This window comes from Paramormyrops kingsleyae, chromosome 7 (genome assembly GCF_048594095.1).
Source record: "Paramormyrops kingsleyae isolate MSU_618 chromosome 7, PKINGS_0.4, whole genome shotgun sequence".
NCBI lineage: Eukaryota > Metazoa > Chordata > Actinopteri > Osteoglossiformes > Mormyridae > Paramormyrops > Paramormyrops kingsleyae.
The window spans coordinates 21,819,753-21,963,931 of record NC_132803.1 but is presented as its reverse complement, the minus strand read 5'-3'; the positions used below and the strand labels follow the sequence as shown (position 1 = coordinate 21,963,931).

At 41.9% G+C, this 144,179-nt stretch overlaps 1 protein-coding gene across 2 annotated transcripts; it reads left to right on the top strand.

The window, feature by feature from the left end:
- The first annotated feature begins 57,308 nt into the window (after nucleotides 1-57,308).
- On the top strand, nucleotides 57,309-141,545 carry lamc3 (laminin, gamma 3). 2 transcript variants are annotated; one of them, XM_023807972.2, is made up of 28 exons: nucleotides 57,309-57,855; nucleotides 66,364-66,668; nucleotides 82,250-82,380; nucleotides 83,639-83,805; nucleotides 86,682-86,870; nucleotides 88,218-88,335; nucleotides 89,358-89,456; nucleotides 90,044-90,180; nucleotides 90,946-91,065; nucleotides 94,687-94,876; nucleotides 99,080-99,189; nucleotides 103,176-103,400; nucleotides 110,641-110,829; nucleotides 111,826-112,071; nucleotides 116,981-117,134; nucleotides 117,289-117,431; nucleotides 118,459-118,637; nucleotides 119,337-119,481; nucleotides 121,631-121,860; nucleotides 130,747-130,823; nucleotides 130,927-131,061; nucleotides 133,918-134,080; nucleotides 134,445-134,588; nucleotides 135,116-135,218; nucleotides 135,661-135,863; nucleotides 137,924-138,064; nucleotides 139,565-139,664; nucleotides 139,846-141,545. In XM_023807972.2, exons 1-28 carry the CDS (start codon nucleotides 57,492-57,494, stop codon nucleotides 140,106-140,108), a joined length of 4,770 nt encoding a protein of 1,589 aa, XP_023663740.2. In that variant the 5' UTR covers nucleotides 57,309-57,491; the 3' UTR covers nucleotides 140,109-141,545. The 2 variants fall into 2 exon arrangements, with proteins under 2 accessions (XP_023663740.2, XP_023663739.2); XM_023807971.2 differs by having other exon boundaries at nucleotides 139,843-141,545.
- The last annotated feature ends 2,634 nt before the right edge of the window (nucleotides 141,546-144,179 follow it).

Here is a 144,179-nt window from a genome sequence, read left to right as displayed (position 1 = left end):
TAACTTAGCTGCGCTGGACACCTTCACAATCCCAAAGCTGAATTCTATGGATTTGTCCTGTGCTCAGCAAAATGATGTATGTTTTGGAGAGATATGGAGAGCTCTGAAAGAGAGAGATCCGTCCTCAGTCAAGAAAGAAGTTCATCAGGACCTTCCATTGATCATGAGAGAATGGGACAGATTAATGCTGGAAAATGGAGTGATGTTTCGGTGCACTCAAACACCCAACGGACCTCGTCGTAAACAGTTGTGTCTGCCCAAGACGTTCCATGAAGTAGTGCTAAAATCACTTCATGATGACTCTGGTCACTTAGGGTTTGACAAGACTTTTAAGTTTGTGAAAGAAAGATTTTACTGGCCCAGAATGAAAGTTGATGTGGAAAAGTATTGTCAGACATGTGCCAGATGTGTAAAAAGGAAGTCTCTGCCCAAGAGAGTTGCGCCTTTGTCACATTTGTCTAGTAGTGGGCCGATGGATCTTGTGTGTATGGATTTTCTATCCATAGAGCCCGACTCCAAGAACATATGCAATGTCCTCGTCATCACGGACCATTACACAAGGTACGCACAGGCGTTTCCGACTAAAGACCAGAAGGCGTCCACAGTTGCCAAAGTTCTATGGGAGAAATACTTCATTCACTATGGACTGCCTAGACGGATGCACTCGGACCAGGGTCGGGATTTCGAGAGCAGGCTTGTACATGAGTTGTTTGATCTGTTGGGAGTGGAGAAATCCCGGACAACGCCATACCATCCCCAGGGTGATCCGCAGCCCGAACGGTTCAACCGGACACTCTTGGACATGTTGGGAACCCTGGATCCGAGACAGAAACAACAGTGGAGCCGTCACATTGGACATCTTGTGCATGTGTACAACTGCAGTCAGAATGAAGCCACAGGGTATTCGCCTTACTTCCTTCTGTTCGGCAGGGAAGCCAGGTTGCCTATTGACCTGAGTTTCGGAGTGTCAGGTGATGGTACTTCCACAAAGTCCTATCAGCGTTTCATAAAGACAATGCAACAAGAACTGAAGTTCGCTTACGAGTTGGCAGAGGAAAAGGCTGGGAAGAAAAACGCAGGAAATAAGAGGAGGTATGATCAGAGATTGCATTATTCTTGCCTGGTTCCTGGAGATAGAGTACTGATTAGAAATCTTGGACTGCAAGGGAAGCATAAGTTGGCAGATAGATGGAGGGCTGAGCCTTATGTTGTCCAGAGCCAAATGCCAAACTTGCCTGTGTTTCGACTTAAGTCAGAGAGTGGAACTGGATCAGTCAAAATTCTGCATAGGGATCACCTTCTTCCTATTGGACAAGAGTTGAGACAGCAAGTTTCTCACAGTATCCCGAAGCCTAGAACGATGGTTCGGCGACAACGAAGGAGTGTTGAAAAGAGTCAGAGACCAGAACAGAGAGTGCCGGATGCACATGAGTTGCAAAATGAAGAAACCAGAGCTGAGCAAAATGCTGGGAGTTCTGACGGGGAGGATGAAGCGTCTGGAGGATGGTTTCTAGACCCTGAAGACTGTCGTTTTACTCTTAGGAGAGTAGAAACTTCTCAGAATGATTCAGTGGTTTCAGAGAAAGGTGTTGCAAAGCATGTGGAACACTCAGACGTAAGAGTTGAGAGTCCTCAAGGAATTGAGACTGTTGAATCTATGGAGCCCGGTTCAGGACTTCTATCAGAGAATGTTTCGGACAATGCAGAACATGTGTGTCAAGTATCAGATCACAGTGATACTGTTACAAGTCAGGTGCAAGATTTAGTGAGTGTAGATCAAAATGATGCATATCAAGCTATCTCCAATAACGTACCTGAAACTGGTAGGAGGTCTCAGAGAATGCGAACTGTGCCTAAGAGGCTTACTTACGATATGCTAGGGTTGCCGAAAGTGGAGCCTGTTTTTGCTCAAACAAGAGTTGTAAATCCTGGTAGATACCAGTCTACTGCATATTTGTGGTTGAATGTACCCCCGAGAAAGTTGAGCATCTGTTCAGTTATTTTAAGCCCGAGGCAATAACCTGAGTAAGTTGTTACTGTTCCTGGGTTATCTCATCTGTGTTTTTTTATTTTACTTGATTACCTGGAGACATAAGTATTGTGCATATGTACTTATGAGTGAGACACTGGGATGTCACTGTACAAAAAGGAGTTACTGGGGTGATACACATTTCAGCCTTGTATGACTGGTCCATTGTTTTTTTGTGTTCTCCCTCGTTATGGGGGCATAACGATTCTTGGTGGGGGAAGAATGTAGAGCCCTACTAAATATAGGGTCTGTTAAGATAAAGTTTTTTTGGTTATTTATTTAATTTCATTATTGTTGGACTTCAAATTCATATTTGTTGTTTTACATAAAGGGAAAAAACGGGGGTTTAAAATAGATGTGATCTTTATAAAGGGAAAAATCTAAGTTTGTATTTTACTTTAAGAGAAAGGTTATGGATTAGCCAATGACACGTCTGGAGGGCGATGACCCCGGAAGGAGAGGGGTGAAGCAACGGAGGGGAGAGAGACGTGTAGGGTTTTTTTTTTTCTTCGGTCTTCGGTGGAGGAAAGAGGCCGGTGTGGTCGTGAGCTGGGGATACGTGTGGTCGTGAGCTGAGGATACGTGTGGTCGTGAGCTGAAGATACGTGAGGACGTGAGACTCCGAAGCTTCTTGGTTGTTTTTTTTACAAGAGGATATTCAGTGACGATCGGATTTTTCGTCTCAGTTCATCTGGTTTCCTGGAATGGAGTTGTGTTTTTTTGAACTGCGTCATTTCATGGGGTCGTGAGTACTAATACCTGTAGTACTGTATATTCACGTGAGCTCCAACGCTGCATGCCAACGAAAGACTAAAATCCCAGCTGGGTATTGTATTATTTTGATGTGGGTATTTTCCATGTTATGTTGTGGTAAAACTGTGTGTGTTCCGAGTGTTTCAACTGAGGGTGATTTTGTTCATAATTGGTAGATTGGGGCATAGGGCCTAACGGGAGGTAAAGCCTAGGAATACAACGAAGTATAATAAAAAGGGTCAACATCTAATAAAGGTGAATGCTTATCGAATACCTGGTTTTCCTGTGATTCTCATGATAGGGAAATTAGGGAGTAATTCCGGTGGGATTTTAATTTAATTTAGGTAATAGAAGGCCGTAGGAAACCACTTTCAGTAATCCAGTTACATCTGAAGAAACGGTACACTGATATTTGTAATCCGGGGTGGTAGATAACAGCTAAATGCTTAGCTGTAAACTGTCCTTTGGGGTTTAAAGGTACGTGATGTGTAACTCTCCTTTCATAATTTTACCGTGGTGGTAAGGTAAGTTTCCCTAGACATATTTATTAGTCGAGCTGTTCACCAGGAGAGGGCTACATGTACATAAAATATAGCATTCTAATCAAATAAGTGAGTTTTTAGCAGGCATTTAAAAATGCTGAGTCTGCATATCGCTGGGCCAGTCTGGGTGCTTCGACCTCAAACAACATGGGGAGAAACCAGAGGTAACCCCATGAGGGCATGGAAAATATGCAGACTTCACACACATGGATCCATGGTGCATACTCGAACCCTGGTCCCAGGGAGAGGAAACAGTGCTAATCAATAATAATAGTATAGAGCTGGTAGAACCCATGAAAACTGAGGGAATGTTACTATTACAACAAGAAGAAAGTTGATAATTATATTGGTGACTTTTTCAATACTCCCTTTTCTATAGCCAGATATTTTACTAAAGTGGTTTAGCTTAGAGAGAATGTAATGACCCTGTTTTAGTTACCTGTAGGGGAATAAGCCACATAATGATGCTTCCTTTTCGCTGGTTATGTTTTAATCAATATATTTGAGGAGAGTGCACTGTTACAAAGCTGCACTATTACTCCACTAAAATCTTACATTAATCACATGGCAATACACATAAAATGAACCAGCCTGAAACAAAATGGGCCCAGTATGAACATCATGTCACAATACTAAAGCAAAATGGCTTTTATTGCGCTGGAGTGCACCCATCCATTCGTCAGTCAGGGCTGGGGGGGCAGACCCTGTCCATCCCCTGGGGTGTGAGCCAACACTATGACTCTCTGAGCCGCTATGTTCCCCTTTGTAGTATTTTCTTACCATTAAATTAACCTAGTAGTGACAGCTGGTTGCTATGGTGAGAATAAATGCAAATACTTAAAATGGTCTACAACTGGAGACAAATAAAAATTATTCAGTGACTTAACATCTTAATTAAGACGTTATTTTCTTCCTCATTACCCTTTTAAAATGTTTTTAAAGGCATCATGCGCTGCAGCCATGGCCTCTCAAATAATAATTGTATGTTTTTATCTCTGCTTATTTTTATTTTAGATCAGAAACGATTACAACAATCAATTCCCATAAACAAATCTCTGATTTTGGCCCAGGTTAAGGAAGGAATAAATTCTTTGCCTCTTAAATGACCTTCAGCTACCTCCTGGCCAGAATCTGTATTTTGATTCACATTGAATTAAACCTGAAAGTCACTGACAGTGCATAATAACATAATGTCACATAATGAATAACCCTTTATATAAATGTGCATTTTTTTGTGTACGTGGTACATTTTTAACAATCGGCTGTTTGACCTAGTTGCAGGCATCAAAATATCTAGGATATGCTCTGAAAGTAAACTAAAGCTTAGATGTCCTTTTTTGTAGATCTCCTGTCTGTATGTCTTCCTTCATGCTGTGTAGGAAAGCATCACAAAAAGAAAATGACAGCTTCAAAATGGTTAACAATTTATGAGATACTGTAGTAGAGCTAGGTGACTGGTGTGGTTCTTGATTAGGTTCATCTGTTCCTTGCTTCCCACATTGTGTATAAATTCATGTGTTGTGTTTTTTAAGCACACTAGAGTCCTTATGGAATACCCTGAGGATGAACCTCTTACTAGGAGGTGACTGCTGGTTTAAGCATTAATCTTTGCTTGCATCTGTAACAAGAAAATCTATTGTAATTCTCCGTTCCTGTTTGCAAGACTGCAGGCCTTCGACATTGCTCCTGATGAGTCAAGGCTCTCTATCTCTTCATCGTTTGCCTCCAAGGGCATGACGCACGGCAACAATGTATAATTAGGCTTTATATTCAATTTGCTCTGCAGTAGGCTTATCCAACATTTTCTTATCTGAGTCACAGCAATTCTAACAACAGGCAGTGAGGGAAACCTTGAATAAAAGATAGAAGATAATTACTGCAATAAGCACTTTTGCAGCTACCAGCAGTATAAATCCCCACCAATTTACTCCCCATGATGATGACAACTCTGGCCCCCTACCTGAAGCACTGATCATGACCCTCCTTCTGTTAACCTCCCATGGCTTAAAGCACACATGCACTTATTTGCTCAGGGTTAAAAATGTCACATACTTTCCCCTGGGTAAACTCTTCATTAGGCGAGTTAAGAGAGTCTCTGTGCAGTGTAGCCTGTGCAGATTACCTGAGGTAAGGAGTACGGCATTAGTAGATTGTTACGCACTGCAGTTAGAATGTAACAAATTGTTGAGAGTTTACATCCATATGTGCTTGGGCATTGGTAAAAAGTTTAGTAAAAAAAAACACACACACACAGTTTAAGATGTGGTGGGAAATAAATGACTTATCTGTTAGGAACCGATTCCCACAGCCTACTGTACCTCTTTTAAAGCCCAGCCAATTCACTGCATGAAATTATGTCAATTATTAGCTAAAAGCATTAAAAGCATTTCTGTGCATTACCTAGGTAATTTTGACTTTTGCAATAAACTCTGATGATTTTTGCGTCCACATTTCCAGTCCACATTTACACATTTACAGTTTTTATCGCATTGATGATCCTGGGACTGGCATCCCATCCAGGCTGCTCCGCCGTCCTGCAACCTGTAATTCCTGGAAGCTGATAAGCAGCTGGAAGATGGACAGATGAATAGAATATCCTGGGTGTCATCCTGGATATTAATATGTTTAGCATTTAAAAGCAAAAGAAGGCAGCGTTGTAGAGCCACACCTGAATCCCAGTCCTAACCCCCCCATTGTTAATGAAAGTTTTATATTTTTGCAGGTTTCTGATGGTGCTTTTCCACTGGCATACAGGAACCAAGCTGCACCCGAGCTGCACTGCGAAGAGAGCCAGTTATATCACAGTTCCAGCTCGCTTTATTTTGCCACTGCAGAAGGGTCGGCTTGGTAAAGGTGTTGCCGGGTTTGGAGGGTGACAGTGATGTAAAACCAAAGAGACACGTGTGAACTGTTCACATAGTGCACATCATGATTTACTATGTGCTAATTTCTGCTAGCAAGTCTGTGAAAATCGTTATGTTACGCAAACATCAAACGCTTGCAGAATTAGCATTTGCTTGCATAAATTTGCTTAATGAATCCATTCCGTTCAGTATGGGACAATATTCAATAAATTAATATGTCATTTCAATGCGTATTTAAATTGCTATTTTAATTATTGTTTAAATGACCATTTGATACCAGCAACTATTTCTCTATCTGTCAGAGTCACCCATCAAACTCTGTGGGCGGGCTCTAAACAAAACAACATTTGATTGTTTACATTGCAAACTAAGTCAAAACAGATCGATCTCGCCTAGTCCATTGAATTCTCATTCATAACTGGGTTTTGTCTTTTTCTGTCCTGGAGCTGTATGGATCCTAACTTCCCACAATCCTAAATAAGCTCTAATTTTAGGATAACAGCTAAGCTGTCCTAGCTTTCACTGGCCACCACACAGTGTTAGCTTAAGCAAAGTTATTTAATCAGTATAGGCCTACTGTTAATGCTCTTACACTACCAACGAAATGCAGGGAGCCCCGCTCATGACATAACGATACAAATGACAAGCTATCATGTTGTGCGATACCACTAAGAATGAAAAATATCATATAGAATATGTCCTTTTTCCCTTCAGATAATCCATATATATAGACGAAGAACACCTGTATCTGCATTATGGCCAGTCAGATGGTGGTGAAACAACCAGCTGTGTTTGGTCACGCTTTTGGGCCCTGCTATTAAGCAGGGGCATGTTACCGCGGTAAGGGTAAGGTTCGCATACTTTATGCAAAGACAGCAGTTGGCGGTACAGCTCAGGTACGGCTCGGTTCTCTGTGGTGGTGGAAAAACGGCATTACAGGTACTCAGGGCTCCCAAGGAAAGAAAAAAAACAGGCATGGTGCCTCTAAATGAACCATATAGCGTGTGGAGTACCTTAGGATAGACTGACACAGACTGATATCCGCTGCCTTGTGCCCTAGGCTCCCCATAACCCTGACCCGATAAGTGCTTATACAAGATGGATGGTTGTACTTTTACAGTAATGCCGGCACTCCTTAACTTGCTTATCCTTTGCTGACCACCAGTATACAACTTACCGTGGTGTTACAGTACCAAAGTAACACATATTGCATTATATACCATTCTCCTTATACAATACTAACATACTTATATTTTGCTTAAAATGTTTTATAAATATAGTATTTCATTTGGTTTAACAACTGATCTATATACACTGAATAACACCGAGACCTTTTGTCATTGCTTTTCTTCATCATGTGTCTTGTGAAATGTGTCCCTGATAAAGAGCCAACTTGGTCAGGGTACAGGAGTTCCTGTGCGGCTTACAAGTCCTCGTCTTGTTTATTCAGGGCTAAAGTCATGCTCCACACCATATGTATATCTATTGTCCATGTACTTTATGACCTTTTGACATTTATAATTTGATTCCATTGGACTTAATGAATCAAAGGCTAGGGCTCTGTCCTCTGGCAAATGCAAATTTGTGTTGCAATGTAACATTTAAGGGGCAGGTCTAGACTCTATTAGAAGTGTGCACAGATGGGTCATCCAGAATGGTGGCTAAGTTGGATTCAGGGGTCATTACACGATAGCCACAGTGTCAGTTTTGAGCCTCCATATCTTTGTAGGCAGGGGGATAGGTCTTGGTGATAAGGCTCATCTTTTGTCCAGTTACACCACTATCTTCGTTACTGTCTCAATACTCACCCCACTGATGTGCTGTGATAGTAAACAATAGGCTTTCTTCTTTGTATTGGCCATAGTACTACTTCATTCCTTTAACTGCATTTGCAGTGAATTTTCACATCTGAAATAAATAAAATCAATATTGTATATATACCTGTATATTGTAACTAAATCCCTCAGTGATCTGTCTTAATGTGAATTGACTCTCTTCTGAGGTTTAATAGCACTTTAAATTTGATAGCAATGATTCTCCAAGGATGTTTTTTTTTTCTAATATAATTTTTAACATGCTCTGGGAAAGCAAAGATTTAATGCACAAAATAGCCACTGAAATAACAGAAGCCTATACTGCTTTAGAAAAATACTGAGACAATAATGTTTAGCAAATTAAATAGTATGATCCCCATGAATCAAATCTAATGCATTGTATTGTTAAGTACATTTTATTAATCATCAGTAGTGAAATATAGTAGTGATGCCTTTTTCAGAATATACTAAACACTTAACAATGTCATTCACATACATGTATATACATAGCTCCAAACTCCAATATATTGTATTCCTTGTATTTCTGCATGTTTGCATATTTTTAAAATGAATGTTATAACGTTAAACTGTTGACGAAAAATATTTAATACTTCTGCCACTGATATCACTGTGGCCCCTTTCCATCAACGGCAGATTGTACAGCTTCGTCAGCACACACTACAGGAAAACTGTCATCACTGATATAGTCATTTTCAGCCTCTTTCAATACTAGGCAGAGATTTTGAACCTTGCCTCACTTAAGTATTACTTCAGGCGGTCTATAACCATAAACTCCTTGTTCAGGATATTGTAGCAATATTTCTCAGTGGGGTTTAAGTTTTGACCTAGGCCAATTAAAACTTTAATTGCGTAAATTTACTTGCTAGTGTTGTTTGTAGAACATTTAAGCTGCAAGAAACAGATACTCAATTTATGGCTTCATATTCATTTAAAAGAAATGGCACTTTTATTGATCCCTTTGGGGATCCCCTATTTGCCCGCCCCATCTTGCTCTGCCTGGCAGGCATGTAGGTGAGAGTAAACGTGGCAGCGAAGGGCAGCTAGCTGCAGCAGCATCCGCAGAGCTGGGGGTTAAGGGCCTCGCTCAAGGGCCCATGCAGAGGCCTGGGCTGCTGAGCCACATGCTATAGCGCATTTCAACACAAAGCAAAACTCATGCTTCCTCAAATAATGGAAAGTCCTCCAAGTCCTGAAGCAGCAAACCATCAACAGTTATGACAAACAAATGATAACGAACCACAGATATGGCATGGTTACTGTAGCCTGATGGCTGGACAAACACAGGCCAAAAATATACTTCTGACTCAGCTGTTTGTCATTCCTGAACTTTTGGTCATACAAATCATACAGGTGTTTTTGGTGAATTCGGTTGTTTTTCTATATATTTTTCAGATACAGAGGTCATTGACCTCAGCTGAGGCACAAAGGCAGACCCTTTCATCTTATTGCGCAGTTCTTTGTGGCTTCCTAGATAGTATCTTACCTTGCTCCAGAAGACCTTGGTGCTTGCAGACAGAATGGCACCGCCCATAGTCCTGTACAGTCCCAGAGCTGCATTTGTAATCCCCTCCAGGCTGAGAGGCTTATTCTTTTCTTATTATTTTGGCTTGATGCACCTGTGGAAGGACCTTCAATCATGTGTTAAAGGACAAATTTAGTCAGGCTTATTTTCATAGGGTTGGCCCAATTAGGCTTGATTGTTTACCAAAATATTAAAAGATTAGCATATTCAAATACTTGTCACAGCAAGGAATACGCTGGATAAGAATGCGACTGCAATACAAGAGAGAACCCACACAAACACGTGAAGAACGAGGACATACAACAAGCACAGAAGGAAAATACAGAGGGAACGTAAATGATCAAGATACTGTATGAAAAAGTCTCACTGCCATTGTTCTGGACGTACTGCACAACCTCAGGGGAAAAAGAAACCAATATACTGGATAATGAATCAGCAAAAGAAAATGAATGAGTAAACATATAACATATAAATCACTGTTAAACTGAGGATAGTAGATTGGAGCAATATATCATGAGTAATTAATATTCAACTGGAAAATATTGCTCATTTCAGAAATTCAAACATCAGTGCTTAAGGCAGGTGTCTAATATTAGTCATAAACATTTCCATTTTAAGAAAATCTGAATTCAAGCTCATTCAACATAGCCAATAATTATGGGAAGCAAAACTCAAAAACAGAATACAGGAAAAACAAGAACTGTATTTAGGCGAAAAATTAAAAGTAGGCTGTTTTGGGAAGTGGTTTTTAGAAAAAACCTCGCAAACGCAAAATCTAAGCAGTAATAAGTGCACGAGGACTGCTAATCATCATCATTGCTACAGTAGGTATACTTCATGAGAGTACCTAAAGAGAAGTAGTGTTAGTTTACTGAATATGAATTATGTTTATTGGAACGCTAGAAAAATAGTGCTTGACATGGGAATTTGGAGTTCTGCATTAATAGTAGATTAAATTACAAAGTTAGATACAGAATTGGGCAGAGAAGGGAAAGTGTCATGTCTGGTATCAGAGACAATGTGGGACTGTTTGTTCTCTAATGGCACCAGCAAATATCTCTTCACTAAACATTTAGTTTATGAGGGGCAACTACAGCCTCAGAGGTCTGTAGTTATGAAAACCTATTCAAGCTTGCCGTAAATTAACCAGGCCCTCATACTGACACATGACCTTGGGCTACATTCCAAATCACTTCTTGCCCTCTCCTACCCGCATTAAATGACAGCTTGCCTGATGCCAAAGGTTCATTATTTGCCTGCCTGTTTTTTAGGAAAGGGAAATATATATAGGCATATGAACAATGTTCAATGAATTTATGTTGCCCTTTATGCTTGAATGACTTTTAGGCATTAAAAATGCTGGTATTATAACAAAGTGTATGTGGTAAAAAGATAGTAAAACAGCTCATTATGCCTGACTTGCTGTTCTGTAAATAAGATTTGGATTAGTAATAGTAGCATGTATCTGGCCTGATAACGGAACTCATTTCTGCTCTATTAAGAAATGCCATAATTTCCCTATCTGTATACAATGTTTAGGGAATTTTTATAATATTTTGACAAGTAGGCACTTTTGAGGGAATTTAGAAGCTTAAGAAGCACTAAATTGAGAGGATAATGTTCGGACTTTTATACATTTCTGTGAGAGAAAACAGAGAAGGCCTATGTTGGCGATGACTCCTCAAGCACTGCACACACAGGACCATCCCTCTTCGTGATGATTACCTACTCAGTCTACCCACAGCTGACGTACAGAGAGCCTTATCCAGAGTCAATCCATATAATTAATGCTGCCAAACCAGACAACATACAGTACCATGGTTGTGTGCTCAAGGACTGTGCAGAGCAGCTTTCAGCCACCTTTAACATCTCCGCGGAGGGTAGCGTGAGCTTGGCAGTCATTTCTCCATGCTTTACCACCACCATACCAGTGTTCTTCATAAATAGCTATTGAATGCCTAACACCAGTCATTATGTGCAGCGAGTTATTGCCCACCAGCACCCTTTCAGTGGAATCCTTTATTCCTTTATTTGCCATTTGCACCAGTACAGTTGCACTTTTGAATGTTTCTTTCCACATATCCCATATTGCCGTTCTTTGATACATACATACATAATCATATTTTTAATAAAATCTGCATTTGTAAATCCTGGCTTAATCCTTTTTATGCTGACTAAAGGCCATGCTGAACTGCAGGTTGCTTCCAGGTTCAAAATTTCTAAGACGGCAGTGAACAAGAATAAGGTGAAGCAGGAGACACTGGGAACGAGCAGAAACTGGCCAGGAAAAGTGCAGAAGTGACTTTCTAATGCCGGCGATGACTGTTAACTTCTCATGAATCGTAGGATGCCATCAGGCGACCTTCAAAAGGAATGGGGAACATTAAGTGCAGGTGTGAAGTGCACTGCTAGGACAGTTTGTATCAGGCTCCTAGAGCAGGACTGAAGTCCCATAAAGCAAGGAAGAAGCCCTTCATTAATAAGAAACAGTGAAGAACAATACTGCAGTTTCTAAAAAAAATATGCATTATTCACAGACGCAAACCCATAAACCGAGAAATGTATATTATATGTGTGTATGTACATATGTGTCCTACACATAGATACACATACATGCAGGGGTTAGACAACGAAACTGAAACACTTGGTTTTAGACGACAATAATATATTAGTATATTGTAAGACCTCCTTTTGCAGCCAATACAGCATCAATTTTGTCTTATGAATAACAGATACCAGTCCCTCACAGTGGCTGAGGGATTTTCAGCCATTCCTCTTGCAGAACAATGGCCAGGTCACTATATGATGCTGGTGAAGGAAAATGTTTACTTACTCACTCCTCCAAAACACCCCAAAGTGGCTCAATAATATTCAGATCTGGTGACAGTGATGCCCATGGGAGATGTTCTGCTTCGTGTTCATCAAACCAAAATCACCATCCTGATACATGGCACCACCTTCAGGGTACAATGTTTGAACCATTGCTCACACTTGCTCCTGTTTGATGTGGTCTGTCCTTCGTGGTGGTACGTGACATTACCCTGGATATCATGGCTCTATACATCATAGACTTACTGTCCTGGTCACAGATGCACCAGTGAGACACACATCAACAATTTGCCTCTTTTGAACTCTGATATGTCTCCCATTATCTTGTGTGGATTACAATATTTTATGTACAGCTGTGCTATTGTCCTGCTAATTCGGCTGTCACACTCTACTCTTACTGGGATGTGCAATCAGTGAAGATTGGCCACCAGGCCACACATATACCAGAGTGAACCAGTTTCATGTGCAAGCATGTTTCAGGTTCATTGTACTGCTTATGCAGTGGATATAATAAGTGTACACACCCCTGTTAAAATGCCAGATTTTTGTGATGTAAAAAAATTAGACCATTTCAAAACTTTTCCCACCTTTAATGTGACCTACAACCTGTACAATTCATTCAAATCTTTAATGGGGAAAAATATTTTTAAAAAGTGCAATAATCTGGTTGCATAAGTGTGCACATCCTTAAATACTTTGTTGAAGTACCTTTTGATGTAATTACAGCATTCAGTCTTTTTGGGTAGGAGTCTATCAGCATGCCATCTTGAGTTGGTAATACTTGCCCACTCTTCCTTGCAAAAGCGCTCCATATCTGTCAGATTGTGAGGGCGTCTCCTGTGCACTGCCCCCTTCAGGTCACCCCACAGACTTTCAATTGGATTTAGGTCTGGGCTCTGACTGGGCCATTCTAAAACTTTAATTTTCTTCTGACAAAGCCCTTCTTTTGTTGGTTTGGATGTATGCTTGGGGTCATTGTCATGCTGAAAGGTGAAATTCATCTTCATCTTCAGCTTTCTAGCAGACGCCTGAAGGTTTCGGGCCAAAACTTACTGGTATTTGGAACTGTCCATAATTCCCTCCACCTTGACTAAAGTCCCAGTTCCAGCTGAAGAAAAACAACCCCAAAGCATGACATATGAAGAATATGGGAGATTGTTGTCACCAGAAGTGGAGATTTCAGGTCCAGAGAGTACAAATCCAGACCAGGATTTTGTTTCAACCAACCAGTTGAGTGCTCTGTGACTGTGACTCTTTATGCTCAACTGGTTGGTAGAAACAAAATCCTGGTCTGGATTTGTACTCTCTGGACCTGAAATCTCCACCTCTGGTTGTCACATGTAGTACACAACCAGTACTTGCCAGAAACTCCTGCAGCTCCTTCGGTGTTGCTGTAGGCCTCTTGACAGGCTCCCTGACCAGTTTTCGTCTTGTCTTTATTTCATACCGTACGGGAAATTAAAGCCAGTATGCTGGATGAACTGGTATACTGCCCAGCACTAATTTACAGTTGAAAGCAGAGCTGAGATCTGAGTTCAGGCCATGTATCTAGGGTCCTGAGAGCATTGTTGGGGTTATAGGCCTTGCTCAAGTGCTCAACAGAGATGTAACAATTCTGCCAAGGCTGAGGCTCGAGCCAGTGACCTTACAGGCATGGGCTCAGACACTTAACCTGCTAAGTCACACCATGCCCCCGACATATCACCCCAACCACTGAGGATGTCATGCCCTCTGTTCCAGCACACTTGTATAAAAAATGAATGTTGCTCATTGACTTGAGTTCAGCATACAGTCACCCACCAGAACCTGACAGGGGACTTCAGCTTGCTGGGTTTTAACACCTTCTGCAACTGGATTTTGGACTTTGTAATGGAATGACCTCATCCATGGATTGGATTGGCAATAACATCTCCTGCACCACCACGCTGAGCACTGGAGCCCCCTGAGCTGTGTGCTCAGCCCACTGCTGTTACATTGCTGACTCACTACTGCACCATCAAGCGCAGCTGAAAGCACATCATCAAGTTTGCTGATGATACAGGAGGATACAGGATCCTCATCAGTTGCAGTGACGAGTCACCGTGCCGTGTGCAGGCGGGGTAGCTATCAGACTGCAGCTAAAGCAACAATCTGCCTCTGACTGTATGTGTAACAAGAGAGATGATTTTTGACTTCAGAAAGTGCTGCGCTGATCACTCTTCACTCTCTATCAAGAGCTCTGCCATCGAGGCGTTCAGAAACGCCAAGAACCTTGCTGTTCACATCACAGATGACCTCACCTCATCACTCAACACCACCTCTCTAGCCAAGAGTGCACAGCAGTGTCTCCATTTCCTGTGGTGACTGAGCAGAGCAATCCCTCCTCCCCCGTCTTCTGCAGGAGTATCAGAGACGGTATCCTGATCAGCTGTATCACTGTCTGATTTGGGAATTTCAACATCTCAAGCCACAAGTCCCTGCAGCAGATAGTGAATACAGTGGAATACATCATCAGAGTATCTTTCCTTCCATTCAGGACACTTACCACAAACACTGTACCCACAGGGCCTCCAGCATCCTGCACGAGAAATCCCCCATGGACCCCCCCCCCCCCCCCCATCAGGAAAACAGTACTACAGCATCCAGAGCAGTTTCAGCAGACTCGACAACAGCTTCTCCCCCCAGGCCATCGGGTTCCTGGACACCCTGCTGCCCCCCTCCTCCCGCCACTACTTAATAAACATAATTCAACCCCCCCATTTGCAGTAACCGCTTTCTGCACTCCTTGATTACATGTATTTATAAATACGCAGAAACATTTTTATGCTTTATATTCCACTGTCGGTAATAGTCCCATAGACCCCATGGTAACATGCATGGTATTCCCCGGCCTATGGGGAATACTGCTGGCTTTAGCACCGGACCGGCCGGCACCACAGGTGCTGTGGTATGTCAGCGTATAACTGAGGAACCGCTTTACCGATCTGTTTCAAACTTAGCACAGGAATGTCATCGGTCAGGTAATGAAACTCGAAAATCTCGACAAAATGCCCCAAAAGTGATTTACATACATGTGTGTGTACAGTATGTATGTGTGTGTGTGTGTGTGTGTATATATATATACACACACACACACACACGCACACGCAAATGATATGTGGCTGAATTTAAAAAGACCGATTTCATCAGCATTATATTGGTTAATAGGCAATATTTGGAGAAGAAATCAAACTTCCAATTCAGTTCAACTCCATTTATTTTTATATAGCGTCTTTCACAATAGAGTCGTCCCAAAGCGCTTTACATGGATACAAGCTTTCACACTGAAACTTGAGTAGACTATTCACATTGACGCCGTGGAAGGAAGGGAATGGCAAATGGCGGAATGCTGAACAGTGACGCATGTTTCAGGACAGTGCATAACAAAGCCATGAAGATTAGTCTGTGTGCTGCTATTAGGAATTTCAGCCACTTGCCTGCACTCCCTATTTCTGTACTGTCAGTCAATGCAGATATACCAAATTCTAAAAATGAGTGTAGTTTTAAAATACTCCACAGAGACAATGATATATATTAGATCATTCTCCATTGTTCACAATTTATTAAAGTACTTGCAGATTTTGTTTTGTTTTTTAAAGGTAGCATGGACTGAGTTCAGGATCCTTGGTTTTACAAAACAGTTTATTAAACACTGCATAATGAATAAAAATCAGTTTATAGTTACACTGCAGTTTGTGTGACTGTGTAAATAAACACGTAGATCCTGCCCAGGGCCTATTCTGACTTGTGTCATGTACATCCCCAGACAGGCTCTGGATTATCAGATCCTTGAATGGGTAAGAAGTTACTGACATTCAGTTAGAATGGATGAACTAAAAGGAAAGCATAAAGGATAACTGTGATGGTATCTTTTAAAACTGAAATATAAACTGAGAAAAGTAAAGCCATTTTCAGAAAACCCAGTCATGGAAATTATTTAGAAATAAAATGGAAAAGGTTTGAAGTGGCAGTCTGTGTCTCCTCTCTAGGCCGGTTAGTCTTACGTTTTACAGGCTGATTGCTTTGCCCCGGAGCACAGCCTCCGGTACGGTACAAAATGAAGACGTGCTAACGTGAAGGTTGCAGCTGGGGGTATTAGAAACAGCACCCCCTTTTGGCAGGAAGGTTGCTGTGTCTCGCCTTGCCCCACATCTTCCCATCCCTACTGTGGCCTGACCAGTGCTATTAGGAAGGTGTGGAAGGTTCCTTTTTCAGCTAGCCTAGCTTCCTGGCTAGCAGTTGGATATTTGGCTCCCCCCAGTGCTTATCTACTGCTGAATTAAGCCAGCTAGGAAAGCCCCCATCTCCAGTAGAAATGTCCCATGCTCTGGAACCTTTGGAGTCTCCTCATTTCAAACAGATTTCCTCCATTTCTAAACCGGGGTTTTGGTTTCTAATGCTTCATTTCAAACTGGAGCCCTTGTTTCATCCTGCTGATTTCTCATTTATATTTATGAAGAATGTTATCCTGTCATTCCCACCGATGTATAATGATTAATACCACTCATGTTCTCAACAATCTGCTTTTGCTTACGTTGGTAAAGGGCACAACTGGGATGAAGAAATGTGATTCTGTGTCAGTTTTACAGAGCTTAAAATATCATTACTTCATAGAACTTTCAATAAAAGGAATTAGTCTGTCCATTTCTAGTGTTAGTGTGCGGTACTTTGCAGTGGAACTTCTTAACACCTTGAAGAGGCAACAGCAGTCAAAAAAAACTTTCATTTTAAACTTGAAAGAACCTTTTTATGTTTCCATTTTTAGCAGTGTATATATGGTAGTAGGCTATTTCAGCATTTTCAACCTTGCCCCCTAAAGTTAGCTGAAACCTTGCTTCTTAGATTCACATTGAATCTGGCTTAATTAGTGATTTGACTTTAACTTGACTTTTATGATGTTATTTTGGGATTAAAGTAATGACCCCAAAAAGAATAATTAATATTATATTTTTCTTGTGCATGTCATAGGTGACCCCATCATTCAAGTTTGGAGTTGCCTGAGTTTATCTAATAAAAAATAAACATGGGTGAGTTTACAGATAGACATTCTTACAATGATTATAATTTTTATGATGCTTTGAAGAATGATATTAATATTATAAACAAACATTCTCCTTATGGCACCCATGGCGTACCAAGAACAAGGCCGTAGATTTGGGTATGGAAGGTGCAGACATGTTCCTTTGAATATTGTGGGAGAACCGTGTGTGTTTATGGGGGCAGTGGGATTCAGAGCTGATTTGGACCCCAGCAATGCTGAAACCAAACCTACCCCCTTAGTCCAGAAATACAAGCTCCATCATCTTGCGGTTTAAGATTCATGATTATTCATCTGCCATTTGAACATCAGTATATCGGAATTCTTAATTGTTAAATCTAGTCTGTAACATGTAGCCAGATTAGTTAGCATAAAACAAACACTTAGAAAACATCAATGAATATGATGAATAAATACAGTATGAAATAAATTAAGCAATCACTGAAACAAAAAATGCATATAAATAAACCACATCCATGATGTCAGCTGCTGTACTGCTGTTTGGACTAGGTGATCTACCTAAAGCTAAGCAGGTTTTGGCCTGGCCTGTACTTGGATGGAACACCAACTAGGAAAGCTGAGTTGCTGCTGGTGGAGGTGCTGCTGTGGCCAACAGGTTAGCCCATCCTCTATAATGGGAGTGAACAGCATTCTTTCTGTGGTGATTAAAGTGCCGGAAAAACTCAACAGCAATGTCTATTACCAGAAATCATGACCCGGTTCCTCTAGATAATCCCCAGACTTAAGTACGTAGTAAACAATTTACTGTATGGACTACATTCTTCTACCAAACTCCACACACCAATTGTATTACTGCACGAAAGATACGAGGACAGTGATATGATTGGTGTATTTTTCTGGCACTTTAATCACCGCAGAAGGAATGTCATTTACTCCCATTGTATTAGAGAAAAGCCCAATATTTCCATAGCCAATATTTCCAAAACTAGGCAACTCTCAGCAGGACAGCCTAGATGGATAGATAGTTGGCACCCATTTTACTACAAAACTATTTAAAAATAATCAAGTGTTCAGTTACACGTGATGTGCTGGTGCAACTCTAAAACATATCTTTTTTCAGTTTTTGGGTGAACTGCCCCTTTAACTAATAGTGATTCATTAATAAAAATTATATATTTTATTACTCAATACGTCAGCAAAAAATGAAGCACCTTATTCTTTTTGCAATTACAGTTCTATTTTTATAAAAATAATCAGTCATCTGCACATGAATACAAAACCTGCAACAGAGTTGCATGGGAACCTGTCTTGAAGGATACAGCCTAATAATTTCACAAATCAGATGGGAAAATCACCTTGTTCATGAAAGGAGTCGACTGTAAAAGATCCCAAGGGTCCCACGTCTTTGAAGGTAAGGGATTTATTATAGGACAGGGGTTCCAAAATAACCCCATCTGGAACCAACATGTTCTGGATTCCAAATGGGTGCTTTTCCACTGCACCAAGTACCATACGTTTTGTATGGAACTTTTGGTACTTTCCCTTCTCCATTGACTTCCGGTCAAGTACCAGTACCGAAAGTTCCAGTACCAAAAATGCCAAACCAGCTGGGGTACTTCTTTGGAACTTCGGTAATTTGAGGCGGGACTTAAAACACTTTCTTTGATGACTGGTTATGCAAACAGCCTGCCTCTGAAACACAAACAGCTGCAAACTCAGAAGACAATGATAAACTAAGTAAAAAAAAAAAAAATATATATATATATATATATATATATATATATACTGTATATATATATATATATACTGTATATATATTACTGAGATCTGGTCAGAAGAGAAGATAGAACAAAAGGATGACATGACAAGAAATAAAAAATATTGAATTTAATATACTAGGATGTTAGTGATGTGATTTTGTTGTAATAAATATTGGGATATTTATAAAACAGAAAAGGAGTTCATAAATTTCTCACAAACCCATCCACGAGTGATTTCTGACCATCCATGCTCTCTGCGTTCCTTCTACATGTAGAGCTGGAGTCCTGGTTCAGTCCCATGGAAGGGTGACATTGTGGATGTGACATACGAACAATAACATCGTGGGTGCAGACTTCAATCTGCCACCCTGCACAGGCCGACATGGAGAAATGACTCATTGAAGGACTTTGACTTTGACCTTGATCACAGTTTACACCTTGCTTTTAGCATATATATTCCTATAATTAAATTAAATTTTTTTATAACGCCTTTCGCAACAGAGTTTTCCCAAGGTGCTTAACATGGATGTGTTGTGATATATTACACATCATTACAGAGAGTAATGTTAGTCTGCCCGGGGGGGGGGGGGGGGGCAGCCTGTTGACCTTGGACCCCAGAGTTTTTTTTTTCTCCCCACATGGAAGTTTTTGGTTGCTCTCCTCCGTTGTCATCTGGCTTTCTTTCTTTCTTTCTTTCTTTCATGTGTTTATCCTTCCTCTTCCATGTTTTTGAATAATTCTGTATAAATGATGCAGGAATGTATCACCACACCCTCATGTAAAGCTCCTTGGGGTGACTCTGTTGTGAAAGACTCTACATTAAAATACATTGAATCGAATATGTAAACAGACCAGAAAAGACACTCAAACCTCCAGCCTTGGAGGTAGGAGGTGACAGTGCTACACAACAAGCCACAATGCCACCCATTACCATGGCTGTTTGTAGAAGCAAACTGAGTGGGATTTTATTAATCAGTTTGATTATGTCAACCCAGGGTTCCAAATTGAAAACGGAGGCGTTTTAGGTTAAATTCTTTGATTCAAGATGGATCATCTTTGCACCTACATCTTTAACCTACGCTTTTACTAAAACTGTAATAGGTTTATAAAGATGCGATACTTTTCAAAGATGAGACTGGCTCTCCCAGTGAAAATGACATTGCTCCATACACAGCTTCCGTGTATTGTCTGCAATAAACTGTTAACAGGTTTCAAATAAACTTTTTACATCCTGGAGTTTTTAGGAAGTTTCTAGTACCTGGGTACCTCAACAAAACGTTATCACCTATGTAATGAATGACAAGTGTGAGGCACTGTAAACTGGTGAGAAAGGTATGTCATTTGTTACACATAGTTTCAGGTTATGAACTACCATAATATTATGGCAATTGTCACATGTTGCAGGACGAAGGAGAGGTAGGGCAGGCTGGGGAGGAAACAGGAGGCGCAGAGTAATCTCAGTTTTAATACTGTGGTCCTATCAAAAAATAAAATGCAGTAACTTTTAAGATCCACTGAACAAGTTTTAAAGAGTTTCAGAATATACATGACGCATAGCCATCCTTTCTTTCTGAGTATTTTTTTAATGTATGTTCATTTAGATAAATATATGTATATAGGTATAGTGTAAATTATTACCCCTCTCACCCTCATTGTGATCTGTCTTGTGTGCTGTTGTGTTTTATGTTGCACATATGGTCATGGAGAACGATATTTCGTCTCACTGTACACTTATTGTGTATTGTTGGTATGACAATAAAGCTCGACTTATCGAATTATAATATTTGTCAGTTCTTAAACTTTTTCAATATCACAAATCCCCCCTCCGCACCCGCTAGTTCTATAGCAGATGCTAGAGGCAGGGAACAGCCACCAACGGGCACAGGTACCATTCACACCTACAGAGAATTGATGCCAATTCGCCGCAGCATGTTTCAGGATGGTGGGGGAAACAACACAGGGGGAAACTTATGGAGCTATGCCAGGAACTCGAACCCTGATCCCAGAGGTGTGAGGCAGGAGTGCTAACCACTGCACCACCACATCACGTGTAACTGAACACTTGGTTATTTTTAAATAGTGTTGTAGTAAAATGGGTGCCAATAAACTAGTTTGAATAACAAAAATAATTCCTAAATTGTTTATTTACAGCCAGTGCATGCTTCTTCAGATGCAGAATAGTGCTTAATTTTCTCTTGCTCTCTCAAAGACTGCTTACTATTTCCCAGTCCCACTGTGGTCTAAAAGAGGGCTGCTTGTTTACCTACATGTTTATGCTGTGAAAAATGGCTTACCGTGTTTTCAGATAATGCCCAAAGCTCAGAAGATGTTTCGTCTATTAACCTAGAGTTCACAAACTGTGGCCTGTAGCCATTTATATCTATATTTGAGAGGCATGGACAGGTGTGTATATTCATCACTTGAGTAAGTTATTTTGTCTTCTTTTATTCACCCCAGTCAATCCTGGATAGGAAGCCAATGTGTCTCAAATTCTGGTGCCTGTACGCCTGCATGCAGACACACGAGCACACACACATTCATTCACAAGTTTACAGCTTATACCATACTGTATGTTGAACACAATAAAGCAAATAAATAAATAAATAAAAACTCACAAAGTGAGTTATACTCATTTATTTTGCCAATCAAGAGCAGTGTGGGTGCATAATGCCACAGGTGATAGCCCCTTCCAGTTGGCTAGCTGGTGATTAAGCTGCAGATACTGCAAAAGCATACAGTAGATACTGTGGCACTTCAAACCCAAATGAGGAGCTGAATCTAGCCAATACTCAGCAGGCAGGGAAATATGGTTGAGAGGTTAATTTAGTTTCATTAGGAGATCTTTGTATACAATATCTATTTAAATTCAGCAAAATATGGATGGCATCATAATGGACATTATTAAACAAAAATTATAATTATGAATGCTAATTTAATCAGTGTTACAGCAATGTAGTAATACTACCAAATATCAGTATGTTTCCTGATTTGCTGGGGTAGAAAAGGTTGACATACTGAATGGGGAAATTATATTTAAATGATTTATTTTACCATCATTTCTTCCCTGAGAATCCCATATTTAACTACTGAAATATTAAATAGGGGACATTCAAATGTGTTTGATAAATTAGCAGTTTATTGCCATCAGAGGGAGAATATGGAGAATAATTACACAGATCAGACACATTTTTCATGCCCACAACCTCGCAATGACAACACTGAACGTGTACAGTGTTTCGTCTTTTAATTGCCTTTCCTATAAAACTTAAGCAGTTATGATTGGTGGTGGTGTGTGGCTTAGTGGATGAGGCTGCTATGCTTTTAATTAGAAGGTCACTGGATCAAACTGTATGGTCAGCGAGAAGATTCCACTGCTGGGCCTTGAGCAAGACCCTTAACCGCAATGGCTGACCCTGCTTCCTCAATTGTGCATCTCCTGCTAAATAAACATACAATACTAGAACTAAGCATCCTTTTCTTATGTTGCAAAATAAGGATTTAGTTCTTATAGACCATGAAAAATACATTAAAATTAACAGCAAAATCTACCAATACACATAAGTATTTGAGAGGAATATTCAGTATGTAACATCATATAAATGATAGGAAATTATTAACTGGGAAGCAGGTTACAAACTTAATTGTAGATATTGAACCCATAGCACAAAAAGCACAGTTAAGACATTTGGTTCAAATACAGCTGAAATTTCTTCTGTGCTCAGAAATCTATAGTTTTTCAGGCAGCTCTACAGGTGTGGAAACGCGAGTGGCAGCAGGCCTGTCTCACTTCAATGCTCAGAGCAGAAATATTTAGAGCTGTCCCTGCTTGAAATTAAATATTGGGCAGAAATGTCTGGATATAGTCAGTTAGCCATGGATATAATCAGTTACATTCAAGTATATACTGTACATTCATTAGTATATTTGTCACTTTAAAGAGCAACATGCATGGCCAGCCACTATATAACCACTCAATCTAAAGTAAGTACCTATGGAGTTAGTTTGAGGTATATTGATTTTTTTTACTAAGGAATAGTATCTGTTTAGTACCTGCGAGACAAATAATCAAACTCCCAGAATAGGAGAAAATATTTGCTGGTAGCAAAAAAGCTTAGCGTGTTTGGATGATTGATTTTTGAACTCAAATGTTGCCAAGCGTTTTGTTAAATTTCTTGCACCATTGTTTTAAAGTTCTGACTTTCTTCTATGGAAAGTGTTCATAATGCACGAATGTTACATATATAGTGCTTTTCAAAACACCTAAAGTACTTTACAGAACCACCACCACTTTGTAGCACCCACCTGGATGATGTGACAGCAGCCATTCTGCACCAGTACGTTCACTGCACAGTAGCTACGGTGGTGAAAGGGCAAGAGAGAATTCTATAATTAAATATAGAGGATGATTAGGAAGGCAGATCAGAAAGGGGTCATAGTGGGTAATTTTAGGCAGGGTATCAGGGTATCAGAAAGATGTCCAGCAGTCTTTTATGACCACAGAGAACAAGGACCTCGATTTGACGTATCATCTGAAGGACAGTGGCATTTTTACAGCACAGTATTCCCATCAATGCACTGATGCATTGGGATCCACACAGACAACATGATTGGCTCCTCTGTAGGCCACAGCATCCCCTCACTGCACTGGTGCATTGGGATCCACACAGACCACAGGATGGGCTCATCTGCTGGCCACAGTGTCCCTGTCACTGCACTGGTGCATTGGGATCCACACAGACCACAGGATGGGCTCCTCTGCTGGCCACAGCATCCCCTCACTGCACTGGTGCATTGGGATCCACACAGACCACAGGATGGGCTCCTCTGCTGGCCACAGCGTCCCTGTCACTGCACTGGTGCATTGGGATCCACACAGACCACAGGATGGGCTCCTCTGCTGGCCACAGCATCCCCTCACTGCACTGGTGCATTGGGATCCACACAGACCACAGGATGGGCTCCTCTGCTGGCCACACCAACTCCTATTCCAGCAGCAACCCAGCTTTCCCATCCAAGTACTGGCCAGGCCTAAACCTTCAAACCTTCTTAGCTTCAGATGGATTGCCTACTCTGAACTGCAATTAGTATGGCTCCTAATGTGTGTAGGGAGTCACTCACTGGTCCAGTGACATGCATGATGGTCCTTCTGAGAACTCAGAGGGCACAGTGCGAGGCTTCTTAACACAATAAGTTATGCATTATAGCTAGTGCAAGAATCATTTCAGTGCAAACTGAAAGGATATTGCACACATGCTGTGAAGTTGTCAGACAAGAGGGGAATTGTCCCTGGGTGAGTGGATTGCACCTGGGTGATGGATTACTCAGGTATTAGGTGAGTTAATTTAGGAGTTGGACAGCTATGGAGAAGAAGCTGTGCAGATGGCATCAGGTCTGGTTCATGATGCACTTGAACCTCCTCTGTGATGGCAGCTTGGTGAAGAGGTGACTGCCTAGGAAGGTGGAATCTTCCCAGCTCTCCTCTTTGCTCTGGCGGTGAACAAGTCTTCTAGTGCTGGCAGTTGACAGTCTATGATCTTCTCAGCTGATCAGACCACATGTTGTAATCTGGTCTTGGAGGGTACAGACAGCAGGAAACCAGGTGGTGACGGAGGATGTCACAACACTCTCAATGATGGCAGAGTAGAAGTTCAGTAGGATGTGTTGGGAGATGTTGAGCTTCTTGAGTTGGCGTAGGAAGAATAGTCTGGGCTTCTTTGGTGATGAAGGTGACTTGCATGTCCCACTTCAATGTGTTGGTGATGGTGGCCCCCAGGAATTTAAATGACTCAAACATAGAAACAGTCTGGCCATTAATATCCAGGGGAAGGCAGTAAAGGGGTTGGCGACGGGAGTCAACTTTCATTGCCATTGTCTTGACTGCATTAATTTTCTGACACATGTAGAACAGAGAGGACTACACTATGGAAATGCAGGTAATTGTTAATTACACGAAGGTGCAGTGAATCTTTGCCAAAACAATGGCACTGAATAATCCCAGCTTTGTCCCAGCCTTGCATAATGCTTCCTGTTTGTAAGGACACTGGTAATCCACTGACAGATGCTTGGAGGTACAGCTAGCTGAGTCAGCTTGTTGTGGAGATGCGATGAAATTATATTATTGAAGGCTGAATGGAAGTCCACAAGCAGGATCCTGAAATATATGTTGGGGAAGTCCAGTTGTTGGAGAATATAGTGAAGGGACAGGTTGACTGCATCCTCCACAAAGCACCTTGCTCTATATGCAAACTGTGGGCTTGCAGAGTTCTTGCAAGTTAACCTCAGACCAAACCCTAAAGTGTTGGGTAAGTCCAGGCCTGCTGCTTTACAGCTGTTCAGTTTCCAGAAGAGTCCGTACATACTGTACATCCTCAGTGTTCACAGAGAAAACAGGAGTAGCGGAAGGAGGGTTGGGGGGGGGTGAGTGAGGTTTGCCGTCAGCCAGGTGAGAGGTGAGAACTGGTGGTTGTTGATTGTCTTTGTCAAACCAACAGTAAAACTCATTGAGCTGGTTGGCTAAGGTGACAGAAACGGAGGCTTGAGGGCTCTTCTGGTTGAAGTTGGTGAATTCCTCCTAAGAGCTCCAGAAGGCCCAGAGCTTGTTATCAGATAAGTCTATCTCTAGCCATCTCTTGTAGCCATCTTTGGAATCCTTGATCGCTTTGCTGAACTCCCATTTTGCATTCCTGTGTTCTTCCTTGTTACCATTTCTGTAGGCATGGTGCAGCAAAACTCTATATCAGTGCATGCTTTTTACCTCTAATCAGTAAAGGCATGAGGCATTTTCACACCACCAGAACTTTTTCTCTGGAATCATAACAAACCAGAACACTTTGCTGTGTAGCGGGAGTTTGGTGAGTTTGGCAACCAGAAGTCATACCAGGTGGAATTGGTGCGCAGAAAAAAAAATTACGTTGCTGACAGGAAACGGGAGCCCAATGAACACAATTTGGACTTACAGTCCTCTTTGTTCATATGTCTGATAGATCGCAAGTTGAAAGTTCGTAAGTAGAGGAGCGTCTGTATTATGGAAAAATTTTTTTTTAATAATTTTCTGAATATATATTGTAGGGTTATCATCAAATTACATTTGCCATCCCTGTCTAAGCTCCATTATCTAACAGCAAATTAACCTTATTAACAAATCAGTCGGCTAAAATGTTAATTTAATGAGCCCTTTCAAGATGTCATTAAAGACCAGACTTAGTTCACTCAAGGAGGAACATAATTTGTTTAATTTTCATTGTCATTAATCCGTGTGACATAGCTAATACAGGAGATATTTTGGTATATGACTAATGTAAGGTTCATACACTTATTTAAAATATATGTAAATAATTTCCTGACCTGTTTTAAGCAGGTTTAGTTATATAAGCAACATTGAATTTTATCTGCTTTTAATATATGTTTTGTGGCATTGTACTGGATACCATAATAAAATAAGATTTGCCCAGATTCTCGTTATAACTTTTATAATATTTATCTTGTTATTATAAAATACTTATCTTGTTATAATGAGATATATTTCTTATTATTACAAGATAAGTATCTCGACTTTGTAATCGACTCTGTAAATAAGCAGCTTTTTAGCACATTGACAGTTGTGGGGAAGAAGCGATTCCTGAGCCTAACCCTAACCCTAACCCCTAAATTCCACCATAGAACTGGATGAAACTACTTGACTACTTGTCAATATTCTCAAGTTGGAATAGGAGACATATTATGCCTTTTTGCAAAGGTTTGTGCGAACATATTTACTACCATAAAAGTATTTTTATAAAACTAGTATTCACGCACAGCACACTATGTGTGCATGGCTTGACCGCAGTTTCATCCAGGGATGAACTAGAACGTGACCAAATTATTTCAACGACTCAACCTACAGTAACATAACCACTGCATTATAAGGATAAACATTTGTTGTTTAATCAGTTCATTTAGGATGTCGTTTTAACCAGATAAATTAGTATAACATTATAATGCAAGCTTTTCTCCTTTTGACAAAATAATTTCGTAACTCATTATTGTAATGAGTACCATATCTTGTTATAACGAGATTCTTTAATATCTTGTTTTAGCTAGGTGCTTTTGATTCTTGTTATATTGAAGTACTTTCATATCTCATTATATAGAGATAATCTCTTATCTCAATATAATGAGATAATTCTCATGTTTTAACATTATACTTCTTTGTTATAACGAGAAACTGGACAAATTTTATTTTGTCATGGTGGCAGCACTATGCTGCTATATGTTTTAAGATATTATTCTGTTTGCAGTCCTCACTTTGCCAAAATGCATGGTTTTGCATTTTTAAATTTTACCATTCAATACAAATTTATATTCAATATGTATTACGTAAACTCTTGCCATATTTGGAAGTTTCAAGCTTAGAACTTAGAAAGAGTAAACTATGAAGAAAAACAATTCCTTGACAATTGTCCTTGTCACACCAGAGCTAACATGAACAGCATTGCTTACTGACAGATTGTTATTGTGCCACAACACGGAAAATATTTTGGAAAAAATCGTTCTTTATTTAAAATAGAGGAAAGTGAAACTGGGATGTGTAATGAGGCAGCTCTGATTAAAGATCTCCAATGCTGAAAGTCACAGCAGAATTTAAAAATGATAAATGGGTTTATTTGGGAGCTTGCTATGAACTACACAACATTTAACACAGTGAATGGCAGGGGAAAAAAAATTAAAAAAAAATATTTCGTATGATATCTAGAAATGAAACTATTTGACTAGTTGTCAGAAAGTAGATTATAGTTGTGCTGGTATAAGAACTTCCTTGCAGAGTTCTTGCAAGTTAACCTCAAGCAGCTATCCAAAAGTTTCTGAATCTATTACCCACAATTGTAATTTTAACCTAACATAACACGGAAAACATAAGAAGGGGATTGTAGACTAAATGCTTGTTCCCATACTAGTATGACATCTTCACAAGGGGGAAACTAATTAATTATTCATGTACTTAATTATTCATGTATTCAAGTACCGATGAGATTTATCGATTAAAATGTTATTGTTTTAGACTGCAAAACATGTGTCACGACTCGGGAAGGAGGGAGGCGAAGGCAGGCATCAGGGAAAGCGGAAGGGGCTCTATTCCAACCAAAACACGATACAAAGGGCAAAAGGAAACAGACCGCGAGGGGTCAAAACCAGACTGGGAGAGCAGGGGGGAAACACGGGGCGCAGGGTAACTGGAGGGGGAGCACAGGCAGGCAGCAGGATCACACACGCAGCAATACACTGGACTAATGAGAAACAACTTGAAAGAGCTGATAACAGGGGGATTCCACACGGGGTAGATTAGGGGGCGTGGCACACGGGAGGATCGGCATGATCGGGCATGACACAATGTTTTATTTACATCCTTCTTTGCCTTCATGTCATCACATAACCAAAATTTTCACAAGCATTAAAAAAGGGAGTGACACCCTCACTGGTTTTGGCAACAAGTAAAACGTGGACTATTTAATTTACATTGTGAACTTATTTGAAATCCAGAGAAACCATGAAAATGACAGCTTGGCGGCAGCCTGCTACGCTTATATCTGGTCATTCTCATGAACGTGACAATCCTTCGACAAAAAACAAAATGTTACAGTGAAATACAGTGTTTGAGTTTTGTGCAGAACATTACCTTAACTTATTAGCTATATTAAAATAATGTAATTTATAGTTCTGATTTAATGATCCTTGAGCCATTTTCCCCAAACAGGCATTCTGCTCTTGTCTGGCAGCGGCAGATGGATGGACATTCCCGGGGGGGTGGGACTGGATCATGTGGCTGCCTGGGGGGTCGCCAGCCGGGATCCCAAGGTGTTGCACCAGTGCATGCTCCCCAACCTGACCTGACCTGACTTGACCTGCTGCAGTTCTAAGATAAAATAACAACAAACTATATAAAATGTTTTAAAAAATGTTTATGTCATTGCATGTAACCCACATTGGACAATCAATTAGCATTATAAGATATACATTCATTTCTTCATTTGTATTGCATTGTCAATTGTTTTACTCCACAACTGATTAACTACCCCAAAGGCAAAACTGACATTTTATGCAAAAAAAATTATATAATGTGAGTCTGTCATGAAACTAATAAAAAAAAAATGAAACTGATATGTTAAAGTGATGAGTTTGTGAGAATGTGTTATTGTGTTTAAGAATTAATTTATATACTTTGGCTTTTTTCCCTCTTCACTGATTTGCCTTCTATGTATGTTATCAAGCAATGTCACTCGAATCCTGCCTAATGGCAATATAGGCCTATATACTTATACACTATATTGCCAAAAGTATTGGGACACCTGCCTTTACACACACACAAACTTTAATGACATCGCATAACATAGGCTTTAATATGGACCCACCGTTTGCAGCTAAAACAGCTTCAACTCTTCTGAGAAGGCTGTCCACAAGGTTTAGGAGTGTGTTTATGGGAATTTTTAAATTTTGAGCATTTGTGAGGTCAGGCACTGATGTTGGACGAGAAGGCCTGGCTCACAGTCTCCACTCTAATTCATCTAGTTCTATCGGGTTGAAGTCAGGGCTCTGTACTGGCAAGTCAAGTTTCTCCACACCAGACACTCATCCATGTCCTTATGGACCTTGCTTGGTGCACTGGTGCGCAGTCATGTTGGAACAGGAAGGGGCCATCCCCAGCATTAAGAGTTCCTTTTCACTGGAACTAAGGGGCCAAGCCCAACCCCTGAAAAACAACCCCACACCATAATCCCCCCTCCACCAAATTTTACACTTGGCACAATGCAGTCAGGCAAGTACCGTTCTCCTGGCTACCGTCAAAGCCAGACTCACCCATCAGATTGCCAGACAGGGAAGCGTGATTTGTCACTCGAGAGAACATGTCTCAGCTGCATCCGACGCTTTGCATTGCACTTGGTGATGCACGGCTTGGATGCAGCTCGACCAGAGAAACCCATTCCATGAAGTTCTCTATGCCCTGTTCTTGAGCTAGTCTGAAGGCCACATGAACTTTAGAGGTCTGTAGCTATTGACTCTGCAGGCGACTTCTGCGCACTGTGGCCTCAGTATATATTGTCCCTGTTGTGTGATTTTACGTGTCCTACCACTCTGCAGCGGAGTTGCTGTTATTCCCAGTTGCTTCCACTTTGTAATAATACCACTAACAGTTGACCATGGAATATTTAGTAACGAGGAAATTTCATGAATGGACTTATTGCACATGTGGCATCCTATCACGGTACCACACTTGAATTCACTGAGCTCCTGAGAGTGACCCATTCTTTCGCAAATGTTTGTAGAAGCAGTCTGCATGCCTAGGTGCTTGATTTTATACAGCTGTGGCTATGGAAGTGATTGGAACACCTGAATTCAATGATTTGGAGGGGTGTCCCAATACTTTTGGCAATATAGTGTATATTTTTTATATAGTATATGAATTATTCACATGCATTTTGTATTGCAACATTTGCTTCTAAATATATAATATAAATTTTGTTGCATGTTAGGCTTTCAGAAAACTGCAATATTGCATTTGGCCATATAGAAGTGTGTACCTAACGTAGCCCTCCAGAGCACATATAAAAAATGCACAATTTACAAGCGACACACCCATATTTTCGTGCTTCTCTGGTCAAAGCATGTACAGTAATCCCCACACTTAATCAATGGGAGAACACGCTTAAGTGAAAAGAGCACACAGATATGCACTTTTTTGATGTAAGTGCATTGGAGCATACAGTAGACATCACAGATGAATAGGCAGCAGGAAACAGAAACCCAAAATAATCTCATAATGCAGTGTTTTTCAACCTTGGGGTGCTGACCCCATGGGGTCACCTGGAACTCAAATGGGGTCCCCTGAAATGTCTAGTAATTGATAAAAAAATACTGATAAAAAAAATATTTTTTGAACTAATTATTATTCTTTTAAAATTATGATTAAAACACCACATACAATTAGAGGTGGGCGATACATCGATTTTATGGATTAATTCGAATTTACAGTTCAGAACGATATGTTTTTATGAAAATCGATTTTATTACTTATTTTACACACGAGCGACAAAAGCGTAATTAATGCGATGCACCGTTCTTCATGGGTAAATTAGTGTGGCGCACCCAAACACTGTAGCAGATTCACAAACAACATGGCAACGACAGGGGAAAAGCTGGAGCTTGTGTTCAAGAAAGGTGTTGCTACATCTGTAACATGGAATTGGTTCGGTTTTGCGCTGTCGGACACAGACCAAACAAGTCCTCGTTGCAAAGTCTGTTTAAAAACTGTTGCAACCAAAGGAAGCAGCACGACAAATTTATTCCAGCACCTAAAGCAGAGGCACGCAGCGGAGTGGGAGAAGTGCAGCTCCCAGCGAAATGAAAATAGCCGCAGCACCAGCACAACATCCAAAGTTAAGCAAGCAACTGTCCCTGATACGTTTTCAAACTGTGTGCCATATGATAAGAATGGGGCACGGTGGAAGGCGATAACAAATGCTGTTGCGATGTATATTGTCCCATACATACTGTGGAAAAGCCGGGATTCATTAACATGCTAAAAGTTTTTACAAGTTTCTAAAAGTGTTTACAATGGCGTGGTCTACCATCTCACTTACAAGCATCTTTTTTGGTTTGTCAGATTGCACTTTATTTTGTTTTTTTGTTACTTTAGGGTTAAAGTTAAAGTAGGGGAGGAAAAAATCGATTAAAATCGAAAATCGTATTTATTGTGAAAAAAATCAGAGATTTTATTCTTAGGCCATATTGCCCAGCTCTACATGCAATGTTAAACAACTGTATTCTTTCACGTTCATAAATATCAATAAATATAAATGAGTTCAAATAAAATGATTGCGATCACCTTCAGTAAAGACAAGCTCGCCTAACTGTACATGTGATCAGGGAAAATAAAATGTTACTTTGTGGCTACTCTGTATTTGCAACAAGGTATAACACACATGATCAAAAACTAATTCTTAAAAAAAAAATGTCTATGGGGTCGCCAGAAATTTGTGATGTCAAAATGGGGTCACAGGCCAAAAAATGTTGGGAACCACTGTTTTAATGTTTCCTTATGGATGGGCTGCAGCACAAACTCTAATATTTTCTCATCCAACTCTAAAACCAAAACAACGTATGCAGTAAGATTACTAGAAGGAAACTTGAGTAAGCGAATCGTAAGGCTTGCTCTGGGTGGACCACCAATCCAATTCGCGTGACACAGGGACGGCAGGATGGAGCCCTGACCTTTATCCAGTGGCAGGTTGAACAAAGCAATGGGAGCCACGGAAACAGATGACAGCTGTTTTAGATTCAGCACAAAGGAAATGTTGAACATTGCATCTTAGGATTGGCAGTAACTGGGATTGGGGAACAGTGTCTGACCTCATGGTTTACAGCTGAGAGACAAAGTAGAAATCCTGTTTTTGTTATTGGTAATTGCACACAGGTAATTGAATGGGATAGTCATCTGATTCCAGCCAGCTCTGGAATGTACAAAAACAGGTTTTTTTTGTTAATTCCTTTCCGCCTCTTTTTGGTGGTCATTTACATACAAAGTAAAAAAAGGGCTACTGCATCAGACACACACACACACACACACACACACAGGTTTATAATTATATCTTTGTGGGAACTCTCCATTCATTCCTGTGGGGGAAACTCTAATCCCAAAATGACAACCTTAACCCCGACCCAGCCCTACCCCTAACCATAAGTAATACAATATGGCATTTTTAGTTTTTTTGATTGCATTCACAGATCTTTGTGGGGACCTGGACAATGTCAAAAATAGGTTTTTATTACATTATAGGGGACATTTGGTCCCCACAATGTAATATAAACCTAATCCACACACACACACACACACACACACACAAACCAGCATTTGTATTCATATCTTTTTGCTCACAACCAGGAAGGAATACCATTGGTCTCTATTCTAAATCTTTTAATCAAGCCCTAAGTTTTAACAAAGAATCAAAGAATATCGATATAAATGGTATCAGATCATCCTATATCTCATTTTGAAAATATACAGATATACTGTAAACATTCAATATACCACCCAGCCCTAATGGTCCATCTCATTGTATTGTCCCCCAGAAACACCCATTGTGTCATGAGTGGGTTTGCAGTGCTTTTTGTGTTGCATGTGTTTTCTGAATTTGCAGCACGTTACTATTAATGGCCACGGTACCAACGGCTTCAGTGAGTCACTCCCAGTCCACCATCTTGTCATTGACATGGGAAGGTGGGCTTCATCAAAGATAGCTCTCTGTGCAAGAGAGAACAGTGCTGTGAGTATGAGAGGATGATAGTAAATAAAAGGGAGCATGATTTTGCATGTAAGAGGGTATAGTAGTGTTTGTGTAAGAGTATAGTGATGTACCTGTATGTGTGAGACTATGATACTGTGTGTGAGACCAAGTATCGATTATCTCTCATGGAGCCTCTCATAGGTTTTTCTGGTCCGCCACAATGTAATATATACACAACCCTCTCTCTCTCTCTCTCTCCTTCTCTCAAACAGGCACAGCAGAGATGTGTGAGATAGAACTAGCACGGTACTCTGACTGTGATAATACAGATCTCCTCCTGACTTCTGGGGTAGGCTGAGAAATGGCTGAGAAATAGCTTATGATCTAATGCCTCTTCAGCATGACTGAATAACCAATCTTCTGATGGCAGACTCTGAAGAAGGTGGACAGGGTAACAAAAGTGGCAGGTGGAAAAAATCCATCAGGCAGATACAGTACAGAAATGCCTCTTCAAAAATCCCAGTCCTTCCATTTTAAACAAATGACCTTTTGGGATTAACAGAGTATTAACCCAGAAATAAGGTGTTTCATCAGGTCACACTGTTACCTCTAGGCATGTTTAGCTGGTAGATAGAGTTTGCCTGTTTCTCCCTTTTCTTTTTGGGTTTCTGGTACCTAAGTGTTGTCCCATAGTCCAAAAACATGCATTTGTAGTGCTTGTATGTGTAAATTTGATCTCTGCAGTGAATTGGCATCCCATCCATAGTGCACCCTATACCTTATGGCCTGTTATGTTTGCAGGTCCCAGAAACATATCTTTATTTTTTATGCATTTCAGATATTGCAGAACTAAAACTCTCCTAATATTTCTTTCTTTATTTATTTATTGTATATTTACATTATATTCTTTTACATCTTCATTGCTGCTACATCTTCTATACTGGAATTTATTATCACTTACGTGTCAGGCTACGAGGAGAGTAAGAGCTTCACTGTATTTTTTAGTACTTGACAATCCTGTACTTTATACAGATGACAATAAATCCTAAATCTATCGATTATTTATTTTCCCTGTTGGTTTATTATTTCTCACCGATATTTCATTTTTGAATCATACTGCTTAATGTTTCACTATAAAAGGATAGATTATTTAAACAAGGATATATTACTGAGTTAAGAAAGAGACATTCACTATTTCTCCTGAGAATCAAAACAAACAGCTCTGGGCAGTGATATTTTCCTGTGAGAGCTGATATTCGTATGGTGCTCAGAAAATGTTAGGGAAAAGATTAGGGAGTTCACTGCATGAGATAACTATTGCACTCAGGGAAACCAAGAATACATTATTTTCAGCAGAGATCCATCCATTGCTCTCTCATACCAGTTATCCTGTGGGCAGCCTGAACTCGACCACAGGAAACACCAGACATATAACTCGACAGACGCAGACCTGGACGATAGAAACCAAACCGAAATCCTGGAGGTGTGAGCCACCTGCAGTAAACATTTTATTTATATGTTACAGCTGTATCATTTCCCTTATTTACTGCAATCGGTAATAACAAAATTGGTTATTACAGTTTCATTACTTCATATCAAATCTTTGACAAATATTATTGCCAAATGGGTGCATCAGTGCTAAGGAAAACATAGTTAGCTTTGTTAGCCATGTTTCTACCTCTAGGCCATGCTTTAGGGGTGGCTCAGCAGATAGACCCATGGCCTCACACCTCCAGGCACTAGAAGGTTCAAATGTGTCCAACCCTGTGTGTGGAATTAGCATATTCTCCTCATATTTATGTGTGTTACTTCCCACATTCCACAAAAATGTGGTTAGGTGAACTGATTTCCCTAAATTGCTCATGCTGCACAATTGCGTGCAATCAACTGGCACCCATTTCAGTGATCACCCTGCACCCATTCCAGTGTTCTCCCTGCACCCATTCCAGTGGTCACCCTGCACCCATTACAGTGGTCACCCTGCACCCATTCCAATGTTCTCCCTGCACACATTCCAATGTTCTCCCTGCACACATTCCAGTGTTCTCCCTGCACCCATTCTAGTGTTCTCCCTGCACTGTTTCGTCTGGGATAGACATCAAGCTCATCATCAGCCTGCACTGGATGACAGCACTTAGGGAAGGTGGATGGATGCTCAGGATGTACAAGTTGAAAAGGACTATGCTTTTTTACTCCACAATCTGATTTGAGAAGTCATTGCCCCTAAATATGTTGTCTGTTATTGACATAATCGGTTCTCGAACTCTGGGTTCAATTTTGTATTAATTGAGCATAACGACGCCTTTCAGGATAACGCTTTCAGAACCTCTCAGTCCCAAGAACCAGTAAACTTAGAAATTTGTGTCATGAGTGAACTGATGAGAATGAATTACAGTAATCTTTGGTTACAAATTTGGCTCATTTATAAAAGAGTAATGATTGTTTAGCAGTTGATGAAGCTGAATTCTGTTTTTTGTTCTTTCTCAACACACCTCATTATGCTAAAACAAAAGCTGGGATTTTCCACTGTCATTTGAATTGCTAATAAGACTGGATTTCCAAACAAAATATACTTTATAATTCGTTACCAGGTATTTAATATTCTGTTTCAAACCATGTGTTTAGTGATATAGCTAAACCTCCATCGAGTTATTACAGTAGCACCTTACATCCCTTTTAATTTCTCCTGCTACATGCATTTATGTCTTGCGATGAATTTTTATGGTATAAGAAGGTAATTTAGCTTTGACAGGGGAAAACATGATTGAAAAAACACATCAATATCTGGATTGTGAATCTCAGTGTCCTAAGAACAAAAAATAGGGCCTGACACTCTGGAATGTCATTACTCTGTCCCAGATATAGGGTTTAACATCATTAAAAACATCACAGTTTCATCGCCTCCTAATGCTGGGGTGAAGCCTCAATCGTCTATTCATTTATTGCTGAGAGGGTGGCAAGTGATTTCAGTTGAATTAAAAAGTAATGACCACACTGACATAAACGTTGTAACGGGCAATTTAAATTATCAATATCCACTTCAACCCATCACCGCTCATTGGTTTGCCATGCGTTTAATGTTAAATGCAGAAACTCACAGAGAAGTGATTAAGCTACAGTGTTTATGTTTTGAACTTAAGAAGGTCCAAAGGTTAAGCTGATGCAATATCCAGTCAGTGTTTAGGGAGTATGTCTCACAGAACGGCCAGCCAGGCACAGGTGAAGGGAAAGCCAGATGCATATAGTGATGTCCTGGTTATTGGGCAATACAGGCTGTAGGTGAGTTCACTTGTGGGAGCCACATGCACGTACGCCGACTCGCATAATAAATGATCAACCTGCCAGACCGGGCCTAAGACCTTACAGGGTAAGACCCAGGTGCAACACATGAGGGCAGTCGGGGTAGGATAACTGGCAATTATGAGACACAAAAAGGTAACAACAGGCAAGTCTGGCTGTATTGGCCTCTTAAGGCATGGTGAATGCTGTAAAGCCCCTCTACCTAGTGGGCAACCCCTCGAGGGCAGTACAGACCGTTACTTCCATGGGCTACCAGGGCTCTTGAAATTACTGGCCTATGATCGCCTCAGGACAGGAAACAAAACTGGACAGGTGACAAGACATGACCAACCACAAGGCTCTGCTACCTGGCAGATACCCCCTCCTATGTGATGCTAATGGGTTGGGACCTGGTTGGTGACCACCTGGGGTCCCCAGATTACTGGCCAGTGGACTGGAGGAAGACTGGGGCCCAGGATGGAACCTGGGATGACTGGGCCCAGAGCTGTTGATGACAGTACTGGAGACTGGATCTGGGCCCGCAATGCGGACAGGACTGGAGACGGAAACTGGACCCGCAATGATGACAGGACTGGAGACAGAAACTAGGCCAGCAACACATGAGGGCAATCAAGGCAGGATACTTGGCAATTATGAACACAATAAGCAAGTTTGACGGTACGAGTGATTCTTAAGGCCCATTTAAGCAAATTACAATAATGAATAGTGGCTATTAGACATTTTAATTGTTTATGCTTTTCATGGGCAGCACTTATGATAAGCTTAACCAAATAGAATTATAGGCAGGTGTTTGGACTAGGGCTGTCAAAATTAACGGGTTAACGCAGATTAATCCATCATCATGATTAATCTGATTAAAATTTTTAACGCAATTAACCCATCTGCAGCGCAGAATGACTCAAAATCCCTGAAATGTCTCTGTCAACCCATTTTGTGCAGTTTTAGTGCGTTCCATTTGCCCTTGGAACTCGTATTCCGAGTCGGATTCCGGAGTTTTGAAGCCGGAAGTGACGACATGCGCTCCCGTTTCTCGGAGATCCGAGAAATATCTCGGAGCAGCACAGAGAATCCCGAGTTCAGAATCCAAGATGGCTGCGCCCTTTATCAACAGAAGGGAAAGTTGTAGTTTTATACTGTTTAAGCACTACTTCTCATTTGTGGCTCATTAAATTGGTCGCACACGCTATACCGTCCAACTTATCTGTGGATGTGTTGCTACAGAGTTTTATATGTAAAGCACCGCGCGTAATGTGTTATCAACTGATATTGCTAACAATGGCAATTAACCGGGCTAGAATTAGACTTCATGATTAGTTGGATTATTTGTCAGATTTACGGTAGTTCGTACTAATTGTAAGCGAACGAAGATAAAGACCATTTAAACTGAGGTACCTTAAATCCGACAAGTTGTCCAGCTACCGCTAAGCAAAAAATCTTGCTTTTTGATATGGGTCCATGGTATTGCACTTCTGTGGCAGATGGAATGCATCCGACTCATGTTCAAAATGTTCAATAAACATGTAAGTGCATATATATTCCCTTTTTTCTTGAGTCTGTTTGCTCATGCAAAATGAAATGTGATTAATATAGATTAAAAATGAATGATATTTAATCGTGATTAATCGAAATGAATCCACAGCAACCCTGTGATTAATCTGATTAAAAATTTTAATCGTTTGACAGCACTAGTTTGGACACAAACCCCACATAATGATACAACAATGTATCAGATTCAGGATCGATAATCTGCTTTGTATTGAGCCAAAGTCTTTAATGCTGTCTCTGAAAAGTATTCAAAGAAACTAAGCAGAAATTATTAGGTGCCACAGACTGCAGAAGACCTCCAAAAGTTGATAGATAGATTAGTATTTATATATACATACAATTTGAGAAGTCATTGCTACCCCCGCGACCCGAACCCCGGACAAGCGGCAGATGATGGATGGATGGATGGATATACATACATACAACATGTATATATGCAAATATATGTGATAGCAGAAATTATCTTAATTTTATAAATAACAAATACTGAGGCATCTTTATTAGAATTGTTGAGTATATGGTCATCATTATTTGATGAACAGAGAATAGAGAGATGTTATAAACTAATCGTAACACTTATAGTACGTTAATTGGTCTCAGTTCAGATTAAATTGGCATGCTGAGAAAATGGCAGCATGACACCTGCAGCATTTCAGCGCGACTTTGAGGGAAACCATCCTGAGCGGTAGCTTTGTCTCATTTGGTGACACTGGGTCTGGGCCAAATGGACCATGCAGAGTCTTTCACTTCCTCCTAAATGGTGCACAAAAGAGCATAAGAACTGTGATTCACCAGCCTGGCTGCAGTCCATTCCCCACAGAGGATGAAATGGCCAAAATGAGCAGTAATGAGCTTTAGAAATGTCTAAAGGTCACTTATACAATACAGGCAGCCAGGAAAAGCAACAATCCGACGTAAATTAAAGATAGAAAAATATTGCTATAGAAATTCAATCTGGGTCAAAAAGAGAAAGGCAGACTCTTCATCTTATGTACTGTATACTGTATGCGTGTGAGCATATATTTGTCATAAAACAAAATTTCTCAGTTTCAACTTTTGATATGTTGTCATTGTTCTATTCTCAGTTAAATATGGGTTTATATGAATTGTAAATCATTGCATTCTGTCTTTATGTACATTTTAGACAGTGCCACCATTTTTGGAAACGGGGTTGTATTTGTGTGTGTGTGTGTGTGTGTATAATTATCAAGTGTCAATCCTTCTTGTAGTTCATTGTTGTTGCACTGTCAACTACTTTTTCACTCACCCTTAAATAGATTTTTGTCTTTGTTTTTTGATCTTGCTTCTGAGCAAACAGTAATTTGTACCTATTATATGTACAGCTGTTTGTCAGGAATTTGGCGTTTTCTATTAAATGTATCCGTATGAACTGTAAGAAATGACCATTCCCATTACCACGGGAAAGAATCTGAGCTATATGTTGCAGCAATGTCCCCTAGGTGGGGTTTACAGACGGGAATAAATTAGCACAGCTGCCTGTATTTTCAATGGCTACAGCAAAGGAAGCAGACGGAATTAAAGACCTCAAATAACCAAATGCCGGTTAATAAATGTCACAGGCTATATATTTTAGGTACTTTGATAAAAGTGCCATGGCTAAGCCAAAGTAAAGAGATCCCCCCTTGAGATGTATAATGTCAAATAGGATTAAATAGCATAGAGTTAATCTTCAGTAAATTAATAGCCCTAAGATTTCTGCAGGTTTAAGTGCTCCTGGGTCACCGTTGGATCAGTGGTGCTCTTTTGTGTAGCAAGCACCTATCTGTCTTCTCTGTCATATGTGCTGTTGGGTTGCACTCCTGGCCAATGGAAGTAACTGCAAACCCGAGTTTCATCAGGAGAGAAAATGGAAAGGAAACCGGGTGTCAGAAGGAGACATAATTCTATCGGTCTTGTTCACTACGTCTATTTGAAATATTTCACTAAATGTATTTAAAAGTGACTGCAGCAAGTTATAAGAACTTACTTTGGTATTCACTAAAACTGATTATACAAAGTGTGGCCTTTCCAGTGTTATTGAAGTAGGAAACTGAGGCCTTGGGTGCAATAGAACAAGTTTTGAATATGGTCGGTGATGAAAAACACATACTGTATCTCCAAAAATCCATTATTTCAGGAGCAAGAAAAAAAAAACACAGTTTCTCAGAAACTACTTTACAAAGTAAACCTATAGCAATGCAATGAGACACCCCAAAAGGAAGCCTATCTTCAGTCGTCAGTGAACAGTTTAATATTTAAATGGACCTGGATTGTTGTCAGCTAGGCAAGTATATTAGCATCAATAACATGCAAACTAATATCGCTTTATATTCACAATTAACAATGATGTTAGTTAGCTAGCTATCTAGCTAACAACCCTAAGTTGTTAAAGTGAGTGATATAAAGTAACCCATACAAACGACCATCATGAATTCAAATGCTAACTAGTACAAACATAAGTACTAGGTAAATAGATGACTGCATAAAACATCTTTTCATTGGTCAATTAGATGTCAAATGCTACCAGTAGAAGAGAATGGGTGTATTCAATGTACTGTATAGTAAAAAGCCACAATCATCAAGAAATGAATATATGTGGTTTTCATTGGGCAGCAATATTATTATTGTTATTATTTATTATTTTTTTATTTTTTTCAAGTTTCATAATTCTGGGCTCAGCCATTTTGGATATGTAATATATAACCATACAAACATATATATTGACTGCATTTCAGAAAATACAGTGTACTTCAAAGCACAATGAAATTAAAATATCAACAATCAGCTAAAAAGGCCCTTTTTCACCTTTTGCTACGTTTTGTAACAAAATAAATTAAAGAGATAACAAACAAAATCTCAAACAACAAAATAAATTTAACAGAAAATATAGGTATTCCATCCATGGTGTTCATTGCCCTGTATTCTCAGCTTCCTGGGATTACAATTACCACAATATACACAGTTATGGAAAATGTACACAATCCCAGATAAATACTTGATAGTAGGTTAGACACTGACATTTCATCAGTGTTCTGATGAAACGTCAGTTCTTCCCTTGTTTTTCCTTCTATAATATTGCGACTATCAAACCTTATCCACAACTTGGTCTTCGGGCGCGGCCCTCTGCTCTGCTCTGTTAGAGAACAAAACTGACCTTCAAACAGATGGCAGCCATACTAGTAACCTAAATAGCAAGTTGCCAAATTAGCTTGTTTAATGACTAATTATTTGTTGATTTCTGAGTGGGGGAAAAAATGGATCGCCCAATTTAACATACAAAATGGTCTCTTTGTCCTCTAAACAAAAAATGTTTTGAAGGGCACCTTCAAAAGTGGGCAATACATGTAGCACTTCATTGCCTGCTAACAATGGCAGTCAAATTTACAATGACTACTGTATGTAACTATAGGCGTATTTCACCATCCAGCTTCACTACTGCAATGAGCCGAGCAGAATCTGACAATGCAGATATTCTACATATTTAGCTATTGTATATATTTATACATAGCGTCAAAAATTTGTTGGCTTTTTAGAGTCTTATGATTAGACTAGAGAGAGATGATCTTTTAGTGTTGAGGGAACAATTCAACATTCAGTTTTCATTCATTCACGTCACTGTTTACCCAGGTACTGTTTTCCCATTTAGCTTCTGCGTCTTTCATTTTGAGTTTTGCATTAGTGTTCATTAGGTCGTTTAATTCGGGTGTTACTTCAGCACAGTAAGTTAAAGTGTCACCTGACACCTCTGGGGCTGAGGGACTCCTGGCTCTGCATATGTGTGTGGAGTATCAATGTCCTCCTCATGTTTATGCAGGGTTCATCTTGCAATCTAAAAAGATTAGCCCTCTAAATTGCCCATAGTGTGCCCTGTGATGGACCAGCACCCTAACCAGGATTGCCACTGCCCTACACTTCATAGACTAGGATGGTCCATCTCACTCCGAACCGGATAAGCAATCACAGATGATGGATTATACTTTGGTGTGTTCTACTCCAGACTCCATTCGTCAGTATTTTGTTTAGGCTACAGGCCTCTCGCACTAAGCAGAAGCTAATCTATAGCAGGCACAAATCGTGGTAGTGTGTGGCTCAATGGCTATGGACGCTGTGCCCATGATGAGATGATCACCAGTTCAAGGTCTGTGGTTGGCATGTGATGTTAGCATTGGGCCCTTGAGTAAGGCCCTTAACTCCAATTGCTCCAGGAACCTGCTTTCCAACACATATGTCATGTTGGATTAGTGCCAGCTAATGTAAATGTAATATAAGAAATGAGGTGTGCTGAGGGCATTAGTGGTGGACAATCATCGCTTTCATTATCTCCCTCTGGTATCACAAAATTTGGTGCTGATATGACTAATGATGTTAAACATTGACATGTTTCAGTTATGCTAATCATTTGTTGTAAGAGACAGGGACTCCAGAAGGAATGAAAGTTTCCATAATACATGCAAGTAACTGACAGCTTCACTCGCCACGTGAAACGTTAATGAGTCTGCAAAATGATGGCTTCAGCTTATCAATCAGCTCCATAATAACTGAAAATATAACAAAGGCCAAATATTCCTGTTTGTTAGCAGTTTCACTTCATACCCCCGTCTTTGAGGCTAATCTTGACATTTCAGTGGCAACATTAAAAGTTCATTGTTTGATTTCTTGGTCATTTGGGGCTCCTTCAGAAAGGCCTTTTGACTGAGATTCCCATTAGATCAGGATGAAATACCTCAACTGTTTCTTTGAGATGCATGAATAGGCAGAAACAGTGTCATATAAAGCTATTTTATGTTTATTAGGAAAGATAGCTGTAAATAATACTGTAGAATGAATTTTCCCCTCAAAAACAGATACACCGTTTGTCAGTTGTTGATACTATGTACATCTTGTGTGCCACATTTTCACTTTTAGAATTAATATTGGGAATAAATGTTTTATATCTTACTCAGTTATGTCAGGAAATTAGAAAGAAATTATCTCTGCTGGTGCCACATTTGATTCACGTCACTAGAATATAGCATCAAATTGAAGCTAATGCATTCAACTATGCCAAACGAATGAAAAAAGATCATCAAGATCCTTCTAGCGCATTCCCCCACAATCCTAGTCAGGATATGCATTTGGAAAATGGTTTTTTAATATATTTTTTAAATACTAATCTATCAAGTTTTTTTATATTAAGTAAATGAAGGGTGGTACAGTAGCTCAGTGTACGTCATTGTCCTGTCACTCATCTCCAGGTTTTATTTCTGATTCCCACACCCCAGCTATGTATCTGGAGTTTGCACATTCTCCCCATTTTTGCATGATTTTTTTGTAGATATTTATTTTAATTTTTTTAAACTGTAGGAATGAACTATGTGGTTATGTAAAGGAGTGTTTCTAATTCGCCCATTGAATAACATCTGGTTCAGGATGTCCTGTGTTTCCTTAGAGGAGTTCTCAGCAAAAACCATTAACGAAAAGGGGACTTTCATCTTCGTCTTGAATGCCTGAAATAGATTATGGAATTGCATGCATATGATGTGCTGACTTCGTTCCCATACTTTATTTGGGGGTGGGTGTAGTCAACACAAAACTCTGGAACAGTTTAAGGCAAATATCTTTCCCAAAAACTGCAAAAGTGAGTGGAGACAAAGCTTTCGGGCAATTTTTTAGTTACATAAATATGTTCTAGAGATATTATCTGAAATATATCTTCCCTTACAGATTGGGTTGGGTTAAATTCCATAATACTAGTTTTATAGCTGACTGCTATGAGTTTTTAAACACAACTTTAAAAATTCCTTTTAGATTAGGTTTCTTTCAACTTAGATTCAGTTGTGCAGTTTAATTCTTTAAAATTTAAATCAAATCACACTTCACAGTAGGTGCAGGCAACTGTGAGATATTACATCAATCTGTGCCAATGTCAGACTCAAACATGAGACATTAATACTTTTACATTAAAAATAAATAACTCTGGAGAAGTATAGTATAAATAGCATGGAAAATTGTTTTTGGGAGTGACTCAGACCTGTATATTTCCTGGTTATCTATCAGATTTGTTGGTTTGTTGCATCGCTCTCAGTTGCCAAAAAGCTCTTCTGTACCTGCACTTGCATCCAGCCTTTGCAGATTCTCACCATCGTGTGTCATCTTTCTTATGGTAAAATATTTGCCCAGCAGTATTACAGGCTAGCGCTGTACAGTATCTTTTCTCTTCTGCACCCAGTCTGGAGTATTTAAGCGGAGGCCAAGATGACTGAAAGTTTGCATTCAGTTTTTGTCAAATGTTTCATGGACAAAATGCCTTGAAAAGAATGAACGCATTGCATGATATGCCAGAACAATGTGCAAGCTGCTTTATTTTACATTTACACTGTACTGCTGGCACAAAAGCTCGGTGGATGGCCTGCTTGCCTCACAGAACCAGCTGCGTGTGAGTTTGCATTTTCTACCCCTAAGCTGGTTCCCTCCAACAGAACAAAATCAAAAAAATATGAAAACTGTCATCTCAGGATTTCCCTACAACAGACTAACATCTGTGTGTGTGTCCTATAACAGACTAATGCGTGTGTGTGTGTGTGTGTCCTACAGCAGACTAACATCTGTGCATGTGTGTCCTATGACAATAACATGTGTGTGTGTGTGCGTGTCCTACAGCAGACTAACATCTGTGCATGTGTGTCCTATGACAGAATAACATATGTGTGTGTGTGTGCGTGTCCTACAGCAGACTAACATCTGTGCATGTGTGTCCTATGACAGAATAACATATGTGTGTGTGTGTGCGTGTCCTACAGCAGACTAACATCTGTGCATGTGTGTCCTATGACAGAATAACATATGTGTGTGTGTGTGTGCGTGTCCTACAGCAGACTAACATCTGTGCATGTGTGTCCTATGACAGAATAACATGTGTGTGTGTGTCCTATAACAGACTAATGCATGTGTGTGTGTGTGTGTCCTACAGCAGACTAATATCTGTGTGTGTGTCCTATAACAGACTAATGCATGTGTGTCTCTGTGTCTGTGTGTGTCCTACAGCAGACTAACATCTGTGTGTGTGTCCTATAACAGACTAATGCATGTGTGTGTGTGTGTCCTACAGCAGACTAACATCTGTGCATGTGTGTCCTATGACAGAATAACATGTGTGTGTGTGTGCGTGCGTGTCCTACAGCAGACTAACATCTGTGCATGTGTGTCCTATGACAGAATAACATGTGTGTGTGTGTGTGCGTGTCCTACAGCAGACTAACATCTGTGCATGTGTGTCCTATGACAGAATAACATATGTGTGTGTGTGTGTGCGTGCGTGTCCTACAGCAGACTAACATCTGTGCATGTGTGTCCTATGACAGAATAACATGTGTGTGTGCGTGCGTGTCCTACAGCAGACTAACATCTGTGCATGTGTGTCCTATGACAGAATAACATGTGTGTGTGTGTGCGTGCGTGTCCTACAGCAGACTAACATCTGTGCATGTGTGTCCTATGACAGAATAACATATGTGTGTGTGTGTGTGTGCATGCGTGTCCTACAGCAGACTAACATCTGTGCATGTGTGTCCTATGACAGAATAACATATATGAGAGTGCGTGTGTGTGTGTGTGTGTGCGTGCGTGTCCTACAGCAGACTAACATATTGCACTGGACTGGGTCCCAAGCAGAGTGATCCCTTTTCTTTGTGTCTAGACTCAAAACGAGCCTGTGCCAGATAAGCGGTTATCAAAAATGGATGATAATTTACATTTTTCATTTCCATTACAAAGAAGCAATTGTAATATCATTTATTACACAACTGCTTACTGCAATTCCATACGCCCGTCCCTCAATGCATTTGACCCATACAGCTCCCATACTTGAGTACTTCTTTGCATTATCCCACATCCATTCATTTTTCCTAGACCTGACATACAGTACCTGTCATTGATTAATAATAGGGTTTGTAATGAACCTAGAAGTCACAGTTTTCAGGGTTGCAGTCTATCATTGGCCACACACTATAGGGGCAGTTAACATTGCGAAACTGCAGAAACGCACAGAGAACATAGATATACCCACACACAGACCAAGGGCTAGTCCAATGAGGTCAAATTACCATAGTGCTTTTCTGTATCCCGGTTTCTCAAAACAGCACGATTGTACAGCTCTTGTTAATTGTTCATTCATCAGCCTTAGCACCAACTTTTCAGTCTATTTATGGACTCCTGTCTCTGGACGTGACGTTGTGGCTTTCCACACTGCACATTCAGCTTCTCGTGCAACTCCAACTGAAATTTACTGACCTTTAAAGTGAACAATGGGACCCGCACAGAGCTTGGGTTCACTGCACATCTCTATGGAGGCCATTAACATAAAAATGTCATTCAGGTGTATTAGTGTCCAGTCAATTGCATTCCATATCAAAGGCTGTAAAGTGAACTGAAAATGCCTGAGATGACTATACAATCAATTTCCCCAACAGTCTGAGTGCCCAGATATTAAGAGCTTAGAAGCCAGTGCGTTGGGAGAGACAGAAGCTGACACGTTTGACACTGTGCCATGTGCGTAGGCTCTGATGTCGTCAAAGGCTTTGCAGTTTAACCTCGGCTGTAACACATGGACTATTAACTGTGATAATAAGAAATAATTGCCCTACAGGAATCACCACGCAAATTGTATATTTTAAATTTAACTTTGATTAACTTTTGATTAAACTTGCAACATGACACATACAGCTTTAATGTGCCTATTCCTTGGGATTAATGAATACAGTAATCTCTTGACCTTTTAGTGTCTCCAGTGTTTTTATTCTTTTTTTATAAACAATTAGCTAAAGTAGTGACTCCAAATTAAATCTGACTTTCTTGACCTACATGATTTGATACACATGATGCACGTGATACCATTTGTGACACACATTTACTGTAGTTTTTTTTCTTTGTGCAGTGTAGTTAAAACCATTGTCAATTAGTTCTTATTCTTAAACCACTATAGAGGTATTTTTTAAATCATCCAACTCAGTGAGCTGAATTAATTGAGCTCAACTCAAGATATAAAATATTTATGTCTATGAACTGGATGCATATTTAAATGGACGCAGTAGATACAAATAGGAATTATATTTAAAATCTCTACCTAATCCAAATGGGTGAATGGGTATATCAGATCATTTCTACAATTAATAACCCAAATAAATAAGAAGAATTACTGAAAAAAAGTTTATATTGCACTCATAGAGTTTCTAACTTAGAGTATCATACTAGCAACAGAAATCCTGAGAGAATGGGAGTATAGTTACTAGCGAACATCAACTTGCACACACAGTTTAACATTAAACTTTCTTTTAAATGTACTATAAACAAAACATCATGGAGGTACGGAGTTTGCGCTGCTCAGCGTGTTGCCACACCCACCACATGCCGAACCGCCTCGGGGTGAGAGCCCCAATGCAGCCCTGCAGTGGCTCATACTTCAGCACCACACTAGTTCGAATAGATTGGAACAGAGTAAAGTTTTTCCTGGTGGCTGCAGTGCCAATCCTCAAACCCCCAACCCCCAAATTCTCCCTGAAAGTTGGAAGACTGGATGTTGGGCTGGATGTAGGTTACTGTCATGCCCAGGACAAAGCAATTGCAGGTTAAGGGTTTCTTGCTCAAAGGCCCAACGGAGTGGAATCCCTTCTGGCATTCATGGAATTCGACCCAACAGCTGGAGTGGTGTGTGCATATGTAGAGTGTATGATTTTGTACAGTTTAATGTACAGTTTGCATTTTCTGTAATGCACTGTACTGCACTGCTGAGAGGAAGCGCATGACCCAAAACTTCACTCAGTAATTCACCGGTTCTACTGATGTGACAATAAAAGTGCTTTGATTTGATCTGAACTGTGTCTGAAACCTAAAACCATGCCTAGTCAATCATACCAATCAGAAGCAGCTTGGTGTCATTAAAGTGAATGGGGGCTGATAATCAATCACCATGGAAACACATGGGATCACCCATCCCCGTATCAGCGCCGTGCTTCCTGCTGCTTCACCAAATGCTGTATGAAATTTAGAAAGAAACTAATTCTCCCACAAACTGCTCTCATGCCCTACAGCATCTATGGTATCTTGTTGCCATAATAATTTATTAGAAAAATATTGTTTTTATAGTCAGACATGTCTACCTTTGTAGTGACATAAAAAATCACAAGTATAATATATTTTATAAATAATGTTTTTTATAAAGATCTAAATTTCTTATGAAATGCCAGGGGAAATGCAGTACAAAAAAGAACAGGAAGTGATTACAGCAAATAAAAATAGCAGAACACCTGCTGTCACAGTTCAGTGAAAGGGTCCGTTTTCACTCTGCAGTCAGAAAGGCAGTGATGGAAGCTCTGAGAACCACAGTATAGAGCCTAAATGACCTAAATCTCCAGCATTGAATCCTGAGTTTAAAGACTTAAGCCTAAACAGTGACTGGATTCCACGTTATGTTGCTATTTATAGGTTTCCTGTAATATTTTCCATAAAGTAACCCAACACATCTAATAAATTTATTGTGCTTTGATACTGGGACAGATCTGTGATTTTTGTGATTGGTTGAATGTGCCACAAATTATGTTTATTTCATTTAATTTAGAATACAACTTGTAATATACTTTGCTATCTCTTAGTGTTTTCTAGCAAAGCTATTTCACATGAACTTCTGCCAGACTTGTTAAGTTTTACCCCTGGTTAACAGGAAAATGAGCGGAATGTAGTTGCCCCGTATTTGTGTGCTACAGCAGCTGGGGGGCAAAAAAAGAGAAAAAAAAGCTATGGAAATACATAAAACATATGTTTTGTCTGGGGGGGCTTTATAGCGCTGTCACTACTTGTTGCCACACTGTGAAAAGAGCACCAAAATCATATAAACAATTATTTCCTCACTTCACCCAGTTAAACAAAATTGCTTTTCAAAATCTAGTCACCAGTGACCTGATCCATTTTCCCTGAAGGTGCTCTGTCCATATTTATCTATGGTCAGTAAGAGTTGCTGTGGTGTCAAAGCGCAAATTACAATATCTGCAATAGCAATAAATGTATCAGTGATGTATGATTAGCATTGGGGGTCAGTTAAAGTGGCAAAGCGTTTTGCCAATCTGACTGAGTCATACTCTGAGTGCATCTTAACTGGTGTTTGCATGTTCAAAGTTTCTCAGTAAACATGTCTAGACAGGTAATTACTTAAATTTAAGTGCTTATCAGTAAATTAAGAAAATACTTCTTAGCATTACCGAAACAGATCATAAGGCAGGCATAAAGGTGTTTTATAAACTGCAATGGAAGTGATAGCATCAGCAGAGAGAGCCATATACATTATGCAAATGTCCCTTATTGTGTGTGTCTATGCAACTATCAGTCCAAGCAGTTAAATCTCCTGATACAACTGATAAGTGAGTGATACGTGGCAAGAGTGAGTTTAGAATCTGCTTCTAATGGACAGCCAGCATCATCAGTGTGAGACTCAGGACCAGAAAGGAATTTCTGTCTAGTAGTTTGGTTTCTCCCTATGTTTCTATTGTTCTCTTTGGTTGGATGATTTTGTACATCATGGGTACATGTATAACGTGGATGGAGAGTCTTCAAAATAATCCACAATAGATGGAGAGAGAGTCAGTCTTGAACACTTTATTGCAGAATTCAGATTGGATTCTCTCAACATACCAATTTCCATCCATCCATCCATTTACTCCCACTTATCTGAGGTTGGGTCGCGGGGGCAGCACTCTCAGCAGGGAAACCCAGACTTCCCTCTCCCCGGCCACTTCATCCAGCTCCTCTGGGGGAATCCCGAGGAATTCCCAGGCCAGCCGAGAGACATAGTCCCTCTAGCGTGTCCTGGGTCTTCCCCGGGGCCTCCTCCCAGTGGGATATGCCCGGAACACCTCACCAGGGAGGCGTCCAGGAGGCATCCTAAGCAGATGCCCGAGCCACCTCATCTGGCTCTCCCGAATGACCGAGCTCCTCGCCCTTGCTCTAAGGGAGAGCCCAGCCACCCTACAGAGAAAACTCATTTTGGCCGCTTGTACTCGCGATCTCGTTCTTTCGGTCACTACCCACAACTCGTGACTATAGGTGAGGGTAGGAACGTAGATCGATCGGTAAATCGAGAGCTTTGCCTTTTGGCTCAGCTCTTTCTTCACCACGACAAACTGATGCAGCACCCGCATCACTGCAGACGCCGCACCAATCTGCCTGTTGATCTCCCGCTCCATCCTTCCCTCACTCATGAACAAGACCCTGAGATACTTAAACTCCTCCACTTGGGGAAGGATCTCCTCCCCGACCCAGAGAGAGCACTCCACCCTTTTCCGGCTAAGGACCATGGTCTCAGAATTTGGTGGTGCTGATTTTCATTCCAGCCGCTTCACACTCGGCTGCGAACTGTTCCAGTGAGAGCCGAAGGTCACGGTCTGATGAGGCCGACAGAACCACATCATCTGCAAAAAGCAGACACCCAATCCTGAGGTCACCAAACCGGACACCCTCAACACCCTGGCTGTGCCTAGAAATTCTGTCCATAAAGGTTATGAACAGAATCGGTGATAAAGGGCAGCCCTGGCAGAGTCCAACTCTCACCAGGAACGAGTCCAACTTACTGCCGGCAATGCGGACCAAGCTCTGACACCGGTTGTACAGGGACCGAACAGCCCTTATAAGGCAGTCCGGCACCCCATACTCCCAGAGCACTCCCCAAAGGACTCCCCGAGAGACGCGGTCGAATGCCTTCTCCAAGTCCACAAAGCACATGTAGATTGGTTGGGCAAACTCCCACTCATCCTCCAGGACCCTGCTGAGAGTATAGAGCTGATCCACTGTTCCACGGCCAGGGCGAAAACCACACTGCTCCTCCTGAATCCGAGGTTCGACTATCCGATGGACCCTCCTCTCCAGCACCCCTGAATAGACCTTACCAGGAAGGCTGAGGAGTGTGATCCCTCTATAGTTGGAATACACCCTCCGGTCCCTCTTCTTGAAGATGGGGACCACCACCCCAGTCTGCCAATCCAGGGGCACCGCCCCCGATGTCCACGCGATGTCGCAGATGCGTGTCAACCAAGACAGCCCTGCAACATCCTGAGCCTTGAGGAACTCCGGGCGGATCTCATCCACCCCCGGGGCCCGGCCACCGAGGAGCTTTTTAACCACCTCAGCGACCTCTGCCCCAGAGATAGGTGAGTCCACCCCCAAGTCCCCAGACTCTGCTTCCTCATTGGAAGGCATGTCAGTGGGATTGAGGAGGTCTTCGAAGTACTCCTTCCACCAACCCACAACATCCCGAGTTGAGGTCAGCAGCGCACCATCCCCACCATAAACAGTGTTGATGCTGCACCGCTTTCCCGCCCTGAGACACCGGATGGTGGACCAGAATCTCCTTGAAGTCGTCCGGAAGTCATTCTCCATAGCCTCACCAAACTCCTCCCATACCCGAGTTTTTGCCTCAGCGACCACCGAAGCCGCGTTCCGCTTGGCCCGCCGGTACTCATCAGCTGCTTCTGGAGTCCCACAGGCCAAAAAGGCCCGATAGGACTCCTTCTTCAGCTTGACGGCATCTCTCACCGCCGGTGTCCACCAGCGGGTTCGGAGATTGCCGCCGCGACAAGCACCGACCACCTTATGGCCACAGCTCCGGTCAGCCGCCTCCACAATGGAGGCACGGAACATGGCCCATTCTGACTCTACTGCTATTTGCCGCATAAGCACAAACAACAGTCAGAACCCATCCCCCCACTCGAAGGTGAAGGGAGGCTAACCTCTCGTCCACCGCGGTAAACCCCAACACACAGGCACCCAACCAGGGGGCAATAAGTATGCCCACCCCAGCTCGGCGCCTCTCCCCGTAAGCAACTCCAGAGTGGAAGAGGGTCCAACCCCCTTCGAGGAGACTGGTTCCAGAGCTCAAGCCGTGCGTCGAGGTGAGCCCAACTACATCTAGTCGGAACCTCACAGCCTCGCGCACCAGCTCAGGCTCCTTCCCCACCAGAGAGGTGACATTCCATGTCCCTAGAGCTAGCTTCTGCAGCTGAGGATCGGACCGCCAAGGTCCCTGCCTTCGGCCACTGCCCAACTCGCACTGCACCCGACCCCTATGGCCCCTCCTACAGGTGGTGAACCCATTGGAGGGGGGACCCACGTGCCTTGTTCGGGCTGTGCCCGACCAGGCCCCATGGGTGTAGGCCTGGCCACCAGGCATTCGCCATCGAGCCCCACCCCCAGGCCTGGCTCCAGGGGGGGGCCCGGTGACCCGCGTCCGGGCAAGGGAAATCGTGAATCCGTGTTTGTATTCATCATAAGGGTCTGACGAGCCGCACTTTGTCTGGTTCCTCACCCAGGACCTGTTTGCCTTGGGTGACCCTACCAGGGGCATAAAGCCCTGGGCAACTTAGCTCCTGGGATCATGATCCCAGGAAATCAAACAATTCTACTAAAATTCTCAATACAATGTCAAGTCTTACTTATGGAAGGTACTTCGGTTAACAAAAACAATAAGACCAGAATAATGTTGACTATCTTGTGAAAATGGCACATGTCAATGTTTGAGATATATTAGGCTATAAGCCAACATTCGGCACTCGTAGTTGATGTGATGCATATAGAAGAAATGAACCTAAATGACTTTGCGTTAGAACATCTCTGAAACTGCAAGGCTTGTGGGGTTCCCACGGTCAGCCGTGGTGAGAGGGGTGGAGGGAAAATACACAGTCCATTGTCAGGATGTTAGGCGGCTAAGGCTTGTTGATGCAAGATGTGAACAAAGGCTGTCCTGTGTGGCACAAACCTACAAAAGGGCTACTATGGTAAAAATTGAAGATTTTAATGATGGTCATAGGAGTAATGTGTTACAACACAGGGCATCAAGGCCTTCTGGATATCGGGCTACATAGCCGTGGATTGGACTTGTTGGTCTCATCTGATCATGCTACCTTCCTCCATTGATCCATGGTCTAGTTCTGACACTCATGTGCCCATTCTTGGCACTTTCTGTGGTGGACAGAGATCACCATGGGCACTCTGTCTGGTATGCAGCTACGCAGCCCCAATTAGCAAGCATAATGAAATTCAACCTTTGCATATCCATCTCACTCTCCTGCGAGACACACACACTCACAGGCACAGACAAAAGAGAGCAAAGCTTGGGGCTAGAGCTGGGGGTCCGCTGTTTATCTGGAGCCCCAGAACAGTTGGGCTTAAGGGCCTTGCTCATGTGTCTAATAGCAAAAATATTTGAACTGATAACCATCCGGAGACAGACGTCAGCAACTTATATCACAGCATTTGTATTCGAGTATTTTTTTGTATGTTTTTTTTTTGTTTATTATTTTTAAAACCATTCATTATAATTCAATTTTATTCACCCAGTTTTACATTCAGTACCCCATGATTAAAGAATAAATTGTAATTTATGCGAGCCTTTTGAGACATGAGGATTACACTTTGCCAACTGAAAAACAATGTTTAGATACACATTCACAGTTAACTCCCCTACCATCCTATTGCATTCATTTGCCCCTTTGAATCTCTCCACTCATGGGGCTGCTGCAGTCGGGTTTATTAGAAATTTAACATCCTTATGTAATACCATAGATGCCACTGCAATGAAATTTACTGGGGACCCAGGAAGAAAGGAACCCTGGTCTACTGTAAATTCAACTGCTTCATGTATTTACAGACTCTGGAAGTACAAGTTGCCACCGCCAGCCGAATCATTCGAGGGCAGTGCTTTAGGTGAATAGCTTTAGTGTTTTGTCCTGCTCTTCCTCCAGCATTAATGTGCACTTATTCATGGTCAGTCACTGTAAGTGCTGAGCAGCACTGGCACCTCAGCTGGCTCCTTGACAGCAGTACACCTGTGATGTATAATCTGCAGTGGGCATCAGAAATGGGGGGCCGGGGGGACCCATGGGGGAGACCCACCCCACCCCTCCCCTCTTCAATAAATAAGAGTGTGTTTCCTACCTTAAATTAGGAATCCATGTGTTACTCAGGCCAATTCACTGTGCATGCAGAACGCGAGGATGAAACATATATCTAACAAACATATACCTAACACACATATACCTAACAAACATATGTCTTACAAACATATACCTAACACACATATGTCTTACAAACATATACCTAACACACATATACCTAAGAAATATATACCTAACAAACCTATACGTAACAAACATATACCTAACACACATATACCTAACACACATATGCCTAACAAACATATACCTAACACACATATACCCAGTGGTGGAATGTAACAAAGTATTTATACTTCGTTACTGTACTTAAGTACATTTTTATGTATCTGTACTTTACTTAAGTAAAAATAATAATGCATACTTTTTATTTTACTCCATTACATTTTGCGGCAATTATCTGTACTTTCTACTCCACTACATTTCTACAATTTATGCCGTTACTCGTTACATTTTCTGAACGTGATTTCCTCAAAATCTTGCATGAAAAAATAGTTAGCCTATTGCGTTCTGGCGTTGTTTGCCATTTCCTACCAATCAGGTGGCTTTATTAGCTCCAATGATGGCAGAGCGCGCGTCAATTGGCAGCAGGAGCTGGTAGACTGGCTGGATTTCAAGAAGACGAGACGTTCAACATGGCGTCACACCACCACTAGTGTTTGGTTACTGTTGTGTTTCCCTTTTACTGCTCTTAACAGATGTGTTGAATAGTTTTGCAAGTACATAAATGATTTAAAGATGTATCATGTCCTGATTGGTGTATCTTAATGGTATATTAGTGGGTAATACCTAGTAGATAACTTGTCATCCACATAATTCTAAGTTAGGGTACACACAGTATTGCAGAGTATTGCAATAAGCACACCCAACTTTCCAATACACATATACTGTATAGTTGCTAGTAATTATTACGAGCAATGACATCGGTAGCGGCGTAAATTAGTATATCTACTATTCTTTTACAAAATGGCACACCCGAGACGTTGAGACAAACCATTGTGTGAGTACTTTTACTTAAAAAAATACTTTAAAGTAAATTTAAAAGTAATTACTTAGTACTTTCACTTAAGTAAGATTGTTGATGTAGCACTTCTACTTTTACTTGAGTACATATTTTGCAGGATATTTGTACTTTTACTTAAGTACTACGCTTCAGTACTTCTTCCACCACTGCATATACCTAAGAAATATATACCTAACAAACCTATACGTAACAAACATATACCTAACAAAGACTGTAGTGCTGTATTTCAGTTTACCATTTGGATCAATCATTTTTCTGTTATGTTTTTCTTTTGTGAAACTGCACTGTAAACAGTATCATTTAAAACCACTGACTATATTAACTTAAGCTCTTATTTAAAATAATGAAAACTTTATTATTATAAAATCATGATGTGACTATTGCATGTACCCATTGTCCCCAGCCCCCCCCCCCTCCCCCAATGCCAAACTCATGTGTACATCGCTTTGGACAAAAGTGTCTCCTAAATAAATAAATGTTAAATACCTTTTGCTTATGGCCAGTCACAGCAAACTGGTATCTACCACCCTGTTTACTCTTCTTAGCTACAGATGTCTTACAGAAATAAGATATTAAGGCAAAGATTGATAAAGGGATGTGGAATACATATGTTATTATTTATATATAAGAATCAGGTTAACGCAGAATCTCATACTTCCTTATTGAGCCAGGTATCCAACCATAGGAGGGCTGTACTGGAGACCTGGAGCCTGGGCAAAGCGCACAAGGCTGAGATACACTTTGGACGGCATGCCAGTCCATCATAGCTGAGCCGTAAATGTCAAATTCAGTCTCTGTCTGGTATATACAGTAGAGTCAGGTCAAACATGCAGAATGAAACTAAAGTGAGGTAAATAAGTCATTATGCTCACTGCACATCTCTTAGCACCTTTTGGAACTTATTGCTAAAAAAATGTCACTTTTATTTTTGAGTTTTAATAATTCATAAGACAAATAATATAGTCACATCAAACTGTACAATAAATAATGAAAGTGATAACTGTCCCTATACTATGTGTGTGTGTGTGTGAGAGCGGGTTTACCTATCCTTATGGGGACACAATGTCCCCATAACGTGATAAATATCCGTTTTTTTTCCCTTATGGGGACCGGTATCCTGGTCCCCATAAGGGAAAACTCTATTTTATAAAAATCGGTGACTGCTATGAAAAAACTAAAAATGCAAAAACTCTTGTATTTTGTTAGGTTACTTATGGTTATGGTTAGGGCAGGGTAGGGGTTAAGGTTGTCATAGTTAGCGTTAGCATTTTTCCCATTGAAATGAATGAGCAGTCCCCATAATGATATGTTTATCCTACATGTGCGTGTGTGTGTGTGTGTGTGTTGGGGGAGCATTATGTATATGTAACGTTCTCACAGTGGGATATAAAACTGTTTTTTTTTTTTTACCTTGCAGGGACATCTTACTGGTCTTTTCTCTGGTATTTCTGTGTGTGTGTGTGTGTGTGTGTGTGTGTGAGAGAGAGAGAGAGAGACAGAGAGAGAGAGTGTGTGTTTGTATGTGGTGAGAAAGCCAATCAGTTATACTGACAAAATCTGAAGTCTGAAATTGTAAGCACATTTTGTAATAGTAATTGCAAAAATGTGCTTGCGGGATAAAGATTTCTCAGTATTAAGCTATACTGCACACATTGCAGCCACCAAGGGAGATGTTAAGAAAGCCAGTACCTTGCATACTTATTCCTGTCCTAATTTTGGTATTCAAATTATATCTGTAAATTGAATTACACCTTTTTGTTGTTTTTTCCCCCTGCATAGAATCTAATTATTTTATCCTGTTTTGAGGCATGCTGGCAAAATGACATTTAATTAAATACGGTTTAATACTTATATATTCATCACCATGTGTTTTTTTTTAGCTCGCGTAATTTGCTGTGAAATAGCTTTCTTAAAATTCATCCTGTTGTCCTAGACTATTTAAATAAGTCCTAATTTATTTTTGAGAACAACATTAGCATCATTCAAACAGGCTGCTCCCAAAAAACACATGAAGGGAACAACAAACCCTTAAAGTTAGCATGTCACCCAGCAGAGGGCAGCTAGATGTGCCGGCCTTGTGCTCTGCCCAAACTGCCTGGGAAGATCAGAGGAACTCCACTTAAGTCAGCAGGAGGAGGACATATGGAAAGGGGCAGGAAATGAGAAACAGAGGATTCTGAGCTCTGCATCCCATTGGGCAGCTGTTATTCCCCTCTGCCTGTGCAGTGCATCTGCCAGAGAGTCCTTCATGGAGCCCCTGTTAGCACTTCTGCCTCTCACCCTGCTCCACACTACCATCGTCTCTGGGGCCATGGACTCCTGTTACGATGAGCGGGGTTCTGCCACCCGCTGCATGCCCAGGTTTGAGAACGCCGCCTTTGAGAGGACCGTGTCGGCCTCCAATGTGTGCGGCTCGCCACCGGAGGATTATTGCATGCAGGCCGGCTCGTCGCGCTCCTGCAGCCACTGCGACGCTTCTGACCCCCGCTGGCACCACAATGTCACCTTCCTGACGGACTTCCACAGCGACGAGGAGCCCAGCTGGTGGCAGAGCCAGTCTATGTTCTACGGGGTTCAGTACCCTCAGTCCGTCAATCTCACCCTGCACCTGGGTAAGAATATCCATTCTTCTATGACAAATCGCAAACCTATATAAATAATCAGTTATCGTGTTTTAAGATTAATTTTTGCTTGTCAGGTTCTAACAGTAACTTACACTATTCGACTGTGAAATTCTCAAAGACCAGCCTCTTTGTGAAGCAGTTTTTCCTTTAAATGTCTGTTGCGCTTTTATGCTTTTGCATGTTGAAAACCGCATAAGCCACAGAAGTAGTTTAAAAGTCTTATTCTCAAAGTCTAAGTCAAAGGTATCTGCAGCTGAAAATAATGTCACGCTCTCATATCATTGATGTCAAGCCAATCAAATAAAAAGAGAAAGGTTCTGAAAAATCAAGTATAAAACATGGATGTTTATTTATTTCCACTGAACCATTATATGTAAGATTTTCTAAGAGACAGTTGGTAAAGCAGAGGAGACAAAGTATTTAAAACATTTATTGCTTTTTAATACAAGTGAAATAATAGAAATATTACAGGATACAGCTCCATCTGGCTGCAATTCAGACTGGCAGTTCTACAAGTCAGTATGATATTGCTTGTTTTGGCAAGTATTTTTCATTCAAAGGCATTCAAAATTGCTTACCTTTTCCACTCAGAAGTTAAGCCAAAAACTGCCAATTGAACAATTCAGGAAATTGTGTTCCGAAAAAAAATTCACCATTGTTGTTTTTACCCCAATATCTGGGTCACACTACTGCTCTCATTTTATAATCACAAAGAGTGAAACCCATGTCTCATTAAGATATGGGTTATTCACATACAATGTTAGAGCAGTATGAACCCAAAAAAGTAAAACTCAATGTGTTCTGAATTAAATACAGCCGATTTCAGGAGGTTAACACTAGTCAGTTAACACTAGTTGGTCAGAGGCTGAGGCAGTAGTGCTGTACTTCATATGACTCTGATTTATAGAAAAAAAATTCCAAAGGCTTGTTAACAGTAACAGAGAGATGCGAGTTGCAGGTTTCTTCCATGTCAGGCTGTGCCACTTGCTTCCTGAGTGTTTCTTTCTTCCCCTTCCATGTACAACAGCCCGAAAATGCAGAGGAGAAACTTTATGACGGCACATATGCACAGACATACACAAAGAGCTCCAGGCACAGACAGCCTTCAGGTCAAGAATGTGTTGGGCAAACAAACAAAAACACAGCAAAGGAAATAAATGGTGGGCGGTCTGTCCGCTCGGATTTAGGGTCAGGGTTTTCCCAGACACACACCAGGCGAGTGCATCTGGTTTCAATTCGGTGGCGTTAAATGAAAGGACTTCCTGTCTGGGATGAAAGAAGTGAAGGAAGATGTTGTTGCGGGGAAGCGGCGTTTCATGCCTACGCAGGCTAGTGATGTCCCGTTTCTGCTGTGGGAAAAGTCTGCCTGTGTTTCGTTAGGCCAATAAATTAACTGCTAACTTGAAAATCATAAATCAAACATCCTCAAAGTACAAAATATTTCTGCCCTAGGAAAGCCTGGTTCATTTAATGCAAGTTAGACCTATTTATCATTCGCAAAACACGTGTGTAGTAGTATGATTTCTACGTATAATTTTTTAAGTGTCTTATAAGCATTGTAAGTAATTAATAAATAATACGTCCATCCATCCATCTTCTAGCTGCCTATCATAGATGGGGCCATGGGGGATTGTAGCCTATAGGCAACACAGGGCACAAGGCTGGCAACACACACAGCCACATACTACAGGCAATGAATACATGCCAACTAACTTATCTGAATGTCTTTAGACTGAGAGAGGAGAGGAAAGTAATAAGGGAACCCCCCCCCCCCCCACACACACACACACACACACACAGGCAGAACATGGAAGATTCTCCAAGGTATGCTCTCCCTAGAAATATTTCAATAAATATTTTGATTACAAGCTAAATCTTGTGCTTTTCTAAAGGCAAAATTACAGCAGTGCAAACAGCTGCACTCTTGTGTATAGTCTGGCAACCTAAAAAGTGCATCTTGTTTATGGTTCTAAACCTGCTGAGCTCTTTTTATACCAAAATGATGTTGGCAACAGCGTTTATGTATAAATCCATGAATGGGATGTTTTATGGCATCTTACGTTCATGGACGGTGAAGAATTTGTGTTTTTTCTGGTGAAAAAGGTCTTCATTTTTATAGGATTGTCATCCTGAGGAAGAGAGACACTTCACTTGTTATCAGCAGCTTCAGCACTAATTAATAGTTAACAGTTGTCTATGAATTTAGATGAAGTATGCATGTGTACTGTATGTATTGTGTTTCAGTACAGACATGTGGGCAGTCGCTCTGTCCATCACTACTCATCCAGCACAGCGTCAGAAGGGAGTCTGCAGGCTACACGAGGCAGCACAGTACTCATCCAGCACAGGGTCAGATGGGAGTCTGCAGGCTACACGAGGCAGCACAGTACTCATCCAGCACAGGGTCAGATAGGAGTCTGCAGGCTACGCGAGGCAGCACAGTACTCATCCAGTACAGGGTCAGATGGGAGTCTGCAGGCTACGCGAGGCAGCACAGTACTCATCCAGCACAGGGTCGGAAGGGAGTCTGCAGGCTATACGAGGCACCACAGTACTCATCCAGCACAGGGTCAGATGGGAGTCTGCAGGCTATACGAGGCAGCAAAGTACTCATCCAGCAAGGAGTCAGTTGGGAGTCTGCAGGCTATACGAGGCAGCACAGTACTCATCCAGCACAGGGTCGGAGGGGAGTCTGCAGGCTATACGAGGCAGCACAGTACTCATCCAGCACGGGGTCGGAGGGGAATCTGCAGGCTATACGAGGCAGTACAGTACTCATCCAGCACGGGGTCGGATGGGAGTCTGCAGGCTATACGAGGCAGTACAGTACTCATCCAGCACAGGGTCAGATGGGAGTCTGCAGGCTATACGAGGCAGCAAAGTACTCATCCAGCAAGGAGTCGGTTGGGAGTCTGCAGGCTATACGAGGCAGCACAGTACTCATCCAGCACGGGGTCGGAGGGGAGTCTGCAGGCTATACGAGGCAGCACAGTACTCATCCAGCACGGGGTCGGAGGGGAGTCTGCAGGCTATACGAGGCAGCACAGTACTCATCCAGCACGGGGTCAGATGGGAGTCTGCAGGCTATACGAGGCAGCAAAGTACTCATCCAGCAAGGAGTCGGTTGGGAGTCTGCAGGCTATACGAGGCAGCACAGTACTCATCCAGCACGGGGTCGGAGGGGAGTCTGCAGGCTATACAAGGCAGTACAGTACTCATCCAGCACAGGGTCAGATGGGAGTCTGCAGGCTATACGAGGCAGTACAGTACTCATCCAGCACAGGGTCAGATGGGAGTCTGCAGGCTATACAAGGCAGCAAAGTACTCATCCAGCAAGGAGTCGGTTGGGAGTCTGCAGGCTATACGAGGCAGCACAATACTCATCCAGCACGGGGTCGGAGGGGAGTCTGCAGGCTATACGAGGCAGCACAATATTCATCCAGCACGGGGTCGGAGGGGAGTCTGCAGGCTATACGAGGCAGCACAGTACTCATCCAGCACGGGGTCGGAGGGGAGTCTGCAGGCTATACGAGGCAGCACAGTACTCATCCAGCACGGGGTCAGATGGGAGTCTGCAGGCTATATGAGGCAGCACAGTACTCATCCAGCACAGGGTCGGATGGGAATCTGCAGGCTCCTGCTAGACCACGCACACAATGAGCGATTTACAGGTCATTGAACTGCAGGCATAAACCTGCACAATACGCAAAGTCAACACGCACAGATACAGTGGGGGAAGGAGTCTAACCTCTAGCCTTTAAGGTGTGAGGCAATAGCAGTACACACTGATCCACTAATACCCTGTCACAAAAATGAGCTCATTATGAATTTGTTCATTTTCCATGCCCACTTACCCTTTGCAGGGTTATGGAGCCAGTCCTGCAGGCAATGGACATGAAGCAGGAAATAAGCCAGGATGGGATGCAAACCATTGCAGGACATTCACAAAAGACAAAGTGATCCCCTATCACCACTCCAGCCAAAAAGCAGGCTGCCTTTTTCTAACACTGTAGACCTCAGTGCAGGTTTTAATTAAGGAGGTTGCTTTTTGTAAGGGCTCCAAAAAAATCCATGTTCTGTCTTCATTAGCAGGACTACAGTCGAAGGCTCATATCTGCAATGTGTCTTTTTTTATTTGCCATATCTTTATAGTACAATATAGGACGATATGAGAATTTTATGAAAAGGCTCACTTTGTGCCAAAGCTGACTCCAAGTACCATTCATTTCCAGACAGATTCACAACTTGACCTTTAGACGTCCTCAAGAATATAGTGTTACTTCCAGAAACATTGCAAGTCTAATTTACAATTTAGAGTTATATCTGAACCACAGTTCCTTTCTTTGTCTATTTGTGTTATTCATATCCATCCAGCTCCGTCGTGGGAAGGGGCCACAAGCTATAGAAGCAGAACAGGCTGGGCATCAAGCTGGGCCTGATTCCAGTCCACACACAGCCATACTCTATAGCTACAGGATTTTATACAATGCTAAGATGCATCAGTATGATCATGTGGGCAATATGTAATGATCAAATCTTACCTGTCATTTCAAGGTCATTTCAAATTCCTGCAGTACAGGCAGTCCAAGAAACAGTTGGATAATGGTTGGATGCTTGGAATTATTGACCTAATAAGTATCAGGGTCACCAGTGGCCTTTGAACAGCTTCAGGCCTTCTAGGAGTGCTGTCACACAAGCTCTGAACTGTGTATAGGTAGATATTGAACCATTCTTTAAGAAGTCTCCTGTCCTTGGGGGGATGAGCAAGGTAGAAATACACTTGACCCTCCATGCGCCATGAAAGTTCAATGATGTTTAGATCTGGTGACTGAGGAGGCCATTGAAGGTGTTCATGAAATGGCAATACAATGCTTTTCGATTTAGGGTGGCCTGTGCTCTGTGCTTCCTCTAATAGGCTTCAGACTCAGCAGGACCCTATACTAGATAAAAACAGAAGATGGACGTAACCAGAGATAGAAAGTTCAGGTCCAGAAAGTACAGATCCAGAGATTTTGCATGAGCCAACTCTGTCTGAACCAGTACTCTGCGATTGTGACTCTTTATTCTCAACTGGTTGATTGCAGGAAAATCTCGGTCTGGATTTGTACTTTCTGAACCTGAACTTTCCACCTCTGGATGTAACACTATATAGCAGGGAGGGCTTCCCTTTTGGATCATTTTGGTAACCCTCATTAGCATATTCATTTGTGTCCGGTTTAGGTGAAAACACCGGTGAGTGTCATTAAGGTACATCTCTCCCACTCCATGCCCTCTGAAGTTGCTGACGTGTGGTCTTTGGTGTGCTGTGGGTTTCCCAGATCGCTCCTACTGGGGGTTTTCTTGCTGACTCAAATATGGGAGCCCAGGCCATCATGTCCAGCATCATGTCCAATTTGGTCCAACAGCACTACCCATGCTGTTGGACCAAATTGGACATGATGCTGTTTTTTTCCCATTGATTTATCTGGGTTTTTTCTGCAACTTTTCAGCTATATGTCACTATCATTTGTTTCAGCTTTAGTTCTAACTGGTTTCACCTGAGCTTTCCCTGCCGCTCTGTGTAGTTTGCTTGCTTTCGTCTCCTAGCACTGTACTGATTTTGACAACCGTCGTTCTGCAGCTATGTGGGTATCATGCTCTTAGGGTTTCGACTTTGTGCAGGGGTTTGTTTTATCGTACCTTTAGCTTTTCCCCATGGAGTCGGACCCCTGTGGGGAGGCTAGTCACAGGGTGGTGATGTTCCCACGCTGCAGGAAAGGCCAGAATGCCGTGTGGAACGTTCACTCTTGGGGCTGCTGTGTTTGTGGGTGTTCGGTGTGGGAGGTGGGCTCCCCTTCTCAGCTAGCTTTATTGTTTTTATGGGAAATTATAGCCCATAAACAGGTGCTGTGTGAAGGACTGTAGCTCCCAGATTTTCGAGTTGCGTGGCAGTCCTTTGTGTGGGGGTGTCCATTTATATCTGCAAACCAACTGACATTTGCTGACTCAGAGCTAAATGAAACGCGTGTATATGCATGATAAAATATTTAGCATTGATTACCCACGCCTATGGCTTCTGTGTATTACAGATCTGTGTGTCCTCCTTGCGAAGGCAATAGTTAGTTCTTCGGGTGAAATTCCCGAAGTGCTGCAGTCGGTGGCACTACCGGGCGCTGGGAGGGAGCAAAAACTTGGACTGTCTGTGGGTCCCCGAGGACCGGATTGAGAGAAACGGCCTTCGATTATAATGGCTCCATAGAACAGTCCCCCAGAGCCCCTGCCAGCCCACTGGGGTGACCGGTGCTGAATGAGCTACATGCACTTATCTTCCAGCCTTAAACAGAGCTACTGTTTATTCTGTGTGGCGTATGGCGAAGGACCTGGGAGCAGAAAAAAAACTGTGACACAGACGCTAGAGCCACCGGCCCAACGGCAGCATGAAGACCACAGCCGGTGTGACGCTCATTTATCAGCAGGAATGTAGCTGGACACTGAGTTTTGTCGTAGTATATAGTGTAATGACAATAAAGCTCTCCTGTCTTCTAAAACTTAGCGCATAAGCATGTCAGTAGAAAATAGTCTCATGATCTACCTGTAAAGTATAACTTTAAAGGAGCAATGAGCTATGAGATTGGTTTTAGGACTAGAGGTGCTAAATTACTTTTGGTTCAGGGAGGCATGTGGCACATTGGTCAAGGCAATACTAGTAACCTAAAGTTTTCTGGCTCAAGCCTGCTGGGGAGTCTCAGCGAGGGAGGTGACCTGACTGCTCCAGTAAAATTCAATGTATGATGCAACCTTAGGTGGAAAAAAGGGGATTTCAAAATTTTGTGTTTAATTCTCATACTTACTTTTATATTGTTACAGCAATATTATAGCATCATTTAAGAAGTAACTGCATAGTTATTTGATTTGATGAACAGTTGGATGTAGGATGTGAAAAAAATGACTTTTTTCCTGGTTATCAGAGTAGTAAAAAAATTAGACAAAACTTCTAACTTTTTTTTCCCTGTGAAACCTGAACGTTCTTATATAAAAATCTGAAAAAGCAACAGATTAAGGGAGAGTGGCGGCATTTCTCTGCACGGGTCACTTCTGGCTGCGTCGTGTCCTTCTACATCATTTCCCTCCATTTAAATCAATTTGCTTCTGCATCATTTAATCTCCGAATGAAGTCAAGTGGGCAAGTACCGAAAAAAGAACTGACATCAATAAAATTATGCATTTAAAATATGTCCCAGTTGCAAAACTTTGGTTTATTACTTTGAATCTCTGAAGAATGTGTACTGGGCAAAGCATTAAGTGAGTTTTTTTTTTCTACAACAAGATTAAGATGAAATAAAATAGTTATTTAGCCTTTAGAGCATCTTTCTGTCCGTATTCACGTTTAACATTTATGGTTTACCCTGGGGGGACATGGTGGCCCTGTGATTAATGTAGTTACCTCCCACCTTGGGGGACCAGCGTTCAAGTCTCCACCCCAGCTGTACATGTGTGGAGTATGAATGTTCTCTCCATGTCATCCAAACCCTTCCTACAGGCTCCCTGTGTGTTTTAACAGCAGGTCAAGTTGTGAAACTGTCTGGAAATGAATAATACTGCGAGGCAGCTTTGGCACAAAGTGAGCCTTTTCATAAAATTCTCATATTATCCTACATTGTACTATAAAGATATGCCAAATAAAAAAATACACAGTGCAGATATGAGCCGTTGACTGTAGTCCTGCTAATTAAGACAAAACATGTTTTTTTTTAGAGCCCTTGCAAAAAGCAACCTCCTTAAGACCTGCACTGAGGTCTACAGTGCTAGAAAGAGGCATAGTGCTTTTTGGCTGGAGTGGTGATAGGGGATCATTTTGTCTGTTGCAGAACTAACATATATTACAAGGCTCCCTTCCACTGTATCCTTCACTTCGAGGGAAAATACACCATTATTCCAGCTTTTCTCTGTCTTTAAGGAGCTCCTTTGGGATTATCCAGTAAGTCTTGCCCTCAATTTAGAACAAGGTTAACCTATATTTATTTCAAACTTCTCCATTTGCACTGTGTTTACAAGGTAGGAGAATAACATTTTTTTTTTCTTCCAGATACAGCCCCCAAGATCGTAGTCCCTAGTTTTCTATAAAACTCCTCGGACTCCGTCACAGTAGCCTAGCACGCAGAATATTTGTCTTTGATGTCCGGAAGCTAATTTTTTATGTTTCAGTTTGCAAATGTTGAATGAGAAAACATGAGAAATCGTGTACCGCCACCTCCCTAGAAAATAGAGGTTCCATCAGAAAAAAATACTTGTGCCATTCTCTTGCTTTTCTCTTTGTTGACAAGAAATACCAATTAAAGTTAACTATAACTTTATATTAATTATTTACACTAATTAATGAAGTGGCAAACTAAATAAAACATGCACTGGAGAATCGCTCATTCCCTGTTCCCACCCTTTTCCATGCCTTCCAATTCTACAGCATAAGCAAGATCCTGTGACCTTGTAATTATTTTCATGCATCTGTTTTTCCTGTAGGTAAGGCTTTCGAAATAACATACATCCGGCTGAAGTTTCATACCAGCCGGCCCGAGAGCTTTGCCATCTATAGGAGGAGCCAGGAGGCGGAGCCTTGGCTGCCGTACCAGTACTACAGCGGCTCCTGTCAGAGGACTTATGAGAAGGCTGCCAAGGGATACCTTCAGCCCGGCGATGACGAGAGGACGGCCCTGTGCACGGACGAGTTCAGCGACATCTCCCCTCTGACGGGGGGCAACGTGGCTTTCTCCACCCTGGAAGGCCGCCCCAGTGCCTACAACTTCGACCAGAGCCCAGTGCTTCAGGTGAAACAGACGGCGTGCTTGTGCTTGCATGCGTTGGCTTTTTCTGTCCTCGTGGGGAAGAGCACTGTAGAAGTTTCACTCCAAAATGAGCCCCTTCAAAGGAGACGTGCTTTGCATCCTTAAAGAACAAAAGTCGCAACTGTTTCTATGTTGTTAACGTTCGTTCACATTTCAGGTGGGAACTTCATTAGTGTGTGTGTGTGTCCCTTTGTGAAAGCACTATCAGAGTTCGAATTATAAGCAGGATTTGGGGGGGGGGGGAGAGATAGGGGATCCGACCCCCTTGATTAAAACTTAAAATCCCCCAAAGGGTAAAAACAGGGGATTGACACATTTTTACAGCCATCTCACCTGTAATTGTAAACCAGTGCTCCTGCATCTTACACACTGCAGTGCAGTACACTAAACATCAACATTTTTTTTCCTTCAACCACTACTGAATTGTTTAGTAATGTACAAACATAACTTAACCTTGACGTTAGTTGAATGTTTCGTCTGCCTACGGTGTCAAATCAGACTCACTACAACTTGAATTTAAATTTATTTACCCCCAACATGAAGTTTAACCTGAACTTGAATTTCATTACCTGAATACCAGAATCTGAATATGTTTACCAGAACTTCAATTAAAGAACCCAAATTTAAATACCTTTAAATGAATTTGAATTAAAGAAATCAAATTTAAATTTATTTCCTTGAATTTATGTCGCTTTTGTGGTAATAAAACTTCAAGTTCGGCTTGTAAGATTCAGGTCAAGAAAATGCAAGGTGAGAAATTCAGGTTGAGAAAAACAGGGAAAACATCCCAGATACTCAGGAAGAGCAAACGAGCGTAGATCTAATCAAGCACAATCCTGGCCAATCACAAGGCAAGTCGCCAATCATTTTGGAAGAGGTTTTGTACATCTACCACCTTTATACAGGGACTGATAACATGCTGCAAACTCAGAAAACACTTACAACATCCAACAGACACATACAGAACAAAAAAATGTTGCAAATCCACTCACAACACAAAGGAAGTTTCTGGGGGAAAATAAAACTAGACAAACCATTATGGCTGGGTGGTATATTGAATGTTTACAATATATTGATATATTTTTTAAATGAGATATTGGATGACACAATATTGTTTATACCAATATACTTTTATCGTGCATTAAAATTGAGAGTTTATTATATATTTTGAATAGAGACTAATAGTATTCCTTCCGGTGGTGACATTGCACAGAATCCTTGCATTCACAGGTAAAATCAAACCATTTAGGTAGCATCTCACTCGGAATTTGATGGAGTGGACGAATCATTGTTACTTCGTTCATTGTGTTTTAAATCATTGCCAAACAGCTCACATTAAACATATCAGAATTGGCAGTTATTGTTTATTTCTTTTGCTGATGGCTAAGGCTTTAAATCAGATTTTTGTAGGTGATACACACACTTTCAATGGTTATCAGGATTCTATTTTTAGAGCCATTTGTGAAATAGGTTTTAGATTTAGATTATTTATGAACAGAAAAAAATCTTTCACGTTTTGAGAGCAGTATCACAAACAGAGGCAAACAGTCCAAGGACGTAGTGGAGTGAAAGGCTTTTATGTCAGGGCTTCGTTATCAGAAACAGGCAACAAATACAAGGCATAATTTACTTTTGTCATTATTTTGAGACTTCTGTTAGGAATAAAGAAAATGTCTATACTGGATAGTTGTATATTTGCAAATTGGGAAGGAAGTTCTATATTTGCATTTCATTTTGGCTACATATTAATAAAACGGTTTGTGTAGTTTTAATTGAAATCTGAACATTTAGCATTCTTCATTGAAAATATCGTGTATCACTAAACTGCCTAAAAATACCGAGATAATGTTTTTGGTCCCTATCACCCACCCTAAGGACCATAAAGCGGAGACCAGGAACATGTTTTTTTTAAGATAACTATGACTATGTTTACATTCAATAACTTGCATAAGGTGCTTACATGCGTTTTTAATACCCCGATTAATGTGTTTACATGACTAGCTCATTAAGAACACACGAGAAAATCTTAACTGGGTTATTGCATGCACACATTTTCTGTGGCTGTCTTGAAGGGTTAATAGCAGGAGTAGGTCAGGAGGACAGGCAGCAGGCAGGAGTAGGTCAGGAGGATAGTCAGCAGGCAGGAGTAAGTCAGGAGGACAGTGAGCAGGCAGGAGTAGGTCAGGAGGACAGGCAGCAGGCAGGAGTAGGTCAGGAGGACAGGCAGCAGGCAGGAGTAGGTCAGGAGGACAGTCAGGAAGCAGGAGTAGGTCAGGAGGACAATCAGCAGGCAGGAGTAGGTCAGGAGGATAGTCAGCAGGCAGGAGTAAGTCAGGAGGACAGTGAGCAGCCAGGAGTAGGTCAGGAGGACAGTCAGCTGGCAGGAGTAGGTCAGGAGGACAGGCAGCAGGCAGGAGAAGGTCAGGAGGACAAGCAGCAGGCAGCATTAGGTCAGGAGGACAGGCAGCAGGCAGGAGAAGGTCAGGAGGACAAGCAGCAGGCAGCATTACGTCAGGAGGACAGTCAGCAGGCAGCATTACGTCAGGAGGACAGGCAGCAGGCAGGAGTAGGTCAGGAGGACAGTCAGCAGGCAGGAGTAGGTCAGGAGGACAGGCAGCAGGCAGGAGTAGGTCAGGAGGACAGGCAGCAGGCAGCATTAGGTCAGGAGGACAGTCAGCAGGCAGCATTACGTCAGGAGGACAGTCAGCAGGCAGCATTACGTCAGGAGGACAGTCAGCAGGCAGCATTACGTCAGGAGGACAGTCAGCAGGCAGGAGTAGGTCAGGAGGACAGTCAGCAGGCAGCATTACGTCAGGAGGACAGTCAGCAGGCAGCATTACGTCAGGAGGACAGGCAGAAGGCAGAACCTAGTAGGAAAAAGATGACTTAGAAAGGAGACTGCACTTAAAGATGTCCTTCAACAGGTCCTTTAGCAACAATTGTGATCATATACTGTAATTCACACTCTGCAGTGAAAGCTTTCCTCTCTTAGTGGTGTTTCATAAAATTCAGTTGTCAATAATTTTTTCCTGTGTTTTTAAAACATGCGAATTCAAACACAAGTTTTACAAGGAATGCTGTAAAGTCTATTTCCATCCCAAGACAAAACAATTTCAAAAGCAAGGATCACACTTAACTTGATGGGATATGAATAATGTAGTAGTACACACTTACTAAATGCATTAATTAACCAGTAACTAAGTGTTAGTTATGAACTGATGCCATTCTTGTTCATCATTAATCAATCATGACAGTTCATGTATTCCATTCAGAGACTATATTAGTTAACAGTTTAATAATTAGTTCATAATGGTAAGATCACCCAAGGAGACAAACATTATTTAACTCATTTACTAGTAAAGAACAAATCATGAACTAGGTTTCGCCATAAAATACATGAATGAACATGGGATCAGTACTTAGCTAACACTTAGTTACTGGTTAATTAATGTATCAAGTAAGCGTTTACTACTAAATTATTCATGTTCCTTCAAGTAAATCGTTACCAAAGCAGAAGATGCTGAAAGTTATTATTTATTTCCTGAAGTCATTCTTACTCTGAGCAAGCTACCGCCCCTAAGCACTGCTCCCCGGGCGCTGAATTAGCTGCCCCCTGTTATGTCACAATGTCACATATGGGTTAAATGCAGAGGACACATTTTGTTGTTGTGCACTGTGTGCTGTGGTGTGTCAACAATGACCACTGATCACCAAATTCTAAATTTATTAACAATGTACTGTGCATGCAGGAGGTCTCCTATCAAAGGACACCGCGTGCCATACTGGCCTCAGTGTGACGCCTGCTTTTATCCATGACATTCCGTGTAGGTTTGCCTCCTGAATCAGTGTCATGGATTTTAACAGAATCACGCTTCAGCTGAAATCCATGCGAATCTCTGCCAGGAATCTTGATAAAGATATATATGTGCAAAAATACAAATGTAAATTCTCCTTGTGTGTCAAAAAAAAATGTACTAGGGCCGTTTTTTTCCATTGAATATTGTGTTACAGTGTCGCTGAGAAATATTAAAAAAAACATACTGAACAGCACATTTCAAAAAATTTAATTTGGACTAAGCCAACCATACTGCTTTAACCGGTCTGAGAGCACCTTCGGTTGCATTTTGGCGTTGAACAATACACACTTAAATAACATACAGAAAATGTTGTATTATTAAAGCTTCCCTTTGCCTAGTTCAAAGATGAGCTAGAACTCACAATCGCAGATGAGATCAATTTGCATTGTCCATAATTATAACATAATTCTTCTGTATTTTCATAATTTTCTTCCCTTTGCCTTGCATGTCCAAAGTGCAGTACGTATCCAAATGTTTATAGGGCTATTTTGTAATATTACTTGTTTGGTACAGTCCCCTCCAAAATAAATAGAACAGCGAGGCCAATTAATTTGTTTTTGCTGTGCACTGAAGACATTTGTGTTTGAGATCAAAAGATGAACATGAGAAGAGAGATCAGAGTCTGAGCTTTTATTCCCTGGCATTTACGTCTAGATGTGTTAAGCAACTTCAAACCACCCAGTTTTTCAGGTGAGCAAAAGTATGGGGACATGACAAGCAACAGGTGTTTCTTGTTACCCAGGTGTGTCATATAAGACTGATTGTTTAATCATTAGTATCCCTGGATATCTACTCTCAGGTTAAGCTTTGGCTTTCACCTGTGAAGACTGCATGTGTAGTTAAAACGGCTACACCAACATGAAGACCAGCAATCTGTCTATGGGAGAAAAGCATGTCATTCTGAAGCTGAGAAAAGGGGGCTAAGCCAGTACCACAATTTGGAATGTCTTGGGGGGGGGAAATGAAACCACTGGTGTACTGAGCAACAGGCATCAAACCAGTCATCCAAGGAAATCAACAACAACTAGTGGCAGACAAATGGTGAGACAGTTTGTCCAGGTTTAGCATTACAATCTGTATGACTCAGTGTTGCGAGTTACAGTTGAGTACCAAGTGAAGGGAAAGGCACCAACTTTCAATGTATGGCAGTCACTCACTATCATCACATGGTGTTTACAAGGTTTGGGCAAATGTTTACTTTAAAAATTAAGTGATGTGCACCTCCCTATGTATCACGCTGCTCACGAGTGACGTCAACTTCCGGAAACCATTGGCACTTTGACATTTTGACATGTTTTTGTTTTCGTGTGAATAGTGTAATTTGCTTGAAGTGTAATCAACTTGGTGTTTTGTAACTTTAGTTGCAAAAGGCGTGTATATGTGTATATTGTGTCAGTTGTGTGTAGACTGTAAAATAAGAGTTAACTGTAATGATACCATATGTCTGGGTTTCCCCAAACGTGAATTTTCATTTAACAGGGTGATTAGGGAAAACTCGTTAATATTCATGAGAGAAGCACTACCTGATTGGTGTTGGAGGACCAGTTTGCAGGGCTGGATGTAGATATTATTATACCCAGGATTAAGCAGTTGCAGGTTAAGTATCTTGCACAAATGCCCAACAGAGCAGAATCACTCCTGGTGTTCACAGGATTCAAACCGGCAACCTTCCAGTTGCCAGCACAGATCCCTAGCCAAGAACAATCTAGAGGCCATACTTTAAGATGCAAACCACTCATCAGCAATAAAATTTGGAAAACCAGATTGGAATTTGCAAAAAAGTACAGAGATGAGCCACAACAGTTCTGGAACAAAGCTGACTGATGAATCAAAGTTTAACTTTTACCAGAGTGATGGAAAGGCCAAAGTATGGAGAAAGAATCGATTTGCTCATGATCCTAAACATATAAGCCCATCTGTGAAGCATTGTGGAGGTTGTTTCATGGCTTGGGCTTGCTTGGCTGTTTCTGGAACAGGCTTAATCATTTTTACTGACGATGTAGCTCATGATGGTGCTAGCAGAATGAACTCAGTCTACAGAAACATATTGTCGGCCTATTTACAGAGGAATGCATCCAAATGAATCGGGAGGAACTTTATTATGCTGCAAGACAAGGCTCCAAAACACACTGCCACCTCAACAAAGCACTTCATGAGGGGAACCCAACTGAACATGCATTTCACCTCCTGAGGAGAAGACTGAGAGAAGAAACCCCGCAAAGACATCTAAAGGATGCTGTGGTACAAGCCTGGAAAGGCATAATGCAGATACGAGAAATCTGCTGGAGTCTATGGGCTGTAGGCTTGACGCAGACATTGTGAGCAAGGGGTATGCAATCAAATATTAAGTATTTTTTACTTTAAATTTAGTTGAAAACATTCTGCTGCAAAATTATTGCTCTCTTGAAAAACTGAGTGGTTTGATGTTAAATGTGTTTTGTTCTATGTTGTTCAACATATCTAGATGTACATCTTTTGATCTCACACAGAAATGTCTTCAGTGCACAGTAAAAACTAATTAATTGGCCTTGCTTTTCCAATTCTTTTGAAGGGGACTGTACTAAACAAGTAATATTACAAAACAGCCCTATAAACATTTGGATATGCAGTTATGCACTGCACTTTGGACATACAAGGCTAAGGGAGGGATATTGTGAAACATCTTCTGTATTATGTTAGAGTTATGGACAATGCTAATTGATCTCGTGCTGTTCCAATACTTTTGGAGGAGACTGTATAATTTTATTTTTATGCTGGGTGAAAGAATACATAGTTTACCCTGTGTCAATGAACTGAGTTGCCCTGCAAAGCTCCTGCAAGGTGTAGTTACTGCAATTTACAGACACTCGTGTGTTTTATGAAAGTGTTTTCCATGGTCTGTGTATGTTACTGCTCAAAGGAAACAGTGCACCATTCTAAAACTCAATTCCAAATCATTTCGGTGTAACACAGTTTACTTTTGAAATTTTAAGCCATTATTATACATTTTTATCTTAAGAAACTTATCCTACATAATTAAAACCAAAATACTCCAAAACTCCATATTTGCATTATTGCACAAAAGCAATAGTGTTCTTTACTCAACTGAAACTCTCAAGATTTTAGCTTTAGGTAGCAGGAAAAATTATGGGGATAGTGAATGAGTACTGAGACTAAAAAGAGGTACCAAGAAAAATAGCTTTTTGTCTGCTGGATTCCATGTCCTTTGTTGGACATTTTAGGTATTTTGGTCCTCAAGTCTCTTCACTTTGTAGGCTTGCAGTGCAGCCTCTCTGTTCCATCTTCCAAATCTTTACATCCTTAAGATTCATTATCAGTATTGGGGGAAGCTTTTTTTTTACAATATGGTATGATTTTGTATGTATGTAACTGTATTTCATGCAATGGCCCAGCATCCAGTCCAGTGTGTCCCCTGCTATGTGTCCTGTGATAGACGGGCATCCCATCCAGGGTGTCCCCTGCCCTGTGCCCTGTGATGGGCTGGCATCCCGTCCAGTGTGTCCCCTGCCATGTGTCCTGTGATGGACTGGTATTCCGTCCAGGGTGTCCCCTGCCCTGTGCCCTGTGATGGACTGGCATCCCGTCCAGGGTGTCCCCTTCCCTGTGCCCTGTGATGGACTGGTATCCCATCCAGGGTGTCCCCTTCCCTGTGCCCTGTGATGGACTGGCATCCCATCCAGGGTGTCCCCTGCCCTGTGCCCTGTGATGGATGGGCATCCCATCCAGGGTGTCTCCCAGCCTTGTGCCCTGTAATGGACTTGGGCCCTCTGCTTGGGATAGGCTGCATTCTTCCCGTTACACAATACTGTATAAGCAGTTATACTAAAGTGATGATTTATGGGTAGTATGATATAATATACAGTATAAGAGAAAAGAGTATGTGAGAGAAAGACCCATATGTTCACTGTTCTTGGAATACTAGTGCTTCTAATTTTACGACTTATTACTGATGGTGGTTATGTAGTACTTGTATTAATCACGAGTGTGGAAAGTACTGCGATATTATTGGTTTAAGTTAAGAACTGAAAAAAAAGTGCTTAAATAAGATAAATACAGCAAAGGAAAAGGGTGATGACTGCATGTTGTAATTACTTTTTATTTCATAATAAATAAGCCCTCAAATACAGTGGTAGATGCCCAAAAGGGGACATTGAATTTTCATTCAATTAACTTTGCTAATGTGGTGAGCTAACACTGTCAATTTATTTTCACATATGTGTATTTTCAGACTTCTATATTGAATGCTTTTGTAATCCTCTGATGCATAGTCAACACCTTATTGTGTACAATAATACAATATGAAGCTTAGGAATTTATAGCCGTGGCCAAAGATTTTCAGAATGACACCAATATTGGTTTTCACAAAGTCTGCTGCCTCAGTTTTTATGATGGCAATTTGCATATACTACAGAATGTTATGAAGAGTCATCAGATGAATTGCCATTAATTGCAAAGTCCATCTTTGCCGTGAAAATGAATTTAATCCCAAAAAAACAATATCCACTGCATTTCAGCTTAGCCACAGAAGGACCTGCTGACATCATTTCAGCAATTCTCTCGTTAACACAGGTGAGAGTGTTGATGAGGACAAAGCTGGAGATCATTTTGTCATGCCGATTGAGTTACAATAGCAGACTGGATGCTTTGCACAAAATGGGCTTCACAGGCAAGGATATTGCTGCTAGTAAGATTGCACCTAAATCCATCATTTATCGGATCATCAAGAACTTCAAAGAGAGAGGTTCAATTGTTGTGAAGAAGGCTTCAGGGCGCCCAAGAAAGTCCAGCAAGTGCCAGGAAGTTGATTCAGCTGTGGGATTGGGGCACCACCAGCTTGCTCAGGAATGGCAGCAGGCAGGTGTGAGTGCATCTTCACACACCGTGAGGCGAAGACTTTTGGAGGATGGCCTGGTGTCAAGAAGGGCAGTAAAGGAGCCACTTCTCTCCAAGAAAAACATCACGGACAGACTAATATTCTGCAAACTGTACAGGGATTGGACTGCTGAGGACTGGGGTAAAGTCATCTTCCCTGATTAATCCCCTTTCCGATTGTTTTAGGGCATCCGGAAAAAAGATTGTCCAGAGATGAAAAGGTGAGAGCTACCATCAGTCCTGTGTCATGCCAACAGTAAAGCGTCCTGAGACCATTCATGTGTGGGGCTGCTTCTCAGCCAAGGCAGTGGACTCATAATTTTGCCTAAGAATACAGCCATGAATAAAGAATGGTACCAAAACATCCTCCGAGAGCAACTTCTCCCGACTATCCAAGAACAGTTTGATGATGAACAGTGCCTTTTCCAGCATGATGGAACACCATGCCATAAGGCAAAAGTGATAAGTGGCTCAAAACATTGGAACAAAACATCTACATTTTGGATCCATGGGGAAACTCCCCAGACATTAATCATTGTGGTCAATTCTCAAGAGGCGGGTGGACAAACAAAAACCCGCAAATTCTGACAAACTCCAAGCATTGATTATGCAAGAATAGGCTGCCATCAGTCAGGATTTGGCCCAGAAGCTGATTGACAGCATGCCAGGGCGAATTGCAAAGTTCTTCAAAAAGAAGGACCAACACTGCAAATATTGACTCTGCATAAACTTAATGTAATTGTCAAGAAAATCATTTGACACTTATGCTTATCAAATGCTTATAATTATACTTCAGTATACCATAGAAACACCTGACAAAAAGATCTACAAACACTGAAGCAGCAAACTAATAATTCTGTCATTCTCAAAACTTTTGGCCATGACTGTAGCTTCCAAGTTAGCGCCAGTGCTTGTGGTTGACCAATCAGCAAAATTTATCATTGTAAGCCCCACCCAGCAGTTCCTGGTCGGGCAAAAAGCATCTACACCTCAGTAGGGACTGAAAAAAAAAAGCTCAGGAACTATCTCCAAGGAGCTTCAATCAGGCCAAGTTCCTGGTTGCTGAATTACAGTAGGTTCTGGTTCCCAGAAACGGTTCCTGAGGTAGGAAAGTGCCTAGTAACATGCACATGTATTGCTTTGTTTTGTTTCCTGTTATTGCATACATTCAGAACAAATTATACCACTGCATTTGTGGCTGTGATCCCTGCAGACAGGTGTATTGCACTGTGAACACCAAGCGGTGTACACCTCTTCTGTTTTACTTGACCCTGACCAAAGGTTCCTGCCTAATTCTACGGAGAATACATTTGGGTCATTTTTGATCAATGTTGTGCATTAATTGGGTCGTAATAAAAAATATATATACATTTAAAAAGTAAACAAAGCAAAATTAGTATTTTTAACATTCAAAATCAAGTTAATTGAGGAATTCATGGCATGATTATGTGAAAAGATATACAAAAGATACTCTCAGTGGGGTCACTTTTGACCCAAGTTGTTGTACTCCGCCCGCTTCTAATCTGCTATTTTGATATTTGGAGCTAATATTTCATCTCTACCCGTCTCTTCAGTGTTTGAGGGAGTGGAGATTAATAATTAACAGGAATGACTTCAGTTATCTTTCTGCCATTTGACATAGACATAAAATTGTATTGCATTTATAAGGGACCATCAAGGAAAAATTGCTACTGTTCCCTTGAAACACTGTCAGGTGCATCCAGACCAGTTTGATTACCCAAATAACAGCTGACATGCCACCGATACCATTAAAGTTTTATAGCATGTATTAGCTGTTGAAAACGAAATGATCATCTGCAGCACCACCATTAAGCCAAAATGGATATATTTCGTATCTGGACTGCCATGTGTTGCAACTTAACTACCTCTACAATGATTTCATCATGACATCTAGGAACCAGAAGTTGAGTTTTTATATACTGCATCACCATTGTGAAGTCCATCCATCTATCCATCCATCCACTCTCTGTACTCACTTGTCCTATTCAGGGTTGTAGGGGGCCCAGAGTCTATCCCAGAAGCTACGAGCACACTGAGAAGTCCTTCATTAAAAAGAACCCACGGTCTAAGGTGAACTAGCTAGCATAGCTAAATCCATATGCTTCGGAAATACAGGTTGAGCATTTTCCATTAACTAGGCCAGATATGCAAATGATAATGTGGGAGCCAAATTGTCGTGCAGACGTTATGAATATTCCAGTATGTCCAACATGATGTTTGAGGACTGAAAGCTGAAATTTTGATCACTGATATTTTTATAGACTGTATTTAAGTGGCGTATCTCTTGCCAAAAGTTTGTAAGTTTGCAAGCAAAAATGACAAATTCAATTAGTATGGCACCACCAAAGAGACATTTTGCTATGTCTAAGTTCTGTAGAAGAATTCATGCCAAAGCCTTGAAATACAAAAGAAGAAAAAATAGGATAACAATAAATCTATCGTCAGCATTTTTGATGGGATCCCTATACAAAGTGATTGATTGAAACAATGAAAAGTCCAGATGAGTTTCAGATCACAAAACTGATTACTAATTACGTAATTTCCAGATTGAAAGTTTGATAGCTATGAGCATCTTCCATATTTAATAAATCTGTAATTTGATTGATGCCTATAATTTTGCTTATGATCATTCTAAAGAAATATGATAGTAATGCATAAGAAGCTTCCTTTTGAAGGACATAATTTTTTGCAGTTTGTAAAACATTTTTTATCAAAAGATAATGACAACCATTTTATGAATCCAAATTGAATTTGTTCAGTCATCCATTAAAATGGTTCAGCTCGCTCTTATTTTAGCTGAAGCAGGAAAGCTGTGTTTTAAATTAGATTTCTAGCCCTGAATGAAAATGAGGGAAACCGAGGGCATGATGAAGTTCAACAATCAAATTAATAAGCCATAATAAGAGACTCGTTTTGGAGTCTCAAGGAGGGACCCTCCGTCTGAGATGAGATGTTACCACTGAAGAGAGGAAGTGCACACCGTGCCTTCATCATGGAAGAGGAGTGTATTAGTCAGGGCATGCTGTCGCTGCAGAAATCAAACTGCTCCGTAATGAACACGTGGCTCTGGCAATCACTGCATTGGCTCAGGGCAACCTTACTTTGCATAAAAAGAACTTCATGATTTATGCATGTACCAGACTACATGACATGATCTTGAACTATGCATCAATTTTCCAGAACTGCTTCTCCTATACAGGTTCACAGCAGGTCTACGGCCTATCCCAGGAAGCACTGGGCATGCCCTGGACAGAACTAGTCCATCACAGGACAAATATATACATATCAAGGCCAATTTGGTAGAGGACACCATCAACTTCCTCTTATTCAACCATGAAAGAAATGCTTTGGGCACACAGGGATAATTCATCATACACTAGGAGGGAGTAAAAACATGGACTTTCTGGGGGTTCCCCGAGGACCGGGTTGAGAAACAGGCATCTAGAGAATGTTAAGAGACAAAGTCTAAACATAATATACAAAAAAGATCATCCAGTAGTGTCAAGTAAGTCACTAAAAGAGAACAAGTCAATAGTGGACAGTGAGCTGGTTAACAGTAGGGTTAGTTTGGGGACAAAGGTTGAGACATTCCTGAAAGAGATGAGTCTTCGGCAGTTTTTGAAGGCTGTGAGGGACTTGACACCGTATATTGTTTGCCAAATCACTCCACCCTCCAGGTTTCATGCATGTAAAACAACTAGCATAAGACTGACTTCCACATAGTGGTGAAATCACGGACAGTGTGCACCTGCTGATTGTAAAAGGGTGGGACGGAAGATAAGTCCTGAACTTTATGCAGCTCTAGGGGACCAATGGAAAAGAGAAGGTGCGATGTACATACATGCTGGTGTCCCTACCATTTACAGTACAGTCAGCACTTCATATCTGTGGGTTCCGTATCTGCGGGTTCTACATTTGCAGATTCAATCAACCGTGGATGGGAAAAGTCATTCAGGCATTGGCTGCTGTATTTTCCCTTGTTATTTGCATTGGTATAAGGTATTATAAGTAATCTAGAGATGATTTGAAGTATATATAAAGCGTGAAGGCTGTATGTAAATACTACACCAATTCATATAAAGGGACTTGAGCATCCATCGATTTTGGTACCAGTGCCTTATGGAAGCTGTGGGCCGACTGTCATCTAGTCTTGAGATGACAGGTGCCTGGATTTTGACAGGTAGGATTTTCCTCAAAATAAAAAAAAAGTGATCCTACTTGATCTGGTGATATCGGCAATGCTGTTAAGGTTAGCTGTTCAATTATCGTTATTCCTAAGCTCCTAGGAAACCTCGACAAGGATAATGACTATGATCCAAGCCGGACAGTAATGTCATGTTGAAGAATTGAGCTTTAAAAGGTTGATTGGTAGGTGGCATTCACTCATGGAGGCTGTGATGTCTGTGAGGCATGTGGAAATGCAGAGACTGTGATTTCCTCTTGAAGAACGCTCGGGTATATTTGGATAGCAACAGCCATGTTTTGGTAGGAAAACCCATTTGTGGCTTAGACATCTCTGCCCCCATGGGCACCTAGCTTTGCGGCAGAGAGGTAGGGCAATTTCAGAATGATCCCTGTGATGATGTGAGAGGAAGTATACAGGAGAATGTTATGGATCACTGTTTCCAAGGCTGCAAGTACTTCTAGAAGGATCTGGGGGAACTGACAGCCTAAAATGTTAAAGACAGGAAACTGCTCTGTAGTTTTCAGCTGTTAATGGATTGAATGTTGGCTATTTAAACTGTGGATTTACTTGAGCCTGTTTAAATGCAGGGCATAATGTGCTGTCAGAAGCGTACAAAGTGTGCAAAGATGATTTAAATGCATCTGCTGATGAAGTAAAAAATTTTTAAATTGTGCGAATGCCATTTCACTAAACTAATTAAGTTCTCAAAAAGTTAACTTAGGGAACTTACCGTAATTAAGCTAACTAATGAGCCATGACTAGAAATCAGAAAAGTAGGAAAATATTCCCAAAGCGACATGATTTATGAACCATCAACAAAATAAATTTGTTGCTATTACATGGCATGGAGTTTCTCCTAAGCTTCCTATTTAGTCAGCCAAGTGCTAAAAGGTTACTCAAACCAAGCACTGTGAACAACCATAATGACATTTCAGTGTTTTTAAGTTGACTGTGTAGCCAGGCTGGGTTGTAAGTTGAATTTCAATAATATGTTGTATGAAACATCTATTGTGTTTCCATTAAAGCCCAAGTGCAACTGTAAATAGTCAAGAAATAATACAGGTTATGTATTCCTTTGTAGAATTCCTTTGTAGATGCCTGGGACATCTCTTGGTTGTTTGACCGAAAGCTGTCCTGGAGAAACATAGTCAACAATATGTCAGTAAGATGGAAGTTTTAAAGTAGATCTGTAGCTTTTATTACCTAATTATATTGTAACATTCAGTACATTGGAATACTAGAGGATATTTATGATTTCCCATTAGGCAAGTCTGCAGCACAGCCTACTTTACTTCTAATGGCTCATTGGAATAAAATTAGTTCACAGAATAGGGTGCAAAAAGAAGTCAATCAGTAAGACATCAGATTTTTAGGAAGCAGACCCTCATCAATAATCTCAAGGGGGAGACACAAATTATCCTTGGGCTACATTTCTATATAACCGCCAGCAGCTCAGCAGTGTTCTTGATAAATATTCTGCAGAGATGGCACTGTGATCATTCTGTCTATAACGTTTCATTACTGGCTGCTGGAACGCTCCTATTTGATTTGTAAGGGGCAGATTACTGATCACATGGCCGGAGCCATTATCGCTGCCATGAATCTCAAGAAGGTGGCAGCAGTGAATCTTTCAGAGAGAGACCAATAAAAACTCTCCACTTGAAGCACCGCATTCATTTGTCATTATGATTCATGCAAAGGCCTTTGATTTTTTCTTTACTGGTGGGTGTACCGGGCATAGTTTGGATTTCGAAAGGACTCTAAAGTTTATTGCACTCTGTCCTTGTTGGTACCAGGGGGTAGAGAAGCTTAATTATTTTCCAGTACACTTGGAAGTAGAATATGTGTCTTACACCCATAAGCCCAGATGTCCACGCAATTTGTGCTGAATCTTATAAATTCACTCAAAACCACAAAATTAGGAATGAGTATGCAATTAAACTTCTGCATCAGTATAATGCATGAGCTACACAAGGCATTTATAAAGAAGCTTCACCCTCACAGCATGTGTTTGGGGTCTGCGGAGTTCAAAGCAGCGTGACCGTGCTGGACAGTGAGTCAAAAAAGTTGTCAGTCAATTAACAAAGCTAATCAATTTTCATCACTTCAGGATGAGGACTCTTTCCCAGAATCCCTGTCTCTCTCCCGTATTTGTATTACAGGACTTATCCTGCTTTTTGATTGCATCACTTACATTCTCCTTATTCTCCGGATTTTTCACCCCATTTCAGCAGATGTGTTAAACCACAATTAGGTCCCCAGTGTAAAGTCTTTAAAATGGTGACACCAGAATTGACTGTAGTGTTGCCTTCCTACTGTGTGCATTATTCATATTTGCGTGACCGCTCAGCACATTTGTATTTGTATTTCACTAGAGAATAATGTGTTGTATAGTTTCCGTTACATTTAATTTCTTTCAGCCAATAGTCTTAACCTCCTTTTGTCACATCTGAGAGCCCTGGGAGACATACAGAAAGCCATGCAACAGCATGCTTCTCTTCTGTTACTGTCTACACTTTTGTTGTACGCATATCTTCTAAATTAAAGGTGAGAATGCTTTGCCAGCTTGGCCTGTGCAAGTCCTCCTGCACCATTAACACCTCCCACCCCCCCTTTCAATGCTCCAGGAGTGGGTCACAGCCACGGATCTCCTCATCTCGCTGGACAGGCTCAATACCTTCGGGGATGAATTCTTCAAAGACTCGAAGGTCCTCCGTTCCTACTACTACGCCATCTCCGATTTCTCCGTGGGTGCCAGGTAAAGCAGTCAGGGCAGGTGCTCTTTGCCCGAAGTTTCCTTGAGTTACTTGTGCACTTTTGCTTTACAGGTCAGATTGTTTGTTAATACGTTAATTAATACGTTACGTTAATAATCTTTGTGTAATTTATGTAGATTAGGTTAGGAATTCCAGGATACTTCTAGGATACAGTAGCCCTTATCCGAGGCAGCAGGGGTGAATCATGGATGGGAAACTAGTCTATCACAGTAAACACACACATACATACACTACAGCAATCTGGAAATGTGAGTTCACTGCACCACTGAAGGAAACTAGAGAATCCCAGAAACCCACATTTTTTAGGGTGAAGCGAAGCGGGATTCAAACCCCCAGCCCTAAAGGTGAAACCACAGAGCTCATTCCCACACCCCTCTGCCGCCTCTCAAACACTGGCCACTGGTGCATCAAGTGCGGGCAAGTTCTGCTTTAAAAAAATTTAACAAAAAAGTAGAATTCAGCCTGCTTCTTCCCAATGAGAAATGTTATTCAAATAATAGCTGCCTTTAATTTCAGAATTTCAGATATCCAGGGGAAAAAGATACATACAGTAAAATAATTACACAAATATCTATCCAGCCTCACTAACAGGAACATTTACACACAAGAATTATTCAGCCCGCTTGTTTTTCATATGCACTGTATTTTGCTCCCGAACCAAGATCCTTTTAAACATTTTCCTCCCCAGATGCATCTTGATAAGCACTTTGACTTACTTTTTATTCCGCTCTGCCTGCGCCCCTCAAGCAGCTGCAGTCCTTGTCAACTCCTTCGTGTTTTTCCAATAGCCTGCAAGAAACTTCTTTCTCCTCTGTATTTTGTATTCAAAAGCAGAAACCTTACTGTATGTGAATGAGAAATTATTTTGCACAAGGAGAAAACCACTGGAAGCCACTATGCCTTATACTGTCTTGAAAATTATTTGATAATAATTATTTATTAATTTATAAAAATGTTTTTGTTTCTACTGTGATCGATCTGTAGCAAACCTTGATATGTCATAGGGTGAGAGGTCATATTTCTGAACCTGAAAATCTGGTGTCGATTATCCTTGAACCTTTAAGTTTGATAAGGGCATATATATATATATATATATATATATGTAATGTCAGTATTTAAACTAATTTTGCCCTCTCACTCTGTATCAAGGAGGTTATTCTTTGAAAGAGTGCTGGGGATCATGAGCAATGAAGCTGAATGTAGCTGAATGACAGAGGCTCTCTCCCTGTGTCGGACCAGGTGTAAATGCAACGGTCACGCCAGTGAGTGCATGCAAGGGGAGCACGGGAAAGTGGCGTGTGCCTGCGAGCATCATACAACGGGCACGGATTGCCAGGATTGTGAGCCTTTCTACCAGGACAGACCTTGGGCTCGAGCCACAGCTGATTCAGCCAATGAGTGCCAGTGTAAGTGTTTGGGGAGCCTCCAATAACATCCAATCACCAGTCAGTCCGTTCCCATAATGGCCAATCCTTAGTCAGTCATTTCCCTTAATGGCCAATCCCCAGTCAGAAAGTTCTCTTGACAGCCAATCCCCAGTCATTCAGTTCCATAACGGCCAATCCCCAGTCACCTTCTTAGACAGTTTTTCATCTCCCAGAGGTGTATTTTCATACCAAACCTGCCATTACTTACAGTTACTTCATGTATTGTAGGTTCTTACCATACCATCCATTAATGTTATATTACAAGGCTAATTGTAAATGATTTGTGATAATTGATCATGTTTATTTACATTGGATGGGCAGGTAAGTGGATTAAATGTAAAATACATACTCAAAAAGCTGCTGCTTTTAAAGCAGTGGAAAATAACTTGAAATAAAAACCCACACAAAACGCCCAGAGCACCAGAAAGTAGGAAAGGGATCTGACAAATCTATTCAGCAAATGAAATGACTCATTTTACATTGTGCTCTACACACATTATGTTATATACTCATATTTTACACAGAATCTGAATGCATGGGTGACTGAAAGGTACGAGAAGAAAAATGAAATTTAAGCGACGGTACGAAAGCACAAAGCAGTATGCCGTGTTAATGGCTTTACGCCCCAATCTATTAGGGAGCGAGCTTTTTAATTACTGCTGCTCACTGAATTAAACAGATGGCTTGCTGAGCGAAAAAATCTGAAACTGAAAGAAATTAATACACATAATCCCTGTAGCCAATAAAATGCAATTTGAGCCACTTGCAGTTCGAGCCATTTGATTTGAGGAGCCTTTTACATAATGCTGCCCCATATGTCTCCTTTGTTATGGCAGGAGAGGGCAGGTGAAGGCAGATGAAGGCAGGATAGGGCAGGAGAGGACAGGTGAAGGCAGGATAGGGCAGGTGAAGGGAGGATAGGGCAGGTGAAGGCAGGAGAGGGCAGGTGAAGGCAGGATAGGGCAGGTGAAGGGAGGATAGGGCAGGTGAAGGCAGGAGAGGGCAGGTGAAGGCAGGATAGGGCAGGTGAGGGCAGGTGAAGGCAGGATAGGGCAGATGAAGGCAGGATAGGGCAGATGAAGGCAGGTGAAGGCAGGAGAGGGCAGGTGAAGGCAGGAGAGGGCAGGTGAAGGCAGGATAGGGCAGGTGAAGGGAGGATAGGGCAGGTGAAGGCAGGAGAGAGCAGGTGAAGGCAGGATAGGGCAGGTGAGGGCAGGTGAAGGCAGGATAGGGCAGATGAAGGCAGGTGAAGGCAGGAGAGGGCAGGTGAAGGCAGGATAGGGCAGATGAAGGCAGGAGAGGGCAGGTGAAGGCAGGATAGGGCAGGTGAAGGCAGGAGAGGGCAGGTAAAGGCAGGAGAGGGCAGGTGAAGGCAGGGTAGGGCAGGTGAGAGCAGGTGAAGGCAGGATAGGGCAGGTGAAGGCAGGATAGGGGAGGTGAAGGCAGGATAGGGCAGGTGAAGGCAGGATAGGGCAGGTGAAGGCAGGAGAGGGCAGGTGAAGGCAGGATAGGGCAGGAGAAGGCAGGTGAGGGCAGGATAGGGCAGGAGAAGGCAGGAGAGGGCAGGAGAGGGCAGGTGAAGGCAGGATAGGGCAGGTGAAGGGAGGATAGGGCAGGTGAAGGCAGGAGAGGGCAGGTGAAGGGAGGATAGGGCAGGTGAAGGCAGGAGAGGGCAGGTGAAGGCAGGATAGGGCAGGTGAGGGCAGGTGAAGGCAGGATAGGGCAGATGAAGGCAGGTGAAGGCAGGTGAAGGCAGGAGAGGGCAGGTGAAGGCAGGATAGGGCAGATGAAGGCAGGAGAGGGCAGGTGAAGGCAGGATAGGGCAGGTGAAGGCAGGAGAGGGCAGGTAAAGGCAGGAGAGGGCAGGTGAAGGCAGGGTAGGGCAGGTGAGAGCAGGTGAAGGCAGGATAGGGCAGGTGAAGGCAGGATAGGGGAGGTGAAGGCAGGATAGGGCAGGTGAAGGCAGGAGAGGGCAGGTGAAGGCAGGAGAGGGCAGGTGAAGGCAGGAGAGGGTAGGTGAAGGCAGGATAGGGCAGGAGAAGGCAGGTGAGGGCAGGATAGGGCAGGAGAAGGGAGGATAGGGCAGGTGAAGGCAGGAGAGGGCAGGTGAAGGCAGGATAGGGCAGGTGAAGGGAGGATAGGGCAGGTGAAGGGAGGATAGGGCAGGTGAAGGCAGGAGAGGGCAGGTGAAGGCAGATACACCCAGCGTTCATGGGAAGTTGGCAGCACTCTGTAATATTCTCAGCATTCTCTCTTCAGAAAGTCGCAAACTTTTGACATTGGGAATTTGATGTTTTAATAATATCAAATAATGATGACATCAGAATCTGATGGTGCGATACCTTCATAATCCTTCCTAAGCACTCAGGGGAATGTCTGATTCAGGCAGTCCAGAACTCTGGAACAGATTTAAGGACAGATTTGCATATTTTTTAATGCCTACTGGTGTCAAAGAAGATTCCCCTTGAAAACACACCAGCACAAAAATTAAAAATAAAAAATATGCAGGAATAAAACATCCAGTTTGGAATTTAGTCATGAAATCAAGTCAAATCAAAGATGCGGTTTATATAATGATGTGTCTTTTTAAAGTACCTCTGCACACACTGTTCCCCAAAGAACGGATTTCTTTGATGCCAAACACCAGAGAAGATACACATAATATCTCAATTCAAGCGTACATTTATAAAACCCTGTACCACCTGGAAAAGGTAGAAAGTTAATAATAAAGAAGTACATTTACAGACACAGCAGTTATAGTGTGGGAAATGTAAGTTATCTTTAATTTGGGATTTTTCATTTCTAGTCTTGTGATGTCTTGGTTCTCTCACCCCCCTCCCCTTTTCAACCCCCAGTGTGTAACTGCAGTGGCCGGGCAGATCAATGTGTATTTGATGCTGAGCTGTACCGCAGCACAGGCAGCGGGGGGCGCTGTGTGGGCTGTCAAGACAACACTGACGGACCGCACTGCGAGCGCTGCCGGGAGAATTTTCACCGTGACTCTCCACAGGACCACTGCCATCCCTGCAACTGCAGTGCGCTGGGTAAGGGGCAGCGGGTTCCTCACTGCACCGGACTAGCATAAAAGCAAAAGCAACATGAGTTACTGAATTAATCCATCGGCCCATCTTCCGTAGCACTGACCCAGGACAGGGCCGTTACGAGACTGGAGCTTTCACGGGGAAGTGCAGGGCACAAGCCAGGCAGCATGCCAGTTCATTAAAATGAATAAATTAATGTTCAAGCTAATTGAGAGAACTAGAACATTTACAGTTCACTGTGGAATCTTAGTGAAGTGTGAAATCCTGTGAGCCTTTTTGACGTTTTAATCCACCTCATTCTTAAGAGCAGGGGCGAAGGGGACAGTAGGGACATGAATGCCCTTATATCTAATTTGGAGTCATTCATCCCCATCAATATCAAACTCTGTCCTACACTGTTACTTAAGGGTACATGGCATATTGCATAAGGTTGCATAAGGGCACATGGTATATTGAATAAGGGTGCATAAGGGCATATGCTATATTGCATGAGGGTACATACGTGTATATTCTATATTGCTTAAGAGTGCATAAGGGTTCATGCGATATCACATAAAAGTTCATAACGGTATATGGTATATTGCATGAGGGTGCATAAGGGTATATTCTATATTGCATAAAAGTGCATAAAGGTTCATGAGATATCACGTAACAGTCCATAATGGTACAGTATATGGTATATTGAATAAGGGTGCATAAGGGTACATGCCAATGTCCATAGCTTCTGTCAAAATTCCTGTGAATTCCTAGTGCAGTTACATACACCTGGCCAATAAAATTACTCTTATTCTGTTTCCCTCATGACCTGAAACATAACAGACGGTTGAATTGCTGAATTGTCTCTGGAATGTTTTCATGGTGGCTCCGGAGCACAGAAATGTAAATGTTATGTCAATACACAGACTTTGACTTGCATTTTAATAAGCCTGAAATCCTTTACTTGAAATCCCATGACCATGACTATGGATGATTTTTTTTTTCTTGAAAAGGCTGCAGCTGATTGGCTGTCAGCAGCTGCTATTTCATACAGCACCCATCCTGGATAGTGTCTTGGGTCATGTAATAGCATTGATCAAAGCCTCACCCTGACTGTTCGCTATTCCTTTTAAGTATGAGATATTTCGGCCCATCTGGTTTCTCAGGAAGTACAACTCGCTCTGCCCCCCCCCCCACCGTTTTTTATGTTTTCAAAAGCCTCTCCACCCATCTGAGCGCCCCCCCCCCCCAGTATTACCATCACAACGGGGCACCCTTTGAAAGGCCCAGGAACAGCCTAGAATGAATGCCGGGGCCTTGGGCATCAAGCCCTGACCGCCACCCCTTTGTGCTCCTCCCCCTCCCCCCATCCAGGATCGCTGAGCCTGCAGTGCACCCCTGACGGCCACTGTCCCTGCAGGCACACTGTCTCTGGGGAGAAATGCGACATCTGTCAGCCCGGGTTCCACACGCTCGGGGTCGCTGGATGCAGGTAAGGCAGCAGTGCATGTGTCAGCCGATCCGCCTCCTCGCCCGTCGACCCGTCTGCGGCGAAGCAGGAAAAGAAATGGTTATGAACTGAGCTATTATCAGGCTGCAGAAAGGACCATCTATCACCTTCATAAAATAGGAGCCACCGTGATGAATAATTTGAATTATGAATTGCAGCATTATTAAGATGCCAGGGTCTAATTGCACAGCCACTGCCTTTCTTTGTAGCGCCGACAGCCCCATGCCGTCGGTATAAGCCTCTGTGATCTGACCATCTTTAATCCATTAATTCTCGCTGACCCTGTCAGCTCTGCGAATATTAATGAGAAGTGACAGAATTTAACACCAAAATCTTGAAATCACTAATCAAAACACTGCCCCCCTAGGAAATCCGGGTCACGCAAATATGTTTGATCGATCCATCCTGTCGATAACTTACTCGGACGCGCCGAGAGGCGGCACACGTGAACGTCAACCCAAAACTGGCGCTCTGAACAGTAACAAAGGAACACGTGAGGTGCTGAGCGTATGCCTGTTCCTGATGGAGGCTGAATTATTCAATCCAACGGAGCGGAACACACAAAGTGGAGAAGGGATCATTTGAATTCCTTTTTAATTGCACTCCCCTTAATACATTGATTGCACGATACAGCTCTTTGAAAATGCATGTGGCGGATGAAAGGGATCAAGCATGTTTACCATGGGGGACAAAGAGAACACAGCACAGGCCATAAGGTCTCCGGCTGAATGAAAGCAAGACCCCAGCACAGCACACCAGCCCTTCTGCAAAGGGTGCTGACCTCCAGTCAGGTGCCATCCTCCATGATTTCTCTTGCTTTCTTTTAACCTCCAGGGGCAGCTGGAGAGAGACGCAGGCAGTAGGCTGACGTCTTAACTTTGTCATCTCAGTGTTCGTGCTTGGAGAGGGCGCCACGGTGCGGGAGGGGGAGGGGGCTGGGGATGATGGCAATAGAGGTCTGTAAGGAGTGCTGAGTAATAGAGAGGGTTCTCTGTCACTCGCAGGCCATGTGAGTGCCATCCAGAGGGCAGTGTGGGCATCTGCGCCCCCCAGGATGGGAGGTGTCACTGCAAAGTCAACGTGGAGGGACAGGCCTGTGACAGGTGACTCCCCAGCTCTGTTCTCCCTATTTCTGCTGCACAGAAAACAGCAGTTGCACCAGCTTCCGTCACAGATTCTCGCAGTTGCTCTCTGCTTCTGTATTTTTATTTCCATAATTTAATTTATTCTGTTTACTTTTTTGGATGAATATGTTTAGATGTTTTTTAATTGTATCAGAAGGTTATTAATAATCTGCAATCCTAAATTGTTTTCTTTCCTAGATACTTCAGTGCGATTATTGTGGCATCTATGAATCTGTGCTACATTAACTGCACTTACGGAATGCGTGTTTTATGCATTTTTTGTTAATGTGCTTTCTAATTTATGCAGTGTCTTGTAGGAAAATCGCAGTCATAGACTTACTTGATCCACCACACGAATGAGTTTTCTAAATGCACTTTTGCAGTCTAAAAAGCATTTTTCAGATTCAATGAACTTTATCAGAACAGTAAGGAGTCACGTGTAAACATTTTTCACTCTTATTATACAAGTTGGTTTTTCTATATAGGTTATTGTTCTTTATAGAATAGGGGGTGGGTAATCAGTGGAGTCAGCAGGGACATGCATTGACAGGGTTTCTTCTGTCAAGGTGCAAGCCAGGTTTCTTTAATCTGGATGCCCGGAACCCAAAGGGCTGTGAATCCTGCTTCTGCTTCGGCCATTCCGTGGCGTGCTCCTCCGCACCCCGATACTCTGAGATCAGCATCACCTCAGACTTCCACAACGGTAATTATAATCTGCCACGCATTCGCTTTCACTGACAACATTATGGTTAATGTGTCCAAGTTGAACTTGAAAAGTTTGTAGAGTTTGGAGGAAGCTCTTAGCACAGCCACCAAACATCATGGACTTGGAATCATGGATAGTTCAGGTGCATAGAAGCACACAGCTCAAGTACACTTAGGTAAATTGTAAGCAAGATATTTTACCTCAGTTGGTCTAGTACATTATCTAGCTATGTTATTGGGTAAACTGCATGGTCTCTTATTTTGTAAAGCTTTCTTCCAGTCCAAAGGCATGCAACTAGACTATTTAGTATCTCTAACTTTCCCAGATTGTCTGTGCCCTGTGATAGACTGGCAGCCCGTCCAGGCTGCACTCATGCCCTCTGGTGTCTAAGATGGACTCCAAGGCTCCTTTCTAATCCTTTCTGTGGTCTAATCTCTGAACACATTACTGATTAACTGAATTAATAGTAATTTAAGTTGTTTGGCTGGAAATCCTGTCCCAGGCGACATCATACGATTTTATGCTTTATTGGCTAGAACCAGCTGGATATTCCACTGAAGCAATTTAGGTGAGCATTTACCAGCAGGGCTCCTTTGGTAATGCATGGCTTTTGTTGTGAAAAATAAAGCCTCTAAACTATGTTGCCCTTTTAAGTGTTTTTAAGCAGCACTAAATACAAAACAAGGCAGAGGTTTGATGAATGATAATGTCGAAAGAATACAGCATAGACATGGTAGTGCACCTCCATCTTCTTTGTGACAGAACCGGATGGATGGACAGGGGAGTTCCTGGATGGCCAGGCATCCCCTCTGCTCTGGAAAGAAGGGGAGGTGTACTTACTGCCCTACACCGAAGACGACCTCGGCTTCTACGTAGCCCCAGGTAAGATTTATTCCCAGTGTGATTTGTAAAACTAGGTCAACCTAAGTCAATATCATAAAAATTCTAATTATCTTATTAGAATAGCTGTGCGTTATCCTCCTAGTTATAGGACATTGTAAGACTTCCTTCCATTGGATGGTGAACAAATTCATATGATGGGGGGTGGCAGGATGGAATGGGGAATTTTATTAACGGTTTTACAGCTTTAAACCATGAAACAGGAATTTTGTCTTTAGCATTATGGATGCACTCAGACACAAATGTAGAATGTTTGTTCATCATTAATCAATCATGATGGTTACTGTATTCCATACAGTTACTATATTTGCTCATGTACTTCAGTAGTAACTGAGTTACTAAGTTACAGTACTTGTGCCTCCTCAAATAAAGTGTTACCAAATATTTTAAAGGTGACAGCATGTTGTACAACCTAGGAAATTAGCATTGATTGCATGTTTTACAACAAAATATAGTTTTTTTCCCCAAGTAACACTTTTTTTCTTAAAAAATATCTCTTTGTGAGAGTGTGGACATCTTGGTGGCATCCAGTAACAATCACACCTTTGTGTGTTTGTGCTCCCACAGCAAACAGAATCATCCCTTGCAGATGGCATCTGCCTTCTTTTCGCCGTAATCTTTGTTTACACTGCAGCCTTTGCTGTAAATAAAATAAATGGTGCGGAATAGGTCAGCTGTCTGTTGGGCTGGCCAATCCACTGCCTGCTGCAAAGGGAAGACGGAAATGAGAAAACCATTGGCTTTGATGGGGTATAAGAGTGCACGGGACAGCTAGGGGTGAGAACAAGGAGCCGAAGAGCCTGTGGAGCTTAGCCACTGAACCAGGGAAATAGCATTACAAGGCTCAGGCTTCAGCTTTTAATGCTGGCATCCATGCTAGCTATGCTGGGAGAGACTCCTTTTGTCTCCTGATCACGCCAGAGCCACATTATACTGCGTGCGGCTGGTGCCTGTTGTCCTGATTTTCCAAAGTGTCCATGCAGCCCAGCAGTTATTCCGATGGCTGTCGACCACATTAATTATGTCCTCTAATTTTACTCTTACAGAACTTTTTTGTTTATGAGGAATATACACATATATATATTTTTAATTTATTTTTGAGATTACATGTGAGACCTATTTTTTATATTTTTATTTTATTTTTCCTTTCGAAATTGTTGGTATTATTACAGTACTCCCATTAAGCAGGTGAGGGTGTGGCTATGGTAGGTAGGGGTGTGGCTATGCTAGTTAGAGGTGTGGCTAAGCAGGTGAGGGGTGTGGCTATGCTAGTTAGTGGTGTGGCTAAGCAGGTGAGGGTGTGGCTATGGTAGTTAAGGGTGTGGCTAAGCAGATGAGGGATGTGGCTATGCTAGTTAGAGGTGTGGCTAAGCAGGTGAGGGTGTGGCTATGGTAGTTATGAGTGTGGCTAAGCAGGTGAAGGGTGTGGCTATGGTAGTTAGGGGTGTGGCTCAGCAGATGAGGGGTGTGGCTATGCTAGTTAGAGGTGTGACTAAGCAGGTGAGGGTGTGGCTATGGTAGTTAGGGGCGTGGCTAAGCAGGTGAGGGTGTGGCTATGGTAGTTAGGGGCGTGGCTAAGCAGGTGAGGGGTGTGGATATGGTAGTTAGGGGTGTGGCTAAGCAGGTGAGGACGCCGTTCCTGTGATTAGAAGGTTGCCAGTTGAAATCCCGTGGTCGGCAGAGTGATTTCATCACCCTTGAGGCACTATCGCTGCAGGGACTGGCTGACCCTGTTTTCTCAAATGTACATCATTTTGGATAAAAGCATCTGCCAAAAATAAATGTAAACCTCTGATCAAGTTACAGTAAGTGCACGAGTAGTCAAGGTAACTGTGAGGAAGCACTAGTTTGGCCGTTTACTGCTTCATTAGTCATTAGCTGCAGTTCTAACTAATCTAAAGAGCTCTGAATTTAAGCATCCCTAAACCGGAAACCTAAGAACAAAGGGCAGAGAGAACTTCCCAGCAGCAAAACTGAGTTGGTTTCTTGCTTGATTTTATACATTTGAATTATAAAATACATGCAGCTGGACACGCTTCTGAAGCCGGGTGCCTTGCTGAGGGGCTCAGCAGCAAAGTCCTTCCTGAGATGTAAGACCCGGCTTTGCCCAGCTAGTTAAACCCTGTATTACCTTAAGGGCACCTGCAGCCCCTGAGTCAGACTTTCACTCCATATTTGGAACATTCTGTAGCCAATAAACAAGTAAGAGAGAGCAGTTGGTTTGATGAGATTTAAGAGTTACCTGTGTTTATAACTTTTGTCCATCCTGCTAAATCAGAGTTTAACTGTAATTGGATAAATTTCATTGATATGCTAAAGTTCGGTTTTCGTTGGCCTAAAATCAGATGATTCACTTAAATTGTCATTGAATGTATTTTGATTATTAGCTATGGTGGAGTAGCATTGCCACGACATCATTAGGAGTTTGAATCCGCCCTCTGTTCTGTGGCTGTGTGGGTTTCCATACTGGCTATTCCAGTCCCTTTCTGCAATTTTGCTTCATGCATTTGGGTGAGCTGCTGTTTCTGAATTGCACATGGTGTGTGAGCGCGTGCCCTGCCGTACACTGGTGTCGTGTCCAGGGTGTATCCCAGCCATGTTCCTTCTGCTGTCTCAGATGGAATCCAGGTCCCTTGCAGGTCCAACTAGGAAAAGCAGCAATGGCTGGATGATATTTAACTGTGGAGTAGAGTGGATTTTATCTGATTTTCACAGGACATTGGGTTTCATTTTTCACAAGGCCCAGTCTGCAAAATCTAATTGTCTCACAATCATAGAGCATGGGCACGCCGTGGTTTAAGCTGAGTCATCAGGAGTATGTAGCAGGCCGTGCCGTAACAGATCAGAAGCAAGGGGCTTCAGTAAATATTCCAAGTGCTTAATGATGGAAAAATGTAATGGACCCAAGGCACCATAAATGGAACAGATTGGAAGACATTGGAAGACTGTAAAAGACTTTTGCAGCTGTAATTGTCTTTATCACTGTCATGAAGCGTGGGGCACAATATTTACAGGAAGCTGAACGACACGACACAGAGAAGGCAGCATAAAACATTGTGTGGCTTCTGCTGTGGGCTGTATTCTAGCAGGAACAACATTTGTTGACTAATGCGCTAGGCTGTTATGAGAACTCTGGGAGCAATTATATTCAAGGATCAAACTGATTTCTGTTTTTTAAATGCTATTTTATATGTGCTGTATATGCTATATGCTGCTTTCTAAGGTATTTTGTTATACACAGGTATTATTCTCCAGTACAACATTATGGCTGGCAAATTATCGTCAAAATGAGTATGAATAAGATGCAAAAAGAGCCATCTTTGTTTCAGGCACAGCAGAATGTGAAAGCCTGTCCCTGTAAAGTCTGCCACCTGAATCATGTCTCCTTCTGCCAGAGCCCAAGCCCTTATCGGACTATTCACTGTCGTGAAGGTCTCTGTGTTAGCAGCTGTGCAGCAGTCAGTCCCTGGTTAACATCCTACTGCTGGGGTCTGCAGGCTCGTCTCCCCCTACCTGCGCAGATCAATCAGCTTGGGGAGTATTTGGGAACGAGATGTTTCTGATGAAGACTACTTCTCTTTATGTCTCCTCTTCCCCCTGCAGAGAAGTTTTTAGGGAACCGTCTGCTCAGCTACGGACAGCTGCTGTCGCTCACCTTTGTGGCCGAGTCGCCGGAGCTCCTGCCACAGCAGGTCACCCTTGTTCTAGAAGGATCCAGCATGTCCATCTTGGCTGAACTTCTTCCCGAATCCTCGTTGCATACTGACATTCCACAGCACACCTTCACTTTGAGGTGAGGCCACTAATCCTTTTAATTCTACAGTTTAACTTCTTGCAGTTATGTAGTTACCAAGATCTTTCTGTTCATCCTGAGATTTTTGGTCATTGTTATGTTTGATTAGTGTTCACAGAGTACAGGAAATGGTTAATTATTTATTGTTTAAGCCGTTGCACTTTTTTGGATTTTGAAGGCAAGTTTGATCTTCAATTAGGCAAAAAGCAGATTTGATTAGTAATATCATACTAATGCTTTTGATGTCTCATCTGCATTACTTGTACATTGCATTGGACAAAAGCATTATAATTATTTCATAGTCATTAGAAAAGACACACATAATGCAAGCAGCCAGTTTACCTATTGCATGAGGGCCCTTGAGGAAGGCTACTATAAGTGATTGATTTCTGGTTTGTTCAGCTGGAACTTGATTGGGTAATCTAGTCCATATATTGCCTAGCTGATTCTCAGATACCCATAGAGGGCCATTTGTCAAACTGTCTTTAAATTCCTGGAAATTTCAGTTAGATAAAGGTTTTTAGTGCATGAATATAGGTTCATAAATATATGTTGTAGTAATATATGGCCACATTTTCCACATTTATGCTTTTTGATCCAGTTATCAGCGTGGGTGCTTTATAGCCTCCAGAACACTGAAAAGATGCTATCTTGCCTTTGAAGTCATACAAGGACACCTGTCAGTCTGCGCTTCCAGTACGACACAGTAGGAATGTTAACAGTAGGATATATATTATACAGGGTGGGAGAGAGGGTTCAACTGACAATGGATATCACCCTTTGTGTCCTTTGAAAAGAAAAGGTTTGCTTTTCTGTAAATAGCAGTTCATGCTTGAAATAGTGTCATCACAACCAGATGGCAGTGAAAGGAGATATGCTGTAGACATCTATAGAGATTTACATATCACCCCAGAACCAGTCAGGAAGCACAAAACTCTGACACACTGACACTATTCTTTAAGGCAGCCATGGTGCTGAATTTAAGAGTCTCTTTCCTGCCTGATGTCAGCCCGTCCACCTGTCACTTTGACGCTTCGCGAATTTTAACTGGGAATCGGGTGAATGGGATCTAATCCAGAATGACCAGTCATTTTTGTGTACGAGGGTTTGTGCACATGCGTGTGTTCATGAGTGAATGTGAATTAAGAGGAGGGTTCCGGTACTGTCACGATTATGACAGCGCAGAAAGCAAAAAAAGATATGTGTACCAGCAGGTACCGCAGACTCCTTGTCAGAAATTTGTGGGGAAATATAAATAAGCGCAAGAGCAGAAGGACTGTATTCTTCGTACAAGGCTCCTTGTTGACAGATTCTCTAATTAACGCGAGTCATGGGGAATACGTTAACCTTGGTCACCGAAGTCTGCACTAATTCCAGAATGTGGATTAATGTTATCCCAAAGCCACGATAAGAGGGAGTGTACCCAATGACATAAGACTTCATCCCCCAGTCCTCTCGGATGGCTAACGAGGAGCCGAGAAAAAGCTTGTTTAAAATGGTGGGGCCACAGTATGCGAGGTGAGAAATTAGCTCACAGTGGGTGGGATTATTCTACGCCACCGGTCACTGACTGGTGTAACCAGGTTCTCATTAGTTACTTCATTGGTTCCCATTAGGTTAAATAAAGCAGTGATTGACAGGACCTGATAATCCCACACATGGTGGGTTTCAAAGCTGTAGTTCACTTTCTCACGTGTATATCCTGCAGTGCATATGGAAGCTGTAATATGGCATATGCTCAACCTGTGCTGGAAATAAGCTGAAGATTTGGTAATGACTCCTGCAGGAAAGCGCTGGCTGTCTTGCGGGCAGCCGCTAGTGTGTTGGGTGGGCTGTGCTTAGACCTTCCCTGACAAGCCACACTGCCAGATCTCATTAATTCCCCCTTCGCTGTGTTGAGGCGCCGAGCTGTGTCTTTAACAAAAGCCCTCTTTCTTCTGTTTCGGCATGATTAAAGGGATCGGCTATGGTGCTGCGCTGCCAGAGGGACTGCATGGTGTAAGGTGTGCTCAGAGTCTGACACAGCTGCAGTACATTGTCAAGCCATCTGGCAGTAATAATAATAATAATAATAATAATAATAATAATAATAACATCCATCCTTCCATTGTCTGTAACCCCTCGTCCTATTGACAGGGAGTCCAGAGCCTATCCTGGAGGTTATGAGCACAAACAGTAATAATAATAATAAAAATAATAATAATGAGGAGGAGGAGGAAGAGGAGGAGGAGGTGTGTGGCGCAGTGGGCCAGGACTCTCTGCCTATGATTGGATGGCTCGAATCACAGGGTCAGCAGACTGATGCCACTGCCATGCGCATTGTCTAACACTGCTTTTTCAATTTTCTGTAGATTTTGATTTTGAAATACATTACATTACATGTAATAAGTGAGAATTCATTAAAAAAGAAAATAATATCCATCTAGCTACTCATCTTGTCACTGTGTTACAATGATTGTTGTTATTTGTTTTTGCTTGTTTATTTACTTGCCAGAAGCTGTAACACTGACTGACTGCACTCTCTGAGAGTATCACAGTACTCTCTAACCGGGAGATAGACGCTGTAACACTGACTGACTGCACTCTCTGAGAGTATCACAGTACTCTCTAACCGGGAGATAGACGCTGTAACACTGACTGACTGCACTCTCTGAGAGTATCACAGTACTCTCTAACCGGGAGATAGACGCTGTAACACTGACTGACTGCACTCTCTGAGAGTATCACAGTACTCTCTAACCGGGAGATAGACGCTGTAACACTGACTGACTGCACTCTCTGAGAGTATCACAGTACTCTCTAACCGGGAGATAGACGCTGTAACATTGACTGACTGCACTCTCTGAGCATATCACAGTACTCTCTAACCGGGAGATAGACGCTGTAACACTGACTGACTGCACTCTCTGAGAGTATCACAGTACTCTCTAACCGGGAGATAGACGCTGTAACTCTGACTGACTGCACTCTCTGAGAGTATCACAGTACTCTCTAACCGGGAGATAGATGCTGTAACTCTGATTGACTGCACTCTCTGAGAGTATCACAGTACTCTCTAACCGGGAGATAGACGCTGTAACACTGACTGACTGCACTCTCTGAGAGTATCACAGTACTCTCTAACCGGGAGATAGACGCTGTAACACTGACTGACTGCACTCTCTGAGAGTATCACAGTACTCTCTAACCGGGAGATAGACGCTGTAACTCTGACTGACTGCACTCTCTGAGAGTATCACAGTACTCTCTAACCGGGAGATAGACGCTGTAACACTGACTGACTGCACTCTCTGAGAGTATCACAGTACTCTCTAACCGGGAGATAGACGCTGTAACACTGACTGACTGCACTCTCTGAGAGTATCACAGTACTCTCTAACCGGGAGATAGACGCTGTAACACTGACTGACTGCACTCTCTGAGAGTATCACAGTACTCTCTAACCGGGAGATAGACGCTGTAACACTGACTGACTGCACTCTCTGAGAGTATCACAGTACTCTCTAACCGGGAGATAGACGCTGTAACATTGACTGACTGCACTCTCTGAGCATATCACAGTACTCTCTAACCGGGAGATAGACGCTGTAACACTGACTGACTGCACTCTCTGAGAGTATCACAGTACTCTCTAACCGGGAGATAGACGCTGTAACTCTGACTGACTGCACTCTCTGAGAGTATCACAGTACTCTCTAACCGGGAGATAGATGCTGTAACTCTGATTGACTGCACTCTCTGAGAGTATCACAGTACTCTCTAACCGGGAGATAGACGCTGTAACACTGACTGACTGCACTCTCTGAGAGTATCACAGTACTCTCTAACCGGGAGATAGACGCTGTAACACTGACTGACTGCACTCTCTGAGAGTATCACAGTACTCTCTAACCGGGAGATAGACGCTGTAACTCTGACTGACTGCACTCTCTGAGAGTATCACAGTACTCTCTAACCGGGAGATAGACGCTGTAACATTGACTGACTGCACTCTCTGAGAGTATCACAGTACTCTCTAACCGGGAGATAGACGCTGTAACACTGACTGACTGCACTCTCTGAGAGTATCACAGTACTCTCTAGCCAGGAAATGGAAGCTGCAACTCTGACTGACTGCACTTTCTGAGCATATCACAGTACTCTCTAACCGGGAGATTGTGCATCTGAAAGTAAACTGCCATATGTATCATTTCATTGCTCTAGACTCCACGAGGAGGAAGTGAGACTGAGGCCGTCATTGTCCTCGACGCAGCTCCGGAGCCTCCTCTACAATCTCACGGCCCTGAAGATTAGTAACGCTGGGGGGCTGAACTGTAAGTAGCAACACGCAAATAACTATCACTAGCCTGCATCAAGGGAACAGTAGGGGCAAAATTAGGGGGCCCAGCAGTTTCCAAGGGCTATGGGTACCTATCATAAACCAGGACAGTACTCAATGCCTCTAGGTACTGCTTCACACATGTGTGTTGGCACATCCCTCAGGCCTCTTGCACACTGCACTTATATTGCACAGCGCAATACCTGTTACCTATCACTTATGTATAGATTATGTACAGCTGAACATTTCATGTATTTTTTTATCTTATATTATTATTTTTCCTTATTTTTTCTATATTTTTTTTATCATGCACAGCTGCTCGGAGTGACCAGGGTTACATTCCACTACATGTTGCATGTGTACAACTGTGTACATGACGAATAAGCCTCTTTAATCATTACAAATGATATAGCGTGAGTAGAGCAGGAGCCCAACACTTTCCAGGGGCCACGAGTACCTAACATTACAAAATATATAATGTGGGGGGGGCACATTACAACATTATGTGACTCCATGTTATCCATGCATGTCTGTCTCTCTAGTCTTTTGTTACTTCTTTTGTCAGAATGGCTGCCTTTGTCAGGTTCACTAGATGCGGGCCATAATCAGTATTTTTCACCGAGAACCTTATCACCATGCTCTGGATTAAGCAGACTGAAGTCTCTTTGCTTTTTTTTCTTCCATCCAAAAGGCTACAGGAGGAAGCCATTTTATCTGCTAGACCTTCTCCATTTTTAAATATAGGCAGGCAGTAATTTTTGACTTAGTGTCAGAGGAGTTTGTTTGAGGTCGACCTGCTCTCTGTGCTGGGGGGCTTAAGATATGGGGTGTAAATGAAAAAGCTGCAGCTCGCTTCCTCAGACCCAAAACACTGCCGTTCATGTCGTACTCATTGTTTTTCCTACGTCTCAGATAATTAACTTTAGTAGCTACATTAGGGGACAGACACTGCATGAATATTTGCGCTTTCTCTCGCTTCATGCATTACAGTGCTTATCCAAAGTCTGCGCACCCTAAACTAATCACAAGCATTGCAGTTGAATGCAGATGGAAGCTAATTAACTTCTTGTGTCATCTGAACAGCAACTGGTCAGACCTGTTTTTATTTGAGGGGCCATAGATTTATGCAGCAGATACAAGTCTGTTAGTCTATTATTTTTTTAATAACTTTCTGCTTGTATTGACTAGTGGTTTTTTATACGAATATTGTTGCTCCAGACATAAATTTAGGCAAAAGGAATCGGACATATTATGCTTAAATGTAAAATAAATGACTCTGTATTTCATGTGTGCAGATTTGTATGCTGTGCATGCAGTATATGTGTTGTCTTCTTACAAAAGCAGCTACACACAAAATCATTCATTCCACCCTTTCCCAGGGTTTTGCGTTTTTAGTGAGGACTCCTTTAAAGCCCCCCCTCTCCCCCTTTAATTTGTTAGCTTTCTGTCCGGGTGCTTTGCCTGCACAGGTCATTGCCGGGCTGTTTGCAGAAGTACCGTTAGGAATAGCTGAAGGTGGTACATTTTCTCAGTACCACTCGTCCTGTCCTGCTTGTCGCTAAAGAACTCCAGCTAGCGCTAATGAATTCCAGGCAGCCCCGCACTCCGTAGCTGCACTCATGAATATTCAGGAGCAGACAGACCCGCAATGTAGTTTCATCCAAAACCGACAGTGAGCAGAATCACAATCGCGACATCCTTACTGCTGGCAAGTGCCATATTCAGAAGCAGTTAGCCTCACCTGAAGCGGGTCACGTTCAGCGGGTCCCTTACTGGGGTGGGCAGTGGGGTCGTGGCTTGGGGAGCTGCAGTTTGCATTCTTCTTTGCAGAAAGTGAGGGTTTTTTTTACTGATTAGAAAACATTTTTGGGATCATATTCTGGGAGGCTATAAATTAAGGTGGTGTTTTCAGGCCCAACTTAATTGTTTTGTGTTTGAATTCATTCTCTTAAACAAATCAATAGGATATTTAAAAAAAAAATAAGGTAACTCCTGCATAAATTACACGTACCATATCTGAACATACCAACAATAGAAAAGGTATTATATTATATCAAGTCATACCTGTTGTTTGTGGCACAGCGGTTAGCACTGTGACATTAAACTTCCACGGTTCCTCTCTAGAAACCTGTGTGTGTGTGTAGATCATCTACCTGCATTTGTGTAGATTTGCTCCCGATTCTCTGATGTCCTTCCGCTGTCCAAAAGCATGCATTTTGGTGAACTGTTCTCCAGAGGTGGAAATTTCCGGTCCAGAAAGTACAAATCCAGACCAAGATTTTGTTCCAACTAACCAGTTGAGCACTCTGTAACTGTGACTCGGTATGCTCAACTGGGTGGTTGGAACAAAATCATGGTCTGGATTTTTACTTTCTGGACCTGAAATTACCACCTCTGCTGTTCTCTCTAAATTGGCTCTAGTGTGAGTGCATGACCTGCGGTTAATCTGGTCCAGGATGTCCCGTGCCCTCTGCTTTCTGGGATAGGTTCCAGGGTCACAGCCGTCCTGTGCTGGACGAGCTGTATGGAAAATATTTGAAATATCAGTTGTGTGGTAGTTATTTCAAAATATAATTTACTTTACAGCATTTTCTTTGAATATCAGTTTGATGTTCCCATTAATAATCAGTTAAAATCCCAAGGGGTTTAATGAGGACAACTAGAGACAAACTAGAGAAATGCAGCTTCTCCATGTGATTCCCTGCTCACTGCATGATAAGATGAGGAGTTGGGCGATCCAGGGAGACCTTGAAACAGAGCTGCTGCTCCTCTAGGTTGAAAGGAGTCAGCTGAGGTCTTTCAGGCATCTGAAAAGGATGTTTTGCACTCAGGGGAGCTGATCCAAGCATGTCCCACTAGGCAGAGACCCTGGGACAGCCCCAGGACATACTGCAGGACCTATATCTTCTAGCTGTGTAATGGAGGGCCGGCCAGCCCAGCTTGGCGTGTTGACAGGCTGCCATCGACCAGGAAAGGCTTTGTGAAGAACACCAAGCATATGGAATCTGTTTGGTTATCACCCTGGTGACATGCAAGATTTAGTTAAACTGGTGGCATTTTGTTGAGCATACTGTATTAACTCAAGCTTTGGTCTCAGAAATTTAGTGTCTATTTCTTTTTCTTTTATGCTTCTTGAAGTTGATATCATTTTAGTTAGGAGAAGAGTTGGAGTATGGTGTCATTTCTGTGTGTGCTATGTTACTTGGATTACTAGATCACTTGAGGGCTTTGTTGCTGTATTGTCAAAATTGCCATGGTCTGTAACATGAACTTACCTGGTAGATTAGCAGTGCTAAAAATAATAGGGCTTGGATAATTTAAATTAGGTTCAAAAAATAGTTTTTGTAGGGTGATATTTTAATTGTACATAATTGAATTTTCAGTATAGCACTTCAGTAACTAGCCAGGTGTGGTGATACGTCACATTCTTTTGTCAGCTTAATTTTCTGCATGCTCTGTTTGTCAGAGCTCTGCCTTGCATAGGCTACTGTCTTGCCCTCTGACTGCCTTCATATTGAAGGCCACGCCATATGCCAGTCACCGTTCATGCGTTGAACCAGGAGAACATTAATTCACCGTTATTCTGAGCCTTTCATTCCTTATAGATTTATTGAGCTGTTTTATTGAAGGTGCTTCAAGCAGAAGGGAGGGCAAGGGATCCAGATACGCCGGCTGGCTGTGTTAACGACGGGACAGATGAGTGCCATGCAAGTAGTAGAGACCTGCTTAATGAGGTCATAGACAGAGACGACCATCGGTGTTAATAAGCTGTAGGACTCATACGGTGTTAGAGTCAAGCTGTCTGTGACCAGCCTACTGCTGCTTTTCTGATCCTCATAAATAGAATTCCCTGACCTTTAGCTTGACAATAAGGACTAGCTCAGTTTCACTAGAGAGAATCACACCGTCAACCATCTTGAGTTCCCTCTAATACATGCGCCGGCCAATCAGAGAGTGTTCCTTCTGTTTTTCTCTCTGCAGATACCTCCCAGCTATCCAGGGTCAGCCTGGCTTCTGCAGCCCCCTCTTCCGCCCCCTCTGCTCCTGTGGCCTGGGTGGAAATGTGCCGCTGCCCTCAGGGCTTCGAGGGTCAGCACTGCGAGCGCTGTGCTCCGGGTTACAGGAGGGAGGTGCCCGGTGAGGGCGTCCTCTCCCGCTGTGTTCCCTGCACCTGCAACCAGCATGGACACTGCCACGCAGAGTCAGGTAAAGAGAGCCACAGTGTTCCCCCATCACCTCCGGCCCCTCTCCCTTCCGGTCGGCCCACTTCCTTATGCGTCATTCACTCGCCTTGTTCCTCGGACACTCGTCGCTCCTCCTCACTCACGACGCCGGCATGGACATAAGTGGATCCGCTGTTCTTGTCAGCAGTTTGAGTGTTGGGCACTGAGGCTTGCTGCGAAGGGGGTGGGAGAGAGCAGAGCCGGCTACATCAAATTATTTTAAATGAGCAAATAAATTTAGCAATGGTAGATCTGTCTTCAGTGTCTGGATTTATGACCCATTTAACCGTAAGAACTGCAAGCACCTGCTGGTGCCCCATTCCACAGGAGTGTCTGTGTGTGTGGGGGGGGGGGGGGACAGTTATTCATTAGCTATAATTTTCTTAATAGACAATTGCCTAGTTTACATGAACCTGGCAAGACATTTCATCCATTCACAGACCCAAGCAGACCTCGACTGATACAGCGTATTAGATGTATTGTCAGCTGTTTAAGTGATATGGAAGATTAAGAGCCAGTGTAGAGGAAAAGAAGGGAATACCTGTGCAATATTTGTGTTCTTTCATTAATTTTAATGTTTTCTCCATATGATATAAATAAATTGCTAGCTTTGCTTCAATATAAATTTGTATGTCCACCCATCTTTTAATCCTGGCTCGCAGATTCTGTCCCAAGCAGCATAGGACACAAGGCAGGGGACACCCTGGACGGGATGCCAGTCCATCACAGGGCACAGGGCAGGGGACACCCTGGACGGGATGCCAGTCCATCACAGGGCAGGGAACATTCTGGACGGGATGCCAGTTCATCACAGGGCACAGGGCAGGGAACATTCTGGACAGGATGCCAGTCCATCACTGGACTGACACTTATTTACATTTTTCTCCTGTTCCAAACCACCTATTTTATTTTACTGTTTTTATGGGGGGCAGGGCGGTTAGGGAGCAACTATAACCATTTGACTCTGTTTTGGCACTAAATGGATGAAAGTTAATGACCATTTGTGCTTCCTGCTTGTACTGGGCAGGCCAGGTGGGGTCTGAAAATACAGCCGTCAACGATGGCTGAACAACAAAGGGGATGCTATGAGATTTAGCTTTTAGTTGTAGTTTTCATGGTGGTAAAAAATGGATTAGAGAGGAAGGTGTTTGATCTCCCCTCTTCTGGAATCCACAGGCATTCTCTGGGAACAATTGGGCATCAAAAATAAACAGCTGTTAAGGGACTGTGTTGACTTTTGATTTTTTTTTTCCATTTTCATTGGCTTGCTGAGTAGTGATGGTGTTGTGTAGCCAAGCTGTTCATTGTGTTCTGCTTAAACTGCCTGTGATTAAATGGCTACGTGCTTACAAATGTATGATTAGTCCCCAGTGCTCAAGAAGTTACATATGTTGCACACAGTCAAGGTGATATGGAGGTTAGCATTATAGCTGTACATCTCTGACACTGTAGGTTTTATTCCCAGTGTGTGTGTGATATGCTGGTTAGCATTATAGCTGTACATCTCTGACGCTGTAGGTTTGATTCCCAGTGTGTGTGTGATATGGTGGTTAGCATTATAGCTGCACATCCCTGACACTGTAGGTTTGATTCCCAGTGTGTGTGTGATATGGTGGTTAGCATTATAGCTGCACATCCCTGACGCTGTAGGTTTGATTCCCAGTGTGTGTGAGATATGGTGGTTAGCATTATAGCTGTACAGTACATCTCTGACACTGTAGGTTTGATTCCCAGTGTGTGTGTGATATGCTGGTTAGCATTATAGCTGCACATCTCAGACGCTGTAGGTTTGATTCCCAGTGTGTGTGTGATATGGTGGTTAGCATTATAGCTGCACATCTCTGACGCTGTAGGTTTGATTCCCAGTGTGTGTGTGATATGCTGGTTAGCATTATAGCTGCACATCTCTGACGCTGTAGGTTTGATTCCCTGTGTGTGTGTGTGTGATATGGTGGTTAGCATTATAGCTGCACATCCCTGACGCTGTAGGTTTGATTCCCAGTGTGTGTGTGATATGGTGGTTAGCATTATAGCTGCACATCCCTGACGCTGTAGGTTTGATTCCCAGTGTGTGTGTGATATGGTGGTTAGCATTATAGATGCACATCTCTGACGCTGTAGGTTTGATTCCCAGTGTGTGTGTGATATGGTGGTTAGCATTATAGCTGCACATCCCTGACACTGTAGGTTTGATTCCCAGTGTGTGTGTGATATGGTGGTTAGCATTATAGCTGCACATCCCTGACGCTGTAGGTTTGATTCCCAGTGTGTGTGTGATATGGTGGTTAGCATTATAGCTGCACATCTCTGACGCTGTAGGTTTGATTCCCAGTGTGTGTGTGATATGGTGGTTAGCATTATAGCTGTACATCTCTGACGCTGTAGGTTTGATTCCCAGTGTGTGTGTGATATGGTGGTTAGCATTATAGCTGCACATCTCTGACGCTGTAGGTTTGATTCCCAGTGTGTGTGGTTCTCCACTTGCCCAGATGTGTTTCCACTGGGTCCTCACACATTCAAGTCGGTGCCTCTAAAGTGCCATTAGTGTGCAGCGATTTGCCCACTGAAGGGTTGGCATCCTGTCTGTGGTGTCCCATGTGTCCTGTGACAGACTCCAGTTTAACTGAGACTGTACTGCTTAAGCAGTGTGGGAAATGGATGGCTCTGCAATTTCAATCATTATAAAAGAACATGAATTAATTTGAAGGCCAATAGGGTTATTTTTTTATTTTAATTCAGCTTTAGTAGAAAAACTGCAAGCTCAGCACAACATATTCAAGACATTATAAAAATTATTAACTAGCGCCAACTAAGTTACTTGAATAATCTCCAGTCTGTTTAAAACGGTTATTATCTGTTGTGTTATAGGCCATATGCAACCACATTTCAGAACTTTATTTGCATTAATTCAGAGTAACTGCATGATAGATGGCTATAAGTTACTTTGTGTGCCTGAAATAAGTTTACATTGTCTGCATGGTCGGTCAGAAGCACTGGAGCTTCATAATCGTGATTTATTTATGCTCAGCATCTCCTTGCCATTGCTTTTTATTGTAGTGCAACCAAACAGACTGGAAATGTTAATATTAGCAGCTTAAGAATGAATTTGTTTTGTAGAGAGGTGCACTTCGGGGCTAATGATGTCTAGCATATGTCCGTCTTTTACACGCCATCCATTAAAATGCAAACCAAATGAGGCCGGCTATCTTCGCGGGTGGGGGGCCGTATTAACAAATAAATAACCATAGGAACAAATCTCCCAGGATTGCAGACTATAGTGGATTAATCACCTAAATAAATTAAACGCGTAATTACCCCTGTAGTTCCTGTGCGTCACTTACAGCTGCTAATAGTACCTCTTGTTTTGAAGAGGCCAAACCACATGGCAAACAGAGCAATAATGCACACAGCAAGCGCAAAACATTCTCAAACTATTTATTGTCACACAATACAAATGCCAGCATACATACAAATAAGACATGGTGGTCTGTCTCAACAAGCAAAAAACATCCTGTTAACGTCAAAACATCTATTCAGCTAGTGAACAGTTTAAATGCTAGAGACATTTTTTTTTTCATTATTTACAATTGAAAGTTTTGATAAAAATATACATTTATATAAATAATCACAAAAAGTCAAATCTATAATTACTCCTAGTTTGAAATGGACAGAGCAATGAGAGGCAGAGGAAGAGGGATCTAAGGATGAATAGACTCCCAGCACGACCAGTCCCAGTCGCTCCGCATTCTCTGATGGGAAATATCTTTATATACATTTGAGTGCTGCCTCATACTGTTCATACTGTATTTCAAAGGGCCTATTTGCTCTCTTCTTTGACTGAGTAAGTCCAGAGTACCAGGACCCCTAAATTAGGATACTTCCTTTCATCGTATGTCGCTTATGTTTCTATTAATTCATGCTGGCTTTTTAAAGCCTGCCCTGGGCTTCTGAAACACATGTTCATGATGCAAGGAAGATTTGTCCAGCTAATACACTGGGCCTTGTGTCTCACCTCTGCCAGCTGCACCTCTAAATCAAGAGGATCTTTCATCAGGGGGCTCTTACATCAACCATGTTCTAGAAGGAGATTCTATGCCTATAATTTTATGTGGTCTGTTTATTGAAGATAAGCTTTTCCAAAATAATCTGTACCAATACACATGTAGTAAGTAAGCGAATCAGCTTACTTGAAATCCTCCGAGCATATGTGCTCAGTGAGATTAACATATCCGTCTCACTTTGAATCTGTGGCTAAGGAGCACCAGCAACAGGTTAGCGGTGCGAGCGGAAAAGCAGATAGCGTTACAAACCCTGTCTTTGTTAAGTCTTATTTCCCTCAAAGACTTCTTTCAGTTTCAATGCTTGCGAGACTATCTTCATCAGATTGCTATAAGTACAGCCTTTTGTCATTTAAAAGTATAATGGCGAGAGAGGCAGAGATCAAAAATGAAATTGAATTAGTCCAGCGGAGCTTCGGTAAAACACAATCAAGCTGAGCACGCTGTTATTGTATGGAAATCACAGCAATTAGTTTGTAACTTGTGGCTGCAAAGGCCCCCCTAGGAGAAAAACAGAGGAAATGAAGGGGCTTTCACTGGCGGGCACCTCATTTCCTCACTCTGGCTCAGATATGGATCTTTTGCTTAGTCTATTTACATAAAGACTTAGACTGTGCATTTTCTCAGAAATTCCTGATATTCCTGGACCTCCTGGGGTGAAGTTAAATGATTTGGGAGTGTTTCTAAATTGAATTTTGGAGAATAAATAAACTAAAGGAATGACAAAAAACATATCCTGGAGGAACCGTTAATTCTGTTCCCTAATCTAACCAATCAAAATAGCTTGAAAAACCTAACATTGCTGTCTTCTGCATGCCTGATCCAAAAATGGCATCAATAGAGATAATGCTTTCAAATCAGCCTTCCTTTATTTATGAGGGTATTTGTAAACATAGTCTTGGGAAACTACCAGAGGATCTGTCCAATGCAATAATATCTCAGGGCTCTTCAGAGAATGGAAGAATTATTTTGGTTGCTGTGATTTTTATGATTAAAGTCAGCATGTGCTCACCTAAAAATACAAAATCAGAATCTTTGTGTGAAGGTTTCGAGCCAAAGAGCACGAGTTCTCTTGTGCGGCAACATTTGACAAAAGGTTGTCTTCAGTAAGGACAGAAAGGCCGGACTTTTTGTGATGGTTGCTGGGTTTCAGGGCATATTTTAGAAGTCACAGGAGACTTTATATCAAAGTGTTTCATACAGAAAAAATGTTCTTGAAACTCCAGGTCCAGACCTTAAAGCTCTTAATATCTTCATGTGGAAATGTTTGGGACATTCTTAATCAGGACATCACAGTGTTACATAACTGGTAATTATATTTAACCATTGTTAATGGAAGCTTCAATGAATGATTATGACTTTATTTTATTCTGTGTTCACCATCGGTCTTTTAAATGCTCAATATTTATGTGAAACAGATTCTATGAAACAGTTTGTAGTCAGGTCAAGTCATTTTATTTATTTAGCACTGTTAAAAACAACCAGTGGCTGACCAAAGTGCTTTACATCAATAAAAACAATATGCAGAAAAAGCAAGGGGAAAAAGCAAATTACATAAAACAAAATTTGTACAAAAATTGTAATAAATCACACAGCACATTTATCTAAATGCCTCAGCAAATAAATGAGTTTTTAGCCACGACTTAAAACATTCAATGGTTTGGGCAGATCAGAAATGGAGAGGGAGTTTGTTCCACAACATGGGCCTGGCTATGGAGAAGGAGCAGTCGCCTTTCCTCCTCAAACGGCTGGTTGGTACGAAGAGCAGCAGCTGATCAGATGACCTCAGGGCACTCGGTAGACAGTAAGGATGTATGAGGTCACTGATATAGGTTTTAAAAACAAGCAATAAAATTTTATACTCCACTCGAAGTTTCATCGGCAACCAGTGTAACGGTGCTAAAATCAGAGTGATGTGGTGTGATGTTTTTTGGATTTGCTTAGTAGGGGCACGGCAGCATTTTGCACCTGCTGCAGACGAGACAGCGCAGTCTAGCTGGCCCCAAAATAAAGTGCATTACAATAGTCCAGGCACAAGGAAATAAAAGCATATATTAACATCTTGAAGTAATATTCAAATTCTTTTATTAATAATATTGAATACTTGAACATCTGAGATTTTTTAATTGAGTAATTCAAGTATGACACACATTCATTATTGTTCTGTTTCATTATTGTCAAACATGCAGTTAACTGGGGGTTTTGTTTCAGCACTTTCGCTTGCTTGTATATTAGTGGAATCTCTTGACTACTGAGCTCCTCCCCATTGGTCTGTACATGCAATACATGTGAATGATATATGGCAAGAAGGCCTCATTGGTTATATTTGAACCTTTCCCTGTAAGAAAAATCTGGCAACAACCTTGAAAAAACTTAATCTGCGGAATTAAATTGTTTCTTCGGAGAAGCAATGAAACAGAATGTCCTTCAGAACACTGCATTATGGGCACTATGAAATACTCCTGGTCATGTGCGGTTTACAACAGTAGCAGTTAACTTAGACATTCAGAATTGAATGTGGCCAGTCCTCTACTAAATTGTTCTGTTGTCAAGGTACAGGATTTGTCTACACGGTCTGCTGCTATACTTCCAAACCTGAGTATCCAGTTAGCATCTTACTGGTAAATTCTGTAGTGTCTGCTAAGTCATTTATTCACTTTTGATGCATATGTGACCTGTTAATGGCTTAATTTAGAAAGTATGATGTTTAGTTTTTGAATTGTGTGGTCCTTAGAATTAGAAATGAATTGTTTCCAGTCTGTATTTTTTTCAGTGTGTTCCTAGTGCAATTTCTGGTGCCATTAGCAATGTTATGGAAAAACAATCTGTTTCTTTTCTCTCTGTATAAAAGGTAAAGTGTGGTGCTCTGAAGGCCTAGAAAGCATCGCCACCTGCTGGATGTATAACAGAGTGCAGATATTGTCCTTATCTGATGGGAAATGATTTCTGTGTTTCTGAGTCATTGTGTGCTTCCCTATGCATGATGAATATAAATGGACGTGATTTCATTCATAAGCTAGGCAGCACATGTCATTTTTGTGAAATTTTAATTGCTGCTTTCTGAAAGCAGCTGCAGTGTCTCCTGGGAAGTAAGGCCTTGCACTGTCTGCTGTTCTCTGCTCAAAAACAGCCGCTCTAATGCCCAAGCCATTTATTTGTTTCCAGGTGTATGTCAATGTACAGACTTCACCACGGGGGCCTCCTGTGAGCGCTGCTTGGATGGTTACTATGGAAACGCCCTGATGGGCAGTCCCAGCGACTGCCAGCCATGTCCCTGCCCAGAGCAGACAAGCTGTGCTCAGGTGCCTGAGACCGGGGAGGTGATCTGCACAAACTGCCCAGCTGGACGTAGGGGTAAGCGTGTCTGCGTGTGAATCTGCAGTGACCGTTAACACTGCACAGACTGTTCAGCTACTCGTAGGGCTAAGCGGGTCTGCGCGTGAATCTGCAGTGACCGTTAACACTGCACAGACTGTTCAGCTACTCGTAGGGCTAAGCGGGTCTGCGCGTGAATCTGCAGTGACCGTTAACACTGCACAGACTGTTCAGCTACTCGTAGGGGTAAGCGGGTCTGTGTGTGAATCTGCAGTGACTGTTAACACTGCACAGACTGTTCAGCTACTCGTAGGGGTAAGCGGGTCTGTGCAAGAATCTGCAGTGACCGTTAACACTGCACAGACTGGCCAGCTGCTTGTAGGAGTAGACCTGTCTGCACATGAATCTGCAGTGACCAATAACACTGCACAGACTGATCAGCTCCTCATAGTGGTAAGCCAAGCTGCATGTGAATCTGCAGTGACCTTTAACACGGCACAGACTGGCCAGCTGCTCGTAGGAGTAAGCCAGTCCATGTATGATTCTGCAGTGACCGTTAACACTGCAGGTCTTTGACACTGAATTATGAACATGTGTACTTGCTGTTTGCCATGAATGATGGATCATAATTTCTCTGCAACATAATGAAGTCTGTTATCATGTCATTTGTCCTTCATGCCTCAGTACTTTATCCTTTCTTTCTTTCTACTTTCATTTGTCTTCTAGACACTGCTAGCCTCATAAGCTAAAGCATCTCTGTTCCGTTACAGCATCTATAATGTCCACTGGAACTTAAGGCATCACACCTCAGCAAGGCTGTGCCACATACAGTAGCTGTGCTGAGCAGCTGTGCTGTCCTATATTGCATTGACATTTGTCCTGTTGTCCCCCATTTTCCTGTCTTCTACCCTGCAACTGTGGCATAACAATTTCACTGCGCTCCTCTGATCACGTCACAATGAAACGGCAAACTGACAGTGACGCATCATCACGCTGAAACCTGATGCCCATTCCAACCTACCACTGACTTTACAGGAACCAGATGTGAGATGTGTGACGACGGATTCTACGGAGACCCCCTGGGGAGGTATGGCCCCCAGCGACCCTGCGCCCCCTGCGAGTGCCACGGCAATGCAGACTACAACGCGGTGGGGGTGTGCGACCACCTGAGCGGCCGGTGCCTGAAGTGCCTGCACCACACTGAGGGTGACCACTGCGAGAGATGTCGTCATGGTTACTACGGCGACGCCATGGCCCAGCGCTCTGCCGACAAGTGTAAACGTGGGTGTCTGCACCAGTGAGCGCCCTTTTATGCTGGGAAAATACACACCACTGGGCTTGCAGAAATGCAGCCTTGGGTGTTGTCACAATTTTTGGGATTGTGGATTGGTGGGGAGGGGGGTCAAAATTGGCGAGGTCAAAAACAGACAGGACATTTTGTCTTGGCTAGAATGGAAAAGGAAAATTGATGTTCAAATGGACATACTACAAGGTTGTTAGTTAGATCCCAGGAGGTCCACTTTAGAAGGAAGGAATGGAAGAAAAAAAGGATTTTAAAAATAATTATTCTTTAAGGCAAAGGCACGTCTACGGAGTCCCTGAAGGGACCCATGCAAAAAAATTAATTGCTCTTAAGTAAGTCGTTCACAGGCGAAAGTAACATCATTTTAATTTCTTGCACCGGTCCCTTCAGGGGCTTTGAACATTTCTGTATTCAGCATGTTATGTACTCTCCTATGGAGTGCACACATTAATGTATATACAGCAGACAGCATACAGTGCAGAGTGAATGTTGAACATAAATGGTTGCACTGAACTACATTCTTTCTTTCTGTGGTTCTATCTACATCTCATACATTAAACATCTTGTTTTTCTATTTTCCCAGCTATTGTCATTGCATGCTGGGTGCCCTGTTGTTGTCACGGTGATGAAGGGGACAGTTAGTCTGCTGCCTCTCTGTTGAATCACAGTAGGCTGGGAGGGTCACTTTGGGATGAATGCTGTAACGCATGACATGAACCTGAGTCCCTTCAGGCCTGCATCGTGTCTCACCCCAAGGAGAACAGCCAAATTGGCACAGAGCAGCCTGGACTCACGGAATTACTCAGGAATATATCAGAGCCACCACAGCTCTGCGAGCGAGCGCTGGTCCACAAAGCCACCCTCACAGGCTTCCTTCGTGACCTTTTCTCCTGGAGCTGGGCCACAGCAAGTCCATGCGGAGCACTTAGATGTGAGAAAGGCTGATTTATGTGACTGCAGGTGCTGCACATCTTTCTGTTTGGTCTCATATGAATGGCATCAGTCTCAGAGTAATACATACAGTATATCATAATAAAAATATACAAAGATAAGCAGGTCTTGCCTTATTGGTCAGCTTTACCCTTTTTATGTACCAAAAAAACTGTTGTTAATTTTCCAACTGGTCATAAGTAATAAGACGTTTGATGATGGGTTAATGGATGGATGGATGTCTTGTATCTTGAAGGCTGAGCTCCTCCACGGTGGTGTGTGTTTAGTGTCTGTAGGCTGAGCTCCTTCATGGTGGTGTGTGTTTAGCGTCTGTAGGCTGAGCTCCTTCACGGTGGTGTGTGTTTAGCGTCTGTAGGCTGAGATCCTTCACGGTGGTGTGTGTTTAGTGTCTGTAGGCTGAGCTCCTTCACGGTGGTGTGTGTTTAGTGTCTGTAGGCTGAGCTCCTTCACGGTGGTGTGTGTTTAGTGTCTGTAGGCTGAGCTCCTTCACGGTGGTGTGTGTTTAGTGTCTGTAGACTGAGATCCTTCACGGTGTTGTGTGTTTATTGTCTGTAGGCTGATCTCCTTCTCGGTGGTGTGTGTTTAGCATCTGTAGGCTGAGATCCTTCACGGTGGTGTGTGTTTAGTGTCTGTAGGCTGAGCTCCTTCACGGTGGTGTGTGTTTAGTGTCTGTAGACTGAGATCCTTCACAGTGGTGTGTGTTTAGTGTCTGTAGGCTGAGCTCCTTCACGGTGGTGTGTGTTTAGTGTCTGTAGACTCAGATCCTTCACGGTGGTGTGTGTTTAGTGCCTGTAGGCTGAGCTCCTTCACGGTGGTGTGTGTTTAGTGTCTGTAGGCTGAGCTCCTTCACGGTGGTGTGTGTTTAGTGTCTGTAGGCTGAGCTCCTTCACGGTGGTGTGTGTTTAGTGTCTGTAGACTGAGATCCTTCACGGTGTTGTGTGTTTATTGTCTGTAGGCTGATCTCCTTCTCGGTGGTGTGTGTTTAGCATCTGTAGGCTGAGATCCTTCACGGTGGTGTGTGTTTAGTGTCTGTAGGCTGAGCTCCTTCACGGTGGTGTGTGTTTAGTGTCTGTAGACTGAGATCCTTCACAGTGGTGTGTGTTTAGTGTCTGTAGGCTGAGCTCCTTCACGGTGGTGTGTGTTTAGTGTCTGTAGACTCAGATCCTTCACGGTGGTGTGTGTTTAGTGCCTGTAGGCTGAGCTCCTTCACGGTGGTGTGTGTTTAGTGTCTGTAGGCTGAGCTCCTTCACGGTGGTGTGTGTTTAGTGTCTGTAGGCTGAGCTCCTTCACGGTGGTGTGTGTTTAGTGTCTGTAGGCTGATCTCCTTCACTGTGGTGTGTGTTTAGTGTCTGTAGGCTGAGCTCCTTCACGGTGGTGTGTGTTTATTGTCTGTAGGCTGATCTCCTTCTCGGTGGTGTGTGTTTAGCGTCTGTAGGCTGAGATCCTTCACGGTGGTGTGTGTTTAGTGTCTGTAGGCTGAGCTCCTTCACGGTGGTGTGTGTTTAGTGTCTTTAGGCTGAGCTCCTTCACGGTGGTGTGTGTTTAGTGTCTGTAGACTGAGATCCTTCACAGTGGTGTGTGTTTAGTGTCTGTAGGCTGAGCTCCTTCACGGTGGTGTGTGTTTAGTGCCTGTAGACTGAGATCCTTCACAGTGGTGTGTGTTTAGTGTCTGTAGGCTGAGCTCCTTCACGGTGGTGTGTGTTTAGTGTCTGTAGACTGAGATCCTTCACGGTGGTGTGTGTTTAGTGTCTGTAGGCTGAGCTCCTTCACGGTGGTGTGTGTTTAGTGTCTGTAAGCTGAGCTCCGTCACGGTGGTGTGTGTTTAGTGTCTGTAGACTGAGATCCTTCACGGTGGTGTGTGTTTAGTGTCTGTAGACTGAGCTCCTTCACGGTGGTGTGTGTTTAGTGTCTGTAAGCTGAGCTCCGTCACGGTGGTGTGTGTTTAGTGTCTGTAGACTGAGATCCTTCACGGTGGTGTGTGTTTAGTGTCTGTAGGCTGAGCTCCTTCACGGTGGTGTGTGTTTAGTGTCTGTAGGCTGAGATCCTTCACGGTGGTGTGTGTTTTGTGTATATAGGCTGAGCTCCTTCACGGTGGTGTGTTTAGTGTCTGTAGGCTGAGCTCCTTCACGGTGGTGTGTGTTTAGTGTCTGTAGACTGATATCCTTCACGGTGTTGTGTGTTTATTGTCTGTAGGCTGATCTCCTTCTCGGTGGTGTGTGTTTAGCGTCTGTAGGCTGAGATCCTTCACGGTGGTGTGTGTTTAGTGTCTGTAGGCTGAGCTCCTTCACGGTGGTGTGTGTTTAGTGTCTGTAGACTGAGATCCTTCACGGTGGTGTGTGTTTAGTGTCTGTAGGCTGATCTCCTTCACGGTGGTGTGTGTTTAGTGTCTGTAGGCTGATCTCCTTCACGTTGGTGTGTGTTTAGTGTCTGTAGGCTGAGATCCTTCACGGTGGTGTGTGTTTAGTGTCTGTAGGCTGAGCTCCTTCACGGTGGTGTGTGTTTAGTGTCTGTAAGCTGAGCTCCTTCACGGTGGTGTGTTTAGTGTATATAGGCTGAGCTCCTTCACGGTGGTGTGTTTAGTGTTTGTAGGCTGAGCTCCTTCACGGTGGTGTGTGTTTAGTGTCTGTAGACTGAGATCCTTCACGGTGTTGTGTGTTTATTGTCTGTAGGCTGATCTCCTTCACGGTGGTGTGTGTTTAGTGCCTGTAGACTGAGATCCTTCACAGTGGTGTGTGTTTAGTGTCTGTAGGCTGAGCTCCTTCACGGTGGTGTGTGTTTAGTGTCTGTAAGCTGAGCTCCTTCACGGTGGTGTGTTTAGTGTATATAGGCTGAGCTCCTTCACGGTGGTGTGTTTAGTGTTTGTAGGCTGAGCTCCTTCACGGTGGTGTGTGTTTAGTGTCTGTAGACTGAGATCCTTCACGGTGTTGTGTGTTTATTGTCTGTAGGCTGATCTCCTTCACGGTGGTGTGTGTTTAGTGCCTGTAGACTGAGATCCTTCACAGTGGTGTGTGTTTAGTGTCTGTAGGCTGAGCTCCTTCACGGTGGTGTGTGTTTAGTGTCTGTAGGCTGAGATCCTTCACGGTGGTGTATGTTTTGTGTATATAGGCTGAGCTCCTTCACTGTGGTGTGTTTAGTGTCTGTAGGCTGAGATCCTTCATGGTGGTGTGTGTTTAGTGTCTGTAAGCTGAGCTCCGTCAAGGTGATGTGTGTTTAGTGTCTGTAGGCTGAGCTCCTTCACGGTGGTGTGTGTTTAGTGTCTGTAGGCTGAGTTCCTTCACGGTGGTGTGTGTTTAGTGTCTGTAGGCTGAGTTCCTTCACGGTGGTGTGTGTTTAGTGTCTGTAGGCTGAGATCCTTCACGGTGGTGTATGTTTTGTGTATATAGGCTGAGCTCCTTCACTGTGGTGTGTTTAGTGTCTGTAGGCTGAGATCCTTCATGGTGGTGTGTGTTTAGTGTCTGTAGACTGATCTTCTGCTGGCCGTGTATTGCTCTGATTCCTCACATTATGTTTCAAGCTTGGTAGAGTTATGTACTCAAGTGGACACTTTTTATAGATCTCTGTTCTTTGCTTCTTATGGAAATTCCCACATCATGATGTTACTGGATTTCCTGTCCACTGTATCTAGCATGATTGGCTTGGAATGGCAGTTTAGACTCCTCAAAGGCTTCAGCTTGTCCCATTTTTTAATTTCAGATCACATTTTGTGAAAGTAGAAGTTCTTTTTCTGTTTCATCACCTGGATGGATGGATACGTATCCTAGTCTCCGTGTCCCATGCCTCATGCCCTGTACTTCACAGTATAGGGTCCAGGCTTGACTACATTGCATAAGTTGTTATGGCGGATCGATGGCACCATGTCACTCTCCTGTTAAAGAGGGCATTCGGTAAGAGAAATGAATCCCTCCAGCGCATTTCTCGTGGTCTCCTGTCATGCAGCTTGCCGCTGTAACCCCGAGGGCACTGCTGGCTCCCCCGAGGACTGCCACCCCTCCACGGGCCAGTGTCTCTGTCTGGATCACGTCAGCGGCAGGGACTGCACATACTGTCAGATGGGTTACTTCAATCTGAAGCCTGGCATAGGATGTGAGCGGTGAGTAAGCTTGACTAGAAGACCGAAAGCTGATAGTAATGACATCGCGAAAGAGCATTCAGTCAGCACAGGTTTCACATCCTGAATCATTTGGTCTACATACCTGCATTACTCTTTTAGCCAATCGGGCCTCATTTTGTCTGTTTGTCCCCAGATGTACATGCAGCCCGACTGGTTCTTCCTCTGCAGCATGCCACCCAATCACAGGGCAGTGCGTGTGTCGGCCTGGGGTGGAGGGCCCGTCATGTGATTCTTGCCGGACAGGATTCTTCGGGCTCTCCACGATGGGATGCAGAGGTACAAGAAGCTTACGTTCAGTCACTTGCCAGGAAAGGGATGTGCATGGGTACAAGGTGGAGGGAAATACATATAAACGTAACAATAACCTTGGAAGCAGTGTCCAGAGCTTTGACCAAAATTCTGCAGTAAGTCTTTGGTAAATATTCAGTTTTATAAAAAGGGTAAAGTGTAAATATTGGAATTCACCTTGCATTAGGGTGCCTGCTATGCACCTAAATAATAATCCTACCATCGTGTCCAACACTGAGCTACTTAATAATATATTCATATGCAGTTGGCTGAAGTGTAGAGATCTGGGGTGAGGGTAGCTGCAGTGCTGGAATCCTTATCTGAGCTGCAGTGAGCTCATTCTTCGGCCTGAAGGAAATCGACGCTGCCATTTTTATAAGGTCCCCGGGAGCTGAGCAGCTCTGGGGGAGGTGGAGTGGGACCGATGCTGCTAACTGCTCATGCTAGTCTGGAATAAATTTTCAGCTATTTTTATGCGCCCTGCGTAGGTCTGACTTCTTAGGGGATGCGTAAAAACATCATTCCCACATCTTAGTTAAAACTCCACTCGTTATGTCAGCTGTAAACAGGTAAAATGTGCTGTATAATGTTCAGTTTGGGACGGATTTATTGTGAGTGGCTGGGCTAGTAGCAACTGGGCCGTACACCTCCAGGCCTGGGGTTTGAGTCTCTGCTATGCCCTTGAACAAGGACCCTAACCCCATTTGCTCCAAGGGGATGGGATACTCTCCAACTCCTAGCTTTCCTCACTGGCTTTTCACTTTGGACAGAAGCATCTGCTAAATATATAAATCTAATTCCCAGAGTGTGCAAGTAACTGTAACTGTAAATGTAACTGTAACTGAAACTGTATGCCTTTTGATGCCCTGCCATCTCACCCATTGTGCCTTTTATCTTATGCCCTGTGCTCTCCTGAGGGAAGCCCTAGGGTGCCACGATTACCCTGTAATGGGTCAGGCAAAGGGAAAGATGGAAGAACATACTGAATAATACTGTCTTCACTTCTTTTGCACAGCATGTAACTGTTACCCCATGGGCTCAGTCACCATGCAGTGCTACAACAACGGGACCTGCAGCTGTCGAGAAGGATTCATGGGCTACAAGTGTGACCAGTGTGAGCCCAACTACTTCCACAACAGAGCCACTCATCAGTGTGAAGAGTGTCCCATTTGCTACAGCCTCGTCAGGGACCAGGTGATGGTCACATGGGGGGGCTTGCAGAGAAATTGTGACACATGCAGAAAAGGTTAATATTTGGTCTACAGGCATGTGAGACAGCGGCTAATCACTTATTGTAGTGTTGTCAACAACATATTTCATAGAGGACATGTCTTTTGCAGTGTAAACCCCATCATAATACACTACTTGACTAAGTCATAATTACTTTGATGACTAATTTAACTGCCATAGTGGATGAATTTGATTCAGGGTGTCTAATTACTTTGAAATCTCTGCTCGCCCATTAATGAGAAGCATAGTCGATCATTATTAATGGCAGTTTTTCATAGTGAATTGTCTCATTAATGACAGGAGTGTTGTAGATGTCAAGCTGAAAATAAGTCATTAGTATGCTGCATACTTAGAAGCATTTACTTTGATGCTCTGCCTTGACAGCAGTCATTACTTGAATTGTGTAATGATTCCTCAGTTATTGGCAAATCACACTGAACCAGCAGCACCAAAGAAATCAAATAGCTTGCAGAAGTAAAGAGCATCAGCTTCCCCCAAATAAATAAATAGCTAGTGGTGAATAAATCAATGTTTAGTAGTAAAACCTTTATAAAGAGATGTTAACCTCCTCACCTACTAGGACTAGTGTAACTAACCGTACCCACACTGAAACCTTCTGGTGCTGCTCATTGACCCTTGGCTACCTGGTGTTGACACCATCAGGCCAAGAAACTGAAGGAAAGGCTGCAAGACCTGGAGAAGCTGCTGTCACGCGACAACTGTGGGAACCGGCGAGCTCTTCAGTACCAGTCCGTGCAAGGAGAGGACGCGCTTCCCAATATGATCATGGAGCTCCTGGCAGTCCAAGGTGACACCCCTGATCCCTCCCTGGATGGTCGCGTTCTGCTAAGCCCTCCTCAGGTCCTGACTGTACCACGCTGTCTGAATGGCCACGTTCTGCTAAGCCTTCCTTAGGTCCTGACTGTACCAGGCTGCCTGGATGACCACGTTCTGCTAAGCTCTCCTCAGGTCCTGACTGTACCACGCTGCCTGGATGGTCGCGTTCTGCTAAGCCCTCCTCAGGTCCTGACTGTACCACGCTGCCTGGATGGCCGCGTTCTGCTAAGCTCTCCTCAGGTCCTGACTGTTCCACACTGCCTGGATGGCCACGTTCTGCTAAGCCCTCCTCAGGTCCTGACTGTACCACGCTGCCTGGATGGCCACGTTCTGCTAAGCCCTCCTCAGGTCCTGACTGTTCCACACTGCCTGGATGGCCACGTTCTGCTAAGCCCTCCTCAGGTCCTGACTGTACCACGCTGCCTGGATGGCCGCGTTCTGCTAAGCCCTCCTCAGGTCCTGACTGTACCACGCTGCCTGGATGGCCGCGTTCTGCTAAGCCTTCCTTAGGTCCTGACTGTACCAGACTGCCTGGATGGCCACGTTCTGCTAAGCCCTCCTCAGGTCCTGACTGTACCACGCTGTCTGGATGGCCACGTTCTATTAAGCCCTCCTTAGGTCCTGACTGTACCACACTGTCTGGATGGCCGCGTTCTGCTAAGCCCTCCTCAGGTCCTGACTGTACCACACTGTCTGGATGGCCGCATTCTGCTAAGCCCTCCTTAGGTCCTGACTGTACCAGGCTGCCTGGATGGCCACGTTCTGCTAAGCCCTCCTCAGGTCCTGACTGTTCCACGCTGCCTGGATGGCCACGTTCTGCTAAGCCCTCCTCAGGTCCTGACTGTACCACGCTGCCTGGATGGCCGCGTTCTGCTAAGCCTTCCTTAGGTCCTGACTGTACCAGGCTGCCTGGATGGCCACGTTCTGCTAAGCCCTCCTCAGGTCCTGACTGTACCACGCTGTCTGGATGGCCACGTTCTATTAAGCCCTCCTTAGGTCCTGACTGTACCACACTGTCTGGATGGCCGCATTCTGCTAAGCCCTCCTTAGGTCCTGACTGTACCACGCTGTCTGGATGGCCACGTTCTGTTAAGCCCTCCTTAGGTCCTGACTGTACCACGCTGCCTGGATGGCCACGTTCTGCTAAGCCTTCCTCAGGTCCTGACTGTTCCATGCTGCCTGGATGGCCGTGTTCTGCTAAGCCTTCCTTAGGTCCTGACTGTACCACGCTGTCTGGATGGCCGCGTTCTGCTAAGCCCTCCTCAGGTCCTGACTGTACCACGGTGCCTGGATGGCCACGTTCTGCTAAGCCCTCCTTAGGTCCTGACTGTACCACGCTGTCTGGATGGCCGCGTTCTGCTAAGCCCTCCTTAGGTCCTGACTGTACCACGGTGCCTGGATGGCCACGTTCTGCTAAGCCCTCCTTAGGTCCTGACTGTACCACGCTGTCTGGATGGCCGCGTTCTGCTAAGCCCTCCTTAGGTCCTGACTGTACCACGGTGCCTGGATGGCCACGTTCTGCTAAGCCCTCCTTAGGTCCTGACTGTACCACGCTGTCTGGCTCCACATTGCAGTGTCATTATATACTGTTCAAATCTGGAGCTGTGTTTGCTATACTGAATCACATTTTATTGCATTTTATGTATTACTCTATAGGTCAGGGCAGCCGCGCTCCTGCAAATCTGCTTCCCTGCAGCCCTAATGTAACACCCCTGTTACAGATAATCAGGCACATCAGCAGCATCTCAGTATTAGAGAAAGCTATTCTGAACCTAAGCTGGCTCTGATACTGAGGTGGTACTGAAGTGTCTGATCCAGTTTACAATCTAGGGCAAGTCACATATAAAGCCATACCCAGGAGACCTGATACCAGTCAACATACGATGACTTTATTTTGTTTGCATATTGATACAAATGCCTAATCCTGATAGCTGCAATTACAGAATGTTTATCATTAGCATGAACAATGACTGTAACACAGTGTAATATCCCAAATCCTACTCGAAGAAATCTCATGGCAACAGGAGGTGGCAACTCAAAGCACCTAAAATAACAGTGGCCACTAACCAATTACGTGACGGTTTCACGGCCCAACTTTTCCCTCCTTTTGTTATTTGCAGATGCCAAGGAGGGCTTTGTTAGTCAGTTCCAGCAGCTGGAGTCCTCTGCGCAGCTCCTGGAGCTCCAGTTACACAACATTGGTACTGCGATGAACTGCAGCCGTGGCTTGGAGGAGGAAGAAGAAAAAGAGGCCCCACAGAGGTCATGTAGGGCTCTCATCATCTCCACCACCACGGTCGGTGGAGCCCTCAAGCAGCTGAGGCAGGCGGCGCAAACCTTGGACAAAATGGTAAGGTCACCTGGTTGCTCAGATTTAATAGACAGAAGTAATAATTCCATGGGTCGTATCCCTAGGATTTCAAGAGAGAAAACACAAGAGCATTTCAAGTCCTTGGACCGGGGATCCGTGTAGTGCGAATGCAGCTTTATTACTGCTTCCATCCAGACATGCAGCTCTGCATAACAGGTCGACATAGATACAGTAAGAGCCTAAAAAGCACACAGGCTACCCAGACATCTAATCCCAGCTCTGAATAATGCAACACTTTATTAATTCTAATCAAAGCACACATCAATAAACTACAGTGCAGAAAGAGGCTGCTGGTTCCTCATAGTCACACGACAGCATGCATTGTTTACGTGATGTGCAAAATTATCTATGATGCATAGACTAGGAATAAATTAATGTTTTGCAGCACACTCTTGTCCAGTAAGATTACAGCAATTCTATTACATTATTAACTGTTGTTCCTGAGTTCCTCTCATAGTCCCACTCCCTCATATTTTGGTTCAATAGACATTTTTAAACATTTACCCAGGTGAACAGAATGATTACTTAAAATAAGACCTCCATAAGTGCCCCCCTTACATTCTAATCTAAAAAAGCAATTTGATTTTCTATAAAATACATATGCATTGTTCATCTTTCATGATGATGACCTTTAAAACAAGCCAATGATTAGATGTCAGAGAAATGTCTCTGCATGCCGACAGTTTCTGTTTTTTTAAAGTCATTTACAGTTCGAGTCAAACAGGAAGGAAATCATCCTGATTGCCTGTTGCAGCTGTAAATTTGCTAGTAGATGCAGTGATGCTCAAGCTGCTACTGATGATTGCAGACTGTCCTTGTGTGACATGGAAAGAGGCTTCAGACAGTTACAAATTTAGAACGATCTGTGCTTATTGAAAAAGGATGAAAGGAAAATAGCCAATAGAATTGGTCTTGTTAAGTTCACATCGGTACACTTTCAGATGAAAAGCATTGTCCATCTAATGTGAAAGTTTCATTGCACAATTTGTATCCAGTTACAGTCTATTCGTTGCTTACAAAAAACAGTGTTAGTGAATTCTGCCATTCAGTTAATGTGCTATATAATCTGTATAGATAGCGTATTTAATCGCTTTATTATAGCATTACTGCCCCCCACCTGTAAGGTCGTGCGTTTGGGTCGTGCCCACATTCTTTGGTGTGGAGATTCCATGTTCTCCTCATGTTCTGCATGTCCAAGGTCTTCACTCTGTTTAGTGTTTAAAGCCATGGGACCTTTAACATCGCATGAGAGGCTATCCCCCAAATGTCATTAAAGGAAGTGGAAACTGTACATGTGGAGGGTCACACAAAGACATGGCCGGGCCCCTGAAAACTCTACAGAATCCCCCCCATCTCCAAACCAAAACCAGCAGTTAATAAAAAGTACCTTTATCATCACATTTGGCAGGATCTTGAACACAGACCCCCTTTAAACACATTCAATTTGGTTGATTCGGAGAACAAGCCTGCTCAGATTCCATTTGCTCTTCAGAGTTTCACACTTTCCTGAGCCTGTTAAAATACAGTGTTTAATTGTCAAGTCTGCACAGCCAGCTTCCTTCAGGCCAAAAACATACAGTTAGGCTAATGGATGTAACTGAAGTCCCCTTGTGAATGTATTCCTGCCATGGACCATCATCCCGTCCAGGGTGTCCTCTCTCTCTGTGCCCAGTGCTGCCTGAGGTAGGCTCCACCCCCCCACACACACACACACGCCTGCACTGGGTGAATGGCTGGAAGATGGATGGATGGATGGATGGGTCAATCAGTTAATATTCTAGATTTTTAAGTGAATTTCCTTTTCATGTTTTTTTTCTAAAATGTCTTGTTTTTCTTCACTGGTCTATGATTACGATAATAGTTTTCAGGTATAAGTTTTAAGATGCAATTATAAATTGTGTAGAACTTTGATGGTTAAGAAGCATTTTTAGTTAAACTTAGGGTTTATTTCTGTTCAGTAGTTTATTTCAGTGCTGTATTCATTTCAGTAAATCGTTCATTTAGCACTAACAGATAATGAATTAGGGCCATGAGAAAATGAACGGCAGTGTGTCACGACACTTTATTGACACGTTACATGATATACTGTAATAATGTTAGAGTCCAGAAGCAAATTAAATCTCCACCTATATACCTATAGTGGGTTGTCTTACTACTCTTCAATAAAATAATAGATATATTTGCAGCTTTTGAGGAAAGAGCATGGTGTAACAGGAGGAGTGATCGCAGAATCAGATTCACAGTAACTATTCAGTCTACAGTGCAGGCAGGCCTAAACTGTAATGAGATTATTCTGTCACAGAGAAATCTACAGATACGAAATGTAATTATGTTATGCATATTTTATTTGTTTTGCGAAGACAATCAATTTTGGGCAGTTTCGTTCTAGCAGATTACCCTCAGTGGTAGAAAGTGCTGTGAAAAATACATTCAATGTGCATTTTTTTAGTGCAGTTTGTTTTTCTATCAGACAGTGCTGTCTGGCACAATAACACATTGTTGAAAAACCTACTATTAATGGATAACAAAATTCTTCAGATAATTTCTGAATTTGAAACCATCCAGCCACTTTCAGATCTTATACCCCTTAAGTCTTTTGACTGACATTTCTTTGATTGTGTCCATCTTAGTTTCCAGCTTCCATGTTTTCGTAATTTGTTGTCAGTCTCTTGTCTAAGTATTGTCTTCCATATGGCTCCAACATAAATTACTAAGATGCATGAAATAAATGAAATCTGTGTGTACCCTGCATTCCAGTGGGAGGGAGCTGTATACCATCGTCATTGGAAATGCACCTCAGCTTTTTCAGAGAACCTGTTTTTCACCAACTGTTTTGCAGTAACACGTTATAATTAGTCCCTGTTGTATACTTGTCTGCCAGGGTTGATTATCAAATGACAGCCAAGGTGGGGGGGGGTGCCTGGGGGGCACCTTGAGGAAAACTGCATCTTACTCTGGTGACTGATGAACAGTTGAGAGTTTGATTGTGTTTATTTCCAATTCCAGGAGATTCCAAAAAGTTGGCATGTCGGTTATAGAACAATTAAACATCTGTACAAAGCACCAGGAGAGTGTGCAGCAGAGAAGACTGTTTACTTTATGCATTTATAACGATAAATGTTCCAACCACAGGAATGCTCCCGTAACTTTGTAAATATGCTTATATTTATAACATTTATCCAGGAATGCTCCCGTAGCTTTGTAAATATGCTTATATTTATAACAGTTATCCAGGAATGCTCCTGTAACTTTGTAAATATGCTTATATTTATAACAGTTATCCAGGAATGCTCCCGTAACTTTGTAAATATGCTTATATTTATAACAGTTATCCAGGAATGCTCCTGTAACTTTGTAAATATGCTTATATTTGTAACAGTTATCTAGGATTGCTCCCGTAACTTTGTAAATATGCTTATATTTATAACAGTTATCCAGGAATGCTCCCGTAACTTTGTAAATATGCTTATATTTATAACAGTTATCCAGTAATGCTCCCGTAACTTTGTAAATATGCTTATATTTATAACAGTTATCCAGGAATGCTCCCGTAACTTTGTAAATATGCTTATATTTATAACAGTTATCCAGGAATGCTCCCGTAACTTTGTAAATATGCTTATATTTATAACAGTTATCTAGGAATGCTCCCATAACTTTGTAAATATGCTTATATTTATAATAGTTATCCAGGATTGCTCCCGTAACTTTGTAAATATGCTTATATTTATAACAGTTATCCAGGAATGCTCCCATAACTTTGTAAATATGCTTATATTTATAACAGTTATCTAGGAATGCTCCCGTAACTTTGTAAATATGCTTATATTTATAATAGTTATCCAGGATTGCTCCCGTAACTTTGTAAATATGCTTATATTAGTAACAGTTATCCAGGAATGCTCCCGTAACTTTGTAAATATGCTTATATTTATAACAGTTATCCAGGAATGCTCCCGTAACTTTGTAAATATGCTTATATTAGTAACAGTTATCCAGGAATGCTCCCGTAACTTTGTAAATATGCTTATATTTGTAACAGTTATCCAGGAATGCTCCCGTAACTTTGTAAATATGCTTATATTTTTAACAGTTATCCAGGAATGCTCCCGTAACTTTGTAAATATGCTTATATTAGTAACAGTTATCCAGGAATGCTCCCGTAACTTTGTAAATATGCTTATATTTATAACAGTTATCCAGGAATGCTCCCGTAACTTTGTAAATATGCTTATATTTATAACAGTTATCCAGGAATGCTCCCGTAACTTTGTAAATATGCTTATATTTATAACAGTTATCTAGGAATGCTCCCGTAACTTTGTAAATATGCTTATATTTATAACAGTTATCCAGGAATGCTCCCGTAACTTTGTAAATATGCTTATATTTATAACAGTTATCTAGGAATGCTCCCATAACTTTGTAAATATGCTTATATTTATAATAGTTATCCAGGATTGCTCCCGTAACTTTGTAAATATGCTTATATTTATAACAGTTATCCAGGAATGCTCCCATAACTTTGTAAATATGCTTATATTTATAACAGTTATCTAGGAATGCTCCCGTAACTTTGTAAATATGCTTATATTTATAATAGTTATCCAGGATTGCTCCCGTAACTTTGTAAATATGCTTATATTAGTAACAGTTATCCAGGAATGCTCCCGTAACTTTGTAAATATGCTTATATTTATAACAGTTATCCAGGAATGCTCCCGTAACTTTGTAAATATGCTTATATTAGTAACAGTTATCCAGGAATGCTCCCGTAACTTTGTAAATATGCTTATATTTATAACAGTTATCCAGGAATGCTCCCGTAACTTTGTAAATATGCTTATATTAGTAACAGTTATCCAGGAATGCTCCCGTAACTTTGTAAATATGCTTATATTAGTAACAGTTATCCAGGAATGCTCCCGTAACTTTGTAAATATGCTTATATTTATAACAGTTATCCAGGAATGCTCCCGTAACTTTGTAAATATGCTTATATTTATAACAGTTATCCAGGAATGCTCCCGTAACTTTGTAAATATGCTTATATTTATAACAGTTATCCAGGAATGCTCCCGTAACTTTGTAAATATGCTTATATTTATAACAGTTATCTAGGAATGCTCCCATAACTTTGTAAATATGCTTATATTTATAATAGTTATCCAGGATTGCTCCCGTAACTTTGTAAATATGCTTATATTTATAACAGTTATCCAGGAATGCTCCCATAACTTTGTAAATATGCTTATATTTATAACAGTTATCTAGGAATGCTCCCGTAACTTTGTAAATATGCTTATATTTATAATAGTTATCCAGGATTGCTCCCGTAACTTTGTAAATATGCTTATATTAGTAACAGTTATCCAGGAATGCTCCCGTAACTTTGTAAATATGCTTATATTTATAACAGTTATCCAGGAATGCTCCCGTAACTTTGTAAATATGCTTATATTAGTAACAGTTATCCAGGAATGCTCCCGTAACTTTGTAAATATGCTTATATTTATAACAGTTATCCAGGAATGCTCCCGTAACTTTGTAAATATGCTTATATTAGTAACAGTTATCCAGGAATGCTCCCGTAACTTTGTAAATATGCTTATATTAGTAACAGTTATCCAGGAATGCTCCCGTAACTTTGTAAATATGCTTATATTTATAACAGTTATCCAGGAATGCTCCCGTAACTTTGTAAATATGCTTATATTTATAACAGTTATCCAGGAATGCTCCCGTAACTTTGTAAATATGCTTATATTTATAACAGTTATCCAGGAATGCTCCCGTAACTTTGTAAATATGCTTATATTTATAACAGTTATCCAGGAATGCTCCCGTAACTTTGTAAATATGCTTATATTTATAACAGTTATCTAGGAATGCTCCCGTAACTTTGTAAATATGCTTATATTTATAATAGTTATCCAGGATTGCTCCCGTAACTTTGTAAATATGCTTATATTTATAACAGTTATCCAGGAATGCTCCCATAACTTTGTAAATATGCTTATATTTATAACAGTTATCTAGGAATGCTCCCGTAACTTTGTAAATATGCTTATATTTATAACAGTTATCCAGGAATGCTCCCGTAACTTTGTAAATATGCTTATATTAGTAACAGTTATCCAGGAATGCTCCTGTAACTTTGTAAATATGCTTATATTAGTAACAGTTATCCAGGAATGCTCCCGTAACTTTGTAAATATGCTTATATTTATAATAGTTATCCAGGATTGCTCCCGTAACTTTGTAAATATGCTTATATTAGTAACAGTTATCCAGGAATGCTCCCGTAACTTTGTAAATATGCTTATATTTATAACAGTTATCCAGGAATGCTCCCGTAACTTTGTAAATATGCTTATATTAGTAACAGTTATCCAGGAATGCTCCCGTAACTTTGTAAATATGCTTATATTTATAACAGTTATCCAGGAATGCTCCCGTAACTTTGTAAATATGCTTATATTAGTAACAGTTATCCAGGAATGCTCCTGTAACTTTGTAAATATGCTTATATTAGTAACAGTTATCCAGGAATGCTCCCGTAACTTTGTAAATATGCTTATATTTATAACAGTTATCCAGGAATGCTCCTGTAACTTTGTAAATATGCTTATATTTATAACAGTTATCCAGGAATGCTCCTGTAACTTTGTAAATATGCTTATATTTATAACAGTTATCCAGTAATGCTCCTGTAACTTTGTAAATATGCTTATATTTATAACAGTTATCCAGGAATGCTCCTGTAACTTTGTAAATATGCTTATATTTATAACAGTTATCCAGGAATGCTCCCGTAACTTTGTAAATATGCTTATATTAGTAACAGTTATCCAGGAATGCTCCTGTAACTTTGTAAATATGCTTATATTAGTAACAGTTATCCAGGAATGCTCCTGTAACTTTGTAAATATGCTTATATTTATAACAGTTATCCAGGAATGCTCCCGTAACTTTGTAAATATGCTTATATTTATAAGAGTTATCCAGAAATGCTCCCATAACTTTGTAAATATGCTTATATTTATAACAGTTATCCAGGAATGCTCCCGTAACTTTGTAAATATGCTTATATTAGTAACAGTTATCCAGGAATGCTCCCGTAACTTTGTAAATATGCTTATATTAGTAACAGTTATCCAGGAATGCTCCCATAACTTTGTAAATATGCTTATATTTATAACAGTTATCCAGGAATGCTCCCGTAACTTTGTAAATATGCTTATATTAGTAACAGTTATCCAGGAATGCTCCCGTAACTTTGTAAATATGCTTATATTAGTAACAGTTATCCAGGAATGCTCCCGTAACTTTGTAAATATGCTTATATTTATAACAGTTATCCAGGAATGCTCCCGTAACTTTTCTTTGTGATCATAAATACCATTACAGTGCAATTCTCTGTGTGGGCAGCAGTTATTAAAACTCTTCAATATATGGAATTCCAACCATAGACCCAACCCCAAGGCCCCAAATGGACTCTGATATTAATTCATCCTTAGTTAATCCTGCATGTAATCCATCATTATGGCTCCAGTGGAAAATTCAGCTCTCTAAAGGGAAAAGTTTGGGAGGAAAAAGACAGCTGAACAATTGATTTTATTCAATGTAAAGGCAATGAAACTATGCGGATATTGTATTGTAATAGCATCCATGAGCAGAAATCCATTCAAGAGATGAATTAGTTTTATTTATAATATAGCGCCTTTAATACACTCAAGGATACTTTACAATTCAACAAGACAGTACAATAAGATAGTACAAGATACCAAAAAGAAGACTGTCACGTCCCGGTCGTTCCGATCCTCCTGTGTGCCACGCTCCCTCGTTTACCTCGTGTGGAGTCCTCTTGTTATCAGCTGTTTCTAGTTGTGTTCAATCAGTTTGCTGTTTTTAAATGCATGTCAGTGTATGTTTCGCTAGTTCAGTCATTGACGTTGTTCCGTGCTCCTGAGTGTGTCTATTCTGAATTAACCCAGTGTTCACCCGACTCCCCTGACTCCTGTGCCTGCTTCCCCGCTCAGTGCCAGCATGTTCATGACAAAGACGAATAATATTCATTGAATAGATGTGTTTTTAACAGGAGCTGGAAAATAGATGATAGATTTTTCTTCACAAAGACCATGAGGATGAGCATTCTGAATTTTAGATAGCACTATTATTACACTAAATGCTCTGCTACCCATAGTTGATAACCTGTACTTAGGTACAGTGAGCAAGTAAGCATCAGATGATCTTAGTGCGTGGGCTGGAGTGTAAGGAAGCAGAAGCTCAGACAGACAGTCAGAGGCTAAACCATGCAGGGCTTTAAAGGTGATGAGTATCATTTTATATTTGATTCTTGAAGAAACTGGCAACCAATGTAAACCATAGAGGAGAGGAGTGAGGTCAGCAGATTGTTTAGTGTGTGTAAGTAAAGAGCAGCAGTATTCTGAACATACTGTAATTTATTGATATATTTAGTAGGGAGGCCATCAAATTATGCATTACAATAGTCCAGGTAGTGATGAGAGCATGAACTGAGCCACCCACATCTATAGAACCATGAAGTCTACAAGACATAAAAGCATTTTGATTCATGTATACTTTGCAAGTCTGAGAACTCGGTTTTTTGTTGTTTAACATATGTGCTTTTGGGAAAACAGAGCCAATCACAAAGAGCCAGCACCCAGGGGGCCAATCAAACCCCCCCAACCCCCCACATTGTTGGCTCTATATCTGCATGTTTACTAAGCAAGCTTGATCTTTATGACCACAGTGTGACAGTGATTACAGGGCTGGTCCATAACTATCAAAGTGCTCCTAAATCATCCATGAATAAAGATTAAGACATAAATTGTTTTCTAGGTGATTCCATTTGACATCCCAAAAGAACCAAACCAATGGGCACAACTGGTGAACGAATCTCATGTTCTAGGAAAAGGGTATGTGGTCCAGCTCATAACAAACCCTTAATACAGGCTATTGACAATTGCAGCTCATGTTTTATGATATTTTTGTCTTAACTATTTTGTTTCTCTCTTTCAGTCATGAAGAAGTTGCCGGGCATATCAAGGTTGTGGCTAAGAAGGCGTTGGCGACATCAAACCAGGCCTTCAATGATCTGATGATGCTTCTTCAGGATAACTCAACAGAGCAGTTCATGAGTAACTTAACACAGCAGTAAGTACAGAGTTACGATTGCTGTGACCAAAGGTGGGTAAAAGTCCAGACCAAGATTTTGTTTCAACCAACCAGTTGAGTAGTTGGGGACTGTTTATACACAGCTGTTTTACTGAAACAAAATCTTGGTCTGGACTTTGATTTTCTGGACCTGAACTACCCACCTCTGCACATCTGTAGCAGTACTTCCTTAAAGATGCTCCACTGGAGTTAAACTGAAGGATTCAATATACAGTGGTACCACAGTTCTCGAACTCATTAGAACTCAAATTTCTTAAAAGTTGAACCAACCAGTTCGAAAAAAAAAAAAAACTAGTACTCGATCTGAATCTCAAAAGTCAAACTGTGAACACCGACCTAAGATAACTTGTACGCGCGGGGAAATGAGTCACGCTGCATGTTTCTCAGCGGAAACAAAGGGTTTAACGCTTCAGTCTCAGCTTCGCATTCACTGTGACAGCATATCCTGCATGTTTACACTAGCTGAATACATATAGACAGTAAAAAAATACATTAGACAATGATAGACATTAACAGTAATTATTATTATATAAGAAAATACATTTGAAAATAAAGATTTCTTAATTATTTTAATATTAATAACAAACCATTAATACATTTAATTGTAATTATATTGTCGTGCCGATCGGGACGGAACGGAGATAAAGGCGCGGACATCAGGGTATCAGGGAATACTGGGTTTAATTACAGGTAAGGACGGACAATACAATGACCTGACTGGGGAAACAAACCGAAACGCGGACGAAATACTGAGGGCTAATAAAAACAACCAGAAACAGCCGAGCACACGGGGATTCCACACTGGGTTAACGAGGGGGCGTGGCACACGGAAGGAACGGACAATCGGGGCAGAACACGTTTTTTTTTTTTTACTTTACAAATTGTTTGGATAAATTGGACAAATTACAGTTTTGATAAATGTGCTTAGATGTGTTTAGTACAGTATATGCTCCTCTTGTTTTATCCGGTTCATTTTGTGTTTAAATGCTAAAAAAAATATATTTAGGTGTATTTTTTTGGGCTGGGAACCAATTAATTGGTCTTCCATTATTTCGTATGGGAAAATTCGATCAGAACTCGAACTTTTTAGGATTCGATCCGGAGTTCTGAACGGATTAAGTTCGAGTTCTGAGGTACCACTGAATTCTGTTAATTCGAAACTTGAAATACAGGACAGCCAAAAATTATACCCTGTTATTAAAATGTTTTCAGGAATGTTTGTGCAGTATGGTAATGACAGTAGCATTCAATTAAGCCAGTGTGAAAACAGCACTGAACCTTATGATTTTAATGATATCTGTAATGTTCTTGGGGTGGTGCGGTGGTTATCACTGTTGCCTCACACCTCTGGATTGGGGTTCAAGTCTCTGTCTGGCTCTGTGTCTGCAGAATACAACAAGTGGGTGCAGAACATGGATGGATGTAATGTTTTCATTATTTTATGGGATTGTACATTTCTTTGTTGTTGTTGTTTATAAAGCAAATGACACGCAGGACAGGATGCTTCTCTGTCATAAGGCGCAAACACAATCACACAAACAGCAAACACAATCAGCTTAGCCACCTGCCTTCAAAGTGTGGCAGAAAACGTTCACAAGCACAAGAAGAACTTGCAGGATCTATATACACACAAAGCTGGAGAAGAATCAAACCCACAGCCCAACATGCATGAAGCAGAACATCCTCAGGTGTAATTTTGAACAGTGTCCCATTTCTCCCTTGGCTTCACTTGGATATTATACTGAGCATTAATGTAATAGCATTACTTGAGACTTTAAGGATGCCGTTATATTTCATGTAATATTTGTGCACGGCTGTGTTTTGACAACTAGATCGTAAAACATTTCTCTGTCTGACCATCTGCTGTGTGCTGATTTCTCACCTTCTCCTCTCCTATGTTATTAAATAATGCTGAGAATGATTATAACAGCTTGGGTGAAACCCCCAGTTACTCAAGATGTTCAAGCCTATTCTGGCAGTCTTTGAAAACATAGTGTTATGTTGCGCTAACTCTACATAACAGCTTTTTTCCTTAAAAAATTAAATACTGGGAACAGGGAACTATTTGTGTAACGATGAGATAACAAAGGATTTAATTGCAGAAGCACTAGTTTTATTTCCGAATTGCAATTTGAAAAACGTAATCCAAAACACAGGTAGTGGGTAGCAGAGATGGTAACCGAAAACAAAGAACCAAAACTAAATCCAAAATCTGTATTCCATACACAGTCTGAAAGTCACTGGGTCAATAAGAACAACACACAAAAAAAATCACCAATCCAAAACACAAGATAAAGAGCTAGAAAACCAGTAGGTCACACTGAGGTCATATACAGAACAACAAGAGCCACAGAGTTACTCACAAGGTGAGTAAAACTGAAGCCCTATTATACATAAGCAGAAGAATGTGTCCATTAGTCACAGCTGGGGGCGGAGAATGAGCAGACTGGGCGTGGCTGCATGGGAAATCAGCTGGCTGCAGGTGTGCAGTTTGCACTCAACACTGAGAACTATAGTGCAGTGTTTCTCAACCCAGTCCTCAGCGAACCCCAGCCAGTCGACGTTTTTGCTCCCTCCCAGCTCCCAGCGCGCCTGTACCAGTTATTCGGTGTTCCTGATTGGCTGGGAGCTGGGAGGGAGCAAAAACGTCGACTGGCTGGGGTTCGCTGAGGACTGGGTTGAGAAACACTGCTATAGTGAGACTTTAGAAAGAAATACTGTCATGAACAGTATGTACAATTTGAATATGGAGTACAATTTTCTTTTCTTCGTAAGAGTCAGAGAAAATCACCAGTGTTAAGCATTAAAGCTTACAGTGCTTTGTCTCCTGCCCAGGTTCCTAGAAATGCAGCTAGCTAAAGAAAACCTGACCACAGAGGTTAATGAGACTCTGACAGATGTCGGGGCTGCTAACAACTCTGTCCAGGCCCAAATGGAAGAGACGGCAAGCTCCCTGTCCAATCTCACCTCCTCTGTTCTGCCACACTGGCATGCAAAGGTAAAATTTTCATTAATTTAAGTGATTTTCAGATGGTTTTGTCTAAAGTGGAATTGTTCAGCATAATAAAGCGTTAGGTTTACAGCGCCAGCTCCGGCTGTCTGAGCAGCCTAACCTCTGTCATCTCCCTGTGAAAGGTGAATGAGGAACACAGGAGCAAATGGCATGTGTGAACTTAGCATTATAACAGATGCTACTCATGCCCGCTTAAGGTCGTTTGACATCAAGGGTGACGTGTCAGGCCAGGTAGCAGCTGTACACCAGGGGGGCAACACCAGGGCACGGCAGGGCAGTACGGCCACATGGCCTGTTACTTTGATCTTAAATCTGGCAATCAAGAGCCTGTGTTCCTCTCCTCCTTCAGGAAGTAGATATAGAAAACAGAACTCAGGAGCTGGAGCTCCTGGTCCAGTCCAAGGATGAGCTGGTGACCAAAATAAGGGAAGAGCTTGAACCTTCCATAAGGAGTGTGGAGACACACTTGGAAAACGTCCAGCAGTTTAACCAGGTAACATGAACTGCGACACCTTGTCTCAACCACTGGGTCCTTCTTTCCTTCTATAGCTAGTTAGCAGGGACCTTAAATCAGTGTTTTCTAGATTAAGTACTTCTGGTTCAGTCCCAAGTACCTGAAGCTGATACAGTATCACTCCTAGATGAGTGTTTCTGAGACCCTGACCTGGGAGGTTTCCTGAAGGTAGCTGACAGATTTGGGATTCACAGCTTCCCATCAGAAGGAAACTAGCTTGTCAGGGAGGTCACCACAGTGTTTTGTTTTGTTTTTTTTATTTATATGTTTTGATTCCCCTGAATTTTTCGATTTATATACCGCATAGATGAATACATGAATGTTTTATATATAATTTATTATTCTTGAATTGTTTTGTGCTCTGTATGCATTGATAGGCTACTATAAAGTGCTATATGAAAATCCCAAGTAAATAACAGCGTAGAGACAGAAATATGGGTTGCTTAATGATGAAGGTTCCTTTGTGTTTCACATTTCCTGGTTCTGCTCACATTTCCTGGTTCCAGCTGACAGCCCAGGTCCAAGAAGCAAAGCACGCAGCTTTGTCTGCCGTCGTGGAGGCAAAGGAAACCGACTCTGAAGCTGTCACACTCCTAAAACACTTGGATGGTGCAGTTTTGTTCTACTACTGGTTTAACATGATTGAATATGATTTATGCACATATGAATGCCATATAGTAATTGTAACATATAACAATTAATGCAAATGAAAAACTAAAACAGCAATCTTTGGGATATTCTAAGTCAATTTTAGTGCAAATAGTGTCCTACCCTATTACTGATTTTATATATGAAGACGTAGTAAATTTATTACGATGTATATCACGATAATATGTACAGCTATTGTACTATTTAATTTTACAGAAGTAAGCAGCTTGACTAGTACACGCCTGCAGATTTTCTTGGTGTCTAAGTAGCTCAGGTCTGAGGACAGTCTTTTTGATATTGGTGCCTGTATTATTATCTGTAATAATTGATATAATTAAGATCAGGCTTGAATAAAATAGAAAATGTGCCTCCTGCCCTGCTTCTCTGCATTTCCCTGATGCAGTCATAGAGAAAGAATGGCCGGAAGCTTTGGCACAGGCACAAACCGTCTCAACAAAGGGGAAGATGGTAGAAGAGAAGCTTCTGGCAGACGCCAGCAAGAAGGTGAGCCAGGGGGAGAGAATGCTGAAGCCTGCTCTGGAAAACACCACCGCCTGCAGTAACAGAGCTGCTGATTCCAGGGACGCTGCGAGCACAGCCTCCAGGGTGAGTCCCCCTCACTTTCCTTATTGTACAGGATGCACATTTGACTTATGATGATTTTAAGTGATGCACATCTTCCCTTAAAATAATACTTTTTTGTTTGACATTTTCTTATTTGACATCTGCTGCTGTTTCGTGGCATAATTGGTTGCATGGTCACCTTGCACCTACATGGTTGTGGGTTCCAATACCCCCTGCTATGCATGTGAGGAATTGGATATTCTTACCATGTCGCGTGGGTACCCTGTGATGGACTGGCATCTAGTCCAGGGTGTCCCCTGCCTTGTACCCTGTGACGGACTGCCGTCCCGTCTAGAGTGTCCCCTGCCTTGTACCCTGTGATGGACTGCCGTCCCGTCTAGGGTGTCCCCTGCCTTGTACCCTGTGATGGACTGCCGTCCCGTCTAGGGTGTCCCATCTAGGGTGTCCCCTGCCTTGTACCCTGTGACGGACTGCTGTCCCGTCTAAGGTGTCCCATCTAGGGTGTCCCCTGCCTTGTACCCTGTGATGGACTACTGTCCCGTCTAAGGTGTCCCATCTAGGGTGTCCCCTGCCTTGTACCCTGTGATGGACTGCCGTCCCGTCTAGGGTGTCCCATCTAGGGTGTCCCCTGCCTTGTACCCTGTGATGGACTGCTGTCCCATATAGGGTGTCCCATCTAGGGTGTCCCCTGCCTTGTACCCTGTGACGGACTGTTGTCCTGTCTAAGGTGTCCCATCTAGGGTGTCCCCTGCCTTGTACCCTGTGATGGACTGCCGTCCCGTCTAGGGTGTCCCATCTAGGGTGTCCCCTGCCTTGTACCCTGTGATGGACTGCCATCCCATATAGGGTGTCCCATCTAGGGTGTCCCCTGCCTTGTACTCTGTGATGGACCTCCATCCCATATAGGGTTTTCCCCTGCATTGAGCCCTTTATAGACAGACAATCCCATGCTGGAGAAGCAGTTGGAAGATATATGGTCGTAAATTATGGGGGGATGGGGGGTTATAAACCACTCCCCCCCAAATAAAAAATTAAGCCAGCCAATACAACCCCTGAGACCCCCTTAAATGTATGGAGACCTCACCCCCCCACAAATGCTCAACCCAAGGTTATGCCCCTGGGAAGATATATGAATGGAAGTGTGTGAGTGGTTTTTTAAAGGTTACCATTAGAGGTGGCATGATCTGAGACTGGGAAAAAATGCTGGATTGGATATTGGGGAGGCAGGGGGGGGGGGTAGACACTGATTCGATTTTCGTTCAGAGATGGTCTAACCTGAAAAATCGCAAAAACGCTTGTAGCCTTAGTGCAATTTGCTGCAAACAGAAGTGAGGGACATGTGATGTGCTCAGAGATGCATGTGCACTGGAGCTGCCAAGTCGGCCGTTTGGAAATGCAGTTACTGTACTTTACGCCGAAGGACTGCACTGCATGCAAGGCTATGGCTAATATAGTAACATTTATACATACTGGCTCTCTTCAGACTTGTATTCTTTCTAAAGTTTGGATGATTACTGCTTAAAAGATTTATATTTGTACTCCTTTGTATCTGTTGTACAGGCGACGTGTACTTTTTGACTAGAAATGGTTAGTTGGGGTATGCAGTGATATTTTAATTAATGATTGATTTCTTTATTGTGTTTTGGCAACAGATTTGCCACAATTTCTGTTCATTTTTGTGGAAGTTGTTGCGGAATAAGACATAAAAGCATAAAATCATGTGTAAATCATGTTGGTCCTGGATTTCTAGCTTTTGTTTGAGCAACATGACCATGACATTTTTTTTATTCTTAGCGTACGCTAACAGTGCTGCTACAACGCTGAATGCAGAGAGTCTGCCATGTTAACTGAAATGTATCGATACAAATATCTCATTTAATGCTTAGTAGTTGATAAAGAGGAAAAAATATCGGATTGGTATTGGCATCGGCAGATACTCAGAGTTTTAGTATTGTTATCAGGATGGGCAGAATCTCTAGTTACAATGATTGATCCAATACAATACAGTATGTTGACCCTCATACACGCTACTTTGATCGTCACTGGTGTCTTGTGGTGAATGTTGTTTCCTTTGAGTGTAGGACGCTAAGGATTTGCTGCACAAAACAAAGCGCACAAGAAGCTCCTCTGCACAGCTGAGCTCCTCTGTGGACACGGTTTTACTGCAGCTGGAGATCCAGGAGCACAGAGCTGCACAGATCCATATGGAAGATTCCAGTGGGGTAAATACTATAGCCATTTTATTGGAAGCTAAATGTACTTATGTAAGTTCTTAATGTCTCCTGAGTTCAATATTTTGAGTATAAACTATGGATGTCCAGAGAGGGCACTTATAATTTTTTCTTCCTGGTATCTCAAGATAACAGGATATTTTTCTTGTGATCTCAACATATCAAAAGTTATCTCAACATCACAACTTATACTTTTTGTGCTCCTGAAGTAGTTACGTAGATGCCTGTCACTCACTCTGTGCATGCCAGCGTCTGCACATAGGAGGATGCTGTTGAATCAACTTCCTGTTTGAACCACATCAATGGTGTAGGAGAGAGTTTGAGGAGGACACTACTTATTTATTTGGTAACACCTTACATTAACTGCATAGTTTACATTAACTTGCATAATACTTTTATAATGCATTGGTAGAACATTCAGTGCACCTTCATGTGCATTTATAATGCATTCATAGAACATTCCTAATGCATTCAAAGAACATTCAGTGTGCCTTCATAATGCATTCATAGAATGAAGATTCATAAGCAGCATGTAACTGTACCTTAACATCCTAACATACCTTAACAGCTACATGATTATAATGTTTGTTATTATGATATGAAGTTTGTTATTAATGTATATTAAAGCTGCTAAGGTATGATAGGATGTTAATGTATGCTTACATGCTGCTTATGAATGTTCTACGAACGCATAGTGAATGCATTATGAAGGTGCAGTTAATCATTACCAATCATTTAAATACAAAGGCCAGTTTATTGGGGGGAAGAATGAAGCCAAATTAAATATTGGGGACAACCCCCCCCAGTTCCTACGCTCCCAAACCCCATAATGAAGACTATTAATCAATCTTACTAAGAATGTATTGTTTCTGCCCATTACTGATGTTAATTATCTAATACATTAAGTGAGTAGTAATCATTAGGCTACCTAGCAGTCTGTGATTATGTCCTTACAATTATGAATCAAAAGTTAGAATAGCTCAGCGTTATCTCATTGTAACGTTTCCTTTTATTAGAAAATCAATTCAAAGCTGTAATTTAATTGTCCTCTTTTTTTTTCTCAAGTGACGAACACTAATATGATGATTGTATAGCACTGACAGACCTACTGCTATTTCTGTATGTGACAGTCCATGATCAACGTAAAATCATTGGTCCACGATGATGTATAGCCAGATAAGCTGCTTAACCTGTCACAAGATCACAGGAGAAAAAGTTGTTATCTCATAATGACAAGAAAAATAAGTTGTGATCTCGATATAACGGGAAGAAAAAAATGAATATGATGATACGTGTCCTCTTTGGACTTCTGTAGTTGTCTTACATTTAATTTCATTCTTTTTCATAAGACAGTTTAAAAAACATAGTCAATGACAGAGGAAAAAAGAACAAATAACATTTGCTATAGTCTTAAATGATAATGATCAACTGAATTTGAATAGCTGTAATGAGTTTTGGTACTTTTACTGCATATTAATTTTCTAATATCAGATTGAAGGTATTGAGGACGATATGAAAGCAGCTATTGAATCTGCAAAAGCCCAGCTGGAAACACACACACACATGCTGACTGACCTACTGCAGAAAATCGGTGAGAAAGCCAGACTTTATCGGCATTTGCAAATGTTGCTCTGTCGTTTCTTATTGGATCCTATGTGTTAAGAGGGTCTGTTATTCTGTACTGGCTGTGACCAAGTCAGAATTTAAAGGGAGTCAGATTTATGAAATCACTGGTCTGTAGATGAACATTCGCTTTGCACCCCCACAAGCAGAAGAGAATGACACCGTCCAGAAGTTTGACGTCATTTTAAACGAGACGGCCATCCGGTTGGGCATCCTGAGGCACACCATGGAGAGCCCAGCGCTGGGCGTGAAGATCCAGGCCCTGCGTAACGCGGCGAGTGAGCAGTTGGCCCAGCTGGAGCAGGTGGAGCACAGCGTCAGGGAGATCACTGAGGAGAAGCAAAGCCTGCAGGACATTGCGCTTCACCTGCCCCAGCGATGCCCAGAGGAGTCAAAGGTCAGCAGGCCTTAGGAGGGATACTGAGTGTCCCGGGGAGCAAAAATGGAGGGCCTCTGAGCTCAGGGAGTGGTTGTCCACCTTTCCAGCATCTTCTCCTTTGGACATGAGACAAAGAATAGCTGTAGTGTCTCCCCTGGCTGGAATCACAAGACCTGGCATTCTAAGAAAAATGCCCACTGTCTGACCCATTGCCGTCTGCTCCCACCCACTGGGGCTTCGGTTCCGTTAAGAAGGCCAGAACAAAAGCGGCCCAGTAGTCTGATTACTCCAGCACATCCCTAACGGTATATTGCTTTTCATTGCTGTATGTAGTGATTTAGCTGACACAAATGCAATTAAAAACTGTATTAAGCCAAAGATTTCAATGCATCGAGTCAGGATCAAATTATGTTTAAAGGGATTATCACTAAGGGATTATTATTGTTATTAAGGTTTAATTGGGAATCAAGTAATCATTACGAGCTTAACTGGAAATTAGTCCTATGGCATTATTAAAATTCGCTCCTTGCTCTGCTTAGTTAAAATGCACAACCGTGTGTTTTCTCATTTTCATTTTACAATCCTTTATTCAATTACATTCTGAATTAAAAAGTTGCCAGCTATGTGTCAGAGTTTAATAGCAGATAACGCTGATGAATAATGGAATTGTGCTGATGGGGCCCGCTCTCCGTCATCTGCAATGGGGCCCCCTTGTGACCCTATTTGGTTTTGCTCAATAATGGAATTTTGTCAAAGCCCATGATTTAATTAAAAGTCTATAATGGTATTGAGGAATGGCTTTGGGAATGTTGAGCAAGGGAAAATGGAGAGTTCTGCACTTCCATGTCAGAAATGATTTAAGCCTGCTTTTTTATCATCGTTCTAGTTTTGATTTTACAGTGTGTTGCTGATATTCATATTGTCCACATGGTGGTGCTGTTCATTTCTGGTGAATGAAATAACAGTATTTAAGATTTTCTAAGGTACAGTCAACAGGTGCAGAAAGACATATTCTGGCATTTTTCTTCAAAAGTTAATTAAACACAACAAATGCTGTTCCATATGCTAATAATTGCAGCAGAGGAGCATTTTAATATGTCATAACTGTAGCCATTTTTTTCCAGAAATTGCTAATTTCCAGTTTAGTCATATTAATCAATGTATATATGTGCTAAAGTATAGAACCTTAAAATCCTGTTTCAGCTGGTGATAGATTAAATATTTATTTTTGTGTGTTTTATTAAGCAAAATGTAATTTGGTTCTTCATGTTTTTTGTCCGGTGGAATTGCATGTCAGCTGTTATTTTGCGTTCATTCTTTCAGCTGTTATTTGTTTTAAATTTGATTGTAGTTAGTTTGTTTTTATGATTATTTGTCTTACATTTTTTGCTTTTTTTTATTTTGGGCACTTTCTGAATGTAATATAAGGAAATGTGAGGTTTGATAGAATCAATAAACAGATGACTTATATTTCCGAGTCATGATATTTTGGAAGGGGACATACAGTATGTCTAAAATGTTCAGTGGCAGCCTTTATTGAAATACAATGAAACACAATGCGTAATCAAACAAAACAGTGTATTTTAATAACAATAAAATGTTAGCATACCATATAAATAAATTAATTGTGATTCATTTTGAAAGTATAAATACTATAATTATGGAGTTTATGTATTATTTATGTATTTTCTTTGTCCCTGAATATGCCTTGTGTGATCTACATTTGATTTGTTTCGAGTGATATGCAGCTTACACTACATGGTCACCACACTGACATCTGACACCTAAAAACCTGATTACTGATTCATAATTGTTTGTATTTTACTGTAATAGGTAAGACTTCTGGGCAGGCTGGCGAACAGAATCACACCAAGCTGGCACTTCAGGTAACAATGCGGAGTTTGTTCGAGATTGGAGATGGTTTAACTCAACGAGGGAGAGGAACGGAAACCAAACAGTTGCTTTGACTTTGGAATGTGCCATATAGAAAAATGCCGTTCTCAAAAATTAACGAATAAACCCTGTTTTCTTAAAAATCATTGCTGGATAATACAAAGCCTCCAAGAAAAGAGTGAGGTAAAGCCCATATGGCATGTTCTGCCACAAATCCGGTCATCATTTATTCATCCATATATCAATTATGTATCCCCACAAGGCATTCTCATTCATTCAAGTATCAAGTTTATATTGTTCTCGTTTTCATTACCTGAACGAATATAATGTTTAAAATGCCACAGACACGCTAGACACAATTGTGAGTTTGCCTTGGGTGTAAATAAATTATTAGCCATAGGTTATACGTCGGCTGACTTACAAGCTTCAGACCTTCATACATCTGGATTTTTCTTTTAAGACGTGCAGATTAAGTCCATGTGCTGAGGAGTACTGCAGCAGAAGCCTCCCTGGGATTTGACCCTTTCCCTTTTAAGTCTGTGTCAGCATTATGGGGTAACACAGACAGACGGACATGCTCCTGCATAGCTACAGACAGAAACTCTTTCTCTTTTTCGCCTTTTCCATCAAATTAAAAATGTATAGGAAAATATCACTACAGAGCATGGTACCCTCCTCTTAATTGGCTCATTCGAGTTTTCATTATAAAGTCATTTGCATACATTATTTCATGAACATGCTTTGTTTCTCTCTGGTACCTTTATCTTATGCGTGAGGTCAGATCAAGGGAGCTGTTCCACAAAGCAGGATATCTCACTTAGATGGGTTAACTTAAACTAGAAGTCATTATTGTCCAATAGGAATGCTCCTTACCTAAACTCCTACTGGACAATCATGACTTCTAACTTAAGTTAACCAGCTAACTGAGAAATCCCGCTTTGTGGAAAAGCCCACAAATCCTAGAGTTAAGCCTTTTCAGTATGCTTCTCACTGTACTAAATATGCCAAGTCATGCTATGCCATGACCCATTATTTAGGTTTGCCAAAATTTTGCTATTGTAATATTAACAAATGTATTAATATTTATATTTATTAATATTAAATTACATACATGGAAACAGATTTTACAGTCATATACAGCATATGCTGGTAAATGGTCATTCCTAATCCCTGTATAAATATGAGTGACTACCCATGAATGACTACATTGATAAACTGACAAATTGAAGTTTGTTTTATATGTCTATATACATCAACATCAAGATTATAAAGTAGTACTGTTAAGAGTACAGTCCTAAATCTTATAAAATACGAGTTAGATCTTACCGCTAGGGGGCAGCATCAATGACCAGGCTGCGGGAGGCATGAGACTGAGAAATGCACGTGATAGTGCACTCAGAAAAGCTGAAGTGGGAGATCATTCCTCTGAACCTGCATCTGAATATCTGGGTCCTGATGGTTACGTGGGAGGGTGGAGTGAGACTAGGATGAAGTCATTGCATGTAAGGTTTGTTATAACAGTCAAGAACAACGGAAATTGCACTCCCACAGAGATCAGCTGTCAGAACACGATGTGACTCACTAAAAACTTTGAAGCAATCAAGCTAACTTCATTAAATGAGAATATAAATAGCACCTAATTTTTGTGTGACCTCAATCATCTCCATTTCTCTGGATTTTTTAAATCATACTAAGATAATGGAGCCCATTTCGGTCATATTGACAGTGACACACAATCTGTTTCTAAATGTATAGCCTTTTCTGTATTTCTGCAGCAGTCTGATAAGCTGGTGTTGACACAGCAAGCATTGCATGCTATGCGCTGTACTTTGATGTTGTCTCATTCTGCTGACATTGTGTCTGCCCAAATGTGTATTTTTCTTCATACACAAAGAGTGCCACTGATGTAATATAGCATGAACGTCCCAGGTTATGTCAAAGTATGGCTTTTTTAAGAATATGTTCCATAGATCTCTTGGCTCCAAATTACAGAAAGGTTGGTATGCTTCGTCTGCAGTTTAAACTCTATAACAAACTCAAGACAGCAAACATGGCATGAACAAATTGAAAGAAATGTACTAAAATTACATTAAAATTGTTACACAACCACATTTATCTAGCAGTATAATTCATATTCAACAGATCACTGTGAGGAACATTATTTTTTCCATTTTAGTTTCTAGAAATGCTCCGTTACCTCAATTTTATCTT

Bases quoted from the DNA above. Each gene is read 5' to 3' on its own strand.
- lamc3 (XM_023807971.2), top strand. From the start codon at position 57,492: ATGGAGCCCCTGTTAGCACTTCTGCCTCTCACCCTGCTCCACACTACC. The intron at 99,190-103,175 runs GTAAGTAGCAAC...TTCTCTCTGCAG, and splicing joins TAACGCTGGGGGGCTGAACT to ATACCTCCCAGCTATCCAGG. The intron at 118,638-119,336 runs GTGATGGTCACA...TGACACCATCAG, and splicing joins ACAGCCTCGTCAGGGACCAG to GCCAAGAAACTGAAGGAAAG.